At 41.9% G+C, this 144179-nt stretch overlaps 1 protein-coding gene across 1 annotated transcript; it reads right to left on the minus strand.

The window, feature by feature from the left end:
• Positions 1 to 1074: 1074 nt before the first annotated feature.
• Positions 1075 to 112754, minus strand: lmo7a (LIM domain 7a). Its single transcript, XM_042306929.1, has 28 exons — positions 112730 to 112754; positions 112534 to 112604; positions 76223 to 76339; positions 65116 to 65194; positions 63589 to 63844; positions 51972 to 52004; positions 48694 to 48808; positions 45743 to 45879; positions 44215 to 44381; positions 43559 to 44139; positions 39425 to 39733; positions 38819 to 38933; positions 31159 to 31320; positions 29567 to 29754; positions 29239 to 29302; positions 28757 to 28816; positions 25150 to 25175; positions 24420 to 24524; positions 15045 to 15137; positions 14549 to 14958; positions 11360 to 11416; positions 9452 to 9507; positions 7839 to 7997; positions 7368 to 7554; positions 6670 to 6954; positions 3045 to 3153; positions 2139 to 2241; positions 1075 to 1896 (listed from the first exon to the last, which is right to left on the minus strand). The coding sequence occupies exons 1-28, from the start codon at positions 112752 to 112754 to the stop codon at positions 1874 to 1876; spliced, it is 4092 nt and encodes a 1363-aa protein (XP_042162863.1). The 3' UTR covers positions 1075 to 1873.
• Positions 112755 to 144179: the final 31425 nt, after the last annotated feature.

Raw genomic sequence — 144179 nt, forward strand, 5'->3', positions numbered from 1 at the left:
AGAGTCTCCCACCTCAGCTGTAGATCTCTGCAGTTCATCCAGAGTGATCATGGGCCTCTTGGCTGCATCTCTGATCAGTCTTCTCCTTGTATGAGCTGAAAGTTTAGAGGGACGGCCAGGTCTTGGTAGATTTGCAGTGGTCTGATACTCCTTCCATTTCAATATTATCGCTTGCACAGTGCTCCTTGGGATGTTTAAAGCTTGGGAAATCTTTTTGTATCCAAATCCGGCTTTAAACTTCTTCACAACAGTATCTCGGACCTGCCTGGTGTGTTCCTTGTTCTTCATGATGCTATCTGCGCTTTTAACGGACCTCTGAGACTATCACAGTGCAGGTGCATTTATACGGAGACTTGATTACACACAGGTGGATTGTATTTATCATCATTAGTCATTTAGGTCAACATTGGATCATTCAGAGATCCTCACTGAACTTCTGGAGAGAGTTTGCTGCACTGAAAGTAAAGGGGCTGAATAATTTTGCACGCCCAATTTTTCAGTTTTTGATTTGTTAAAAAAGTTTGAAATATCCAATAAATGTCGTTCCACTTCATGATTGTGTCCCACTTGTTGTTGATTCTTCACAAAAAAATACAGTTTTATATCTTTATGTTTGAAGCCTGAAATGTGGCAAAAGGTCGCAAAGTTCAAGGGGGCCGAATACTTTCGCAAGGCACTGTATATACTAAGGTATTTGTTCTTCACTGGTTGTTGCCCTTTTCTTGTGGCAACAGGTCCTCTCAACCCTGCTCACCAACTCATTGATTGAGAGAGAACAGGGAAGACAGACAGATAGCGATTAGTGCTTTTTGAGGTCGGTTCAATTTGTACAAAATAATCACATTTTCAGGCTTGATCTGATTCATCACTACAGAAACTGAGAAGTGATCTCAGAAAAATCTACGAAATGGAATTCAATTCATTGAAATATCGGTCAATTAGTTGTTTAAAAACTTGAGATTTTTAACAATGAGATTTTGGATAATCACTCAGCACTAAGAGACAGCAAGTGACTGTCATAATGATTATGGTACAAAATACAGTTACCTTCTATTAAAAAAGACGAAGTCCGAGTCTGGATCACAATTTTTATTTACAAATGTTATTGAACAACATTTGCCTCAATCCCATATATTATATATTGTTTCTCTGGAAAAAATTATCTTAACATCTCAAATGTATAAGATTCATTCTATTAATGAGAAAGAACAACAACTCCCCAATAATTGCTCACTCTCTCTAACCAACCACGCCATTGTTTTAAATATCTTTTGAATCCATTTAATCTAAATAATCTTCCCACCATCACAAACAAAAAAGGCACAGATGAAAAGGAACCCCAAAGGAGAAGAAAACACAGGCTTCCCTCGGCCTAGCACGAAAACTCTTACGTTTCTGAAATATGAAGGAATCAGGATCAATAACCTTATGGACAACACCAACATCAATTTCCAGTATTGTTTCCAGCTATAGCGTTGCAAAATTCCCCAAACCCTCCATCTGGGATTTCTGAAAAACCTGGGAACTTTTAGAAAGTTTTCAGAATTTTCCAAACCTACTTCCAGGTAAAACTCAAACTTGCAGGTGCATGCACGTCCCTCAAAATGTGTACAAGCAATCGTTAATAATAATAATACTTTGAAATAAACATGTTCACTTTTTTTGTCAATCTCACCCTCTCATGGATACAGTAATAAGAAATAATAAGATAGTAGTTAATTGAAGAATAAGGGCTTTTTGCAGAATCATAATACACATTAATACATCTAAACTTGTCATCTAGCAAAGTGATACGGCTTGTTGTCGTGATTGCAGTGTTCATGGGTTGTTGTCAAGAATGGTCTCTTCCTGAATCTGCTGTAGTACAGCGATGTCACATTGAGGTTGGCTGTCCAGCTAGAGGGGAAAGATGATAGAGGTTATAACACTAAATCAAATGATAGTATTTGATAACACAAACACAGCATATCACTAAATGACAAGGCACAACTAAACATAATATAACTGACACAACAGAACACATAGTAACAGGAACCTTGTTACTATTGGTGATACTGGTCAAATGTGACTATGGAGTTTTATAATCTAGTTGCCGCACTTTTCAACTGGTACCCAGCTGAAGTCAAAGTCAAACTCACTTTTGAACCGCATGTAGCAGGAGTTACAGTAGAGCTGTCGGCTCCGTATTCTGACCTCAGCTCCGGCCTCCGATCCTCCCAGGTCGGACTTGCAGTCGATGCACTGGAAGGTAGGGAGAGAGGGAAATGGTCAATGAGGGCTAGGCCAGATCCCTCACTCTGAGATGGGGAGCTGAGAGGACAGTTGCCCTCTGGAGGAAAAGATGAGTTGCACAGACACAAAAAGAGGAGCCAATGGGAGAGCAGTAAGACATATACCCGCGGAGCCACAGCCAGATAGACAGAGCCAATGAGAAACACCTGACACTTGACTGACAGCCAGACCATTGAGATTAGTGAAACTGACAGTTCAAGCCTAAGCATACATGTAGGGACTTTTGGAAGCTTGTGATGTTAGAAGCCCCAGGATGAATTAATACAAATAAAGTGTGTTGGTGTTAGAAAATAGTAAGGTAAAGGATTGATTAGTGTGGTTTAGAACAAATGCAGTCAGATTTCATGACACATTCAGAAAACCATGAAAACAATGTGCCATTACTGTTTGCTATTTCTGTAGCAAGTTATATAGCTTAGGGAATTTGAAAGATAGTGTATTTTTCAAATAACTGAAAAGTTAGTGGAAACATTACTCCAGTCAATATCATTGGAAGTTACTATCCCTTTTTGGACTTCTGTTTCCCTGGTTTTGTATGTGCCGTTATACAGGATCAGCTCAGATTGTGACCCCTTCATGCTTTTTAGGTTAGTAAGACATTGATCAGGGTCATGGTATCCATATTAGGAAAGCCTCATTCTGTTGATTAGGTTAGTACTGAGATGACAAGATAGGTTTAGTCTCTGTAATGGATCAAGCACGACCTCAGTCTCCAGTTCAGGGAGGTCTGGTCTTGAACTTTGAACTCTCACCTTGAAACAGGTCAAATGATAACAGAGTCCCAGGGACTCGATGATCATGGCGGCTCCCTTGCCCAGGACCGTGTCACAGAACGTACAGACTTTCTTGCCACTCACTGACCTGAGATTACAGATCGCAGAACCGTGACTAGACTGGAGAACCCAGAACACACACACAGACTGGATAACCGAGATTACATTTACATTTTAGTCATTAAGCAGATGCTCTTATCTAGACCTTGCTCAAGGACACATACAGATTTTTCACATAGTCAGCTCAGGGATTTGAACCAGCGACCTTTCGGTTACTGGCCTAAACGCTAGGCTACCTGCAGCTCCAATACACATGCCCACCGACCAACCCACACACACATTCAGGAAGAGGAATTGGGTCAAATGTCATAATTATTTATATTTTTTATTTAAACTTTATTTAACCAGGTAGGCTAGTTGAGAAAAAGTTCTCATTTACAACTGCGACCTGGCCAAGATAAAGCAAAGCAGTGTGACAAAAACAACAACACAGAGTTTCATATAAAAAAACGAACAGTCAATAACACAATAGAAAAATCTATGTACAGTGTGGGCAAATGTAGAAGATTAGAGAGGTAAGGCAATAAATAGGCCATAGAGGGGAAATAATTATAAACTCAGCAAAAAAAGAAACATTCCTTTTTCAGGACTCTGTCATTCAAAGATAATTTGTAAAAATCCAAATAACTTCACAGATCTTAATTGTAAAGGGTTTAAACAGTGTTTCCCATGCTTGTTCAATGAACCAAAAACAATTAATGAACATGCACCTGTGGAACGGTCATTAAGACACTAACTGCTTACAGACGGTAGGCAATTAAGGTCACAGTTATGAAAACTTAGGACACTAGCCAAGACAAAACATTTTTTTGTAGACTTCCACAAGTCTAGTTCATCCTTGGGAGAAATCTCCAAACGCCTGACGGTAGGTACCACGTTCATCTGTCCAAACAATAGTACGCAAGTATAACACCATGGGACCATGCAGCCATCATACCACTCAGAAAGTAGACGCGTTCTGTCTTCTAGAGAGGAACGTACTTTGATGCAAAAGTGCAAATCAGGCCTCCCGGGTGGGAGACTCTGGGTTCGAGCCCAGGCTCTGTCACAGCCGGCCGCAAGCGGGAGGTCCATGGGGCGACGCACAATTGGCCTAGCGTCGTCCAGGTTAGGGAGGGTTCGGCAGGTAGGGATATCCTTGTCTCATCGCGCACTAGCGACTCCTGTGGTGGGCCGGGCGCATTGCACGCTGACCAGGTCGCTAGGTGCACGTTGTTTCCTCCGACACATTGGTGCGGTTGGCTTCCGGGTTGGATGCGCGCTGTGTTAAGAAGCAGTGTGGCTTGGTTGGGTTGTGTTTCGGAGGACGCATGACTTTCAACCTTCGTCTCTCCCGAGCCCGTACGGGAGTTGTAGCGATGAGACAAGATAGTAGCTACTAAAACCAATTGGATACCACGAAATTGGGGAGAAAAAATTGTAAAAATTCAAACAAAAAAAGTGCAAATCAATCCCAGAACGACTGCAAAGGACCTTGTGAAGATGCTGGAGGAAACGGGTAAAAAAGTATCTTTTTCCACAGTAAAACGAGTCCTATATCGACATAACCTGAAAGGCCGGAAGAAGCCACTGCTCCAAAACCGCCATAAAAAAGCCAGACTACTGTTTGCAACTGCACATGGGGACAAAGATCGTACTTTTTGGAGAAATGTCCTCTGGTCTGATGAAACAAAAATAGAACTGTTTGGTCATAATGACCATTATTATGTTCGGTGGAAAAAAGGGGGAGACTTGCAAGCCGAAGAACACCATCCCAACCGTGAAGCACGGGGTTGCCAGCATCATGTTGTGGGGGAGCTTTGCTGCAGGAGGGACTGGTGCACTTTACAAAATAGATGGCATCATAAGGTAGGAAAATTATGTGGATATATTGAAGCAACATCTCAAGACATCAGTCAGGAAGTTAAAGCTTGGTCACAAATGGGTCTTCCAAATGGACAATGACCCCAAGCATACTTCCAAAGTTGTGGCAAAATGGCTTAAGGACAACAAAGTCAAGGTATTGGAGTGGCCATCACAAAGCCCTGTCCTCCAAATTTGTGGGCAGAACTGAAAAAGTGTGTACGAGCAAGGAGGCATACAAACCTGACTCAGTTACACCAGCTCTGTCAGGAGGAATGGGCCAAAATTCACCCAACTTATTGTGGGAAGCTTGTGGAAGGCTACCCGAAACGTTTGACCCATGTTAAACAATTTAAAGGCAATGGTACCAAATACTAATTGAGTGTATGTAAACTTCTGATACAATCTGATATCAATAAATTCTCTCTACTATTATTCTGACATTTCACTTTCTTAAAATAAAGTGGTGATCCTAACTGACCTAAGACAGGGGATTTCTACTAGAATTGAATGTCAGGAATTGTCAAAAACTGAGTTTAAATATATTTGGCTAAGGTATTTGTAAACTTCTGAATTCAACTGTATATTTAATCAATATTAGGCTGTAACGTATATATTATATTTTTAATCAATATTAGGCTGTAATCAATAAGGCTGTAACGTAACAACATGTGGAAAAAGTCAAGGGGTCTGAATACTTTCCGAAGGCACTGTATAATATTATATTGGTCACAAAATGTTTGTTATTATAATTTTAATTGAAAAACTAAGTCTTGAATCAGGTGTACGTTTTGTGTATTAATTCATAAACCATGTTCCATGGAATCGGTACATCGAAAATCTCCAACTATTTTGTAACCTGTATGGCGCACTTGTCATTTTTTTTGTCCTTAAAATAAACTGGTATAACTTTTTATTTATTACAATTTTCTTTCACCAATTTTGGTCTTTAATGCAGGGCCGACAGACAAGTTCCTTACCTTCTCCCTCTTCCACTTGCCTCATCTCGTTTTGTTGTAATGCTGTAATCAGTTGGTTGTAATTTTGGATAGAGCAGACATTTGCATATATTTTTTCACAAAACTTTGTATAAAAATGTATTGTCGTGAGATAATTTCTTTTGGGATATGAATACAGAGTATGTCCAGTTCAGTCAGACCATTTTATTGGTAAACTACACGATAATGTAAAAGTTGTATTTTTTTGCGATCCAATATGTAATAATTTGGTTGTAATCAGGTTAGAAAAATTATTGAGCTCCTCTACGAGGCTGTGCAGGGATCCAAATTGCAGATTTAAAAGAAAACAGGAATCGTCAAGGTACAATGACACCTTTGTTTTTAAGCCCTGGATTTCTAAACCCTTGATATTACTGTTTGATCTGATGTTAACAGCTAACATTTTGATGGCCATAATAAATAGATATGCCAATAGCGGACAACCTTGTTTTACTCCTCTTGACAATTTAATACTTTCTGAGAAGTAGTCATTATTTACTATTTTACACCTGGAGTTACTTTCATAACTTTAAGCCATTGTATAAGAGATTCTCGAAAATTGGTGTTACCCGTTAACCCCAGATCTAGAATCAGACTTTTATTTCCAATATCTGACACTGTATCAGTGATTGAGAGCAAATCTACCTACTCAGTTATTTTGTTAAGCAGTATTCTGCCATGCGATTGGACATGGGATGTTTTACCTGCTGCGTTGCTGCGAGGATGGGCGTGACTCGATTTCGAGGCCAGAAGGAGGAGTGGGGGAGGGAGATGGCGATGGCGAGCATTGGGACCAGGAAGACGGGTTGCTCCCCCCGGCCCCTCTGAGGGAGCTCATGGAGAGGGAGGAGGGCAGGGTGGCTGAGCCAGGACGACCACCGACCCCGCTGCCGCTGTTGCCACCACCGCCACCACCGATGGACGAGGTTGACCATGATGAGCGCCAAGAAGAGCGGGGCGCAGTGTCCAGGTTGTCCAGAGACTCACCTCTGAAATGTTGAACACATTAGTGGATGTTAGTGGGTTAGCGTAAGCACCCAAAGATCGTGAATAGCATAGGCCAACATGTTTCTTACTTAGCCAACTATTTTGATATTGACTCCTCTGAAAACATAAAACAGACTGGCATCCAAGGCTCGAGCCCAAAACTTTATAAAGTAACTAAAAAAACTTTTACTCCATTTTTTTATTGTCGGTTATATAGAAGATGTTTCAGAGTCATGTGGCGCTATCCTAATACGGACAGCGTAACATAGGCCAGCGGAGCCCCAGCTAGAGTATACCTTCTGATGGGGCCAGGCAGGCTGGCTTAATTAACCCTATCTATCATTCAACACATACAGTGTACTGTACTGATCCACCACACCCACACCCCCAGGCCAGCGGAGCCACTGTCGAGCACCTGCTGATGAGGCTGGCAGTGGGGTCCTTGCTGGTGGTATTTCCCTGGCGGATCCAGCTGTTGTCTGTGGTCAGTTGGGTCTTCTTCTTCATCTCCTGCAGGATCTGCTGCCTCTCTAGCTCTGCCTGGGACTGGCTCTGCTGGCCATTCCGCCACGATGCCTCGTCCAGCCCACCGCTGCTAGTCACTGTGGACCAATGAGAGAGGAGAGGAGAGGGAGTCAGAGGAGAGGGAGAGGAGGGAAGGAGTCAGGAGATGAGAGCTTATGATTTATCCATCGATCAGGAATCAAACAATCAGGAAACAACAATACGACCAGTGATTCATGATCAAGACAGTTTGTAAAATCTGGAAGTGCATGCCAAACGCGATTGATCGGCTGAGCTGGGTTGCTTAATTGATTGGGTCCAACATTGATTAGACAGGAGTGGTCAGGAGCGGTCGAGGAACGGCAGAGTCTGTGAACCACACCTCTTTCTGGCTCTCTGTATCGCATGGCATTCAGGATGTTTCTCCTCTCCAACTCCAGCTCGGACGCGGCCTGGAGACTCCGGGCCTTTTTGTCTGCTTTACGTCTCAACTCCTCCTCCAGTAACTTCTGGGCCATGCCCCCCGAGCGGCCATACCAGCCTGGGCACAGTGTGTTCACACTCACTGACACAGTGGCACAGACACAAACCACTAGCTTGGCTAAAAGTGTCTGGGTACAGCCTCTACAGATACAGATGACACTCACTGACTTCTATTCATAGAGTCGCATCGTTGCCTTTGTGATGAACATTCTACACACTGCAGCCATATTGTAGGTTTGATGAAAACGCGCTTTTGTTAGAAAATACATTTTACCATGACAAATATGGTTCTTCATGTTCAGTGGGGTCTTTCTAACATATCATTAACATTACATCCAAAAAGTTGGATTTTGTAACTTAATACAATATTAAGCAGAGCTCTGTTGAAAGTGCAAAAAGTTGCAAAAAGCCAAATGAACACAAACTGAATACATTTAAAAGGCTTTGAAAATAAAAAGCTTGCAGTACGCTCAGTGGCGCAATCTTCGGTAAATAACAGGAATTTCGCATTAAGCGTACACATAACTACCTATGTTACCTCTATGGTTTTAAGTCCTTCCGGATTCGATAAGAAAGATGACTAGTTAAAAGGTGAGCCTGTCAGTTAGCCTTAATTCTTGCACAGCATCCAGCCTAGCTGACACAATCCTTTCCCCTCTGGCCTCCTTTAAATCACCCTAATTTTGGCCATCCTACAAGGGTAAAAATTCCAATAACTTTTGAATGGATTATGATAGAGACATGAGGTTTGGACCATTGGTTTTCTTAGAGGAGTATCTGCACAATTATATTATTTACCCATTGTTCAAAAGATCTGTTTTTGATTGGACAACATACATAATGGTGACCGACTGATGACTGATACCCAGTCATTCTGAATGGAGGCTAATGACTGTTTCATCTAAATTATACTATAGTGGCATGGAAATATGATATTGCTCAAGTAGGCAAAACATTAGTAGGGCACAACTTTATTTTCTAATTTACTTTAGAGAGATGGCAATGTTGCCATTTGCTAGCACAGTTTGTAAAATAAATAGCTAGCAATGCTAATGCTATCTAGCAAAATGCAGTGCTGTCCCCTCAATCTTAGCTAGCTAAAGTTATACGGCACCTAAAGTCAATCTGGTGATATAAAAAGAATGACAAGACGTTCCTACTAATTATTTTCCTCCTCGAAATGTCATTGTGTTTCCAAGCTTCTATAATGCACTTTAGATTAAATCTTCATCAGCACCCATTGAGAATGTTCAAGAGAACGAACGTTCAACACAATGAAAAAGTGCAACCCATGAATTGCCAAACGCACGCTAGTGCCACGGCATGCACACACACACACACACACACACACACGACACACACACGACACCAGCTTCCCTTGCTAATGTGAGCAGCTAAATAATGTGTGGTTCAACTTCCACCGAAGGTGATCCATGCCTCCTGTCAATAAGGATGAATGAATATTGATGAAGACATAAATAATAATAATAATTATAATTAATCCCCACTGACTTTTAGTCTCTGGTTTCTCCACGTCATCTAGCTCTGGAGTAGATTTGGATTTTGCCCTGCAAGACACAAAAAACACATAATTTGCAAATAATCAGTAATATTAATTATCTCTCAAATCAATGTACACTGGAAAACAGATTAATTTGTACAGATTAAATGGTACCCTATTCCCTACATACTGTAGGGCACTACATTTGACAGGGTTCATAAGAATCTGGTCAAAGGTAGTGCACTATGTAGGGGATAGGGTGCCATTTGGGATGCTTCCTTGGAGTGAAATACTGTTTACACGCTCAGGTGTGCTTGAACACAGGAAGGTAATAACATGTATTTTCAAATACGTACAGTCCAATATATTGTATCCGGATGGAGCAGCCTACTATGTACTTTTAGTGATCAAATCAGAAAATTAGATATACTGTGAGCTATGGCTATGGGGCACATTATGAAACATGGAATAAACTGGGAGATGTAGTGGCCTATATTGGGAATAGGGTGCCATTTAAGACACCATCCAGGTTAACACATGGGGACAAGGTTAAGTATTGACTCTTAGAATATACTGTATTAGTTATAGGCTGACCCATGCCTTGTACTTGCTAGTAAGGGAACGCTCAACATTTTCAGAATTGGGACCCGGAGAAAAATGTGGGAAGGCCATGTTTTTTCATTTTCAGTCAGTCAGAGGGTTTACTATTTCTTTTTTATTGTCCAGGGGAGGGTCAAGTAATTTGTAATCGATTACATTTCAATATTGGTCAATGTTGCCCTTCATCCCTGATTTTTTGCTGAACGCGCAATATCAGGTGCGCCTGTGGTCTCAATCAAATGATCCATAGCATACATGGGGCGGCAGGTAGCCTGGTGGTTAGAGCGTTGGGCCAGTAACTGAAAGGTTGCTAGATTGAATCCCTGAGCTGACAAAGTAAAAATATTTTCATTATGCCCCTGAACAAGGCAGCTAACCCACTGTTCCAGGCTGTCATTGTAAATAACAATTTGTTCTTAACTGACTTGTTAAATAAAGGTAAAAAAAATTGTAATACAGATATACTATAGGCTATAAGCCTGGACTATAAGAAATACATGCTTGAAAAGCACAGCACAAAGTTATATTTTTAAGAAAATGTACTTCCTTCCCGAGTTTTTGCACTGCTGGTGTAAATAAAATGAGGCTACATTGCATGCACACTGTAGTGGATCGGCTATCCCAAACATGAGCTCTGACTGGCCTGCTCTGGCTGATGTAAAACATTTTGTGCTGTGTAGCCTACAGTGGCACTTCAGGAGTAACAATCGATCGGAGATGGACAGCGCATGTGTGCTGAAAGTAGGCGAAACTCGAGAAGACCAAATTTAATTTAAACAATTTTCATTTTCATTTGACTAACAACAATAGGGCTTTGTGTTGGAGCCTATTTCTTTCTATTTAAGAAACAAGGAGGTAGGCCTACCTGTTAAACAAATGAAATGATAGGCTACTATACATGATTTGTCACCCAATTCCTTCTTGGTCGATTCATAACATCTCTGTGCATTACTAGTGGCAGGGTAGGCTAAATAAATACAACAGAATAGGCCTAATTAAAAGAATGGTGATAAAGGAACCAAAATATTCTGGGTAGAGCATTCCCAGAGCTCATGCTCGAGCGGCACCAGAGTGAATTTGGAGATTGAGAGTGGGTCTTTTTTTGGAGTGTTGACCCACTGCGCCAAATGAAGCACGTGCGACACCCAATCCACTCAGCTCACATGCTCTGGTGTTGCACAAAAAAATATTATGCTCGTCTATGCTCGTCTCCATGTAAAATGACGTAGAATTGCATGAAATGTGTTTATAAAAGGCTAGATCTGACTCACACACACTCAACGGATGTCTAGGCTGGACCTTGGCATACACACACTGACCTGTCTGCCATTGATATCTCAGGCTGGACCTTGGCATAGCCACAGGAGTCCCCCACCCTGCCATCCAGCAGAGAAAGGGTTACGGGGTTACAGCAGTAGCAGAGAGAATATAGATACGGGATAGGGGATACAGACAGAAACAGAGAGAGGGTTACGGGGTTACAGCAGTAGCAGAGAGAATATAGGTAGGGGATAGGGGATACAGACAGAAACAGAGAGAGGGTTACGGGGTTACAGCAGTAGCAGAGAGAGTATAGATACGGGATAGGGGATACAGACAGAAACAGAGAGAGGGTTACGGGGTTACAGCAGTAGCAGAGAGAATATAGATACGGGATAGGGGATACAGACAGAAACAGAGAGAGGGTTACGGGGTTACAGCAGTATCAGAGAGAATATAGATACGGGATAGGGGATACCGACAGGTCAACAGGCTAGAATAAAAAATATACACTATATATACAAAAGTATGTGGACACACACCCCTTCAAATTAGTAAATTCATCTATTTCAGCCACAACCGTTGCTGGCAGGTGTCTGAAATCGAGCACAAAGCCATACGATCTCCATCACCAAACATTGACAGTAGAATGGACTTACTGAAGAGCTCAGTGACTTTCAAAGTGGCACCATCATAGGACGCCACCTTTCCAACAAGTCAGTTCGTCAAATCTCTTCTGGTTAGAGCTGCCCGGGTCAACTGTAAGTGCTGTTATTGTTAAGTGGAAACGTCTAGGAGCAACAGAAATGGTTTGTCGAGATCGGTGTGGAAGAACTTGACTGGCAAGCACAGAGCCCTGACCTCAACCCCATCAAACACCTTTGGGATGAATTGGAATACGACTGCGAGCCAGGCCTAACCGCCCAACATAAGTGCCCATGGCTGAATGGAAGCAAGTCCAAGCAGAAATGTTCCAACGTCTAGTGGAAAGCCTTCCCAGAAGAGTGGAGGCTATTATAGCAGCAAAAGGGGGACCAACTCCATATTAATGCCCATGATTTGGAATGAGATGTTTGACGAGCAGGTGTCCACATACTTTTGGTCATGTAGTGTATAATAAATGTAAATAAAACCGTGGCTCTATAAGAAGGTAACTAGCATAAGGCAGAGGCACTAGATCCTCAAACATTTGAAACCATGATTTACACACAAAGAAGCCATTGAACAGAATTAGGTTAAAAAAAAATATATATATATATATATATATATATATATATTTTGCAGTTGCTATAGTATACATTATTGTTGATAGTTTTGCCTTCATTTTTCTTATTTTTCTCTTTTTATTTTATTTTCTAATCCTTACATTTAGTTTAAAACTGTACATGTAAGACGATGTAAATAGTATTTTGTTTCTTTTGATATTTTTTGGTATTTATTTATTAGTGTACTTGCTTCAGCCAGACCACTACTGTTATCTGGCATACTTCTCTTTATTAGTGTGCTTGCTGAAAGTATTTAACTCAGCTTAAACTCTAGATTTGCCAATTTATCATTTTTCCACTACCATAAAAATATATATACTGAACAAAAATAAAATGCAACATGTAAAGTGAACAAAAGATCCCAGAAATGTTCCATATGCACAGAAAACTGTTGTCTCTCTAATTTTGTGCACAAATTTGTTTACATTCCTGTTAATGAGCATTTCTCCTTTGTTAAATTAATCCATCCACCTGACAGGTGTGGCATATCGATAAGCTGATTAAATGGTCATGGTCATTACACAGGTGCACCTTGTGCTGGGGACAACACCACTCTAAAATGTGCAGTTTTGCTACACACCACAATGCCACAGATGTCTCACATATTGAGGGAGCATGCTCTTGGCATGCTGACCACACAAACTGTCAGAAACCATCTCAGGGAAACTCATATGGGTGTCTGTCGTCCTCAGGGTCTTGACCTGACTGCAGTTTGGCATTGTAACTGACTTCAGTGAGCAAATGCTCACCTTCGACGAAGGAGAAGTGTGTTCTTCACAGATGAATCTCAGTTTCAAACTGTACCAGGCAGATGGCAGACAGTGTGTATGGCGTCGTGTGGGTGAGCGGTCAATGTTGTTGTGAACAGTGCCCCATAGTGGTGGTGGGTTTATGGTATGGGCAAGCATAAGTTAAGGAAAACGAATACAATTGCATTTTACTAATGGCAATTTGAATGCACAGAGATACTGTGACAAGATCCTGAGGCCCATTGTCGTGCCATTCATCCGCCGCCATCACCTCATGTTTCAGCATGATAATGCACGGCCCAATGTTGATAAGATTGGTACTGAAAATTGGAAGCTGAAAATGGCCCAATTCTTCAATGGCCTGCATACTCAACAGACACTTACCCATTGAGCATGTTTGGATCGACGTGTACGACAGCGTGTTCCAGTTCCCACCAATATCCAGCAACTTCACACAGCCATTGAAGAGGACTGGGACAACATTATACCGGCCACAATCAACAGCCTGATTAACTCTATGCGAAGGAGCTGTGTCATGCTGCATGAGGCAAATGGTGGTCACACCAGATACTGACTGGTTTTCTGATCCACGCCCCTACCTTTTTTAAAGGTATCTGTGACCAACAGATACATATCTGTATTCCCAGTCATGTGAAATCCATTGATAAGGGACTAATGAAGTGATTTCAATTGACTGATTTTCTTATATGAACTGTAAGATCTTTGAAATTATTGTATGTTGCGTTTATATTTTTGTTCAGTGTGTATTTGGACTGCACGCAAATATTCTTCAAGATATTAACTGGGTGGGATGGGAAAGAGGAATTATGGAAAAGAAAAAAGATGATATTATGCAATTCTCTATCATTGTAAACATCTAAACAACATCTGGGTGAAAATAAAAAATAATTCCTGTTATGTATACAGAAGATCAAAATAAAAAAGCATTAAAATGGAAAGTGGACCATCATCTAAAAGTTGCTTTGTTCATCTACATAATCAATTTGAGATACTTTAGGATCATTTGGGCATGATGTACAATATAGGTACCATGACATGCATTGGATTTGTGCCATAAATGCTAAAACGTTAGCATGTGGAAACAGTGCCAGGGAAACTAAACCAAAGCATAGATTGCTGTGATACCTTGTCTATAGACTGCTTAAGGAAACCAATATGTCATATTGTAATTTGGGTGAAATTTCCCTTTGAAGAAAATATTATTATTATGAACCATTGCTGCTGTTCCTGCATTCTGGCATTCTCCATGTGTTGTTGATTTGCAGCCTCCTGGTACCTCCTCTCATCCTCCTCCCTCTCTTCCTCCTTCCTCCTTTGCCATCTCAGCTCCTCCTCTTTCCTCTGTCTCCTCTCCTCCTCCTTTTGCTCCTCCCTCTTCCTCTCCTCCTCCTTTTGCTCCTCCCTCTTCCTCTCATTCTGAAGACGCAGCAGATCTCGCTCCACCGTTCTCATCCTCTCCTCCTGCCATCGCTGCTCGTCCTCCATTCTCCTCTTCTCCTCCTCCTGTCTTCGCTGTGCCTCCTCCTCTTCCCTCCTCCTCCTCCTCTCTTCCTCCTGGTCCTCCCAGGGCAGGATGGGCTGGCGGAGAGGGCAGGGTAGGCTGAGACCCTTGCTGCTCGGCTCCTGAGGAATAGACAGTAAAGGGATGAAGCCAAAGCCAGAGTTTGTACCTCGGTTTACGACCAGAAAATTATGTTTTGGTTCCTCACTTCTTGGTGGTGTCTGCCCCCGTCAGTCACAGCATCCTGCTGGGCTCGACGCCACTCCTCCTCCAGTTTCTCCTGGTCACGACTGTATTTTTCCTGTTTACAAACACACACAAAGTTTCTCTGGAGCTTTGGTCACCCGCTCCCTATACTTACTGACAACAACGTTTAATCGCAATCAAACAACAGGTATGCCTGATCACAGACAGAGATGAGACAGCTTACAGGGAGGACGTCAGAGACCTGGCAGTGTGGTGCCAGGACAACAACCTCTCCCTCAACATCAGTAAGACCAAGGGGTTTATCGTAGACTACAGGAAGCAGGAAGAATAGAACAGGGTCGAGAGCTTCAAGTTCCTTGTTGTCCACATCAGTAAGGACTTAACATGGTCCACAAACACCAACACAGTTGTGAAAAGGACACAACAGCGCCTCTTCCCCGTCAGGAGGCTGAAAAGATTTGGCATGGGCCGCAGATTTTCAAAAAGTTATACAGCTGCACCATTGAGAGAATGGCTGAATCACCACTTGGTGTGGCAACTGCACCGCCCTCGACCGCAAAGTGCTACAGAGGGTGGTGCGGGCGAACCAGTACATCACTGTGGCCGAGCTCCCTGCCATCCAGGACCTTTATACCAGGTGGAAGGCTTGGAAAATTGCCAAAGAGTTCAGCCACCCAAGCCATAGACTGTTCTCTCTTCTACCGTCCGGCAAATGGTACCAGAGCATTGGTTCTCGGACAAACAGCCTCCGAGACAGCTTCTACACCCAAACCATAAGACTGCTAAATAATTCATCAAATGGTTATCCGGACTATCTGCATTGACCCTATCTTGCACGGACTCTATGCACACTCACAAGACTCTACCCACACACACACTACACTGACACTCTCACACAAACCCCAACACACGCACACACAGAGTGTACAAAACATTAGGAACACCTTCCTAATATTGAGTTGCACCCCATTTTACCCTCAGAATGGGGCATGGACTCTACAAGGTGTCGAAAGCATTCCACAGGGATGCTGGCCTATGTTGACTCTAATGATTCCCACAGTTGTGTCAAGTTGGCTGGATGTCCTTTGGGTGTTGGACCATTCTTGATACACACGGGAAACTGTTGAGGGTGAAAAACCCAGCAGCATTGCAGTTCTTGACACATTCAAACCGGTGTGCCTGCCACCTACAGTGGTTTTTCCTTTAAAAGTTTTGAGTTTATGCCGCGACCGTTTGTGGTAGATTGCATCGTTCTGTCATTGCACCACACTACCACAAGTGGGAGTTAGAACGCTGATCTATCGGTAGTCTAAACTGTAGCACAAATTGACTGTTTTTTCGTAAGGTGTTTTCAGCCCGAGAGTCTCTCTTCTCTGTCACTAGAGTCCTGCATCAGGCAAAAAAAATAATGCTGGCAGTGACCCTGGAGTCGAGAGAACCCGGGTAAATACAAATGGGGGAATTACACTTGACATATGGACTGATGATTTCGAAAAATAGACACGGTTGGCTTTTTGTTTCTCTTCCTCTAAAAACAGAAATAAATCATTTGAAATAACAAACTGGATTGATTTACCAGTGTGAAAGAGTGATAGCCCCTCTATATAAAGTGAGTTCATCTTTGCTGTTGTGAAGAAGTGTTTAATAAAGAAATGTTTTGACCAAGTTAATCTGCTCATGTGTGATCAATTATTTGTGACATTGTGGTTACAATGAATAATGTAAACAAAATAAATAAAATAAATCCTATTCATAATGAATAGGATTTATTTGTTTTTACTTACTATATTACGTATTGGATCACAAAAAATACAACTTTTATATTACCGTGTAGTTTAGCAGTCAAATGGACTGACGGAGATGTTAGTCTCCATACATATCCCGAAAGAAAGAAATCTCACTCCAATCATTTTTAATAGAAAGTTCGCAAAAATAGTTATGATCTTGCTACCTGTCTATTTGTGGAAAAATCACACTGAATAACTCTTTAGTCAAGTCAAAGTTGACCTATTTGCTTCTGTTTTTGTCTACACCTACTGATTCTGTGATCACCAAACATCATGCAACCGCAAAATGTTGGATAAAGCAATTTCCCAAATCCGGCAGTTTTTTAATTTTGCTATCGGAGTGACTAAATGTATTACAATTGAATTTGAATTAACTGAATGCTGAGTATGAAGAAGAAGAAGAGAGTGATTGAATTTAAAACAATAGTGTAAGAATTAATCTTCCTCTGTCTCGCGCACACAAGAACAAGGCAGAGGCCACAAACGTGGTGGGTTAGTCAGGTCATCGGTTCACCCTGATATCTCCATTCCTCTTCTGACACCAGAACTTGATGAACTGCTCACCAGGCACAGCAAGGGCAGTCTGGACCATTATGCTGTTCTGCTATTCCAAGCATGTGTAACCGAAGAGAGATACAACGAGTGGACACAGAATACCAACTGGGATGGATCCAGAGGCAAATGTGGCTTACCAGTGAATCAGCGAGTGTTCATCGTGAATACTGTCTCAGAAGTTTCTGTCCATGACTGATACAACCCGAAAAAGCATTAAAGACAGAGTTAATGAGTACTTGAGGTCACCGAGAAAGTCGTATGGCCTGCTCTCCCTTATGTAAGGAATTAGACACTTTACTATGTTTACTATGGAGGTTACAGTAAACATCTCATTGTCCTGTTGTTTTTGTCAGACTGCACAGTAGCCTAATAAAGATATGCATTTTAAAATAGTTATTTTATCGAATTCAATAATATATTTGTACCACTGTAAATGCTGTGTTTTTATTTTTAGAATATTCGGTTTACAGTAGCGATGGACGGTTGGAGACATTTCGAAAACGTTTTCAAACTCAACCTGTGAACTCTGCAAACAATGTGTCTGATAAAGCATATAACGTACAGTATTTGTTCATCAACATCTTTATGCTTTCGTTAATAAAAAAATTATAATAAAAATGCAGATGTTTATTTCAACTACATTTTAGTTGCTCCACGACCACGGGTTAAACCTTGTTGAGATTATCAATGTATTTGATGCATTGTTGTATCGTCAGTTTTTCAAGCCAAAACGTCTAGATGGCCTTCACCAGTTCATCTTTGCTTGTAGGCTTGGCAGATTTACGGAGGAATGTTTTCAGTTAAAGCCAAACAAGTTTGATCGGGTTTAAATCAGGAGACCTTCATGTAGAGATGAAAAAATATATTTGGCATTTGGCATTACACAGGCACCTGATGATAGTTTGAGAATTGCACTGTCCGTGACCATAATCCCCAAGTCTAACAGTATTTTACCAACAAGTTTAATTATTCAAGGTTCCTTTCTGTTCTCTGTGCTGAAGTTCTTTAAAGAATACAAAAGAAGCCATGCACCCTTGATGGGCTATCATCAGGACAATAGACTCTTACCGAGTCCACCAAATCCATTGTTTTCTAACCACATCTGGATGGATCCATAACGAATTACTATGGGAATAAATATCACTGAATGACAGAAATATTGGAATAAAGTAGGCTAATGAAGGCAACACATTGTTCCTTACTGGAACACCCAGATTCATCCAATTGTTATAATAGGATTTGAAGCAATATCCTACCCACCTGTGGTCGACTATTTCAGCACCGTTTCACGCTGCTCTGAGACAAGCATGGGGACTGGTCTTGATAAATCAATCAGATTTTTATTTTCACTGAATCTCCGTTTGGATATTGGTTAGCCTACAATTCGGGCGTGGAAATTATTATTTTGCTCTTCACTTGCAGTCACTTAGTAGCCTACTCACATTGTACAGCGACGTATTTCCTGGAATAGAAACACCATAATATTAATCAAATTAATTAAGATACATTTAGAAAAAATCTATCCCATATACTATGTTCTTACAAAAAATGTTTAAAATTCTCTAGTACAGCCAATATTAAAAACAGTCAAATGCTTTTCAAAGATGCTCTCTGGTGGTCAAACTAGCATTAACTAGCATTAAATGGCAACATTGGCTGACAATTAAATGACATGCCATAGAATTCTGCGGCAGCCCGCAAGCTGTGCTGCAGTACGACGCAACTTTTAAAGGAAGAATCACTGTACTACCATACCCCGTTCAAAGGCACTTAAATCTTTTGTCTTGCCCATTCACCATGTGAAAGGCACCCATACACAATCCATGTCTCAATTGTCTCAAGGATTAAAAATCCTTATTTAACCCCTCCTTCCATTCATCTACACTGATTAAAGTGGATTTAACCATTTACATAAATAAGGGATCATAGATTTCACCTGGATTCACCTAGTCAGTCTGTCATGGAAAAAGCAGGTGCTCCTAATGTTTTGTACACTCAGTGTATGTTGCAGCTACTCTGTTCTTTATCTTACTCTTAGCATGATCTATCCTTGCCTTATATGTACAATGCCTTCAGAAATTATTCATACCCCTTGAATTATTCCACGTTTCTGCAGCCTGAATTCAAAAATAATAATTAAATACCCATCTTCACACAATAAGCCATGACGAAAAACTGAACATGTTTTTAAGACATTTTGCAAGTTCATTGAAAATTAAATACATAAATAGATAATTTACATAAGTATTCACACCCGAGTCAATACTTTGTCGAATCTGCTTTGGCAGCGATTACAGTTGTGAAGTCTCTAAGCTCTTTCCCCACCTGGATTGTGCAACATTTGCCCATAATTATTTTCAAATTTCTTCAAGCTCTGTCAAATTGGTTGTGGATCATTGCTAGACAACCATTTTCAGGTCTTGCCATAGATTTTCAAGCCAATTTAAGTCAAAACTGTAACTCGGCCACTCAGGAACATTCACTGTCTTGGTAAGAAACTCCAGCCTAGTGTTTTAGGTTATTGTCCTGCTGAAAGGTGAATTAATCTTCCAGTATCTGGTGGAGAGCAGACTGAACCAGGTTTTCCTCTAGGATTTTGACTGTGCTTAGCTCCATTCAGTTTCTTTTAATCCTGAAAAACTCCCCAGTATTTAACGATTACAAGCATGCACATAACATGATGCCGCCACCACTATGGTTGAACATATGAAGAGTGCTACTCAGTAATGTGTTGTATTTGATTTGTCCCAAACATATCATCACTTTGTATTCAGGACAAAAAGTGAATTGCTTAGCCACATTTTTTTGCAGTATTACTTTAGTGCCTTGTTGCAAACAGGATGCATGTTTTGGAATATTTTTTATTCTGTACATGCGTCCTTCTTTTCACTATCAAATAGGTTAGTATTGTGGAGTAACTACAATGTTGTTGTTCCATCCTCAGTTTTGTCATATCACAGTGGTTTTAAAATAACCATTGGCCTCATGGTGAAATCCCTGAGTGATTTCCTTCCTCTCTGGCAACCGAGTTAGGAAGTATCTTTGTAGTGACTGGGTGTATTGATACACCATCCAAAGTGGAATTAATAACTTCACCATGCACAAAAGGATATTTAATGTATGCTTTCTTTCTTTACCCATCTACCAATAGGTGCCCTTCTTTGCGAGGCATTGGAAGACCTCCCTGGTCTTTGTGGTTCAATCTGTGTAAGAAATTCACTGCTCAACTGTATGTGTGACTTGTTAAGCACATTATTACTCCTGAACTTTAGGCTTGCCATAACAAAGGGGTTGAATACTTATTGACTGAAGACAATTTTTTTATTCAATTTGTAGAAATTTAAAAAAACATAATTCCACTTTGACATTATGCGGTATTGTGTGTAGGCCAGTGACCAAAAATCTAAATTTATTCAATTTTAAATTCAGGCTGTAACACAACAAATTATGGAAAAAGTCAAGGGGTGTGAATACTTTCTGAAAGTCCAAAAATCACATACCCTTGCACATTTATGTATTACTGGTACTCCCTGTATATAGCTTCATTCTTGTTTATGACATTTTTTTGTACTTTATTCCTCGTGTTTTCTTTCTAATTTTGAATTGTAAATCACTGGGAAAGGGCTTGTAAGTAAGCATTTCAAGTCTACAAGGGTTGGCATTGGCGCATGTGACAAATATCATTTGATTTGAGATATGGTCACGACTTCCACCGAAGGTGGCTCCTCTCCCTGTTCGGGCGGCGCTCGGCGGTCGTCGTCACCGATTCCTTTTACTTTTCTGTTGTTTTTTTCTTGATTGTTTTCACCCGTACCTTATTTGTTGTTAATTCGGGGCAATTTAAATTCTCCTTCACTGCAGCCGACGTGAGTAAAACATTTAAACGTGTTAACCCTCGCTAGGCTGCATGCCCAGACGGCATCCCCAGCCGCGTCCTCAGAGCATGCACCAGCTGGCTGGTGTGTTTACGGACATATTCAATCAATCCTTATCCCAGTCTGCTGTTCCCACATGCTTCAAGAGGGCCACCATCGTTCCTGTTCCCAAGAAAGCTAAGGTAACTGAGCTAAACGACTACCGCCCGTAGCGCTCACTTCCGTCATCATGAAGTGCTTTGAGAGACTAGTCAAGGACCATATCACCTCCACCCTACCTGACACCCTAGACCCACTCCAATTTGCTTACCGCCCAAATAGGTCCACAGACGATGCAATCTCAACCACACTGCACACTGCCCTAACCCATCTGGACAAGAGGAATACCTATGTGAGAATGCTGTTCATCGACTACAGCTCAGCAGTTAACACCATAGTACCCTCCAAACTTGTCATCAAGCTCGAGACCCTGGGTCTCGACCCCGCCCTGTGCAACTGGGCTTGTGGGCTTCAGGAAACAGTAGAGGGAGCACCCCCCTATCCACATCGATGGGACAGTAGTGGAGAGGGTAGTACGTTTTAAGTTCCTCGGCGTACACATCACAGACAAACTTAATTGGAACACCCACACAGCATTGTGAAGAAGGCGCTGCAGCGCCTCTTCAACCTCAGGAGGCTGAAGAAATTCAGCTTGTCACCAAAAATACTCAAACTTCTACAGATGCACAATCGAGAGCATCCTGTCGGGCTATATCACCGCCTGGTACGACAACTGCTTCGCCCACAACCGTAAGGCTCTCCAGAGGGTAGTGAGGTCTGCACAACGCATCACCGGGGGCAAACTACCTGCCCTCCAGGACACCTACACCACCCGATGTCACAGGAAGGCCATAAAGATCATCAAGGACAACAAACACCCGAGCCACTGCCTGTTCACCCCGCTATCATCCAGAAGGCGAGGTCAGTACAGGTGCATCAAAGCTGGGACCGAGAGACTGAAAAACAGCTTCTATCTTAAGGCCATCAGACTGTTAAACAGCCACCACTAACATTGAGTGGTTGCTGCCAACACACTGACTCAACTCCAGCCACTTTAATAATGGGAATTGATGGAAATTGATGTAAAATATATCACTAGCCACTTTAAACAATGCTACTTAATATAATGTTTACATACTCTACATTATCCATCTCATATGTATATGTATTATCCATCTCTACTGCATCTTTATGTATATGTATCACTAGCCACTTTAAACTATGCCACTTTGTTTACATACCATCTATCTGCATCTTGCCTATCTACTGCCTTCTGTACCATCATCACTCATTCATATCTTTATGTACATATTCTTTATCCCTTTACACTTGTGTGTATAAGGTAGTAGTTTTGGAATTGTTAGGTTAGATTACTCGTTGGTTATTACTGCATTGTCGGAACTAGAAGCACAAGCATTTCGCTACACTCGCATTAACATCTGCTAACCATGTGTATGTGACAAATAAATTTGATTTGATTTGACTTCCAGGGCCCGCCTGCTTTTGTGCGGGCTTAATCCTCTCTGTCAGTGGTAGATTTTCGTTTTGCTTATACGTATTTTTGCTGTTCGTTATTTGCCTGGTTTTGGGGGACTTAACTGTTTATTGGTCCTTGTGCCTGTATGTTGGCTAGACCCAGCTGAATAAATATGTCTACATTGGAAGCTTTGCTCTCTGCGTCTGACTCCACACCCACCACTCCTAGCTTTCGTGACAAACATATACTGAACATAAATATAAATGCAACAATTTCAAAGATTTTACTGCGTTACAGTTCGTTCATATAAGGAAATCTGTCAACTGAAATAAATTCCTTAGGCCCTAATCTATGGATTTCTCATGACTGGGCAGGGGGACAGCCACGGGTGGGCTGGGAGGGGCTAGGCCCACGCACTTCCAAGCCAGGCCCACCCACTGGGGAGCCAGACCAAGCCAATCAGAATGAGTTTCTCCCTACAAAAGGTTTTATTACAGACAGAAATACTACTCAGTTTCATTAGCTGTCTGGGTGGCTGATCACAGATGATCCCGCAGGTGAAAAAGCCGGATGTGGAGGTCCTGGGCTGGCATGGTTACACATGGTCTGCGGACCTACTGCCAAATTCTCTAAAACGATGTTGCAAACGGCATATGGTAGAGAAATTAACAAATTCTCTGGCAACAGCTCTGGTGGACATTCCTGCAGTCAGCATACCAATTGCACACTCCTTCAAAACTTGAGACATCTGTCGCATTGTGCTATGTGAGAAAACTGCACGTTTTACAGTGGCCTTTTATTGTCCACAGCACAAGGTACACCTGTGTAATGATGATGCTTTTTAATCCGCTTCTTGATATGACACACCTGTCAGGTGGATGGATTATCTTGGCAAAGGAAAAATGCTCACTAACAGGGGTGTTAACAAATTTGTGCACAAAATTTGAGAGAAATAAGGTTTTTGTGCTTTTAGAACATTTCTGGGATCTTCTATTTCAGCTCATGAAACATGGGACCAACACTTTACATGTTGTGTTTATATTTTTGTTCAGTATAATTTCACAGTAGGTAAAGTGCCTTCGCTCATACAACAACCGACATCCCTGAAATCCTGACAAGGAAGAAATTGCCATATTTTAGTCTACCAAAACCCAACAAAGGGCAATAGGAAGACAAGCTAGACGAATTACATAAGATCCAAGACTTACAGGAGTCTACCTAACTCCTGACCATGAAAACAGAAACAATCCCAGATGTTTCACCTCAAACCGCTCAGTTTGTTTTTACAAGCTCTATACTCCAGCTACGTCCCCCAAAGTAGGTGAACTTGGGTAGAAGCTTGGCAGAAAATCTATCCATCTCACGAAGAAATTAGGCTGTTTGACCTGTGGGGAATATAGAGTGGAGGAACAACGAGCCTTGGCCTTTAGTCTACAGCTGCTCTGCAGGGGTCAGGTTGGACACCTTTTGAAGCAAGGTCTATGTAATGTAAGGTGGAACCAAATGTTCTACTGTGGACACAGATGCACATGAGCCCACACACATGAGCCCACACACATGAGCCCACACACATGAGCCCACACACATGTGCATACATACACATCATAACAACCCCACCACCAACACCCACTACAGTGTTTCACCTGTAGAAGTCGCTCCTGCTCTTTCTGCCACTTCTCCTGCCTCCGGCGCTCCTCCTCCAGGTCCCAGGACCAGTGGTTAGAGGGAGCGATGGAGGGAACGGGCATCTGACGGAAGAGAGACATTGCCTTTATAGGTCAAACTTATCCTGCCATTACACTAATAACAACATTCTTTCCCCCTATCTGATGCTTGAATACAAGTAATTCAATCAACAAAAACTATTTGGGTTTCCCCAACCCTTATACATATTTTCATACATTTCACTTGTTTTTTATTTCATTGTTTCATCGTTTATGTATTAACGTGCTACCCATGTACAGTATTTCAGTTTCTATGACTAAGATGAGAAGTACAAACTTGTACTTGAACTGTTCCACAGTAGGTTATTCCTTCAGTGCGCCTTTTCAAAGTGAGCTGCAGACGATTCAGTCCACTCAAGTTATCATAATCATCATCCAGTTTCAAAGATTGTTCATTGTACAATACTCAACGACACAAAGGTTGGGGAATGCTCTGCCCTGTAGTCAAGGTAACTGGGTAATCAAGGAGTTTAAGGGAGCAACGGATCCTGCCCCTCGGGTGGTAGTTAAATAACCCATAACTATTCCACACAGTAAAGATGTCACTCACAAAGAAGCTGTCATGCTTGAGAACGCAGTTGAGAGCAAAAACCCCAACCACTGGTTTTTAGAAAACAACATTAATTTTTTTTTAAATAGTATTACTTACATCTGATATCGCAGAATCTGATCCTCCTTGAAAAAATAATAAACATAATCAAATAGCTCTAATGTTTACAGTTATATCTCAGAGTGGTATACATCATTCAGTATGCTGCACTGTTTTTAAATTCCAAAATACTACATCATTACCACGTTTGTCAAGACAACTGAAGAGTTTGCTAAAGCGGACACAGACTGGCACCTAGGATTTTAGTGTTTAAACTTTTTAAACTATTAAATGGTGTTTAAACTTGAACCAAACCCTCAGCTATAATTGGAGATGTTTTAAAATCAAGCCTGAAGCAAACAAATTGTGTTTTTTAAATTCACCTCCAGTGTTGCCAATAATGCCACAAGGAGAATATTATTTGACAGAATACCAGTCTTTGATATTCTGTCAAATAGTAGGTACCAACATACTGCATGGTAGGTACCAACATACTTTTGGTGTGGTACCAAAGCACATCACACTAACTAGATCAGTGTATTAACATCTTATGAAAATAAAATCATTTTTAAACAGATCACAACAAGCATGCACAAGATGCAAACAGGAATAGCACACAAAAATATAAATAAGTCACCAAAAATCATGTTGATATATTGATGCATGCAGAAGCATTGGCTATTAGTAAAAACACAAGAGCACCAGCATAGCACAGCACAGCATGCAAGGTTGAGTGGGAGGGGAGCCAATGTGTGACACCTGGACATCACACCAACATACTATACCACACACCTGACTACACATGGCACCTGAGTCAGACTTGTGATAGTATAACTTTTCAGGCTTAAGAGCCATAGATGCACGTACAGTGAGGTCTGAAATTATTGACATCCTCGCTAAAGGAGTAAATATGACTGTATCAAATAAATAGGCTAAATTGTATGCAAAAACAAAAAGGGGGAAATTACATTATTTGGTACTTTCAGTACCAGTTAAAGGTTTGGACACCTACTCATTCAAGGGGTTTTCTTTATTTTTTACTACTTTCTGCACTGTAGAATAATAGTGAAGTCATCAGAACTATGAAATTACTCACATGGAATCATGTAGTAACCAAAAGGTGTTAAACAAATCAAAATATATTTTAGGTGAGATTCTTGAAAGTAGCCACCCTTTGCCTTGATGACAGCTTTGCACACTCTTGGCATTCTCTCAACAAGCTTCATGAGGTAGTCACCTGGAATGCATTTCAATTAACAGGTGTGCCTTGTTAAAAGTTAAATAGTGGAATTTCTTTCCTTCTTAATGTGTTTGAGCCAATCAGTTGTGATGTGACAAGGTAGGGTTGGTATACAGAAAATAGCCCTATTTGGTAAAAGACCAAGTCCATATTAAGGCAAGAACAGCTCAAATAAGCAAAGAGAAACGACAGTCCATCATTATCTAAAGCCTGTTAAGCCTACCCCCTACTTTTTAGAACATTCTGTTAAAAATCGCGCAACATTTCAGCGTCCTGCTACTCATGCCAGGAATATAGTATATGCATATGATTAGTATGTGTGGATAGAAAACACTCTCACGCTTCTAAAACTGGTTAAATCACGTCTGTGACTATAACAGAGCGTGTGTCTCATCGAAAAGCGCAAGAAAAACGGATCACTGAAAACTGAAAAAAATATCAATGCGCCACTTGCATGTATTGTCTATGGGAGACCAAATTAAATGGGGCTTAGATTGCAAATCCAACAGCTTCCACAGGATGTCGCCAGTCTTGTCAATTGCCTGGACGTTGTTTCTTGGTCAAACGAAGAAGAGAGACCCCTTTCCATCCGGTCTCCGACAGGAAGTTTTGGAAGAGAGATTTCCGAACATGATTTGAAGACGTGGAGCTATTGAATACACATCGCCCCGTGATCAATTTGATAGATTATTATCGTTTACTAATACCTATCGTCGACTTTTTTTATTTAAAAAAATGACGTAGCGTTTTCAAACGGTGTTTTTTTATGGATCACACAGTTTTCATAGGTCGATATTTAGGGTATATATGGACCGATTTAATCGAAAAAAAGACCCAATAGTGATGTTTATGGGACATATAGGAGTGCCAACAAAGAAGCTCGTCAAAGGTAATGAATGTTTTATATTTTATTTCTGCTATTTGTGTAGCGCCGGCTACGCTAATTATTTTGTTTACGTCGCCTTCAGGTATTTCGGGGTGTTGCATGCTATCAGATAATAGCTTCTCATGCTTTCGCCGAAAAGCATTTAAAAAATCTGACTTGTTGGCTAGATTCACAACGAGTGTAGCTTTAATTCAGTACCCTGCATGTGTGTTTTAATGAACGTTTGAGATTTAACGAGTGCTATTAGCATTTGGCGTAGCGCATTTGCATTTCCAGATGGCTGGGTGGGACGCAGACGTCTCAGGGGACGCTAAGAGGTTTTAAGTCATGAAGGACACTAAATTTTGAAAATGTCAAGAACTTTGAAAGTAAAACCATCAAGCGCTATGATGAAACTGGCTCTCATGAGGACAGCCACAGGAAAGGAAGACCCAGAGTTACCTCTGCTGCAGAGGATAAGATAGAGTTACCAGCCTCAGAAATTGCAGCCCAAATAAATGCTTCACAGTGTTCAAGTAACAGACACATCTCAACATCAACTGTTCAGAGAAAACTGTGTGAATCAGGCCTTCATGGTTGAATTTCTGCAAAGAAATAACTATTAAAGGACACCAATAATAAGAAGAGACTTACTTGGGCCAAGAAAACAAGCAATGGACATTAGAAGGGTGGAAATTTGTCCTATGGTCTGATGAGTCCAAGATTTTTGGTTCCAACCGCTACGTCTTTGTGAGACGTAGTTCCCACCATAAAGCATGGAGAAGGAGGTGTGATGGTGCTTTGCTGGTGACACTGTCAGTTATTTATTTAGAATTAAAGGCACACTTAACCAGCATGGCTACCACAGCATTCTGCAACGATACGCCATCCCATCTGGTTTGCGCTTAGTGGGACTATCATTTGTTTTCAACAGGACAATGAGCCAACACTCCTCCAGGCTGTGTAAGGGCTATTTGACCAAGAAGGAGAGCAATTGAGTGCTGCATCAGATGACCTAACCTCAACAATCACACAACCATAACCCAATTGAGATGGTTTGGGATGAGTTGGACCGCAGAGTGAAGGAAAAGCAGCCAACAAGTGCTCAGCATATATGGGAACTCCTTAAAGACAGTTGGAAAAGCATTCCAGGTGAAGCTGGTTGAGAGAATGCCAAGAGTATGCAAAGCTGCCATCAATGCAAACATGCAGTCGGAAAAAGGGGGGGACGGAAAAAGGCATTGGCTTCAAAGACAACCTAAAAACAAACAACAAAAACAAAAAAAGCAGCGGGCCCAACACGGAGCCCTGAGGAACTGCTGAGTATTCAACTTTTTTCTCTCAACCTTCCTGTAATCATCTAAATTTAAAAAACAATTGATCATAATGATTAGGTTAAGTCATAGTTGAGCCAAAAACCTTTATACCAGGTAGGTCCATAGGAGAACCACTGGGAATAGAGAGAAAGAGATGGAAACCCAGAGCACCCAGCCTCCTGATAATAACACAGACTATTGATAATAACCCGTCACCAAAACCAGGGCAGTCAGGGCCTTTTTTACCTTGTTCAAAAAACTCCGACCTCCGTTTTAAGTTTTTCAAAGATATGGGTTCTACAGACTCTACGTGAGAGATGGAGAAATCAGAACAGGAACACAGAGTGTAAGGGAGGAGCTGGGAGAGAAACATTGAAGTAATAGCTTCTACAGTTTCATGGCATTGGTAACATCTATCAAAATCTACATCATCCCCCACTGAAAACATGACAATTTCATTAGGATTACATTGTCACACTCCAAATAAAAACAAATTTATATAAGCTCAGGCCAGCTCTTTCCAAAATGCTCACACAAACATATCCAACATTATAAGCAAACAGAACATCATAATATCATCAGTACATAATTGAGCAATGAGCATTTCACCATCATAAACACATACAGTCCCAAGGAGAGAATGTTGTCACTGCTTTCTCAAGCTTGTTGATGTTATTAAAGGCTAGTCATAAACACTCTGGTTAGTATCTCTGCTCTATGCTCTTTACCTTTGTTTTTCATGGTCACCGTCTTGTCACGGGAACCTCCATTCACTCCAATGGATGCCACATCCTGCAACAAGAGGAAGGAAAAGCTTGTTGAGAACTGTTTGGGGTTTAATCAATACATGTTATTAAGTGTGATCTTGCAACTAACAAAAATCAACAGTTTTTTGCAATTATGTCCTATATCAATGACCTTACCAACCGTTTCACAACATATTTGCAACTTTGTGATAATGCAATATCTTATCTGGGTATTTGTGAGTAAGATAAGAAAGCTAAGAAGAAACACTTGAACACTATCAACACCATGAGGTCTTCGTGTAAAACTCACAATGATTTGTTGGATGGCGATTTCCTTGGTGGTTTCTATGGATCCCTGAGATGTGAAAGCCAAGCTGGTGGTTGAGTTAACCGTGGCTGTGTTGGGGGAACCTATAAGTGTTGGATGATGATTCATACTGGTCAGATTGATGGTCTTATGGCTTTTGCACGGCAGGGAAGGTAGGTCTCTGTCCCAGTCTGAACATCGCAGACACATGACAATGGCAAAGAATCAAAGGGGGGGTGTGTTTGAGAGAGTGAAAGACAATATATGTGTGTAAGAGAGAGTATGTGTGTGTGCGTGAAAGCACAATATTAGGAAAGGTACTTTAAAAGTACTACTATACAACTATAGGACAAAGTACAGACGCTACAGCTTGGAAGGGAAAATAAGAATGTTTTGTTATTCACAAAAACAGCGGGAGGATTTAGAAACCACCTTCCCAACCCATGCACAATCTACAAACCCCTAGGATTTACCAACAGGCTTACACACTCTCCTGCAAAAGTGTCTATTATGCAACGTAATAGACTGATTAATGTTTCGGTGGTGTAATCGTGTTATAATAGCATGTGTAAGCCTGTTGGGGAAAACATACTCTAAATAGGGAAGACAGAAACAGACAGAGATAAACATTCAGAAACAAACACACACAAACAGACAGAGAAGGGAAGAAAGAAACAGAAGTACTGAAACACAGGCAGACGAAAAGTAAAACAGACAGACAGACAAAACTGAGCTCCCATATCACTAACTAAAAGGTTATCCTTAAGGACCTCAGCCACCCAAGCCACGGTCTGTTCACTCTGCTACCATCTAGCAGACAGAGACGGTACAGGTGCATCAGAGCCGGGACTGAGAAACAGCTTCTATCACCAGGCCATCAGACTGTTGAACAGCCATCACTAACGGCTACCTGCCCGGTACTCTGTCCTGCACCTTGAGACTAATGCCCCATGTATATACTGTAGAGACATTGAACACTGGTGACTTCATATACTGTTAATATACTGTTGTTTAATCACTGTGGATGTATATACTGTATTCTTGAGATAGCTCATTCTACTATACCTATTACTGGGCATACCCTTTTCTTTTCCAAATGATATACGGTCTATACAGACCACATATTTATATTCTGGACTCTGACACTGCTCACTCTAATATATCTACTTTGAATTGTTAATAGGACTCGATTTGACATTTCTTGATCAGATTTTTAGATTGTGTATTTGTATTGTATTTCCTAGACATTCTACTGTGCTATTGGAGCTAGTAACAAGCATTTTGCTGCACCTGCTATAACACCTACAAATCTGTGTACGCGATCAATAAACTTGATTTGATTTTATCCCAGAAGAGACTAGAAAACTATTAAAACAATGAAATTATAATTAAACTGCCAGGAAATAATTGAGCACAACAATTTACTGACCAATTCAATGTGGCACAATAGTTTACCAACACAACAAACAAAAACAACACTGACACTAAAAATACAAATTCTCGACGTGCCTCAAACCAACAACCACACTCACATTTGCACGCACGCACACACACGCCCGCACACTCTCTCTCTCTCTCTCCAGTCGTCTACTCACTGTTCCTGCCGTGGCGACGTATGTCCATGGTGAGGCTGCCCTGCTGCAGGGCCTGCTCTGTGCTGGTCTTCCACTCGCCGTAGCTCATCTCTGCCACCCTGTGCCCGCTCACCGCCAGCACCTCGTCTCCAACCTGCAGTTGGCACAGCTCCGCTGGGCTGCCTGGGGGGCACAGAGATGGGCAGAGAGGTCAGATAGACAGGGTTCTGATATAGCTAATGTAATGTGGAGGGCACAGGGGGTGGAGGACAGGTGTCAGAGTAGCAATGTAGAGTTCAAGATAAGGGTAAGATGTCACAATAGAAAGACATGCCCGAGAAAAGAATTTGCAGAAACTTGTTACTAAAGACGGAGTCATCTATGATTCTCCAAATAATATTTTGAGGCAGATGTTCTCTTTTCCGTCTCATCCTCTCCCCACTGAAGGAAGATTATGGTAAGGAATTCTTTCCAAATAATATAAAAAATGGAAAATTAACAAATGTACAGAAAGATCAGTGTGAAGGCCAAATTACACAAGAATAACTTTTTGAGGCAATTAAGGTTATTAAATCCTTTCACCAGGACTTGATGGCATACCGGGAGAGGTATATCAAGTATTTTTTGATATACTAAAAGCTCCATTGCTAGATTGTTTTAACTACTCCTATAGAACTGGTAGTCTGTCAGGTACTCAGCTGGAAGGTCTGATTTCTCTATTATTAAAACAAGACCCAGATGGTAAATATAAAGACCGGGTCTAATCTAAAAACCTGGAGGCCCCTTACACTTCAATGTTGTGATGCAAAAATACTAGCAAAATGCATAGCTCTCAGAATTAAAAAGGTTTTACCAGGTTGTGTTCATCCTGATCAGACAGGTTTTTTACATGGACGATACATTGGAAATAATATACGACAACTACTAGAAATAATAAAACATCATGAAACATATAAGAAGCCAGGAATGGTTTTTATAGCGGATTTTGAAAAGGCATTTGATAAAGTAAGACTGGATTTTATTTCTAAATGCCTGGATTTTTTCAATTTCGGTAATTCTCTTATAAAATGGGTAAAAATAATGTATAGCAACCCCAAGTGTAATATAGTAAATAATGGCTACTTCTTAGAGAGTTTTGAATTGTCAAGAGGAGTTAAACAAGGGTGTCCGCTGTCACCATGTCTATTCGTTATGGCCATCGAAATGCTAGCTACTAAAATCAGATAACAACATTAGAGGATTAGAAATCCAAGGCTTAAAAACAGTGTCCATGTATGCCGATGACTCAAGTTTTATATTAAGTCCGCAAGCTAGATCCCTGCAATGTCTCATTGAAGATCTAGATAACTTTTCTGTACTGTCTGGACTAAAACCTAATTATGATAAGTGTACAATATTACGTATTGGATCTTTAAAAAATACAACTTTTACATTTCTCTGCAGTTTACCTATAAAATGGGCTGATGGTGAAGTAGACATACTCAGTATTCATATCACAAAAGATTTAAATAAGCTCTGCACAATGAATTTCAATAAAAACACTTGTAAAAATAGACAAGATCCTGCAACCAAAGAGAGGTCTCATTATGGAAAAATTGCCCTGATTAACTACTTAGTCATATCTCAGTTTACTCACTTACTTATGGCGCTGCCTACTCCTGATTATTTGTTTTTCAAATGATTTGAGCAAAGAATATTTAACTTTATCTGGGACGCTAAACCAGACATAATAAAACGTGCCTATCTATATAATGAATATGATTTGGGTGGGTTGAGATTATTAAATATAAAAGCACTAAAGTTCTCTCTAAAAGCTTCACTCATTCAAAAGTTTTATTTGAACCCTAAATAGTTCTCAAGTCGATTAATCAGAAAAGCTCATCCATTGTTTAAAAATGGCCTTTTTGCCTTTGTGCAGATTGCCATGTCTCATTTTCAATTAACTGAAAATGATAATTTTTTCAAAGTATCTCTCTTTTTCAAACAAGCATTGCAGAGCTGGCTACAATTTCAATTTCACCCCCTGAAAAGATAGAACAAATATTACAACACATATTATGTCTGAACTCAAATGTGTTGGTTGATAAAACACCTGTATTTATGGGAAAGATGTTTTAAAGGGTATTTTGTTCTTAAATGATATTGTATATTGGAATGGTAGAGTTATGTCCTTCATGGAGTTATCAGAATTGTACTGAAAGGTCTGCGCAATCCAAGAGTACAACCAATTGATTACAGCATTACCCCAAAAATGGAGGAGGCAGGTGGCAGCGGGAGGAGGTAGGGAACTGGTCTGTCTGCCCAATATAAAGGATCAAAACTGGCAGAGGAATAAAAATAGCATAAATAGGAAAGTATACCAGTTTCATTTGAGGACCAGGATGTTGACAACTGTACCATACAGATTGCAAAATAGTTGGGAAGAGATTTTTGATGTACCGATTCCATGGTACAGGGTGTTTGAATTGATATATAAAACAACGCAATATTCAAGACTTAGTGCTTTTCAGCTAAAATGACTTTATAGAATTTTTGCCATCAACAAAATGTTGAATATTTGGGGCTTAAAATCATCGAAGCTCTGGAGATTTTGTTGTGAGGATACAGAATCAATAAACCATTTATTTTGGTATTGCCCTCAGGTAGCCTGTTTCTGGTCTCAGGTTCAGAAATGGCTGAAAATGCATAACATTGATCTAAAATTGACCCTAGAAATAGTACTGTGGATTCTATTCAATTAGATAGATTGAAATTGTTTCCTAAACATCACAGCATATTTGAAAGATATGTGTTGCGTAAAAACCCAAAGTGGGTGGCCAGCAGAGATAGGTGGGATGGGCTGAGGGAAGCTGAGGGTTGGTATGTGGAATTGGAGACAAGTGGGAGTGTTGATGTGTGGGAGATAGAATGATGGTCAAAGATAAAAGTAAAAAAATAAAGTCTAAATAAAACATAACATAAAAGTAAGTTTGAGTGACACTGAGGGGCAGTGTTTTTACAACTAATGCCAGTTTGCCTGAGGCTGATGCAGTGCACGTGTCTGTACACATGCATATACACACACTCTCATTCAAATAAACACATACAAGAACACACACATACATGTAATAGTGCCAGACATGCACACAAACATATACAGTTGGCATTACTGTTATGATTTTAGTTGTCCTTGATGTCCTTTGATTTAAATGTATTATTTAGTTTTATAATGTTTTTCCATGATGTTTTCTTCTGTCTTTTCCTTTTTTCTCTTTAGTTCATTCCCTTGGTTGTTGGTGTATTGGGAGGTTCTTGAGGGTGGGGAATGGAATTACCTGTATTTTAGATTTTTCTTATTGGGAGGGGGGAGACTGTGGGAGGGGTCTCGAATGTTTGAGGGACAGCTATTGGGGAACTGTGGGGGGATCTTGGAGGGTTCGGGTTCACATTTTTTGGCCTGGTGGTAGATTGGTCAACGTGCCCTTGAGCAGGGCATTGACCCTGGATGCTTCTGTGTGTAGCTCTGAATGGGAATCTGTTGGATGACTGGTATGATGTAGTTGTTGAGTGGCTTCACTGCAAGTATATTGTATGTTTAGAATATTCAATACATTAATTTACATTATTATTATTTTTATAAAAGACATGCCCGAGATAGGACAAGGCAGTGATTGCAATAAACCATCTCAATTATTTAAAGTGGCTTCTGCTTCTTGTCTCCTTCCCTCATCTGCACTGATGGGGTGGTATGACAACAGGTGACAGCTACTCCCATAGCAAATTAGGGCAAACCTAACCTACAGTATAAGCATGAATGCGAACATCACCGTTACCATAACTAGAAACAGCGATTCCACCATTTTGTGCACAGAGTGGCATCAGTACCTTTTTCAGTGGTGCAGCGATAGCCAAGTGATTCCTTAGTACATATATATATATATAGGCTAGAGAGAGGCAGGGCCAGCAGATCTGACCCAGATAGAGGCTGCCCTACATAAGGCCTGTCACATGCTCTGTTACTTGGTCCCATCGGGTCCTACTAGCTCACGAACTGAAGAACACCAGCAGTGCCTGACTGAAATACAGGGCTCATTGTAATGGCTGGAATAGAATCAAATCAATGGTATCAAATCTGTCATGTAGAATAGGATAAAACTGTCCATCCAGGATGGACATTTTAATTTGGCATCACCTTACATTAAAAGGATCACATGCACATACATTCTCACATCACACACATTTGAACTAGTCAGTCCATTATACTGCATAGACTAAAAACAGAGGACATTGATACATTCACTCACAACTGACCTCTGCCCCAACTGCACTGGATGTTATAAGTACATTTGGGGCGGCAGGGTAGCCTAGCGGTGAGAGTGTTGGGCTAGTAACCGAAAGGTTGCAAGATCGAATCCCCGAGCTGACAAGGTACAAATCTGTCATTCTGCCCCTGAACGAGGCAGTTAACCCACTGTTCCTAGGCTGTCATTGAAAGTAAGAATTTGTTCTTAACTGACTTGCCTAGTTAAATAAAGGTAAAATTAAAAAATAACTGTTGTCGTGTCACAACTGTTGAATGTCATGTTGTAAAATTACCCAAAATTTGAATAGTTACTTGCCTGATATTACTGTACATTCCTTTCGTTGTTGTAAGTGCCCTTTTTAATGTCATAGACTTCCTCCATTCCCACTCATGGAGATCCCCTGCCCCCTTACCTCTTCACTGTCTACTGTACTCATGTGAAAGTCTGTCTTTAAGTAAAGTAATATGTATTTCTAAAATATCTATTGTTTATGCAAATACAGTGGTTAACTGTTCTTTATTTCCTACCCTCAGAGGTATTGTATGGCACTGTTTTTGTCATCTTGTGAACTTGGTCAGCTGAATCTCTGAAAGCTTTCTGACATACAACAGTGCTAGCCAGTGTGTCTGATCTGAGAAGTCATTTTGGTGTGCTTGTTAATGAGTGTCATTTATCTGTCAAACAAGCAAACCTAATCCTTTAAGCTTTTTTAAACTTTGCTTGTTCTTTATATCTTTCTGTGTACGGTTTCCCTTTTATGGACCTATAACCTGTCTAATGTTACAATTGTAATAAAAAATGTATATGTTTGCTAAGGTGTTGTCTGGTCCATTGCATTGCTCAGAACTGTTGACCCAACTCAATAGGTGGTCTGTTATGAACCGGTGTCAAATCAAATCAAATCAAATTTTATTTGTCACATACACATGGTTAGCAGATGTTAATGCGAGTGTAGCGAAATGCTTGTGCTTCTAGTTCCGACAATGCAGTAATAACCAACAAGTAATCTAACTAACAATTCCAAAACTACTGTCTTATACACAGTGTAAGGGGATAAAGAATATGTACATAAGGATATATGAATGAGTGATGGTTCAGAGCAGCATAGGCAAGATACAGTAGCTGATATCGAGTACAGTATATACATATGAGATGAGTATGTAAACAAAGTGGCATAGTTAAAGTGGCTAGTGATACATGTATTACATAAGGATGCAGTCGATGATATAGAGTACAGTATATACGTATGCATATGAGATGAATAATGTAGGGTATGTAAACATTATATAAGGTAGCATTGTTTAAAGTGGCTAGTGATATATTTACATAATTTCCCATCAATTCCCATTATTAAAGTGGCTGGAGTTGAGTCAGTGTCAGTGTCAGTGTGTTGGCAGCAGCCACTCAATGTTAGTGGTGGCTGTTTAACAGTCTGATGGCCTTGAGATAGAAGCTGTTTTTCAGTCTCTCGGTCCCAGCTTTGATGCACCTGTACTGACCTCGCCTTCTGGATGATAGCGGGGTGAACAGGCAGTGGCTCGGGTGGTTGATGTCCTTGATGATCTTTATGGCCTTCCTGTAACATCGGGTGGTGTAGGTGTCCTGGAGGGCAGGTAGTTTGCCCCCGGTGATGCGTTGTGCAGACCTCACTACCCTCTGGAGAGCCTTACGGTTGAGGGCGGAGCAGTTGCCGTACCAGGCGGTGATGCAGCCCGCCAGGATGCTCTCGATTGTGCATCTGTAGAAGTTTGTGAGTGCTTTTGGTGACAAGCCGAATTTCTTCAGCCTCCTGAGGTTGAAGAGGCGCTGCTGCGCCTTCCTCACGATGCTGTCTGTGTGAGTGGACCAATTCAGTTTGTCTGTGATGTGTATGCCGAGGACCTTAAAACTTGCTACCCTCTCCACTACTGTTCCATCGATGTGGATAGGGGTGTTCCCTCTGCTGTTTCCTGAAGTCCACAATCATCTCCTTAGTTTTGTTGACGTTGAGTGTGAGGTTATTTTCCTGACACCACACTCCGAGGGCCCTCACCTCCTCCCTGTAGGCCGTCTCGTCATTGTTGGTAATCAAGCCTACCACTGTTGTGTCGTCCGCAAACTTGATGATTGAGTTGGAGGCGTGCGTGGCCACGCAGTCGTGGGTGAACAGGGAGTACAGGAGAGGGCTCAGAACGCACCCTTGTGGGGCCCCAGTGTTGAGGATCAGCGGGGAGGAGATGTTGTTGCCTACCCTCACCACCTGGGGGCGGCCCGTCAGGAAGTCCAGTACCCAGTTGCACAGGGCGGGGTCGAGACCCAGGGTCTCGAGCTTGATGACGAGCTTGGAGGGTACTATGGTGTTGAATGCCGAGCTGTAGTCGATGAACAGCATTCTCACAAGGTATTCCTCTTGTCCAGATGGGTTAGGGCAGTGTGCAGTGTGGTTGAGATTGCATCGTCTGTGGACCTATTTGGGCGGTAAGCAAATTGGAGTGGGTCTAGGGTGTCAGGTAGGGTGGAGGTGATATGGTCCTTGACTAGTCTCTCAAAGCACTTCATGATGACGGATGTGAGTGCTACGGGGCGTTAGTCGTTTAGCTCAGTTACCTTAGCTTTCTTGGGAACAGGAACAATGGTGGCACTCTTGAAGCATGTGGGAACAGCAGACTGGTATAGGGATTGATTGAATATGTCCGTAAACACACCGGCCAGCTGGTCTGCGCATGCTCTGAGGGAGCGGCTGGGGATGCCGTCTGGGCCTGCAGCCTTGCGAGGGTTAACACGTTTAAATGTCTTACTCACCTCGGCTGCAGTGAAGGAGAGACCGCATGTTTTCATTGCAGGCCGTGTCAGTGGCACTGTATTGTCCTCAAAGCGGGCAAAAAAGTTATTTAGTCTGCCTGGGAGCAAGACATCCTGGTCCGTGACTGGGCTGGATTTCTTCCTGTAGTCCGTGATTGACTGTAGACCCTGCCACATGCCTCTTGTGTCTGAGCCGTTGAATTGAGATTCTACTTTGTCTCTGTACTGACGCTTAGCTTGTTTAATAGCCTTGCGGAGGGAATAGCTGCACTGTTTGTTGTTTGCACCCGACTGCTGTTGGGCTTCTGGTTGAGACTGTCTTATGTTCTGTTTGAGGTGTTCCCCTCATTAAACAGTAACTGTCATAGTCTGGTCTGCCATTTTAGCTAACCCTAGTCAGCAGGTGTTACTACAACACACTAGTCATGTCCGCAAAACACTATAGTGAATTCTAAAGATACTTCAGTCATGTCTGCAAAAACACTACAGTATATAATGTGGAAGTTGTCACCGTGTGTGTGTGTGTGTGTGTGTGTGTGTGTGTGTGTGTGTGTGTGTGTGTGTGTGTGTGTGTGTGTGTGTGTGTGTGTGTGTGTGTGTGTGTGTGTGTGTGTTACCTGGTTGGATGGAGGTGACGTGTGCTCCAGTGGAGTCCCACTCAGTCTGGAAGCCAAAGTCTCGACTGCTGTTGGGCTTCTGGTTGAGACTGATCCGCATGTCAGCGTAGCTCTCCTACACAACACACAAACACACTCATTAAGAATGTATCTTATCTGCCTAATCAGGTTTTTTCCTAGTGGCGCGGCAATGGGCGCAGTCGGTGCGGATGAATTAGTTTGAACATTTAAGAGGCCCCCCATCCTCATGTTTAAAACATAAAACTTTAAGCCAATTTCCAGAAATTCTACACATTCCGCCATGTAGCTGAGAGAACATTTAGCAGTTTTAAATATAATTTCCTGCAAATCTATGCATTTTGCCATGGCTAATGCTGTGTTATTTTGCTCAAACTTAATTTAAAAAACAATACTGTTAAATTCATTGAATTTTTAATTCCCCTGACTGTTTAGCTTTATTTTGGTGTTCTCAAAGATTATATTATAAAAAAATATATAGGCCATCATATTTTTTCGAAATACGTTATATTTGGTTTAAGTTGTTTAAGTTTAGTTCAGTGTTGTTTTTTTTTGGGGGGCTTGACAGCAACCAAAATCTAAGCCTACCTTGTTTGTGTCCTTTGCAGGTACAGGACTGACCGGGGCTGAGGAGGCCACTTTCGGGGGCTGGAGTGCAGTGAAAGGACTCCTGGCCTGAGGAGGGACAGGAGATGGGGCCAGGGTAGGGACCAGTGTGGGGTTCACTCCCCTTACCCTCTCTCTCTTTTCTTCTTCCTCCTCCTCCTCTTCCTCTCCTCCACTGCTGTTGGCAGAGTTGGAGTGGGAACGTGCCTCGTCCTCGGAGGTCATGACCTGGCTATAGCGGCTGGGGGCCGACGACTTCTGGGTGACATCCAACTCGCCGTTCACACTTTTCTGAGGAGTCAATATTTATATGGTTAACAAGGAGCCTATATTTACAGATCCTTCAGACCTTTTACAGCCTTTAAAAAATATATTACATTGACATTTTGTGTCACTGGCCTACAATACCCCATAACGTCAAAGGGGAATTGTGTTTTTAGAATTTTTTACTAATTAATTCAAAATGAAAAGTTGAAATGTCTACAGTCAATAAGCATTCAATCCCTGTGTTATGGAAACCCTAAATACTGTAAGTTCAGGAATAAAACATTGTTTAAGAAGTCACATAAGTTGCATAGACTCAATCTGTGTGCAATAATAGTGTTTAAAATGGTTTTTGAATGTGTGTACCACACACATACAATTATCTGTAAGGTCTCTCAGTTGAGCAGTGAAATTATTAACATAGACTCAAGCACAAACACCAAGGTTTTCCAATGCCTCGCAAAGGAGGGCACAAATTGGTAAATGGGTCAAAAGAAAAAGCTGACAATGAATATCCCTTTGAGCACGGTGAAGTTACTAATTACACTTTGGATGGGGTATCAATATACCCAGTCACTACAAAGACACAGGCAGCCTTCCTAACTCAGTTGCCCGAGAGAAAGCAAACCACTCAATTATTTCACCATGAGGCCATTGGTGACTGACAGAGTTTAATGGCTGCGATAGGAGAAAACTGAGGATGGATCAACAACATTGTAGTTACTCCACAATACTAACTGAGGATGGATCAACAACATTGTAGTTACTCCACAATACTAACATAAATGACAGAGTGAGAAGAAGGAAGTCTGTACAGAATACAAATATTCCCAAACATGCATCCTGTTCGCAACAAGGCAGTAAAAAGTAAAACTGCATAAAATGTGTCCTGAATTCAAAGCGTTGAGCAAATCCAACATCACTCTTCATGTTTTCAAGCATGGTGGTGGCTGTATCATGCTATGGGTATGGTTGTCATAGGCAATGACTAGGGAGTTTTTTAGGTTAAAAAGGAATAGAGCACAGGTGGACTCCAATCAAGTTGTAGGAACACGTCAAGGATGATCAATGGAAACTGGATGCACCTGAGCTCAACTTCAAATCTCATATCAAAGGGTCTGAATACTTATGTAAATATGGTATTTCTGCACTGTTTCCCCAGTGTGACTAAGGAAATGGCCTCTAGAACAGCATTTGACAGGTAAATGCAACAACACATTATTAACAGTGTAATTATTACATTTCATATATGTTATCGCAAAAATAATGATTTGGTTGTGCTTATGAAGGTCTTAGGTAATATTAGAACACCATTATTTTTTAAATAACAATAGCATTTCCATTATTTTGTTACTATAGGCTATAATAAATAAAACACACAACAACAACAAAAAACAAGACTTCTAGTGTTTAATATATTGTATTCATAGACTGCCTTTGTTACAACTATGAAACAGAAAGCATACATATTGGAAAAATGGTGACAGCTTATTTTTATAACGACAAAATACAAAAAATACCTCAACCACCAAGACGCAAGACATGCTGTCAAATGCCGAAAACATCATTATAAGCGTCAAGTGTGCTTGATGGTGAAAATCAGCATAATACCATAATGGTATTATGAATATAAGTGTCGGTATGACAACAGTAAAATAAGTCAATTATTTATACATCGAATACCAGGGCGAATTTGTTGGTTTCCAGGCGTCGCGCTTTCGTTTCTTGTCATCAAAACGGAGGTAACACATGATCTTTCTGAACTGACATGGTTTCTCCAAAGAAATATATCCCATACATGTCTGACCAGAAGCTCTACATATCACATGCTCTTTCCACCGAATCCTCCATGGGCAATCTTCCATGGACATTGAAATGAACGCTTCCAGCTCATCAACAGATAGATCCCAGGCAGTGTCTCCTTGCTCTCCTTGCTCCCTTTGCGCCTCAGCCACAGTCCCTGATGTGCTGTCCATGACACAAACAAGGTAAGCTGGTGAGTGCGTCGCTGATGTTGTTTTTTACTTGAGACATAGGGAGCTCTCTCAGTGATGACATTTTGTCACCGGCTTTTTCTATCTAAAGGGTGCCGTTCCTTCCTCTCTCGATGTTTCATATGGCGGTGGCGCGGGAACCTGCTTAGTGCGCATTGTTCTATATTTTTGCGGTTTAGGCCCACAAGGTGTAGGCTCAGAAAAGCCCCCGAGGTGTAGGGTCAGAAAAGCCCCTGAGGTGTAGGCTCAGAAAAGCCCCCGAGGTGTAGGCTCAGAAAAGCCCCCGAGGTGTAGGCTCAGAAAAGCCCCTGAGGTGTAGGCTCAGAAAAAGAAGCCCCCGAGATGTGTCAGGCTTCAGAAAAGCCCCATTCGGATGTTGTAGGCTAACAGAAAAGCCCCTGAGGTGTAGGCTCAGAAAAAGAATAATCTTTGAGATGTTGATTCAGTTTCTTCCCCACCATCAGGGCATCATTTTCCATTCGGATGTTGTAGCAGCGCTAAACCATTCAAAAATGACATGCCCTTCTATAACTGGTTATAACTCTTCTATTGTATATTAAGATTCTAACGCATGCTCTCACTGTCTAACTCAAGGAAGGAGGCCACTGACTTAATAATCTGTTTTTCATGTGAGAAAAATTAGTTTAATGTGTTTTTTAACATTCCCATGCAGTCAAAATGCCTGCTTTAGCAGTGATTAATCAACTGGGCAAAATGCCTGCACCTTCCACTCAAAATGCCTGCTTTAGCAGTTGAGTGTTAAGGTTTTTTAGCATTCCCGAAGGAAAATGCCTGCTTTAGCAGTTGTAACGTTAATGGAAAACCATTCAAAAAATGACATGCCCTTCAGTTGTAACTGGTTATAACTCAAGTTGCCTGCTTTAGTGATATTAATGTGTTTTTATTCTAACAAAAATGCCTGCTTTAGCAGTGTGTTATAATGTGTTTTTTACATTCCCATGCAGTCAAAATGTGCAAGGAAGGAGTGTTAATGTGTTTTTAAACATTCCCGAGCTTAAATGCCTGCAGAATAAGTGTTAATTTTTTTTTACATTCCCGAGCAGTCAAAATGCCTGCTTTAGCAGTTGTAGTGTTAATGTGTTTTTTTAACATTCCCGAGCAGTCAAAATGCCTGCTTTAGCAGTTGTAGTGTTAATGTGTTTTTTAAAATTCTATCATTTGTTTACAAGCATGATAGCTGTACGTTTAGTTTGTGGTTGACACAGCTTGTTGGCTGTGTCAAATAACATGAATGCATCCGACTGGTATTTAAGACTTCACAACTGGTCAATTCCGCCCTCCCACATGGTTACAAATGCAGCATCAGAGTGGAAACTTGTGAGGTCCAACATAACAATCCGGTCACAAAAGACAATGCAAGGAACATTGTGAATGGCAGTTAATTTTAAAGTGTACCAAAACTGAACCGTGACCCCAAAACCGCAAAACGTACCGAACCGTGGGTTTGGTGAACTGTTACTCCCCTAAGGTACACAGATCAGGCTAGTTGGTGTAAGCAACTACTACATTGGAAATAGACCACAATGCAACAAACAACACAACTTTCTTACAGTCTTAGGTCATGTTCATTATGCACCAAATGGAGGAAAACAGTCAAAACAGGGAACGATTATCTGAACTCTAATAAGAAACTGACATTTTCATTTGTTTTACATTTGTTTTATGTTGCGTGTCCTAATGAACATGACCCAGTACACAGCCATTGAAGTATATCACCCAACTCCTCTAGTCTAGATGTCCTAAAAAGCTATTTCTGCAGAGAGCAGTCCTGATGTAACAAACAACTACACACACAGACAAAACTGGTGGTAATATTACAGTATACTACAGTACTCACAGTGTAGGCGCGTGGCAGCGATGCGACGCAGGTGGACTGGCTCCCGAAGGGCCGTGGCGTGATGACAGAGGTGAGGCGAGCACTATCCGATTTCATGTAGCTCCTGGGGAGAGAGGCAGAAACCCGAGACACACTGGGAGGCACAGGCTTCTGCTCCATTGCCACCGAGTTGTACAGTGGCTGTAGTTTGTACAGAGAACCACCACCAGTGGAAGTGGTCACTTCTTCAGCCACCTTGCCTGCCCACGGGCGCCTGGGCTCGGGTAGTTTTGGGAGGAAGCTGGGGGTGGTGGTGGTGCTGGAGGTCTCCTCCATCTTGGCTGCGCTGGTGTACCGCAAGGTCGGGCTTGGGGCTCTCTCCGAGGGGGTCGGGACTCTCTCCGAGGGGTCGGGGCTCTCTCCGAGGGGGTCGGGGCTCTCTCCGAGGGGGTCGGGGCTCTCTCCGAGGGGGTCGGGGCTCTCTCCGAGGGGGTCGGGCTCTCTCCGAGGGGGTCGGAACGTAGCGGTTGTAGTTGGAGGTACGACCGATGGTGGTAGTGTTGTTTGTGATGTCGCTACCTGAACCGCAGGGACGGTCACTACTATTTCTCATGTCACCCCTGGAGGGTGAGTAGGCCCTGTCGGTTGCTGTGGTGGGGGCGGGGTCCTCCTCTCTCAGGTGGGGCACGGAGGGGGTGTGGGACTGGGGCGCTCAACGGGGGTGTAGGGATAGTCGATGGTGTAGCTCCTGGGGGGGAGGGTACGGGTTTGGAGGACCGGAGCGGAGTCTTCAAACACGTCCTGGTCCAGGGCGGCGAGGGAGTTGAGACGACTGCCGATGGAGCTGTGGGAATGGAAGAGAGAGAGGGATGGAGGAAAAAGGGAGGACAGTGAAGGAGAGAGGGAAGAGAGGGAGGAAGGGAGAGAGAGAGGGGAAGGGGAGAGAGGGGAAAGGGATTACGAGGTATAATGCGTGAGAGAGAGAGAGAGAGAGAGAGAGAGAGAGAGAGAGAGAGAGAGAGAGAGAGGAAGCGAGGATGGGTAAAAAATGGGTGAAAGGTGGATGAAGGTTGAAAGGGACACAGGGCAAAATAAAACAAAGAGGGGGTAGAGGGGAGGCAGGATTAAAGCCACGATTATACTACACTTTCACACTTAGCAGAGAGACAATTATTGACTAACAGTCTCTCAGGGCAAAAGTCTCCACAAAAGTCTGTGTACAACACAAGACTTTGTATGGTCCTGTATCTGTGTCTGCATTTTCATCGACACATGTGCGTTGGTGCAATCAGTACATATACAGTAAGAGGACAGTTTTGAGTGAGAGTGAATACACACGTCTAAAAATACTGATGAGAATTCTGATGACAAAATACTTAAAACGTAGTAAAACATCTACAATCAATGAATTATGTTTCTAATTGTCTGTAAAAATGGAAGGACGTGTTCCTTGTAGGAGCATGGCTAGTCCAAATATCATTTGGTATCTGTGTGTTAAAAGTATAAAGAGAGCATAGTAACTATAAACAGGCAGGATTTGTCCTTGAAGGTGTCTACTCTAGCAGCATATTTTTCAGTCATTGTGAGGATTCCTTCTTACATTCAGTCAATCTGCACCTTGCCATTTGTAGTGTGTGCCCTTTCCTCAGTATAGTAAACCTAATATGTACTGTACTAGAGCAGGGTCAAATACATGTCAAATCCTTGAAAGTATTCAAGTTGTGCTTGATTTTGGCTTGGAGTTTGCCCTTGTACCAGGCAAACCAAAACTGCACCGTCAAGGACATATTTCATTAACACCTTGAGGATTGTGAACCAGTGACTTTTCGGTTGCTGGCCCAATGCTCTTAACCACTAGGCTATCTGCCACCTTTAATTACATAGGTTATTGTTAGATGATTACTAATCAACGTGGTAATTGGCATCACCTAGCCAGACAGTTTTGTCATATTAACAATGTAGTTTCCTGCAGCACATGGATTTAAAAGAAGGAACTGTTTCATGTCCAGACCTGTATGTATTCAACCTAGGTATCTACCTGTCCCCACTGTCATGTTCATAATGCACCAAATGGAAGAACAGGGAGGGATCAACTCAACACGTCCAGTAAGAAACCCTCATTTGTTTTCCATAGGTTTTTTACATTGAGTGCCCAAATGAACGTATTGACCCTCGTGTCTACCTGTCCTCAGGTGTCACTCTTACCTCCGGATGGACCTCAGGAAACCACCGCTCCCTCCTCCGCTGCTCTCTGTGGTCTGCTCAATCTGCTCCCTCTCCTCTTTCTTCTTCACAATATCAGAGTTGACGCTCTTGCGACGGTTCTTCCATTTGGTGAGGTCCTGTGGAGATTAAATGCATGCTAGAGACCAGCTTAGAAACATTCATCTTGGAAAAGCCCGTGTGACACAGTTAAATCCTCTAACGGATGGCCAGGAAGGCTAGTGTAAACGTGGTTAGCTGCAGATTATAGAGCGAGAGAAAGAGAAAGGACTAAATTCGGAGAAAGTGTCCTATTTGTGTGAGTTTAGCTCCTCCTGCCTCTGGTCCCCTGTGAATTGGGCCCGTGTGTGACCTAAATGCTGTGTTAAGACACCATGTTATCACGCCACTGATAGACATACACTACAGGTCAAAAGTTGTAGTAAACCTACTCATTCAAGGGTTTCTCTTTATTTTTTTAACTATTTTCTACATTGTAGAATAATAGTGAAGACATCAAAACTATGAAATAACACACATATGGAATCATGTAGTAACCAAAAAAGTGTTAAACAAATCCAAATATATTTATATTTCAGATTCTTCAAATAGCCACCCTTTGCCTTGACAACTTTGCACACTCTTGGCATTCTCTCAACCAGCTTCACCTGGAATGCTTTTCCAATAGTCTTGAAGGAGTTTCCACATATGCTGAGCACTTGTTGGCTGCTTTTCCTTCACCTCTAGTCTGACTCATCCTAAACCATCTCAATTGGGTTGAGGTTGGGGGATTGTGGAAGCCAGGTCATCTGATGAAGCACTCCATCACTCTCCTTCTTTGCAAAGTAGCTCTTACACAGCCTGGAGGTGTGTTGGATCATTGTCCTGTTGAAAAACAAATGATAGTCCCACTAAGCGAAAACCAGATGGGATGGCGTATCGCTGTAGAATGCTGTGGTAGCCATGATGGTTAAGTGTGGATTCTAAATAAATCACAGACAGTGTCACAAACAAAGCACCCCCCACACCATAAAACCTCCTCCTCCATGCTTTATGGTGGGAAATACATATGAAGAGATCATCCGTTAACCCACACCGTGTCTCACAAAGACACAGCGGTTGGAACCAAAAATCTCCAATTTGGACTCCATACCAAAGGACATTTTCCACTGGTCTAATGCTCGTGTTTCTTGACCCAAGCAAGTCTCTTCTTCTTATTGGTGTCCTTTAGTAGTGGTTTCTTTGCAGCAATTCGACCATGAAGGCCTGATTCAGAGTCTCCTCTGAACAGTTGATGTTGAGATGTGTCTGTTACTTGAACTGTGAAGCATTTATTTGGGCTGGTAACTCTAATAACCTCCGAAGAGGTAACTCTGGGTCTTCCTTTCCTCTGTCGATCCTCATGAGAGCCAGTTTCATCATAGCGCTTGATGGTTTTTGCGACTGCACTTGAAGAAACTTTGAAAGTTCTTGACATTTTCCGGATTGACTGACCTTCATGTCTTAACGTAATGATGGACTGTCGTTTCTCTTTGCTTATTTGAGCTGTTCTTGCCATAATATGGACTTGGTCTTTTACCAAATAGGGATATCTTCTGTATACCACTGCTACCTTGTCACATCACAACTGATTGGCTCAAATGCATTGAGAAAGGAAAGAAATTCCACAAATTTCCTTAAGAATGCACACCTGTTAATTGAAAGGCATTCCAGGTGACTACCTCATGAAGATGGTTGAGAGAATGCCAAGAGTGTGCAAAGGTGTCATCAAGGCAAATGGTGGCTATTTGAAGAATCTCAAATATAACATATAATTTAATACTTTTTTGGTTACTGCATGATTTCATATGTGGTATTTCATAGTTTTGAACTCTTCACATTTATTCTACAATGTAGAAAATAGTAAAAATAAAGACAAACCCATAAATGAGTAGGTGTAAGAATGATGCCTTGACCAATAACACACACTCATATACTGCATGTTGTAGGAGTTTGTGGAATAATTACATGAATTTAGTTAGACACTGTGGAACATTCTGGAATGACCTTGAAAGATTGGTAATCTTTCCCAGAATATTGTCTTGGTGTTATAAGCGTTTAGTTGCCACTGCAGGCCTGAGTGTATACTCAAATGAGGAAATATAGATCTAAAAGTAGGATGAGGTATTATGTGGTGATCCTTAATATACAATCTCAGCTGTGCCTCCTTCAATGAAGACATTTAACGAGGGCAGTGATGTTTAAACAATTGTTTGTCTTCTCCTGAGCTCTCTCTCGCTCTCTCCACCTTTACAAAACACATTCTCCTTTCACCACACTGGGCCAAAATAGCTGTTCTCTTCAGATTTCCGTTCTCCCCGTATCAAATACTTACTAGACTTATCTATCACATGTTGCTACTTGTTGACAGGTGGGATGGCTTTGACTTGTGTACTAATTTCAGACAAGGTCACAATAACCATAGCCTATATATTGACATGATTGAAGACACTACAATTGGTGATGATTAAACAGGCCTAGCTCATCAATTCGTTATGTCTTGATTATTATATTAGGGAGGGTTTAAGTCAAGTGTAACAGCAGTCTTTTGGGGTGAATGTGTGCGACCCCTGGTGGTGAGCGGACATGTGGGGCATACAGGGTTCATTTGGCTCCAAACCTAACCAAAGGGCTAACACAGGGAGGGACTAGCAGGGGTGTATCCATTAGTGTACACTGTCGAAAAACGCTTTGCAAGGGAAAACGTATTGCAACCAAAACGAGGGTTTCTATTGGACAAATAGAGGTAGGTCCCTCCCAGTTTCATCCTGTTTGGTTCCTAGTGAATACACCCCAGGATTTCCTAATCCAATAATAAACACACATTTTTATTTAGCATTACAAAACATTTTGTTACATTATGCCTACTGAACACAGCCCAGGTGTGTGGTGGTTGCAGGTATATATACACTCACATCCTGCCACTGGTCCTCGTTCTCCTTGACCTGCTCTCTGATCTTCTGTAGTTCCTCGTGGCATACCTGCTTCAGTGCTGCCTGGTCCACTGCAAGGTCTGTCATTGATTTGCTCCTACACACCGCCAGGGAAGAGGGTTTAAAGGTTTGGGTTCAGTGTCAACTCAGTTACAGGCATTGGACCACCAGCGAGGAGCATACACCTACTGTGCACAACACTGATGTTAGTCATAAAGTAGACTATAAATGTATGCATCAAATCCAGTCCAATCCCAGAATGCTGGGACACTTGCATTCCATCACACTAACATGAGCTATAGCGAAATAAGGTCATGACCTGATGCTCATCAATAATTGTTTATCTGCCTACGTAACAGACTACTGTGCAAATCAAGATGTCAATAGGACATACCAATCAGAAATGTGCTCAAAATGTGTAGCAAAAATGTTAAACTAAATATCAATTAAATTAACTGTGATTTTCAACTGCAACATACTTTTAAACAATGTTTTTTTTAAATTGTAAGTACACAGTAAACCAACACCATTTCAAGGTTCAACATTCATTAATAATAATGAAAGAAAAACATCTACTTAACACTATTAAGACTAAAAAGTATCACAAACAACACGTATGTTGTATTAGTATACGTAACAACATGTATTAGTAAGCAAACATATAAACAACAGTTGAGTCACAAAACACAAGCTAATGTGGTTTTAGGCTAATGGGTTAGAAAACACAAGCTAACGCGGTTTTAGGCTAATGGGTTAGAAAACACAAGCTAATGCAGTTTTAGGCTAATGGGTTAGAAAACACAAGCTAATGCTGTTTTAGGCTAATGGGTTAGAAAACACAAGCTAATGCTGTTTTAGGCTAATGGGTTAGAAAACACAAGCTAATGCGGTTTTAGGCTAAGGGGTTAGAAAACACAAGCTAATGCTGTTTTAGGCTAATGGGTTAGAAAACACAAGCTAATGCTGTTTTAGGCTAATGGGTTAGAAAACACAAGCTAATGCTGTTTTAGGCTAATGGGTTAGAAAACACAAGCTAATGCTGTTTTAGGCTAATGGGTTAGAAAACACAAGCTAATGCTGTTTTAGGCTAATGGGTTAGAAAACACAAGCTAATGCTGTTTTAGGCTAATGGGTTAGAAAACACAAGCTAATGCGGTTTTAGGCTAATGGGTTAGAAAACACAAGCTAATGCGGTTTTAGGCTAATGGGTTAGAAAACACAAGCTAATGCTGTTTTAGGCTAATGGGTTAGAAAACACAAGCTAATGCTGTTTTAGGCTAATGGGTTAGAAAACACAAGCTAATGCTGTTTTAGGCTAATGGGTTAGAAAACACAAGCTAATGCTGTTTTAGGCTAATGGGTTAGAAAACACAAGCTAATGCTGTTTTAGGCTAATGGGTTAGAAAACACAAGCTAATGCTGTTTTAGGCTAATGGGTTAGAAAACACAAGCTAATGCTGTTTTAGGCTAATGGGTTAGAAAACACAAGCTAATGCGGTATGAGGTTAGAAAACACAAGCTAATGCTGTTTTAGGCTAATGGGTTAGAAAACACAAGCTAATGCTGTTTTAGGCTAATGGGTTAGAAAACACAAGCTAATGCGGTATGAGGTTAGAAAACACAAGCTAATGCTGTTTTAGGCTAATGGGTTAGAAAACACAAGCTAATGCTGTTTTAGGCTAATGGGTTAGAAAACACAAGCTAATGCGGTATGAGGTTAGAAAACACAAGCTAATGCGGTTTTAGGCTAATGGGTTAGAAAACACAAGCTAATGCTGTTTTAGGCTAATGGGTTAGAAAACACAAGCTAATGCTGTTTTAGGCTAATGGGTTAGAAAACACAAGCTAATGCTGTTTTAGGCTAATGGGTTAGAAAACACAAGCTAATGCTGTTTTAGGCTAATGGGTTAGAAAACACAAGCTAATGCTGTTTTAGGCTAATGGGTTAGAAAACACAAGCTAATGCTGTTTTAGGCTAATGGGTTAGAAAACACAAGCTAATGCTGTTTTAGGCTAATGGGTTAGAAAACACAAGCTAATGTGGTTTTAGGCTAATGGGTTAGAAAACACAAGCTAATGCGGTTTTAGGCTAATGGGTTAGAAAACACAAGCTAATGCGGTTTTAGGCTAATGGGTTAGAAAACACAAGCTAATGCTGTTTTAGGCTAATGGGTTAGAAAACACAAGCTAATGCTGTTTTAGGCTAATGGGTTAGAAAACACAAGCTAATGCTGTTTTAGGCTAATGGGTTAGAAAACACAAGCTAATGCTGTTTTAGGCTAATGGGTTAGAAAACACAAGCTAATGCTGTTTTAGGCTAATGGGTTAGAAAACACAAGCTAATGCTGTTTTAGGCTAATGGGTTAGAAAACACAAGCTAATGCTGTTTTAGGCTAATGGGTTAGAAAACACAAGCTAATGCTGTTTTAGGCTAAGGGTTAGAAAACACAAGCTAATGCTGTTTTAGGCTAATGGGTTAGAAAACACAAGCTAATGCTGTTTTAGGCTAATGGGTTAGAAAACACAAGCTAATGCTGTTTTAGGCTAATGGGTTAGAAAACACAAGCTAATGCGGTTTTAGGCTAAGGGGTTAGAAAACACAAGCTAATGCTGTTTTAGGCTAATGGGTTAGAAAACACAAGCTAATGCTGTTTTAGGCTAATGGGTTAGAAAACACAAGCTAATGCTGTTTTAGGCTAATGGGTTAGAAAACACAAGCTAATGCTGTTTTAGGCTAATGGGTTAGAAAACACAAGCTAATGCTGTATGAGGTTAGAAAAAACAAGCTGTATATCTCAGCCATCCCTTTCATACAAAAAAAGCTTTCGAAGTTGACTTGGCCAAAAACATTCACTCTGTTTGACTTACCTGTAAACTTCTGAATCATAATGCTATAAATATATCTTTCTGTTACACAAAACCAACCTATTACGGCAGTCTACAACCTGTGCTTCAACAATTATAACTCTTAGCTGTACATAACACACAGTATGTTTGATTGGATGACAGCATATTGGTATTGTGTGTACAATCCTCTCACTCCACTTTGTTGCTTTGTCAATAGAGATTTGTGGAGCTTGCTGTGTCCCACCCCCCTTGGCTTGGCCCTACATCACTCAATCCCCAGCAATGTGTCAGTGTCAGCGTATAGCAGTCAGCCAGCGAGTGAGGGCGCTAGTAAACGAGAGCAGCAACACAAAGGCAAAAGCGGAGAGTAAGCGACCATGCCACATTCCTTGGAACAGACATAGTCAACTCACCCGTCATTAGCAACGGCACGCTTTTGGAGCAGTCTAGGAGAACCAGAGAAGAGAACCACACAGACAAAAATGTCACATTTGGGCCAGACTTCTTTTCCCTATTCTGGGAGTAAGTAGAGGTAAAGTGATTCCTAACCACTGTCTGGTGTTCTTCTCTCAATCTAATGGTTAATGTTAGGATTGGTGGTAAAGTAAGATGTGTTAAGGGATGGCTAGAGCCACTCTACTTTCTCCTGGGGTTTTGGTTTCCTTTTTGTTGAAGGTGGCTTTGTATCACAGCTAAAGTACCCCCTTCCTTTGACCTGCTAGGTAGGTGTGTGTGTGTGTGTGTGTGTGTGTGTGTGTGTGTGTGTGTGTGTGTGTGTGTGTGTGTGTGTGTGTGTGTGTGTGTGTGTGTGTGTGTGTGTGTGTGTGTGTGTGTGTGTGTGACTGGAAACTCTACAGGAGTTTAACATGAGGGAAATACATCCAGATGCCTCAGACACATTTTAAATCTCTCCTTGTCCCAGTCAGTAATCCCAACATGTTTCAAGCTGACCACCATTGTCCCTGTTCCCATGAACTCCAAGGAAACCTGCCTAAATGACTCCCGACCTGTAGCACTCACATCTGTAATTATGAAGTGTTTTGGAAGGCTGGTTATGACACACATCACCATCCCAGACACCCTGGACCCACTCCAATTCGCCCCAACAGATCCACAGATGATGCAATCTTAATTGCACTTCACACTGCCCTCTCCCACCTGAACAAGAGTGGAAATAACTACAGTTGAGCTCCAAAAGTAGACAAAAAGACCGTGAAAATGTTGTTGTTGTTTTGGCTCTGTACTCTAGCACTTTCAATTTGAAATGATGCAATGACTATGAGGTTAAAGTACAGACTGTCTAACTTCAATTTGACGCTATTGTCATCCATATCAGCTGAACTGTTTAGAAATAACATCACTTTTTGTACATAGTCCCCCTATTTTAGGGGACCAAAAGTATTCGGACAAATTCACTTGTATGCCTATTAAAGTAGTCAAAAATGTAGTGTTTGGAACCATATTCCTAGCACGCAATGAAAACATCAAGCTTGTGACTCTACAAACTTGTTGGATGCATTTGGTGTTTGTTTTGGTTGTGTTTCAGATGATTTTGTGCCCAATAGATATTAATGGTAAATAATATATTGTATCATTTGAGTAACTTTTATTGTAGATAAGAACAGAATATCTTTCTAAACACTTCTACATTAATGTGGATGCTACTGTTACTTTCCTCAGCTAGAAAAACAAAATGTCGCTCAAACAGAAGAGGGAACTAACGAAGAGTCACTAACCAAGATCAAAACATACTTTTGGCCTTGTAGTTAATGTGAGAAGGTTGTTCATAGACTACAGCTCAGTGTTCAGCACCATAGTCCCCTCCAAGTTCATTACCAAGCTAGGGACCCTGGGACTGAATACCTCTGCAACTGGATCCTGGACTTCCTGCAATGACCCTATTTTGCACTGACTATGACACTCTCACACAAAACCCACACACATTCACACACACACACACACACACACACACACACACACACACACACACACACACACACACACACACACACACACACACACACACATCATATGCTGCTGCTACTCTGTTTTTTATTCTTATACTTTTATATATACTTTTTTCTTTACATAGTTGAATGTGCTGACAACAAAATCACACAATGATCAATGGAAATCAAATTTATCAACCCATGGATTTGGAGTCACACTCAAAATTCAAGTGGAAAACCACTCTACAGGTTGATCCAACTTTGATGTAATGTCCTTGAAACAAGTCAAAATGAGGCTCAGTAGTGTGTGGCCTCCACGTGCCTGTATGACCTCCCTAAAATGCCTGGGCATGTTCCTGATGAGGTGGCGGATGGTCTCCTGAGGGATCTCCTCCCAGATCTGGACTAAAGCATCCGCCAACTCCTGGACAGTCTGTGGTGCAACGTGGCGTTGGTGGATGGAGCGAGACATGATGTCCCAGGTGTGCTCAATTGGATTCAGGTCTGGGGTCCAGTCCATAGCATCAATGCCTTCCTCTTGCAGGAACTGCTGATACACTCCAGCCACATGAGGTCTAGCATTGTCTTGCATTAGGAGGAACCCAGGGCCAACCGCACCAGCATATGGTCTCACAAGGGGTCTGAGGATCTCATCTCGGTACCTAATGGCAGTCAGGCTACCTCTGGCGAGCACATGGAGGGCTGTGCGGCCCCCCAAAGAAATGCCACCCCACACCATGACTGACCCACCGCCAAATTGGTCATGCTGGAGGATGTTGCAGGCAGCAGAACGTTCTCCACGGCGTCTCCAGACTGTCACGTCTGTCACATGTGCTCAGTGTGAACCTGCTTTCATCTGTGAAGAGCACAGGGTGCCAGTGGCGAATTTGCCATTCTTGGTGTTCTCTGGCAAATGAAAAACGTCCTGCACGGTGTTGGGCTGTAAAGCACAACCCCACCTGTGGACATCGGGCCCTCATACCACCCTCATGGAGTCTGTTTCTGACCGTTTGAGCAGACACATGCACATTTGTGGCCTGCTGGAGGTCATTTTGCAGGGCTCTGGCAGTGCTCCTCTTGCTCCTCCTTGCACAAAGGCAGAGGTAGCGGTCCTGCTGCTGGGTTGTTGCCCTCCTACGGCCTCCTCCACATCTCCTGATGTACTGGCCTGTCTCCTGGTAGCGCCTCCATGCTCTGGACACTACGTTGACAGACACAGCAAACCTTCTTGCCACAGCTCGCATTGATGTGCCATCCTGGATGAGCTGCACTACCTGAGCCACTTGTGTGGGTTGTAGACTCCGTCTCATGCTACCACTAGAGTGAAAGCACCGCAAGCATTCAAAAGCGACCAAAACATCAGCCAGGAAGCATAGGAACTGAGAAGTGGTCTGTGGTCACCACCTGCAGAACCACTCCTTTATTGGGGGTGTCTTGCTAATTGCCTATAATTTCCACCTGTTGTCTATTCCATTTGCACAGCAGCATGTGAAATGTATTGTCAATCAGTGATGCTTCCTAAGTGGACAGTTTGATTTCACAGAAGTGTGATTGACTTGTAGTTACATTGTGTTGTTTCAGTGTTCCCTTTATTTTTTTGAGCAGTGTATATTCTGAAGCCTAGTCCCCTTACCCTACCTTTATGTACATATTTACCTGAAATACCTCATAGTCTGGCACATTGATATGGTACTGGTAGTCACTGTATATAGCTTCATTCTTATGTACAGGATTACTATTATAAAATGTGTTACTCTACATCGTTGGGAAGGGCTCGTAAGCAAGCATTGCAAAGTAAAGTCTATACCCGTTGTATTTGGCGCATGTGACAAATAAAATTGGATTTGATTTTAAATGGATAGTTTTTTGTGAGTGTGTGTCAGACATAAATGCTGTGTGTGTGTTAGTGATAAGGAACGTGTATGTGTGTTTGTGAGTGTGTGTGCACGGAATGTGTTTTCACGTGGCCATGGACTCAAGATAGCAACAACTTTCATCCCGTCACACAGCATTGGGGAATTTCATGTTTTCATGTCTTCCTTAGTAACAAACCTGCACTCTATTATCATCTACCACTACTGTGCAGACCTGGGTTCAAATACTACAAAAATACTTTGAGAGTTGATTTAAAATAGTATTTGAACCCAGGTCTGTTTTGGTGTAGTGTCTTGGTGACAGTGTGGGGTTTATCTCGGAAATCCTTTTTGAATCAGATTTTCAATTACGTTCTGGGGGGGAGATTATACAGTGCATTCGGAAAGTATTCAGACCCCTCGACTTTTTCCACGTTTTGTTACATTCCAGCCTTATTCTAAAATTAAATCCAAAAGAGAAATCCCTCAATCTGCTCACAATACCCTATTATTGACAAAGCAAAAAAACAGTGTGTGAAAAATCACATTTACATAAGTATTCAGACCCTTTGCACAATACTTTTTTGAAGAACCTTTGGTAGCAATTACAGCCTTGAGTCTTCTTGGATATGACGCTACAAGCTTGGCACGCCTGTATTTTGGAAGATTCGTCCATTCATCTGCAGATCCTCTCAAGCTCTGTCAGGTTGGATGGGAAGGTTTGCTGTCCAGGCTCTGGCTGGGCCACTCTAGGACATTCAGAGACTTATCCCATAGCCACTCCTGTGCTGTCTTGGCTGTGTGCTTATGGTCATTGTCCTGTTGGAAGGTGAACCTTCGCCCCAGTCTGAGGTCCTGAGCACTCTGGAGCAGGTTTACATCAAGGATCTCTCTGTGCTTTGCTCCGTTAATCTTTCCCTCTCCCAGATCCTGCCAATGAAAAACATCCCCAAAGCATGATGCTGCCACCATCATGCTTCACCATAGGGATGGTGCCAGGTTTCCTCCAGACGTGACGCTTGGCATTCAGGCAAAAGAGTTCAATCTTGGTTTCATCAGACCAGAGAATCTTGTGTCTCACGGTCTGAGAGTCCTTAGGTGCCTTTTGGCAAACTCCAAGCGGGCAGTCATTTGCCTTTTACTGAGGAGTGGCTTCCATCTGGCCAGTCCACCATAATGGCCTGATTGATGGAGTGCTGCAGAGATGGTTGTCCTTCTGGAAGGTTCTCCCATCTCCAAAGAGGAACTCTGGAGATCTGTCAAAGTGACCATTGGGTTCTTGGTCACCTCCCTGACCAAGGCCCTTCTCCCCCAATTGCTCAGTTTGGCCAGGCAGCGAGCTCTAGGAAGAGTATCGGTGGTGGCAAACATCTTCCGTTTAAAAATGATGGAGGCCACTGTGTTCTTGGGGACCTTCAATGCTGCAGAAATGTTTTGGTACCCTTCCCCAGATCTGTGCCTCAACACAATCAGGTCTCGGAGCTTTACGGACAATTCCTTCGACATGGCTTGGTTTTTGCTCTGACATGCACTGTTAACTGTGGGACCTTATATAGACAGGTGTGTGCCTTTCCAAATCATGTCCAATTCATTGAATTTACCACAGGTGGACTCCAATCAAGTTGTAGAAACATGTCACGGATGATCAATGGAAACAGGATGCACCTGAGCTCAATTTCGAGTGTCTGAATACTTATGTAAATAGGGTATTTCGGGATTTTATTTTTAATACATCTGCAAAGAAATTGCTTTGTCATTATGGTGTATTGTGTGTAGATTGATGAGAAAAAAATATTTAATACGTTTTAGAATAATGCTGTAATGTAACAAAATGTGGAAAAAGTCAAGGGTCCTGAATACTTTCCAAATGCACTGCATAATTATGGGTAAAGATACTAACAAGACCAAGACCTCCCTAAATGGAAACTCTCAGCCAAAGCTTGGGTCAAATGTCCCCTCCCCTTCCGAAATTCAAAAGATGCCACACCTGCGAAATCATGTCCAAAGGATCAGTGATGAAAAAATCTGCGCGGAAACAAAATTCCTTGTTAGTTGTCCCACAGTCTGTTGACAGCCGCCATGATGCCATCCTATGTTACGCGCGTCTGGGAGATTAGCTTGAGTCAATAGCTTGAGTTATAAACTCAGCAAAAAAAAAAAAGAAATGTCCTCTCACTGTCAACTGCGTTTATTTTCAGCAAACTTAACATGTGTAAATATTTGTATGAACATAACAAGAGTCAACACCTGAGACATACACTTAACATGTTCCACAGACATGACTAACAGGAATGGAATAATGCGTCACTGAACAACAGATGGGTCAAAATCAAAAGTAACAGTCAGTATCTGGTGTGGCCACCAGCTGCAGTGCATCTCCTCCTCATGGACTGCACCAGATTTGCCAGTTCTTGCTGTGAGATGTTACCCCACTCTTCCACCAAGGCACCTGCAAGTCCCCGGACATTTTTGGGGGGAATGGCCCAAGCCCTCACCCTCCGATCCAACAGGTCCCAGGCGTGCTCAATGGGATTGAGATCCGGGCTCTTCGCTGCCATGGCAGAACACTGACATTCCTGTATTGCAGGAAATCACGCACAGAACGAGCAGTATGGCTGGTGGCATTGTCATGCTGGAGGGTCATGTCAGGATGAGTCTGCAGGAAGGGTACCACATGAGGGAGGAGGATGTCTTCCCTGTAACGCACAGCGTTGAGATTGCCTGCAATGACAAATCGATCCCGCTCCAGAGTACAGGCCTCGGTGTAACGGTCATTCCCTCGACGATAAACGCAAATTCGACCATCACCCCTGGTGAGACAAAACCGCGACTTGTCAGTGAAGTGCACTTTTTGCCAGTCCTGTCTGGTCCAGCGACGGTGGGTTTGTGCCCATAGGCAACATTGTTGCCAGTGATATCTGGTGAGGACCTGCCTTACAACAGGCCTACAAGCCCTCAGTCCAGCCTCTCTCAGCCTATTGCGGACAGTCTGAGCACTGATGGGGAGGGATTGTGCATTCCTGGTGTAACTCTGGCAGTTGTTGTTGCCATCTTGTACCTGTCCCGCATGTGTGATGTTCAGATGTACCGATCCTGTGCAGGTGTTGTTACACGTGGTCTGCCACTGCGAGGACGATCAGCTGTCTGTCCTGTCTCCCTGTAGCGCTGTCTTAGGCGTTGCAATTTATTGCTCTGGCCACATCTGCAGTCCTCATGCCTCCTTGCAGCATGCCTAAGGCACGTTCACGCAGATGAGCAGGGTCCCTGGGCATCTTTCTTTTGATGTTTTTCAGAGTCAGTAGAAAGGCCTCTTTATTGTTTTAAGTTTTCATAACTGTGACCTTAATTGCCTACCGTCTGTAAGCTGTTAGTGTCTTAACGACCGTTCCACAGGTGCATGTTCATTAATTGTTTATGGTTCATTGAACAAGTATGAGAAACAGTGTTTAAACCCTTTACAATGAAGATCTGTGAAGTTATTTGTATTTTTACGAATTATCTTTGAAAGAAAGGGTCCTGAAAAAGGGACGTTTCTTTTTTTGCTGAGTTAATATATTGTAGAGCTTACCCATGTTCAAACCCCTTTTCACCCCACTGTGCTAATACTGCTCCTTGCTGCCCAAGTCAATGTGACGTTGAGAGGAGACACTGGGTGTTTCTCAATATGCTTACTCCCGTGCTCCACTCTCTCATGCTCTGAGTGTATTCTCAAAGGACGTTCTCTTGAGTATGTTCTAGTGAGGATGAGAGTGTGGAGAATGCATAAAATATTACATTTGAGAAGCACTCGTACTCCCCCTACTGTATTATTTTGGCGGCAGGTAGCCAAGTGGTTAGAGCATTGGACCAATAACTGAAAGGTTGCAAGATCAAATCCCTGAGCTGACAAGGTAAAACAAAATCTGTTGTTCTGCCCCTGAACAAGGCAGTTAACCCACTGTTCCTAGGCAGTCCCTGTAAATAAGAATGTGTTCTTAACTGACTTGCCAAGTTAAATAAAGGTACACATTTTTTTTTAATCCTCACGCTCCACCTCCCTATTCACTGAACCTTGTTCCAGCCAGGACAATGGCAAAAGAGAATAAACAAGATGCACACAAAGCAAACTTTTACTAATTATCAGCTAACTAAAAGTGAAACGTAATAATCTAGATAGCTAGCTAGTTTACGAGGCAAAACTCACACAGCCAATTCTTCATGGTTAGCTAACTAGCCAGACAGTTAGCCCTATTGACTTACTATGGGCTATTGATCTATGCACACTACAGTGGGTATCGTAGGCAGGTAAACGTGCCAAAATTAACACAGTGTGTGTTTATTAAGGTATCAAAATAAAATAATGTAGTCAGGCAATATGAGATGTGAATTGGCAATATTTCATTCCGAAGTCAGAGATGATTTTCTCTCGCTTCAATAGCCGCCATTCATTTCAATACCTTTTGCTTCCTTTTTTATACATGGTACATCATATTTCTGTGCATACTTTTCATTGAGGCTTGCGTCGATCTATGCATGTTTCAAAACATGTACACACGGAGTACACACCCAAAAAGTGCCCACCGGGCTCTGTTTTGCATACTTTGATTTTGACTCATGCGCCAACTCTCCCGTGCGCCAATTTGCATGCTCTGAGCACGGTAGGCTGCATATTGAGAAACACCCACTGTGTTATTCAAATAGCGGTGACAACATCTTTTTAAATTCACCGTCAAAGTCAATTCACGAGCAGAAAAACAACGAATGTGAGTAGGGTCTTGTGTCAGTTAAATCCGATGGACTTTGACAACAGTATTCATGTGGTGGTGTCTTTAGCAATAGCACTTCAAAAAGGTTAGCAGCAGTTTTACAGGTTGTACAGAAAGGTCATTCACTTAGGGTGTTGCATTTTAGAGCTTCAGAATCGTATAGCATGTATGGTTTCAGAAAATACCACAACCTGGGTTTAAAAAAGGCAATTTGTTTATCCTAATCCAATCCACTTTCTCAAAAGCTGAAGATAAACATTTAAAACAACCAAGGTCTTTTTAAGCAGTGGGTTATGTTGCTACATTTCCACCCCTGGTGGAATGTTTATGTGTTCAAAATACAGTTACAGTCAAATAGTATTTATAAACATGTTCCAGTAAGTATGTAAGGTTTGGTTCTTGGGATAGAATTAACCCTTCTATGAGGCAAGCACCACTCGGTAACAAGACATATCCACATGCTTAATTAAGTTACCTGACTAACCCTTCTATGAGGCAAGCACCACTAAACAAGACATATCCACATGCTTAATTAAGTTACCTGACTAACCCTTCTATGAGGAAAGCACCACTCGGTAACAAGGCATATCCACATGCTTAATTAAGTTACCTGACTAACCCTTCTATGAGGAAAGCACCACTCGGTAACAAGGCATATCCACATGCTTAATTAAGTTACCTGACTAACCCTTCTATGAGGCAAGCACCACTCGGTAACAAGGCATATCCACATGCTTAATTAAGTTACCTGACTAACCCTTCTATGAGGAAAGCACCACTCGGTAACAAGGCATATCCACATGCTTAATTAAGTTACCTGACTAACCCTTCTATGAGGCAAGCACCACTCGGTAACAAGACATATCCACATGCTTAATTAAGTTACCTGACTAACCCTTCTATGAGGCAAGCACCACTCGGTAACAAGGCATATCCACATGCCATTTAGGGCATGTCAACAACAGACAGAAAAGTGTTCTTAGAACTAAACAGCTCACACACACACACACACACACACACACAAGGATCAAACGGGGGGTGGGTAAGACGAAAACAACTATACACAATCCAGAGATTCCAGGCTCAATCTCAAATGGCACCCTATTCCCTTTATAGTGCACTACTTTTCACTAGAGCCTGAAACGGCAGCCCTATGTGGCTCTGGACAAAAGTAATGCCCTATATAGGGTTTGGAGTGCCACATGAGATTTTCCCTGAGAGCAACAGGCACTGAAGCGCTATTGTTGTTTCGACTGCCATTCTAGTTCCTAAGTGTTCAGAAAGGCTAACTTCTCAATCATCATCATACTCTTCTTGCATCTCAGCCGGCTCGCCTCCGTAATCGCCAATATCTTCTGCAGGTTGACCTCGCTACTGGTAGTGGGCACAGACCGACCATCGGATTGGCTGATGTACCTAGATATGACCTCTGACCTTGGATACCCACTGCCCTCACCTCCACCCAGAGCACCACCCCAAACTTCTTCAGCAGCATGTAGTCCGTTTTGGGGTGCCCATCCCCTCTTTGCTCCCGGTTCTCCCCACCCTCAGCCTCTTGGGTCAAGCGGGCATGGCCCATGGCTCAGGTTGGACATTGGGTGGTAGCGGTCAGCGGCACCCAACAGTGGTCTCCACCGCCGACCATCTTGGGGCGGATTTACCTTCTGAGAGATGACGTCATCCCGCTCGATGTCGGGGATGATGGTCTTGATGGTGGTTTTCATGCCTCAGGAGGGCACGCTTCTTTCATTTGACCAGCCGGGGCACCAAGGTGCGGTCGATCCTGGGGAGTACCACCGGGGAGCGCTCAACGTACGGGATGTTGGTGGGTTTCAGTTTGGGGGGCTGGTAGGGGGCAGTGTGTGGTGGCTGAGTGTTGTAAGTACTGGAGGGAGGTGGGGGGGGGGGCAGTAGCAGAGGGAAGATAGATCGAAAGAAAAAAAGGAAGGTTATGTTGGATTTAAAACAGGGCTCCATCAAACAGGGGACCTTTTAATAGTAACCAGAAGCAGCTTATTCATATAGTAAGTTTGGCAAACACTGTACTATGGTTGTGTCCGAACACCAATACTTCCCAGGTAGCTTGTTTGGTTCATTGGAAGTTGTATGAACAACCATTGGTTCTGCGACCATTGGTTCCTGACCATTAAAACCATTAAAAGTTCATTAAACGTTCTGAGAACGGAAGTGTACATTTCACCTGTTTTGGGAACTTTACTTTTTAGGTTGCAGTGAGGTTATGATGAACATTTTACTATGGTTCCCTGAAAGTTTTCCTGGAAGGACATTATAGGTTATTTTAAAGTAACTAAATAACCTTCTGGGAACCTGTTTCAATAAGATTTTTAGTTACACGGCTAGCTAGTTTGGATTAACTGAACACCAAGCACAGATAGGACACATGGAAATTAGGCATTAATCATGGAAACACATTTATGTTTTATTGTGGCACGGCGTCAGTGAGATTTAAACCTATGATCTACTCTTCTCTATCCATGGAATCCGTCCACTTTGCCACCAGTATGGAGCTACAGTAGCATGCTATGTTTTTTTACTCATGTAAACCTGTTCATTTATGTCTGTTCAAACCAACCCCATTTCAAAGAAAACAAGAACTCATAAATATCAGGTGTGGCCAATTAGTGGGTGCGGCCAACACACCTGAACACAGTTCACGAGAAAGAGGTTAGAGAGAGTTTTGGTGATGCTGAGAATGGAATGTGTATGTTTTTAAATAACGTTCTTAGAGCGTTCTCTGAACGTTACTAAAGCTTTCATATGGTTTCTATGGACAGTTTTCGTTCTCGGAACAATGAGAACATGACTTTAAATAGAACCATGAGGAAACCTGTAGGAAATGTTATGCTGAAGTTATGAAATTCCCACAGAAAAACTTTGTTTATTAACATATTCTGAACTATTTGTGAACATTCCCAATGTTCCTAGAACCTTACCAAAATGTAAAATAATTGTAACCATGTTTGAACTTTTAGGAATCATTCTGTTAAAGTAACGAAATACCAAGACAATTGTTTTTTTTTGTCAAGTTCCTTAAATGTGCTGACAATGTTCCAAAGCCAAGCAACGATCCTACACCATTCTGAGAAAGTTGTGGGATGGTTTTATGCATAATAACCATAGGACAACCACACTCTCACAAAGCTCAAAGAAACATATGGTTTTCAGAACATTATGTGCAAACTGGGTTACGTCCTCAGATGAGTAGTATGTTGATATTGATATTGACAAAAAAAGGCTAACGTCAATCACTGGAAACGGTTGTGATAGAGTGATAAAGTAATGTAAGCATGTTCCATTAAAAATAGTGGAGGGAAGAAAGAGTAAGGAAATGAGCCCCATCCCTCTCGATAACTTAACCATTGAGAGATCTGAAAGGATTTGCTAGAGCAGCACCTGCGGTCAAAGATTAGAGGCAGCTGATTTCTGGTGTATAGGCTACAGATGTGTGTATGACTCTGCTACCTGGTGAAGGTGCCATCTTCCTCCGTGTACATGGGGCTGGCCCAGCTCCGGCGGCTGTCCTCGTGGCGCTCGGCCCGCTTCTTGCGGAGCGGCGCTGGCACATAGGCCGCTGGCTTGTCCTTGGTGGGCAGGAACTGGTTGAACTGCGTGGTCGTTTTAGGCTCGATGACCAGCGAGCGGCGGTAGTGCAGTGAATCCTTGTTACTGTCTGCCGCCATCCTGAAGACTGAGTCCGTCTCCGCGTCACTCTCACAACCTGGGGGAGGAGAGGTGGAAAAGGGGTCAAATTGAGGTGCGAGGTGAAGGAAAGTGGGAGGGGAAGGACAGTGGAGATTAGAGGTGCAGGAAAGAGTAAGAGGGAGGGCTCTGAGAGAGGGGAGAGAAGAGGTGAAAGACAGAATGGACAAGTGGAGACCAGAAAGGGAGGTGAGGGGAATGGAAGGTGGGAGGAGGGAGGAAAAGGCAGTGGAGAGCCGAGAATGGAAGGGGGAAGAGTTCAGAGGTCGGTCCAGGAGGAGAGACAAGGAAAAGGTTGGAATAGTAGAAGTCTACTTAGTGTTGTTTGCGATATAATTGTCTGGCAGATAAAATAGGGAATCTGGTCAGCTCTATACTTAAAGGGATACTTTGGGATTTTGGGAATGAGGCCCTTTATCTATGTCCTTAAAGTCAAATGAACTCATGCTAACATTGGCTCACAAAACTTCCAATAACTTCCTTCATACTGGACACAGAGACATAAAAACAGTCCATCTGACTCTGAACCTTTCACCTCACTGAACACCTCACTAAAATTCTGAACCATTCACCTCACTGAACACACCCCAGTACAAGGGTAGAGGGGGTGGTGCGCATTGCTTTGGGAACAGAGGCCTATTATCCCCTCCTTGCTTAATTTACAGGCTGGTGTAGAAGCATCTGGAATGTATCTCTGGTCTGTCTCTCACAGTGGGAGCCAAGTCTCTCTCTAATTACTGACTGAAACGCTAAACTAGTCCACCCACTGTCAAATGCCAACAAAGACCTGGTATCAGTAAAATCAACATGCTCAGTGTGAACTTCACAGATTACCTCAGATAGTCCAAAATAAACAAATAGATACCCACCCTTGAAATAGCATCACGTTAACACTACCACTCAACATTTCAGACTAAGATATAGAGGCTAAAGGTATACTGCTAAGAGCCTAAAACACAGCATAAAAAGTCAAACCTAAACACACTCAAGTCCTGTCCGACTGGGGTGCGTGATAATTGAGATTGATGTGTGTGCATGCGTACGCGCGTGTGTGTAGAAGCATAACAAAGTAGAACCAAACACACACACAACTCAAGTCCTGTCCGATTGAGATTGACATGTGTGTGTCAGTCTGTCTGTGAGTGAGTGAGTGAGTGAGTGAGTGAGTGAGAGTGTTGGTCCATACCCTCACTGCTGCTTTGAGCGTGTTGTCAGGGATCTGCTGTGTGGTCTAGAACCCCGTGTCCTCCTCCTCTCAGTATAGGTAATATATCCTCTCTCCCACTATACCAGCTGTCTCTGAAACCACTGTCTCTTCTCTAAATCTTCTGCTGCTGCTGGCTCTCTGGCCGGATGATTCCTCAAGTGCCTGCAATATACACACACACGAACAAACACAATCGTGAGCTCACACCCTGAAAGAAAGAGCGATGTGTCTTTCAGTCATGTACTTGGGTTATCCTCCCCAGGTACATGATAACACACACAGACAAATAATTGATTCCCATTCAAAATCCTATTTTCCCAAACCCTAAAACTATCCCTAACCATAACTCTAACCTTTACACCAAATCCCTAACTGTAATTCTGACCGTAATTCTAACCCTAACCCCTAAACCTAAAATATCCTTTTTCCTTGTGGGATCCCGCGAAATGTCCCTGTTCTACTATCCTTGTGAGGACCTCTGGTCTCAACAAGGATAGTAACCCCCCCCCCCAAAAAAAACACATGTACACCCATGACACAAACAAACATGACACAAACACTTGTAGAGTTCAAGTTTCTTAACCCCTTCTCCAGAACAGTGAACATTGTGATGTCAATCATCTCAAGTCACAAGATTTCCCTAAATTACTAAAGACACCCAGCCATCTCACCCAACACACACTTCTGATGACTGGAACTCTGACCCCTAACTGTTTTCCAGTCAGTCATGCAGGCACAGCCAATAAGCCATGCTCTGTGTGATGATGACGACACTGATAACTGTTTACAGTCTAAAGGGCTTAGCGTAAGAACACAAACAAGGCCTGCCCAGCTAACATAAAACGTTCCCACAACCAGAGAACCTTAAGAGTCTCATTAGGTCATTAACTAATGATTTCATAGGAATGTTCCCGTGATGTACACGGAATGTTTCCAAGAGACCATTCCCTTAATTGTCAAGTAGAACTTACCCAGAACATGGTTACCATGTATTCAGAACATAATACATTCATGTTCTGGACACTTTTCATGGGAACGTTACAAAAACATTCATATGTCCAGTTTTCTGTGGTTTAGGAAAATATTTCTTACATACACCAAACATACACAGAATATGGTTGCCATGTTCTCAGAACATAAGATATGAATGTTCTAGACACGTTTCATGGGAATAACATTTCTGTGTCTCAGTTGTCAGGACGTCGCGTGATGATCCCAAAGAACCACCGTATTGCGTCAGATAACAACATTGACGAATACGCTGATTCGGTGTGCGAGTTCATTAGAACGTGCGTTGAAGATGTTGTTCCCATAGCAACGATTAAAACATTCCCTAACCAGAAACCGTGGATTGATGGCAGCATTCGCGTGAAACTGAAAGCGCGAACCACTGCTTTTAATCAGGGCAAGGTGACTGGTAACATGACCGAATACAAACAGTGCAGCTATTCCCTCCGCAAGGCTATCAAACAAGCTAAGCGCCAGTACAGAGACAAAGTAGAATCTCAATTCAACGGCTCAGACACAAGAGGTATGTGGCAGGGTCTACAGTCAATCACGGACTGCAAGAAGGAAACCAGCCCAGTCACGGACCAGGATGTCTTGCTCCCAGGCAGACTAAATAACTTTTTTGCCCGCTTTGAGGACAATACAGTGCCACTGACACGGCCTGCAACGAAATCATGCGGACTCTCCTTCACTGCAGCCGAGGTGAGTAAGACATTTAAACGTGTTAACCCTCGCAAGGCTGCAGGCCCAGACGGCATCCCCAGCCGCGCCCTTAGAGCATGCGCAGACCAGCTGGCCGGTGTGTTTACGGACATATTCAATCTATCCCTATACCAGTCTGCTGTTCCCACATGCTTCAAGAGGGCCACCATTGTTCCTGTTCCCAAGAAAGCTAAGGTAACTGAGCTAAATGTCTACCGCCCGTAGCACTCACTTCCGTCATCATGAAGTGCTTTGAGAGACTAGTCAAGGACCATATCACCTCCACCCTACCTGACACCCTAGACCCACTCCAATTTGCTTACCGCCCAAATAGGTCCACAGACGATGCAATCTCAACCACACTGCACACTGCCCTAACCCATCTGGACAAGAGGAATACCTATGTGAGAATGCTGTTCATCGACTACAGCTCGGCATTTAACACCATAGTACCCTCCAAGCTCGTCATCAAGCTCGAGACCCTGGGTCTCGACCCCGCCCCTGTGCAACTGGGTACTGGACTTCCTGACGGGCCGCCCCCAGGTGGTGAGGGTAGGCAACAACATCTCCACCCCGCTGATCCTCAACACTGGGGCCCCACAAGGGTGCGTTCTGAGCCCTCTCCTGTACTCCCTGTTCACCCACGACTGCGTGGCCACGCACGCCTCCAACTCAATCATCAAGTTTGCGGACGACACAACAGTGGTAGGCTTGATTACCAACAACGACGAGACAGCCTACAGGGAGGAGGTGAGGGCCCTCGGAGTGTGGTGTCAGGAAAATAACCTCACACTCAACGTCAACAAAACTAAGGAGATGATTGTGGACTTCAGGAAACAGCAGAGGGAACACCCCCCTATCCACATCGATGGAACAGTAGTGGAGAGGGTAGCAAGTTTTAAGTTCCTCGGCATACACATCACAGACAAACTGAATTGGTCCACTCACACAGACAGCATCGTGAAGAAGGCGCAGCAGCGCCTCTTCAACCTCAGGAGGCTGAAGAAATTCGGCTTGTCACCAAAAGCACTCACAAACTTCTACAGATGCACAATCGAGAGCATCCTGGCGGGCTGCATCACCGCCTGGTATGGCAACTGCTCCGCCCACAACCGTAAGGCTCTCCAGAGGGTAGTGAGGTCTGCACAACGCATCACCGGGGGCAAACTACCTGCCCTCCAGGACACCTACACCACCCGATGTTACAGGAAGGCCATAAAGATCATCAAGGACAACAACCACCCGAGCCACTGCCTGTTCACCCCGCTATCATCCAGAAGGCGAGGTCAGTACAGGTGCATCAAATCTGGGACCGAGAGACTGAAAAGCAGCTTCTATCTCAAGGCCATCAGACTGTTAAACAGCCACCACTAACATTGAGTGGCTGCTGCCAACACACTGACACTGACACTGACTCAACTCCAGCCACTTTAATAATGGGAATTGATGGGAAATGATGTAAAATATATCACTAGCCACTTTAAACAATGCTACCTAATATAATGTTACATACCCTACATTATTCATCTCATATGCATACGTATATACTGTACTCTATATCATCTACTGCATCCTTATGTAATACATGTATCACTAGCCACTTTAACTATGCCACTTTGTTTACATACTCATCTCATATGTATATACTGTACTCGATACCATCTACTGTATCTTGCCTCTGTACCATCACTCATTCATATATCTTTATGTATGCTGCTCTGTACCATCACTCATTCATATATCTTTATGTACATATTCTTTATCCCCTTACACTGTGTATAAGACAGTAGTTTTGGAATTGTTAGCTAGATTACTTGTTGGTTATTACTGCATTGTCGGAACTAGAAGCACAAGCATTTCGCTACACTTGCACTAACATCTGCTAACCATGTGTATGTGACAAATAACATTTGATTTGATTTGATTTGAAATGTTCTCCAAAACAAGTAGTTTAATTACACATCACGCCTTGTTACTTTTGCCAAGCCCATCAAGGCCCTAATCAGTGAACCACTGATCCAATCACAGCTCTTTTTGTCTGTTGGCAAGGTTAGGAATACTCACACACACACACTGCTTTTAAAATGGTGTTTTCAACTTACATATTTGACACACTTTGACATGCAGTGCAATCAGAAAGTATTCACACACCTTTCCACAGAGGGGTCATATTATTGTGTAGCCCAAACTGTTCGGAGGCTACAGACAGAAGTCGGCAGACCGGCTGTACCGACTTCAGATGAGTCCCAAGATGCTTGTGGTGCAGAAGTGCGACATCGGCTGATGGATTGAGACGCATCCGATACAACTAAACAGACATCTCTAGATTAGAACAGACATTTAGAATTTGTATTATGCTAATTTGATTTTTGCGGGGGAGCAGACATCGACTCCACAGCTACCCGGACTATCTGCATTGACCCATTTTTCCAAAAGTTTACTAAGGGATGGTAACAGGCTGATTGGTCAGCTATTTGAACCAGTAAAGGAGGCTTTACTATTCTTAGGTAACTTTTGCTTCCCTCACACACATTCTAGTAGGCTTAAATTGAAAATATGGCAGATAGGAGTGGCAATATCACCCACTATTATCCTCAGTAATATTCCATCCAAGTTGTCAGACCCCAGGGGTTGGTCATTGTTGAAAAAAATATTGCTGTTTATCACCTCTTCCACACTCACTTTAAATAATTAAAAATTACATTACAATTCTTGTCTTTCATAATTTATCAGTTATACTTGGATACGTAGGCTTTGTGGTGAATGAGCCATCTGATTCAATGAATGATGGGTGTTAGCACTTGGTGGTCTATAGCAGCTTCCCACAAGAATAGGCTTTAGGTGAGGCAGATGAACCTGTAGCCACTCCGACAATTAATCCACACATAAAACGATCAGCCAAATAATTTCTAGTCATCTCTCCTCCTTCCAGGCTTTTTCTTCTTTGGACTTTATATGGCGATTGGCAACTAACTTTCATAATAAGGTGCATTACCACAACCGACATGTTCATCTATCAATCACCCACGTGGGTATAAGCAATGAGGAGATGGGTCGTGGGTATATGCTTCTAAAAGCCAATGAGGAGATGGGAGAGGCAGGACTTGCATCGTGTCCTGCATCACAAATAGAAGAAACTTCTATTTTCACGCTTGGCAATGCAGACGCTCGTCGGCACGCAAGCAGTGTGGGTGCAATGATTGAATAACATGTATGTGTACATTTATTTTGCAGCGCACGTGATGCGAGCGGTGTGGTCAGCAAGTTAGGCAAAACAAAAAACTCCTCAGTCCTTGCCGATGACAAGCATACCCATAACATAATGCAGCCACCATGCTTGAAAATATGAAGAGTGGTACAAAGTGATGTGTGTTGGTTTGCCCCAAACATAACGCTTTGTTTTAAGGACATAAAGTTAATTTCTTTGCTATTTTTGTTGCCATTTTACTAGTGCCTTATTGCAAACTGCATGCATGTTTTGGAATGTTTTATTCTGCACAGGCTTCCCTTTCACTATGTAATTTTGGTTAGTATGGTGGAGTAATTACAATGTTATTGTTCCATCCTCAGTTTTCTCCTATCAAAGCCATTAAACTCTGTTTTAAAATCACCATTGGCCTCATGGTGAAATCCCTGAGTGGTTAACTTCCTCTCCGGCTACTGAGTTAGAAGGATGCCTATATCTTTTTCGTGACTAGGTGTATTGATACACCATCCAAAGTGCAATTAATAACTTCACCATGTTCAAACGGTTATTCAAAGTCAGCTTTGTTTTGTACCCATCTACCAATTTGTGCCCTTCTTTGCGAGGCATTGGCAAACCTCCCTGGTCTTTGTGGTTGAATCTGTGTTTGAAATGCACTGCTTCTTGTATGTGTGGGGTACAGAGCTGAGGTAGTCATTCAAAAATCATATTAAACACTATTATTGCATACAAATAGAGTCCATGCATTAACTTATTTAGGCTTGCCATAACAAAGGGGTTGAATACTTCTTGACTGAAGACATTTCAGCTTTTAATTTTTTATTAATTTCAAAACATTAAAAAAAAAACATAATTCCACTTTGACAATATAGCCAGTGACTCAAAATCTAAATGTAATACATTTTAAATTCAGGCTGTGACAAAACAACATGTGGTCAAAAGGTTTGAAAACTTTTTGAAGGCACTGAATATATATTTTTAAAGCCTTGTCTCATGCTAATGTAATTCATGCTGTAGGCTAACCCGTTTCCAATAGGCTATCGTAAAGCAGAAAATCAAAAAAAAAATATGGCAGCTGTGTTGCCCCTTAATATTGAGTTAATCGAGGAAAAATTTAATTTTAGACAAATAAAAACTCTGCAAAGGCAGCATTGATCTCTTTGCCCAGGAAAGAAGTGACTCTGGGATGCTGGCCTTCTAGGCAGAGTTGCAAAGAAAAAGCCATATCTCAGACTGGCCAATAAAAATAAAATATCAAGATGGGCAAAAGAACACAGACACTGGACAGAGGAACTCTGCCTAAAAGGCCAACATCCCGGAGTCGCCTCTTCACTGTTGACATCGAGACTGGTTTTTGCGGGTACTATTTAATGAAGGTGCCAGTTGAGGACTTGTGAGGCTGTTTCTCAAACTAGACACTCTAATGTACTTGTCCTCTTGCTCAGTTGTGCACCGAGGCCTCCCACTCTTCTTTCTATTCTGGTTAGAGACAGTTTGTGCTGTTCTGTGAAGGGAGTAGTACACATCGTTGTATGAGATCTTCAGTTTCTTGGCAATTTCTCACATGGAATAGCCTTCATTTCCCAGAACAAGAATAGACTAACGAGTTTCAGAAGGTCTTTGTTTCTGGCCATTTTGAGCCTGTTATCAAACCCACAAATGCTGATGCTCCAGATACTCAACTAGTCTAAGGCCAGTTTTATTGCTACTTTAATCAGGACAGCAGTTTTCAGCTGTGTTAACATAATTGCAAAAGGATTTTCTAAATGTTCAATTAGTCTTTTAAAATAATAAACTTGGGTTAGCTAACAACGTGCCATTGGAATACAGGAGTGATCGTTGCTGATAATGGGCCTCTGTATACCTATGTAGATATTCAATTAAAAATCTGCCGTTTCTAGCTACAATAGTCATTTACAACATTAACAATGTCTACACTGAATTTCTGATCAATTTTATGTTATTTTAATAGACAAAAAAGGGGGTTTTCATTCAAAAACAAGGACATTTCTAAGTGACCCCAACCTTTTGAAAGGTGTATATTGCTAAGAATTTGAGAGTAGGGTGACTCGCTTAGCGGGCCACCACCACCAATGACGAACACCCTAACCACTGTCCCACTGTCCCAATAAGGGATATCTCAAGGACATGTGCTTATTGGGTCAGTATAGTTAGGCCTTGCCCAGAAAAAACCCTAACCCCTCCTCCCTAGGCACTTGTGTAGACCGGAAACAACTTGATAGGTGTAAGCAATAATGTGAATGCACTTTGAATATTTTCAGGTCTCTCTAGATATGTTCGATCAGGTTCAAGTCTGGGCTCTGGCTGAGCCACTCAAAGACATTCAGAGACTTGTCCCAAGGCCACTCCTGCGTTGCATTGGCTGTGTGCTTAGGGTCGTTTTCCGGTTGGAAGGTGAACCTTTGCTCCAGTTTGAAGTCCTGAGCACTCTGGAGTAGGTTCTCTCTGTACTTTGCTCCGTTCATCTTTTCCTCAATCCTGTCTCCCATTACCTGCCACTGAAAAACATCTCCACACTATGATGCTGCCACCACCATTCTTCACCGTAGGGATGGTGCCAGGTTTCCTCCAGATGTGACTCTTGGCATTCAGCCCAAAGAGTTCGGTGTTGGTTTCATCAGACCATAGAATCTTGTTTCTCACGGTCTGAGAGTCCTTTAGGTGCGTTTTGACAAACTCCAAGCGGGCTATCATGTGCCTTTTACTGAGGAGTGGCTTCCATCTGGCCATTGTACCATAAAGGCCTGATTGGTGGAGTGCTGCAGAGATGGTTGTCTTTCTGGAAGGTTATCCCATCACCACAGAGGAACTCTGGAGCTCTGTCAGAGTGTCCATCAGGACCATCGGCCTTTCTCCCGCTTGCTCAGTTTACCCATGTGGCCAGCTTTAGGAAGAGTCTTAGTGGTTCCAAACCGCTTCCATTTAAGAATGATGGAGGCCACTGTGGTCTTGGGGATCTTCAGTGCTCCAGAAATGTTTTGGTACAATTTCCCAGATCTGTGCCTTGACACAATCCAGTCTCGGAGCTCTACGGACATTTCCTTCGACCACATGGCTTGGTTTTTGCTCTGACATGCCCTACCAAACATGGGCCCTTATATAGGCAGGTGTGTGCCTTTCCAAATCATGTCCAATCAATTGAATTTACCATAGGTGGACTTCAAATCAAGTTGTAGAAACATTTCAAGGATGATCAATGGAAACAGGATGCAGCTGACCTCAATTTTGAGTCTCATAGCAAAGGGTACTTATGTATATAAGGTTTTTCAGTTATTATTCATTTGCAAAAATGTCTAAACTGGTTTTCTCTTCATCATATAAAAAATATATATATTTTAGAATAAGGCTGCAACATAACAAAATGTGGAAAAAGTCAAGGGGTCTGAATACTTTCCAAATGCCCCATCAACATTAGACAACTATACAGAACGCCCATAAATTGTTGAAGTAAGTAAATGAAACCAATGATGAGAGACTAGTTAAATTAACTGACAACTGACACAGACATCTGAATGCCGGGACCTAAGGACGTGTTGAAAAATATTTACTGTATAAATGAGCATGCACAATGTAGTCATGTAGGTCAAAGTGACAGATGTGTAAGTTCAAAACACTTTTTGGGGGGGACACAAGTCCATGAATGTGCGCACACAGAGACCAACACACTTCCATACATGTACCAAGTGACCTATGGACTCCTGAAGTAAAGAAGATTAAAATAGCTGAGTCAGGAGAATAGATATATATTGGTTTTAGTGCCGATTGTCAAGTATTTTGAGACCCCTAAACCAATGGGCAGACTTCCATAACACATACAGTTTGGCAAAAAAGTATTTAGTCAGCCACCAATTGTGCAAGTTCTCCCACTTAAAAAGATGAGAGAGGCCTGTAATTTTCATCATAGGTACACTTCAACTATGACAGACAAAATGAGAAGAAAAAAAACCAGAAAATCACATTGTAGGATTTTTATGAATTTATTTGCAAATTATGGTGGAAAATAAGTATTTGGTCACCTACAAACAAGCAAGATTTCTGGCTCTCACAGACCTGTAACTTATTCTTTAAGAGGCTCCTCAGTCCTCCACCCGTTACCTGTATTAATGGCACGTGTTTGAACTTGTTATCAGTATAAAAGACACCTGTCCACAACCTCAAACAGTTAGACTCCAAACTCCACTATGGCCAAGACCAAAGAGCTGTCAAAGGACACCAGAAACAAAATTGTAGACCTGCACCAGGCTGGGAAGACTGAATCTGCAATAGGTAAGCAGCTTGGTTTGAAGAAATCAACTGTGGGAGCAATTATTAGGAAATGGAAGACAATACCACTGATAATCTCCCTCGATCTGGAGCTCCACGCAAGATCTCACCCCGTGGGGTCAAAATGATCACAAGAATGGTGAGCAAAAATCCCAGAACCACACGGGGGGACCTAGTGAATGACCTGCAGAGAGCTGGGACCAAAGTAACAAAGCCTACCATCAGCAAGGCCATTGAAGATGAAACGTGGCTGGGTCTTTCAGCATGACAATGATCCCAAACACACCGCCCGGGCAACGAAGGAGTGGCTTTGTAAGAAGCATTTCAAGGTCCTGGAGTGGCCTAGCCAGTCTCCAGATCTCAACCCCATAGAAAATCTTTTGAGGGAGCTGAAAGTCCGTGTTGCCCAGCAACAGCCCCAAAACATCACTGCTCTAGAGGGGATCTGCATGGAGGAATGGGCCAAAATACCAGCAACAGTGTGTGAAAACCTTGTGAAGACTTACAGAAAACGTTTGACCTCTGTCATTGCCAACAAAGGGTATATAACAAAGTATTGAGATAAACTTTTGTTATTGACCAAATACTTATTTTCCACCATAATTTGCAAACAAATTCATTTAAAAAATCCGTCATAGTTTAAGTGTACCTATGATGAAAATTACAGGCCTCTCACATCTTTTTAAGTGGGAGAACTTGTACAATTGGTGGCTGACTAAATACTTTTTTGCCCCACTGTAGCTAATATACCAGGAAGGATGTAGATATGGTTTTAGTGCCGACTGTCAAGTATTCTGAGACCCCTAAACCAATGGGCTGACTTCCTTAACACACAGCTAATATACCAGGAAGGATGTAGAGATGGTTTTAGTGCCGACTGTCAAGTATTCTGAGACCCCTAAACCAATGGGCTGACTTCCTTAACACACAGCTAATATACCAAGAATATACCAAGAAGGATGTAGAGATGGTTTTAGTGCCGACTGTCAAGTATTCTGAGACCCCTAAACCAATGGGCTGACTTCCTTAACACACAGCTAATATACCAGGAAGGATGTAGAGATGGTTTTAGTGCCGACTGTTAAGTATTCTGAGACCCCTAAACCAATGGACTGACTTCCTTAACACACAGCTAATACACCAGGAAGGATGTAGAGATGGTTTTAGTGCCGACTGTCAAGTATTCTGAGACCCCTAAACCAATGGACTGACTTCCTTAACACACAGCTAATATACCAGGAAGGATGTAGAGATGGTTTTAGTGCCGACTGTCAAGTATTCTGAGACCCCTAAACCAATGGACTGACTTCCTTAACACACAGCTAATATACCAGGAAGGATGTAGAGATGGTTTTAGTGCCGACTGTTAAGTATTCTGAGACCCCTAAACCAATGGACTGACTTCCTTAACACACAGCTAATATACCAGGAAGGATGTAGAGATGGTTTTAGTGCCGACTGTCAAGTATTCTGAGACCCCTAAACCAATGGGCTGACTTTCTTAACACACAGCTAATATACCAGGAAGGATATAGAGATGTGTTGGCCAGTGGATGTAAAAGAGGATTTCATTCATACGATTCCTAGCTAGGCTGATTACTCAAACCATTACATGGTAGCACACATAACATAAAAACTGTAGGCACCTTTCCATTTTTAATGTTAATTCTCTTCCTGAATTGACCAAATTGAAATGGATGGACCCCAAACTTGTCTAGACCACTGTAGTAGAGTGAGGCAGATTTACATTTAATAGTGCTAATACTGTACTTGGTCCTGGTCTTGCAAACTCCTATGGTTAAACACGTTAGCAAGACAGTACAAACAGATCTGTGACCAAGGCTATAAATACTGTACCCATATAAACATAATTACTAGAAGGGACAAACAGAAATGGAATGGGTTATATAGAGTATAATAGAGTGGATGATTATAGAGTAATAGAACATTAACCTAGGCTAGCACAGCGTACAGTAAGGTTATTTATTTACCTTGGATAGCGCTGCTATGTCCAGTAGTCCTTCGAAGGCCTTGAGTCTTAAGTTAGGTCCATTATAGAAGGGCTCGCATTGTGCCTTCCTACCTAGCCAGTATATGGTGATCAGCACCTGGGAGAAAGAGGACATGGGTTAATACAAACATCATAATTATAATGTACGCATATTTTCTTTAAAGGAGCAATGCCAATTCCCTAATATTTTTCTACAACAGAATAAAGAGCATATTACTAGGATAGTATTTGCTTCTTTTCCAATATGTTGAGTATTTGATTGAGCCTGCCTGGAGTGCCAATTGGGTGGGGTTTGAACTTGTGTGGCTAAAGTATTTGAAAGAAAACATACTGTTTGAACTCAGGTAAACTGTTGAAAACAGTATGACGTTCAGTTCTATATTGATGAGAACACACTTATAGTACATTCTAGCAGCACACTAAATAGCCTGTATATAGTCTGGACTGTTAGAATGGATCATAAGATTTCTGTATAGTAATGACCCAGCAGAGTTGTCCTAAGGTCATACTGTGAACACTAGTGTCCAGCTCTTTGTTTTCCTGCCTCATCCAGAACCCTCCGATACACCACTGTTTGTTTGTGTGCACTGACCTGACCTAAACCCCTTGTAACATGTAGGGCTTTCAACTAATACAGTTGTATTAGTTGTATTGTACAGACGTGACGCTTGGCATTCAGGCCAAAGAGTTCAATCTTGGTTTCATCAGACCAGAGAATCTTGTTTCTCATGGTTTGAGAGTATTTAGGTGCCTTTTGGCAAACTCCAAGCAGGCTGTTGTGTGCCTTTCACTGAGGAGTGGCTTCCACCTGGCCACTACAATAAAGGCCTGATTGGTGGAGTGGTTGTTCTTCTGGAAGGTCCATCGGGTGCTTGGTCACCTCCCTGACCAAGGCCTTTCTCTCCTGATTACTCAGTTTGGTCAAGCGGCCAGCTCTAGGAAGAGTCTTGGTGGTTCCAAACTTCTTTCATTTAAGAATGATGGACGCCACTGTGTTCTTGGGGATCCTCAATGCTGCAGTAATTGTTTGGTACCCTTCCCCAGATCTGTTCCTCGACACAATCCTGTCTCAGAGCTCTACAGACAATTCCTTCGACTTCATGTCTTGGTTTTTGCTCTGACGTGCACTGTCAACTGTGGGACTTTATATAGACAGGTGTGCCTTTCCAAGTCATGTCCAATCAATTGAATTTACCACACATGGACTCCAATCAAGTTGTTGAAACATCAAGGATGATCAATGGAAACAGGATGCACCTGAGCTCAATTTCGAGTCTCATAGAAAAGGGTCTGAATACTTATGTACATAAGGTTTTTCAGTTTTTATTAATTATTCATTAGAAAAAATGTCAAACTGGTTTTGCTTTGTCATTATGGGGTATTGTGTATAGGTTGATGTATAGGTCATTTTTTAAAATCCATTTTAGAATAAGGCTGTAACTTAACAAATATTTAGAGAAAGTGAAGGAGTCTGAATACTTTCTGAATGCACTGTATGTATGACTACTAGGGTCAGGCAATGCAGTTATATCTCCCGCAACCCTTTACAGAAATAGAACGCAGCTATTGCCAATAGCGACCATTGATAACTTTTCAGACAATTAAATCATTTTTATGCAGTTTTTATGGTATGGTAGATAGAAGTGTTTTATTTCTACTAAATGTCAGGGTATTTAATAATTTTAAAGTACTCTGTTAGGAGAGAGTGGACTGCGCGCAGGCAGCAGGCAAGCAGAAAGCTCGCAGCAGATCAAGATTATTTGATTGACTGTTCTGATTGCCTAGCGATGGACTTTAGGCCTGCTTCAGAAGTAAAATGTCAGTTCGAATCACCAGAAGTTTTGTGTCGGCATTTAAACAAATAAACATAGTTTAGCCTACCCTACCAGACAAACAACATTCCTTAGCCGAGGCGCTTTCAAGGGGCCACATTCCATTATGTCTGAAAAGCTTAATCAATACAGGCTACCAGTAGCCCACTGTAGGACTTCAGTTCAAATCAAATCAAATCAAATCAAATTTTATTTGTCACATACACACGGTTAGCAGATGTTAATGCGAGTGTAGCGAAATGCTTGTGCTTCTAGTTCCGACAATGCAGTAATAACGAGCAAGTAATCTAACTAACAATTCCAAAAAAACTACTGTCTTATACACAGTGTAAGGGGAATTCCATGAATAGGATAGGATATTCTACACTCAAGAGACCTAAAACTGAACACACATCACCAGCGAAGAGACAAAGCAGGCAGAGCAGGCCAACGCCAGAGAGAAGAAGGCAGATATGTTTTGCTCATATGTTTTGGTAATCTGTATCTCACAATGCCTTGCAAATTCACCCAAGTAGCATAAAGTTTGCCTCTTCCTCTCTGGTTGTATTTGAATTACACAACTCCCCAAGCCTTTATAGCCTTCCGGCTGTAATACAGAAAATAATGTTTCGCGATAAACTTGGATTTGAATTAAGTGGGGGATGAAAAAAAATATGTTTTTCAGTTAAAAACTAGGGGGTACTATTTTCATTTTTGGAAAAATAACGTTCCCAAAGTAAACGGGCTATTTCTCAGGACCAGATGCTAGAATATGCATATAATTGACAGCTTAGGATAGAAAACACTCTACAGTTTCCAAAACTGTAAAAATATTGTCTGTGAGTATAACAGAACTGATATTGCAGGCGAAAGCCTGAGAAAAATCCAATCAGGAAGTGACTCTTATTTTGAAACCCCTGTCTTTCTATGCATCCCTATTGCCCATTGAAAGGGATATCAACCAGATTCCTTTTTCTATGGCTTCCCTAATGTGTCTACAGCCACTAGACATAGTTTCAGGCTTTTATTTTGAAAAATGAGCATGAACGACAACATTGCATCAGTGGTCAGGTGGTGGCTCTCAGAGTGATTTGTGCGTAATAGACAAAGGCGGCCATTGTTCCTCTTGCTCCTACTGAAAAGAAAATTGTCCCAGATTGATTATAAAAAACGTTTGCCATGTTTCTGTCGATATTATGGAATTAATTTGGAGTTTTTTTCACCGTTGTCGTGACCGCAATTTTCGGTGGATTTCTGAACAAAACGTGGACAAGAAACGGAGGTATTTCGGCTATAAAAATAATCTTTATGGAACAAAAGGAACATTTGCTGTCTAACTGGGAGTCTCGTGAGTGAAAACATCCGAAGCTCATCAAAGGTAAACGATTTAATTTGATTGCTTTTCTGATTTTCGTGACCAAGCTTCCTGCTGCTAGCTGGACATAATGCTATGCTAGGCTATCGATAAACTTACACAAACGCTTGTCTTGCTTAAGGCATAATTTCAAAATCTGAGATGACAGGCTGATTAACAAAAGGCTAAGCTGTGTTTCACTATATTTCACTTGTGATTTCATGAATATGAATATTTTCTAGTAATATTTTTTGACGGTTGCGCTATGCTAATTAGTGTAGTTGATGACAATTCTCCCGGATCCGGGATGGGTAGTTCTAAGAGGTTGTTTAAGGATTTTTCTTAACGTTAAGGATTCCAACTTCGTTTTAACGTTCACACCCTTACTTACAACCTTGCTGAACTGGATAGGATTCATTTTGGTGGTGTTGACAAATCGGGGACAATTCTTTGACAATAACTTATCAACATGGACATAGCCCCCTCCTGTGAGTCAAATGCCTCTTCTTAGCTATACAACTTTTCAAACCTCCACACTCCGGGATAGATGAAGAGGTCTTCAACCAAACCAAATCAACCACGAGGTCTTCATCCAAACCAAATCAACCATAAGCCTGTTACATCCTTCCTAGTTCGACCGCCAATGGGAATGGAAGAGGAAGTCTGACAATAATTTCTTGTGTGGTTACGTCCGAGACACAACTGCAGCCCTCTGACAGAGGCCCTACCTGCACCAGTATATACCATACAGATTTACATTGGCTGTAAATCTGCTAGGCTGATGGCTATAGGAGTTACAAGTAACAGAGCTGATCTTTCAGAAACATTGTGTACATGAATGTATGTGACTGTTTTGAATGCAACTGGGGCTCATTCAGTGGATGACTACCGCGCCGCGTTCTTAACTCTTCACAGTCTCCTTTTGGCAAGATCATTTATTGTGACTTAATTCCATTTGATTTCTAAAGACGTAGATACTCACACAGGCTAAGCACACACACATTTTGAATAGATGTAAAACAAATTATGGCAAAAAAACAACAAAAGGATCTTGCAACAAATGGCCAACTCCTGCCATTGCTCCGTGCTTAACTACCTGTATACAATGGCCTTCTGTGTATGTCCATCAGCAACACTGTACCAGAGATGGAACTACAATCAGAACATGGATGGAACTAACACCCACCCAGGAGGAGCACCACCATCATGGCCACACCCATACGATACCAATGACCCATTTGTCCACTCACCCATGACAAGCCCTGCAGTGCGTCATTGCCATCACGCACTGACAATGGATGGGTAGGTCTGCCATTCCATTCCTGATGAGTGATGCCTCAACACTGAACACACTGACCCCACCTACCTAAACACCACGTTGTACTGAAAGTACACCATCCCAAAATAAAAATACCAAAGCCTTAAATGAATGGGTGTGCACCGCAGTGCAGTCAGCACAACTGCATAAATAAAGATCACCCGTCTTTCTGCATGATTGATTGATTCAGCCAGGGCATGGAATGTTTTCTCTCTGCATTCTTTATCAATGAATAACCCACATTTATACGTACACATAACAACTTGTCACCCAGTATCAATCAAACGTTGTGAAAAATTAGAAGGAAATGTCAGATCAGTCTGACATCAGCTTTTGGAGGTGACACACACACACACATACATACATATATACATACATACATACATACATATATATATATATATATAGATATATATATGAGAAAGGGATTGTGTTGGTGAGTGAGAGGAGTAGTGGGGCGGGCAAACAGGGTGAGGCTGGCATTTCTCTCTCCAGCCAAGGAGCACAAATATAGCCCTTGTGTTGTGTTGCCCCGTTGCCGTTTACAGCCAGGACCGTAACCATGGAGAAGAGAGAGGACTTTATTGGCTGTTCACCATCACTCCTCGTTCCGTTTCACAATTTCTTCACAGTTCACACATGGCTGCATAGAGGACAGACAGTTTGAGCGGTCCTGTGATGAAACCAAACCAATACAGTGCGAGTTTGTCACACAGACACATCATAAATGCAAACAGAGCTTTTTTTGTAATTTCTTTTTGCTTAATGAGGAAAAGTGACAGGCCCAGACTTGTCATTGTGGAGGTAAAACCAACAAACAAACGCAGTTTCTTTCCGCCTACCAGGGAAATGCTGAAATGTCACTTATTCAGGACCTCCTCGAATATGAGATGGTGTATCTCAATGGGTTAATACTGTCATGAAAATGTAAAATAAATTCATGTTAATGGCATATTTGTGCAACATTCCTTTTCCGCTTGATTTTGTTTAGTTAAAGTAACCTTTAATATCCAGCCGTCAATCATTTGTGAGGATTGTGGTCTGACAAAAAGGCACTCCACCCTCTAAATCAGACAGTTTGCTTGATCAACTGTGGCAGAGAATATTGCATAATCATATGCTATCGTGCCACAGTGCCACTCCTCTAGCTAACTGTCTGTTGACGGTCATTTAAATTCCTCAGGGGCCGAAGACTGTTGTACTCTACCTCCCTCAGAATCCTCTGTGTAGTTCTGTTTTTGGGGCTGTGAAGTAAACTCCACATGTCAATAATTTGCTAAACCAAAAGGCCAACAGCAGAGGGACTTTGGACCAGAAATGTAGTCTGTCTCTCAGACACAGAAAGGAAGCAGACAGTTAAACATAAGCAGGGCTAAATACGCCATATTTAAGCTGCAGGTAATATTTGGGGAATTTGTATTAAGTTCACTCCTCAGGAGCACCAGTGTGTCCTTGACACTGAATCCATCATTAATGTTACTGATTGCTTAGAATGTGCACAGACCGGGGTAGTTTACACTAAGGCGAAACCATTTTCTACCTTAACTCCAACAAATGAACATTTTCAGTTAGAAAAAGGATCAGAAAACCAGTCAGTATCTGGTATGACCACCATCTGCCTCTTGCAGCGCGACATCACCTTCGCATAGAGTTGATCAGGCTGTTGATTGTGGCCTGTGGAATTTTGTCCCACTCCTCTCCAATGGCAAGTTGCTGGATATTGGCAGGAACTGGAACACGCTGTCGTACACGTCGATCCAGAGCAGCCCAAACATGCTCAATGGGTGACATGTCTGGTCAGTATGCAGGTGTCACGTTCTGACCTTTATTTCCTTTGTTTTGTCTTTATTTAGTATGGTCAGGGCGTGAGTTGGGGTGGGCAGTATATGTTTGTTTTTCTATGTTGGTTTTTGTGTTCAGCCTAGTATGGTTCTCAATCAGAGGCAGGTGTCGTTAGTTGTCTCTGATTGAGAATCATACTTAGGTAGCCTGGGTTTCACTGTTGGTTTGTGGGTGTTTGTTTCCGTGTGAGTGTTTCTCGCCACATGATACTGTTTCGGTTTTCGTTTTCATCACATCGTTTTTGTTTTGTATTTCAGTGTTCAGTTTATTTTTAATAAATCGTCATGAACACTTACCACGCTGCATCTTGGTCCGATCCTTACTCCTCTTCAGGCGAAGAGGAAATCTGCCGTTACAGCAGGCCATGGAAGAACTGGGACATTTTTAGCTTCCAGGAATTGTGCACAGATCCTTGCGACATTGGACTGTGCGTCATCATGCTGAAACATGACGTGATGGCGGCGGACGAATGACACGGTAATGGGCCTCAGAATCTTGTCACCGTATCTCTGTGTATTCAAATTGCCAAATCGATAAAATGCAATTGTGTCCGTTGTCTGCCTGCCCATACTATAACACCAGCGTCACCATGGGGCATCAGCAAACCGCTCTCCCACATGACGCCATACACACTGTCAGGTCAAGATCCTGGTGAGGACAACGAGCACGCAGATTTGACGGTTTGTGCAGAAATTCTTCAGTTGTGCAAACCCACAGTTTCATCAGACGTCTGAGTGGCTGGTCTCAGATGAACCTGCAGGTGAAGAGGCTGGCGTGGTTACATGTGGTCTGTGGTTGTGAGCCAGCTGGCCAAATTCTCTAAAACAACATTGATGCGGCTTATGGTAGTGAAATGAACATTTGATTCTGAATTTATATTTTTGTTTACTACAGAATATTTTCTACATGTCACATGCAACCTCATGTTTTCATAAGGAATGTCTTATCAGTCCGTATCCTCAACCCAACAGCTTTTTCATGACATATGGCAATGTTCATCCAAGGTATGTGCACTTTTGACAGACTTATCAGACTTATCAGTGGTTAGGTCACGTAAGGCTGGGTAATAGAGACGTATACACCAGCCAGCGGTAGTGCTGAGAGATGTGCTTTTTGAGGTTGGTTCAATAAAAAAATCATCATGGATGAAAAGTATTTGAATAAACATGAAAAGGTGACTAAAGAATTGCTCATACATGTCCTATTAAACAGCATATAAACACTGTAAATAGGTCAGGAGCCAGACAGGGAGCCTAAGGAGGAACATAATGTATTACTTAGGGTACATTATTAGCCTATTATTTGAATTATTACAAGGCTATAGCCTACAAAGAAATACAATGTGAAGGCTATATAGCCTACAGAGAAATACTGTATACTGTGAAGGCTATATAGCCTACAAAGAAATACACTGTGAAGTCTATATAGCCTACAGAGAAATATACTGTGAAGGCTATATAGCCTACAAAGAAATATACTGTGAAGGCTATATAGCCGACAAATAATATACTGTGAAGGCTATATAGCCTACAAAGAAATATATTGTGAAGGCTATATTCTACAAAGAAATATACTGTGAAGGCTATATAGCCTACAAAGAAATACACTGTGAAGGCTATATAGCCTACAAAGAAATATACTGTGAAGGCTATATAGCCTACAAAGAAATATATTGTGAAGGCTATAGCCTACAAAGAAATATACTGTGAAGGCAATATAGCCTACAAAGAAATACACTGTGAAGGCTATATAGCCGACAAAGAAATATACTGTGAAGGCTATATAGCCTACAAAGAAATACACTGTGAAGGCTATATAGCCTACAAAGAAATACAAAAGGCTATATAGCCTACAAAGAAATATACTGTGAAGGCAATATAGCCTACAAAGAAATACACTGTGAAGGCTATATAGCCGACAAAGAAATATACTGTGAAGGCTATATAGCCGACAAAGAAATATACTGTGAAGGCCATATAGCCAACAAAGACATATACTGTGAAGGCTATATAGCCTACAAAGAAATATACTGTGAAGGCTATATATAGCCGACAAAGAAATACATTGTGAAGCATTTGCGAGTGCAACACACTAGGCAGGCAGGGACATTAAGGCTCAGCATTTCAACATTTTGTTTAATTAAATCGTTATAGTCTATAAATTGTGCATATAGGCTGTTACTTACTTAGAATTAAATACAAATTAAACGAAAATGACTTATTAGGCTCAGTGTAGTGCCTTTGAATTCATTTTTAGAAACACGAGTTTGGCCATAGTCTGGCTTCAGGCTTATGTGATGGTGCCTGGAGAGCAGGCCAGCAGCTGTGAATACCCTCTTCACACTTGCAGAGCCACTGGGGATGCTGAACAACCTTCAGGACACTCTTGCCAGGCTGGGCAGTGATGCAGTTTTTCATTTTTTTTTTTTAATGTATAGGTAGGCCTAAATGTTTTTAGGCAAAATAGCCTATCAAAACATAAAGTAATTTGAAAGAGTTAATATGTCAGGCCTATTGGATCAAAATTAATTATAGCCTACTGTATAGATATAACTTAAGAGATCAGAATTTTTGTTTATAAAATACTTTGCTACATACAATACTTTGCTACCCACTTCCTTCCTTTCTGTTAGCATGTGCACGTAGTAAGTACACCATCATGCTTTTGGGATACGTGTCTTTTCAGATTCCACAATGATTCTTTAGTTGTGGACACTACATCAACGCACACCCTCTTGGTCCTCTTCATCTCTGTAAGTCAACTTGATTTTGCACCTGTGTGTTTTATCAGTTTCTTTATGAAAATATTCAGCGAACGCCATGACAGTAGATAAAGCAAGATATAGATATAGCAGCACACAAGTAGACTACAGATGCATGCTGGGCCGGGCATGCCCTAAACTTGTTAAGTGAGTAGTACTGGAACAGGTGAGAAGGCCAACGCTCCAGCCTTTGGGAAACTTGTTAAGTGAGCGGTACTGGAGCAGGTGAGAAGGCCAACGCTCCAGCCTTTGGGAAACTTGCTCCTCGCTGTGCTCCAACTCTGCTCACATAATCTGGTTCCACTACATGCTAGCAGAGTGGAACTGACCTTCCACGGAGTTGCATTATTTTCCAGAGAACGCATAGAGCCCTGAGTTGATTATCCCTTTCATACCATGCCTATAATTTAACACATTTCCTGCTAAAAATGTGTTCATTTGAAGGTAAAAATGTGTTCAACATCCACTGAAGTAGCTAGAAAGTTTAATAGATAGTTACAGTAGTTGCCTTGGTAACAGAACAAAGTAATCAAACCTTCAGAATTCAACAATGGCAATAATGTTTTCAATTATACTTTTGCTGTCAAAAGCATCTCAAACATAGAACATGTAAGAATGACGTATAGCCATTGAATTCTGCAATGCTGATAATGAAGTACAGCCATTGAATTCCACCGTGCTGATATACCATACTCAAAGACTCAATCATGGACACTCTTACTGACAGTTGTGGCTGCTTCGTGTGATGTATTCTTGCCCTTTGTTTTGTTGTCTGTGCCCAATAGTGTTTGTACCATGTTTTGTGCTGTTTCCATGTTGTGTTGCTACCATGTTGTTGTCGTGTGTTGCTACCAAGCTGTGTTTTCATGTGTTGCTGCCTGCTATGTTGTTGTCTTAGGTCTCTCTTTATGTAGTGTTATGGTGTCTCTTAAAGTGATGTGTGTTTTGTCCTATATTTTATTTTGTATTTTTAATCCCATCCCCTGTCCCTGCAGGAAGCCTTTTGCCTTTTGTGTAGGCCGTCAGTGTAAATAAGAATTTGTTCTTACCTGACTTGCCTAGTTAAATAAAGGTGAAATGAATAAAAAAAGTGGGTTAGAGGGAAATAATGCACACTCTAGAATACCCTTCAAGCCAATCAAAAACGAGTATTCAACAATGACATGGTATACATTTTTTGTAATGTCAGTTGCATTGACTCAATAAATCACAGCACAGATTGAAGGGTACACTTCCTGCTTATACTTCCTGGCATGGGTACACTTAAAATGGCTGCCAATCCACCCATTATGCTATCATTGACTTAAATGGAGACGCCCTTTCTATTCATTCTTCTTTCTATGGGTTTTGCATAGGCGCGTGAATACTACACTGTAACGTTAGGATGGCCGGTTGGTTTGAGATTCCTGTTTAACAAGTTGTTGGACTGGTTCAAACCAGTAATGAGGATGTGGCTATGGAGAGAAGGTCGGAGAAGCAATAGATGGACGCAATCATGGTGGAAGTAGAAATGCTGGTTGATTCTGGTGGAGAGTTGAGCAAGCTCGGCAAGAGAGTGGAAGACTGTCAACGAAAAATAGAGCAAAAATTGCAGTAAATTATAAAAATTGGTTTATTGTTGGAGTGCGATTCATTAACAATGATTTACTGTATACTTGGTGAGATCTATGAGGTCACAATGATGTTAAAGGATGCATTAGGAAAGGTAGAATCAGAGTTTGCTCACCTGAATGTAACAAAAGTCAAACTTTGGAGGGGGGAGGGGGGACTCTAAATAATGCTAATTTAACCACTCTCCAATTTGTTTTAAATGCAGTGGTAAATATGTTTTCCAGTGGTAAATGTGAAACACCCCCACCTCTGTCATAGTTTAAACCATTTATATCTATGTGGCGCCACAGTCCACATTGAAGGAAATGGCCTCAGCTTAGCTCCTTTACGTATAGATTTTCCTTTGTACTTGCTCATTGTTGCCATTTGTTTGCATATGGTCACTGGTCGACAATATCACTAGACAACTAGCCTACAGCTAGACACCAATGTGCATCCAATCCATCCAACAAGTAGCCTATAAGTTAATGACAGTAGGCTTATAGTTTGCTCTTTCGGTCAGAAGTGTTTGATTTTACAATGGCATAGGCCTACATTGTTGGATTTGTGTGCCCATGAGAACTGAAGACGCCAAGCAAAAACTTGTGAATTATGGACAACTCATGAACTAGGGTGTAACTCATGTATTACACTGAATGTAGGATATCGGTTGTGCATGTGTTCATGTGTGTAAAATGCTGTTTTCCCACCTTTTTTTACCACTACATCACTGGCTACTGGTAGGCCTATGTGAAGTTGATGGTAAAACACATTGTAGCCTAGTTTAGTAAGTTGACCATGTATGTTAGGGGGACCATCATGTTTTTCCTGGGACAGTTTCAGTCCCATTTCAGGTGTCACAACTTTTTAGGCTACAAAAAAAGGTACATTTGTCAGCAAGACGCATCAATTAATGTAGGCATAATCAATGGCAAATTGCTGAATGTCATTAGGTACATATTTTGGTGTTTTTTTTAACAGACGTCTATTTCCATTCATTAAATGGTGCGAGTTCGGATTCTGGAATTATTTTGGAGTGGACGAACATGCACAGGTAGCCTACTTTTTTAAATAATTTGTTTGACAATCAGATGAAAATATCATGACTGGTTGTGTTCATGCCACATTAAACGGCAATTCATTTTCACTGTTTAAATGACGTTTTCATTATTAGACCCCATTAAAAAAAAGGATGCACCCAAATGTCCTGGTGTAATTCGCACTCTGAGTATGGCTGGACGTTGAGGCATCATGTCATAAGAACAAGATTCTTGGAGGGGTGGGAGCAAGTTACATGCACAGTGTAGTGGATGGAAAGAAGGAAGAAAGACAGTCCGTTCTAATGACGTTTGATGAAGAGTATCAGCCTACACATGTAAAGATAGACTATGAGATATGACATGTCTCAAGTGTGTGTCAATGGAATCAACATGTAGTTGAAGAATGATGATGATGTACGGTGTAGCAATTGTGGTGGAAATCATGTAGCCAAATTCCTGGAGTGCCCTGCAAGTCTGAAGTTGCAAGGAACCCGAGATGTACAACAGGTCTCCTACAGAGAGGTGTGGGAATTAGTTGAAGGAGCAAATGGAGCTGTGGAAGCTATGGCAGTGGACGAACCGCAACCGGATGTCACATAGACCTGACAGATGTAGTGAAATGTGTTGTTTTAACCAGTTATGCATTAGGGGGCGCTATTTTAATTTATGGATAAAAAAACGTTCCCGTTTTAAACATTTTGTCTCGAAAAGATGCTCGACTATGCATATAATTGACAGCTTTGGAAAGAAAACACTCTGACGTTTCCAAAACTGCAAAGATATTGTCTGTGAGTGCCACAGAACTAATGCTACAGGCGAAACCAAGATGAAATTTCATACAGGAAGTACCCCAGATTTTGAATGCGCTGTGTTCCAATGTCTCCTTATATGGCTGTGAATGCGCCAGGAATGAGCCTACACTTTCTGTCATTTCCCCAAGGTGTCTGCAGCATTGTGACGTATTTTGTAGGCATATCATTGGAAGATTGACCATAAGAGACTACATTTACCATGTGCCCGCATGGTGTCCTCCGTCAAAATTATTGCGCAATCTCCAGCTGCGTGCATTTTTCCATTTGGTTCAGAGGAGAAACCAAACTGCCAGGAATGATTTATCATCAAATAGATATGTGAAAAACACCTTGAGGATTGATTCTAAACAACGTTTGCCATGTTTCTGTCGATATTATGGAGTTAATTTGGAAAAAAGTTTGGCGTTGTAATGACTGAATTTTCGGGGGGTTTTCTTAGCCAAATGTGATGAACAAAACGGAGCGATTTCTCCTACACAAATAATCTTTTTGGAAAAACTGAACATTTGCTATCTAACTGAGAGTCTCCTCATTGAAAACATCCAAAGTTCTTCAAAGATAAATGATTTTATTTGAATGCTTTTCTTGTTTTTGTGAAAATGTTGCCTGCTGAATGCTAGGCTTGATGCTATGCTAGCTATCAATACTCTTACACAAATGCTTGTTTAGCTATGGTTGAAAAGCATATTTTGAAAATCTGAGATGACAGTGTTGTTAACAAAAGGCTAAGCTTGTGAGCCAATATATTTATTTCATTTAATTTGCGATTTTCATGTATAGTTAACGTTGCGTTATGGTAATGAGCTTGAGGCTATGATTACGCTCCCGGATACGGGATTGCTCGAAGCTAGAGGTTAACAGCTGAAGCAGGGAAAACTGAACACGAGAAGGGTTTTGATTTGGATTGGACTGTGACTGAAGGAGCCTGTTGATGTAAAAAAAAAAAAATGAAAATAAAATAAGCAATGGCCATTTATTTTTTCTACAGTTTGCTACAGTAGGTGGTAGAATGGACATAGAATGTGTGTGAACCGCATTTTACCAGAGAAGGAAGGTTCATGCCGGGTGTGGTAGACGCACGTTGTTTAGGCCAAATGACTGACAATGTCACGTTCTGACCTTAGTTCCTTAGTACCACGCTGCATATTGGTCCGATCCTTCATACTCCTCGTCAGAGGAAGACGAATATCGTTACAGACGAAAAGAAGTAGGAAAGCCCTTCAGTTTTGCTGTTGTTGTTTTTCTACCGACTCATGTAAAATTGTGGAAGGAGCAAAGTGGAGATAAGATGAGAGTAATGCCCCACAGCCTGCAGAATCAGAGGGATACTGAGATACTAACAGCGAAGGTTGTTCATCAGAGGGATACTGAGATACTAACAGCGAAGGTTGTTCATCAGAGGGATACTGAGGTACTAACAGCAAAGGTTGTTAATCAGAGAGATACTGAGATACTAACAGCAAAGGTTGTTCATCAGAGAGATACTGAGATACTAACAGCAAAGGTTGTTCATCAGAGGGATACTGAGATACTAACAGCGGAGGTTGTTCATCAGAGGGATACTGAGATACTAACAGCGAAGGTTGTTCATCAGAGGCATACTGAGATACTAACAGCGGAGGTTGTTCATCAGAGGCATACTGAGATACTAACAGCGAAGGTTGTTCATCAGAGGGATACTGAGATACTAACAACGAAGGTTGTTCATCAGAGGGATACTGAAATACTAACAGCGGAGGTTGTTCATCAGAGGCATACTGAGATACTAACAGCGGAGGTTGTTCATCAGAGGGATACTGAGATACTAACAGCGGAGGTTGTTCATCAGAGGGATACTGAGATACTAACAGCGAAGGTTGTTCATCAGAGGGATACTGAGATACTAACAGCGAAGGTTGTTCATCAGAGGGATACTGAAATACTAACAGCGGAGGTAGACTTTGTTATGTTTCATGCTATACACAATACCAATAATGACAAAGCAAAAAATATGTTTTGGGGAAATGTTAGCAAGTATATATAAAAGCAACTGAAATATAACATTTACATAAGTATTCAGACCCTTTACTCAGTACATTGTGGAAGCACCTTTGGCAACGATTACAGCCTCGAGTCTTCCTGGGTATGCCGCTACAAGCTTGGCACAACTGTATTTGGATAGTTTCTCCCATTTTACACTGCAGATCCTCTCAAGCTCTGTCAGGTTGGATTGGAAGCGTCGCTACACAGCTATTTTCTGGGCTCTGGCTGGGCCACTCAATGACATTGCGACTTGTCCAAAAGCCACTCCTGCATTGTCTTGGCTGTGTGCTTGGGGTTGTTGTCCTGTTAGAAGGTGAACCTTCACCCCAGTCTGAGCACTCTGGAGCAGGTTTTCATCAAGGATCTCTCTGTACTTTTCTCCGTTCATCTTTCCCTCGATCCTGACTAGTCTCCCAGTCCCTGCTGCTGAAAAATATCCCCAAAGCATGATGCTGCCAACACCATGCATCACCGTAGGGATGGTGCCAGGTTTCCTCTAGACGTGACGCTTGGCATTCAGGTCAAAGAGTCAATCTTGGTTTCATCAGACCAGAGAAACTTGTTTCTTTAGCTGCCTTTTGGCAAACTCCAAGTGGGCTATCATGTGCCTTTTACTGAGGAGTGGCTTCCATCTGGCACCTACCATAAAGGCCTGATTGGTAGAGTGCTGAGGAGATGATTGTCATTCTGGAAGGTTCTCCCATCTCTACTGAGGAGCTCTGAAGCTCTGTCAGAGTGACCATCGGGTGATTGGTCACCTCCCTGACCAAGGCCCTTCTCCCCCGACTGCTCAGTTTGGCCGGGCAGCCAGCTCTAGGAAGAGTCTTGGTCGTTCCAAACTTTAACTCTTCTAAACTCTTGGTCGTTCCAAACTTTCCATTTAAGAATGATGGAGGCCACTGTGATATTGGGGACCTTCCATGCTGCAGACAGTTTTTGGTACCCTTCCACAGATCTGTGCCGAGACACAATCAGGTCTTGGAGCTCTACGGACAATTCCTTCGACCTCATGGCTTGGTTTTTGCTCAGACATGCACTGTCAACTGTGGGACCTTATATAGGCAGGTGTGTGCCTTTCCAAATCAAATCAAATTTATTTGTCACATTCACATGGTTAGCAGATGTTAATGCGAGTGCAGTGAAATGCTTGTTTTTCTAGTTCCGACCATGCAGTAATATCTAACAAGCAATATAACATAACAATTTCACAACAACTACCTTCTACACACAAGTGTAAAGGAATGAATACGAATATGTACATAAAAATATATGAATGAGTGATGCCCGAACGGCAGGGTAGCCTAGTGGTTAGAGAGTAACCGGAAGGTTGGACTAGTAACCGGAAGGTTTCAAGTTCAAACCCCCGAGCTGACAAGGTACAAATCTGTCGTTCTGCCCCTGAACAGGCAGTTAACCCACTGTTCCTAGGCTGTCATTGAAAATAAGAATTTGTTCTTAACTGACTTGAAAAAAAGGTAAAATAAATAGGCAAGATGCAGCACATGGTATAGAAATCATGCCCAATCAACTGAATTTCCCACAGGTGGACTCCAAGTTGTTAAAACATCTCAAGGATGATCAATGGAAACAGGATGCACCTGAGCTCAATTTAGAGTCTCATAGCAAAGGGTTTGAATACTTCTGTAAATAAGTTTTTTTAGTTGTTTTTTTACATTTGCTAAAAAAATAATTTTTTGTTTTGTCATTATGGGGGTATTGCGTGTAGATTGATGAGGAAAAATATAATTACACATGCCGCAATGATTTTCCATCGAACAGATTAATATACAAAAGCAAAAAAATTACGCAAAAAACTCATTGCGTCCTGCCTTTAGACTACAACTGCAAAGCTGCCCATTTCTTTGCACGGATATAAAGACGCTTGATAGGAAAACAGAGATGACTGTATTTAAATATAAATACAGTATAGGTTACATAAGCATATATATTTGAAGGATATTTGTATGCTACGGTGTGTAATTTTTGCACTCAGTGACCAGTTTATTAGGTACACCACCCCGTTCACGAAATGGTTCGCTCCTGCACACAGTGAGTCACATGGCCGTGGCCTATATAAATCAGGCAGACCGGCATCGAGGCATTCAGTGACTATTCGATTGAATGTAAGAATGGGCAAAACTAGAGATCTAGGAGAATGAGTGTGGTATGATTGTCTGGAACCAAGCATGCTAGTTCCAATATCTCAGAAACAGTTGGCCTGCTGAGCTTTTCACTCACGACAGTGTCTCGGATTTACCGAGAATGGTGCGGAAAACAAAAATATCCAGTCAGCGGCAGTCCTCTGAGTGAAAACAGCTAGTTGATGAGAGGTCAAAGGAGAATGGCAAGAATCGCGCAAGCTAAGAGGTGTCCCACAAACTGGCAAATAACGGGGCAGTACAACAGTGGTGTGTAGAACAACATCTCGGAATGCACAACTCTTATGCTGCTATTGCAGCAGAAGACCTGGTTCAACTCCAATCAGCTAAAAACAAGAAGAAGAGGCATCAGTGAGCACGTGATCACCAACACTCGACAATTGAGGAGTGAAAAAAACATTGCTTGATTCGACGAATCCCGGTTCCTGTTGCGTCCCGCTGATGGTAAAGTCAGAACACCATGAGTCAATGGCCCCATCCTGCCTGGTGTCAACAGTACAGGCACATTAGGTCCCTTGATACCAATTAAGCAATGTTTGAATGCCGCACCTTGTAGAATCCATGCCCCAAAGAATTCAAGCTATATAATGGCGCTGGAGGAGATGGAGACCGTTTAACGGTCTCCTAACCAATTGTACTATTGTGTGTATTTTTTCGAGTTATTTGTTACTTATTTTGTAGATAATGTTTCTGCCACCGTCTCTTATGACCAAAAAGAGCTCCTAGATATCAGGGCAGCGATTACTCACCTCGTAATGGAAGAAGATTTTTTCTTTAACGAGTCAGACTCAAAGGATTTACTTCAAACACCCGACAAGGCCCAAATCCCCATGATTCACATGAGAAAGACACAGAGATATAGGGGACGTAGGTCGGGGTGCCTTGTAAAGATCCTACGACGAGTGGGTAATCTGCCTCAACCATCAGTACTATTAGCTAACGTACAATCATTGGATAACAAAATAGACAAACTACGATCACAAATATCCTACCAACGGTACGCCTGAGGTAGAGTATCTCATGGTAAGCTGTATACCACATTATTTATTAAAAGAGTTTTCATCTATATTCTTCTTAGCTATCTATTTACCACCACAAAACGATGTTGGCACTAGGACCACACTTAATGAGCTGCATACGGCCATAAACAAACAGGAAAACGCTCATCCAGAGGTGGCGCTCCTAGTGGCCGGGGACTTTAATGCAGGGAAACTTAAATCCATTTTGCCTAATTTCTACCAGCATGTTAAATGTGCAACCAGGGGGGAAAAAAACCTCTAGACCACTTTTACTCCAGACGCATACCAAGATCTCCCTCGTCCTCTATTTGGCAAATCTGACCATAACTCTATCATTCTGATTCCTGCTTACAAGCAAAAACTAAAGCCGGAAGCACCAGTGACTCAGTCAATAAAAAAGTGATCAGATGAAGCAGGTGCTAAGCTACAGGACTGTTTTGCTAGCACAGACTGGAATATGCAACAGGATTCTTCTGATGGCATTGAGGAGTACACCATATCAGTCACTGGCTTCATCAATAAGTGCATTGATGACGTTGTCCCCACAGTGACTGTACGTACATACCCTGACCAGAAGCCATGTATTACAAGCAACATCTGCACTGAGCTAAAGGGAAGCTAACCCGGAAGCTTATAAGAAATCCGGCTCTGCCCTCCGACGAACCATCAAACAGGCAAAGCATCAATACAGGACTAAGATTTAATCGTACAACACCGGCTCCGACGCTCTTCAGATGTGGCAGGGCTTGCAAACTATTTCAGACTACAAAGGAAAGCACAGCCATGAGCTCCCAGTGCCACGAGCCTGCTAAATTACTTTTATGCTCGCCTCGAGGCAAGCAACAGTGAAGCATGCATGCATGAGAGCATCAGCTACCAGACGACTGTGATCACGCTCTCCATAGCTGATGTGAGCAAGACCTTTAAACAGGTCAACATTCACGTGTACTCTGAGCATGCCCTGACCAACGGGCAAGTGTCTTCACTGACGTTTTCGACCTGTCCCTGACCGAGTCTGTAACACCAACATGTTGTTTCAAGCAGACCACCATAGTCCCTGTGCCCAAGAACACTAAGGAAACCTGCCTAAATGACTACCAACCTGTAGCATTCACGTCTGTAGCCATGAATTGCTTTGAAAGGCTGGTCAACACTCCAATTTGCATACCGCTACAACAGATGATGCAATCTATATTGCACACCACACTGCCCTTTCCCACCTGGACAAAAGGAACACCAATGTGAGGATGCTATTCATTGACTACAGCTTAGTGTTCAACACCATAGTGCCCTCAAAGCTCATCACTAAGCTAAGGACTCTGGGACGAAACACCTCCCTCTGCAACTGGATCCTGGACTTCCTGACGGGCCGCTCCCAGGTGGTAAGGGTACGTAACAACACATCCACCATGCTGATCCTCAACACAGGGGGCCCTCAGGGGTGCGTTCTCAGTCCCCTCCTGTACTCCCTGTTCACTCATGACTGCATGGCCAGGCACGACTCTAATACCATCATTAAGTTTGCCGGACGACAACCGTGATAGGCCTGATCCACGACAAGGACGAGACAGCCTATAGGGATGAGGCCAGAGACCTGGCTGTGTGATGCCAGAACAACAATCTTTCCCTCAAAGTGATCAAGACTAAGGAGATGATTGTGGACTACAGGAAAAGGAGGACCGAACACAACATTCTCATCGATGGGGCTGTAGTGGAGCAGGTTGAGAGCTTCAAGTTCCTTGGTGTCAATGTCACCAACAAACTATCCTGGTCCAAACATACCAAGACAGTCATGAAGAGGCAACGCCTATTCCCCCTCAGGAGAATGAAAAGATTTGGCATGGGTCCTCAGATCCTCAAAAAGTTCTACAGCTGCACCTGACTGGTTGCATCACTGCCTGGTATGGCAACTGCTCAGCATCTGACCGCAAGGCGCTACAGAGGGTAGTGCTTAAGGTCCCAATGCAGAGTGCCAATGCATCACACCTAAAAGTGAGAAAATAACTACTGTTCAGCTGAAAAACTAATGAAAATAAAGTTGTGTGTGTCATAAGGGGTAATCTTATAAGCAATCGTAAGTGCATTATAAATGGTTTATAACTGGAGGTAAATATTGTCTCATTATTTGGTTAACACTTGACCAGTTATTGCACTATTATGACCAATGCAATAACAGTATATTAATGGATTTACAAATTATTAAATAATCATTAATATCATTATAACCCCTTTACAAATGCAGCCTTATTGTAAATTGTTACCCATATGGTAAACAATCCCTTGAAAATGGCATGTAGTTGTCAATGATTTTAGCAGAGCTGAGGTTCTCTTTGCCCCCCAGCAGCCAAATCGAACATATTGTGGCGTTTTATTGAAAACAATATATTCCGACTGTGGCTGCGGTTGTGTGAAATATGTTAGAAGAGTATACTTCCTGTAGAATCTGTCCATTCATTACCCTCTCCTGCCTTATCTGTAGCTCATATTCTGTCTGTGCCGACCGCGTTGCTAGGGTCCGGAGGGTGTGGTGTGGTTAGTTACCAACAGACAGAGTTGGCTTTGTTTGGTGTGTGTGTGTTACTGCGCGCGTGCACACCTTTGACAGCGCCCTCAGAAGGACGGTTGACAGTCATTGTGACTCCTGGGAGAAATTAACCTGCTGCTTGCGCGACCTTATCTAAGGAGTGGCTAATTTAAAGCTGCATCATTAGACAATGCTGAATGACGCACTAAAGCACACAGAGAGAGGGAGAGAGAGAGAGAGAGAGAGAGAGAGAGAGAGAGATTCACTGGCATGTCAGGTCAGGTTCACTTCACAGTGGTTTCGTGTTTTAAGACATTACTGGAACACACCTTTGTCTAATGAATCACTTCGTAAAAAGGGTACACTGTATAATACACTTCACCCATGAGAGTCAATAGAATACATCAGTAGTGTGGCACACCTCCTACACAGTGTATTTATCATGAAAATCCCATTCGTCACAGAAACACGACATGACCAAAACTCTGCTCTGCTCGAACATCGCCTTCCAAAATCATGGGCATTAATATGGAGTTGGTCCCCCCTATAACAGCCTCCACTTTTCTGGGAAGGCTTTCCACTAGATGTTGGAACATTGCTGCAGGGACTTGCTTCCATTCAGCCACAAGAGCATTAGTGAGGTCAGGCACTGATGTTGGGCGACTAGGCCTGGCTCACAGTCGGCGTTCCAATTCATCCCAAAAGGTGTTTGATGGGGTTGAGGTCAGGGCTCTGTGCAGGCCAGTCAAATTCTTCCACACCGATCTCGACAAACCATTTCTGTATGGACTTCGCTTTGTGAACAGGGGCAGTTCCATGCTGAAACCTGGAAAGGGCCTTCCAAGCTGTTGCCACAAAGTTGGAAGCACAGAATAATCTAGAATGTCATTGCATGCTTTAAAGTTAAGTTTTCCCTTTCACTGGAACTAAGGGGCCTTGCCCGAACCATGAAAAACAGCCCCAGACCAGTCGGACTGCCAGATGGTGAAGCGTGAATTTTTACTCCAGAAAAAGCGTTTCCAATGCTACAGAGTCCAATGGTCGGCACGCTTTACACCACTCCAGCCGATGCTTGGCATTGCGCACGGTGATCTTAGGTTTGTGTGCTGCACGGGCTTGAAAACCCATTTCATGAAGCTCCCGGCGAACAGTTGTGCTGACGTTGCTTCCAGAGGCAGTTTGGAAACCAGAAGATTTCGTTGTTGTTCCTACACGCTCCTAGCAACGTTGTTGCTCCTACACGTTTCCACTTCACAATAACATTACTTACAGTTGACCGGGGCAGCTCTCAGAAATTTGATGAACTGACTTGTTGGAAAGGTTGCATCTTATAAATCAAATCAAAACAAATTTTTATTTGTCACATACACATGGTTAGCAGATGTTAATGCGAGTGTAGCGAAATGCTTGTGCTTCTAGTTCCGACAATGCAGTAATAACCAACAAGTAATCTAACTAACAATTCCAAAACTACTGTCTTATACACAGTGTAAGGGGATAAAGAATATGTACATAAGGATATATGAATGAGTGATGGTACAGAGCAGCATAGGCAAGATACAGTAGATGGTATCGAGTACAGTATATACGTATGCATATGAGATGAATAATGTAGGGTAAGTAACATTATATAAGGTAGCATTGTTTAAAGTGGCTAGTGATATATTTACATCATTTCCCATCAATTCCCATTATTAAAGTGGCTGGAGTTGAGTCAGTGTCAGTGTCAGTGTGTTGGCAGCAGCCACTCAATGTTAGTGGTGGCTGTTTAACAGTCTGATGGCCTTGAGATAGAAGCTGTTTTTCAGTCTCTCGGTCCCAGCTTTGATGCACCTGTACTGACCTCGCCTTCTGGATGATAGTGGGGTGAACAGGCAGTGGCTCGGTGGTTGATGTCCTTGATGATCTTTATGGCCTTCCTGTAACATCGGGTGGTGTAGGTGTCCTGGAGGGCAGGTAGTTTGCCCCCGGTGATGCGTTGTGCAGACCTCACTACCCTCTGGAGAGCCTTACGGTTGTGGGCGGAGCAGTTGCCGTACCAGGCGGTGATACAGCCCGCCAGGATGCTCTCGATTGTGCATCTGTAGAAGTTTGTGAGTGCTTTTGGTGACAAGCCGAATTTCTTCAGCCCCCTGAGGTTGATGAGGCGCTGGTGCGCCTTCTTCACGATGCTGTCTGTGTGAGTGGACCAATTCAGTTTGTCTGTGATGTGTATGCCGAGGAACTTAAAACTTGCTACCCTCTCCACTACTGTTCCATCGATGTGGATAGGGGGGTGTTCCCTCTGCTGTTTCCTGAAGTCCACAATCATCTCCTTAGTTTTGTTGACATTGAGTGTGAGGTTATTTTCCTGACACCACACTCCGAGGGCCCTCACCTCCTCCCTGTAGGCCGTCTCGTCGTTGTTGGTAATCAAGCCTACCACTGTTGTGTCGTCCGCAAACTTGACGATTGAGTTGGAGGCGTGCGTGGCCACGCAAACGTGGGTGAACAGGGAGTACAGGAGAGGGCTCATAAGGGTTCATTAAGGTCATTCTACTGCCAATGTGTGGCTATGGAGATTGCATGGCTGTGTGCTCAATTTTATACACCTGTCAACTACGGGTGTGCCTGAAATAGCAGAATCTACTCATTTGAAGGGGTGCCCACATACTTTTGTATATATAGTGTATGTGTTGGTGTTTCTCCATGCTACGTCAATGTGTTTAAGCAGACGGTCTCTACCTCCCGCCACCTCCCTGAGACACACCTGTGTGAAAACTGAACAGGTTGTTCGACATACCGCATGCACCTCTGCCCAGTGAAAAGATGAGGAGGAGAACAACACAGAAACTGTAAACAAACACACCTTTTTTTTTTCTATTACCTATTTAATTATTAACACTGCATTGTTAGGAGAGCTCTTAATAAATGATTTCACTGTATTGTTTTACACAAATGTTTTGCATGTCAGCAATCAAGATTTCAAAATATATAACTTTCAAAATACATAAACTTCATACGATGGAAAATGCATCATCCCGGCTGTATTTTGAAAGTTATATATTTTGAAAACTTAATTGCTGACATGCAAAACATTTTGGAACTTTATCAAATGGACTAATATGTCAACAATGGACTAATGACACAAATACCAAAAGATAGTTTTGGGGTGGAATTTCCCTTTAAGGCAGTGCAAGGCAGAACTGAGTCAGACTTGTCACATAATCTCTCTCTTTACAGAGACATATCTCATTCACTGTCAGCGCTGAGATAGATAGATCGATCGATCGATAGATAGATGATAGAAAGAGTTGAAGTGGGAAGTTTGGCTTTTAATCAATGACACCTTTGTTTTATGTGCAATTATGCAGAATGAAAAAGTTAAAGATGCTATACCTTTGTGTATGTATGTATAGTTGAAGTCAGAAGTTTACATACACTTAGCTTGGAGTCATTAAAACACGTTTTTCAACCATTCCACAAGTGTATTGTTAACAAACTAGTTTTGGAAAGTTGGTTAGGACATCTACTTTGTGCATGACACAAGTCATTTTTCCAACAATTGTTTACAGACAGACTATTTCACTTATAATTCACAGTATCACAATTCCAGTGGGTCAGAAGTTTACATACACTAAGATGACTGTGCCTTTAAACAGCTTGGAAAATTCCAGAAAATGATGTCATGGCTTTAGAAGCTTCTGATAGGCAATTGTCGTCATTTGAGCCAATTGGAGGTGTACCTGTGGATGTATTTCTAGGCCTACTGTCAAACTCAGTGCCTCGTTGCTTGACATCATGGGAAAATCAAAAGAAATCAGCCAAGACCTCAGAAAAAAAATTGTAGACCCCCACAAGTCTGGTTCATCCTTGGGAGCAATTTCCAAACACCTGAATGTACCACGTTCATCTGTACAAGCAATAGTACGCAAGTATAAACACCATGGGACCACGTAGCCATCATACCGCTCAGGAAGCAGTGTCTCCTAGAGATGAACCTAATTTGCTGCGAAAAGTGCAAATCAATCTCAGGACTTGTGAAGATGCTCGAGGAAACAGGTACAACAGTGTCTATATCCTCAGTAAAATGAGTCCTATATCGACATAACCTGAAAGGCCGCTTAGCAAGGAAGAAGCCACTGCTCCAAAACCACCATAAAAAAGACAGACTACAGTTTGCAACTGCACGTGGGGACAAAGATCGTACTTTTTGGAGAAATGTCCACTGGTCTCATGAAGCAAAAATAGAACTGTTTGGCCAGAAGGACCATTATTATTTTTGGAGGAAAAAGGGGCATGCTTGCATGCCGAAGAACATCATCCCAACCTTGAAGCACGGGGGTGGCAGCATCATGTTGTGGGGGTACTATGCTGCAGGAGGGACTGGTGCACTTCACAAAATAGATGGCATCATGAGGTAGGAAAATCATGTGGATATATTGAAGCAACATCTCAAGACATCAATTAAAGCTTGGTCGCAAATGGGTCTTCCAAATGGACAATGACCCCAAGCATACTTCCAAAGTTGTGGCAAAATGGCTTAAGGACAACAAAGTCAAGGAGTGGCTATTGGAGTGGCCATCACAAAGCCCTGACCTCAATCCTATAGAAAATGTGTGGACAGAGCTGAAAAGCGTGTGCGAGCAAGGAGGCCTACAAACCTGACTCAGTTACACCAGCTCTGTCAGGAGTAATGGGACAAAATTCACCCAACTTATTGTGGGAATGTTGTGGAAGGCTACCTGAAACGTTTGACTCAAGTTAAACAATTTAAAGGCAATGCTACCAAATACTAATTGAGTGTATGTAAACTTCTGACCCACTGGGAATGTGATGAAAGAAATCAAATCTGAAATAAATCATTCTCTCTACTATTATTCTGACATTTCACATTCTTAAAATAAAGTGGTGATGCTAACTGACCTAAGACAGGGAATTTTTACTAGGATTAAATGTCAGGAATTGTGAAAAACTGAGTTTAAATGTATTTGGCTAAGGTGTATGTAAACTTCCAACTTCAACTGTAGATACATACACGTTCACCCCAGTCACGCACGCACACACACATACACTTGCCCAAGGAAGTATCTATCTAAAGTCTGTTAGGAGAAAGGCAAATCTCTGTTCAAAGTTAGTCTCATAACGATCCAGTCACAGATCAGTCATAGACAGCAAAAAAATATTTTCAATAGTCAATAGACAAAAAATGTATTATTATATTGTCATCGGTATGTAAATATGTGTAATCTGTGTATCATATGTAGCAGCACTTACTTGACATTGACTTTAGTGGATGTGTCTTGGAGGTCTCCTGAGCGAAAGAGCTGTGCCTCTTTTAGTCTGAGGAAGACTATAACATTGTCCTGTAGAGAGACAGACAGTCAGGACTGAGAGACTAATAGGTAGAGAGGTGTGTCCACCTTCAGTCACCGTCAATAATCACTCAGGAATTCTCTGGCAGATGTGACACGCAACAGTTGGACACTTCACTGCTGCATCCAAAGTTCATACCACCGGGAAGAACTGAGAAATGGGCAGGTAGGAGCGTGTGTGGTAGCAAATAGAGTGTGACAATGCAGAACACACAAACACAGGTCGGCAGGGGCTAGGCAGCAGCGAATTAACAGCTCCAAAACTACCTGTGGGAGTGTGTGGGCCGGTCAAAGGGGCAGGCCTTTTGGAACTAAGAAGAATGACATCAGAGCTACATACTAGTCCCACCCCCCACCAGCCCCAGTCATGCAAAGCAGAGCTGCCACCTAGTGAGTGTAGTCTACAACCTGTAACACACTTTCTCTCACACGTCTCTCCCTCTCCTCACATGCTGTAGAATACCTGTGGAATCTCAGGGGTGGATGATTCTTTTGAAAACATGCGGTTGCCATGTAACAAGAGGTCAGGTGACTGAAACTAACAGCCAAATATTCCCTGAGACTGACTATTAGGGAGTGGAGAAAATTTTATATTACTGGATTCAAATAAAAAGAGACTCTTCGATTTGGAATTAACAACAATACAGCTCTGCGTAGATTCAGATAACCCTAACCCCTAACCCTAACCCTAACCTCCCCTAACCCGAACCCCCACTAAGCCTAACCCTAACCCCTAACCATAACCCCTAACCCTAACCCCCCTAACCCTAACCCCCACTAACCCTAACCCCTAACCATAACCCCTAACCATAACCCTTAACCATAACCCTAACCCCTAACCCTAACCCAACCCCCACTAAGCCTAACCCTAACCCCTAACCCTAACTCCCTAACCCCCACTAACCCTAACCCTAACCCCTAACCATAACCCCCATAACCATAACCCTTAACCATAACCCTAACCCCTAACCCTAACCCCCCTATCCCTAACCATAACCCCTAACCATAACCCTAACCCCTAACCCCCCCTAACCCTAACCCCCCTACTAGCCCCTAACCCCCACTAACCCTATCTGCTAACCCTCCCTATCCCTAACCCCCACTACCCCTAAACCCTAACCCCATTCCCTAACCCTCCCTATCCCTAACCCCCCCTAAACCCCTAACCCTAAACCTAACCCTCCCTAACCCTAACCCCCACTAACCCTAACCCCCCCACTAACCCCTAAACCTAACCCCCACTAACCCTAACCCCTACCCCCACTAACCCCCACCCTAACCCCTAACCATAACCCCTAACCCTCCTAACCCTAACTCCCACTAACCCTAGCATCTGAGTTCTGTATTGCAGTACTATTTGGTTTTGAACATAGTCATACGATACCTGATATAGAAAAGTACAATCTTAAGTGAGTACATGGGGAGCTCTCTCTTCGCAGGTGATCTGGTCAAAACCACTGATACAGGTCAGGTCACTCTGTGGTGCTGTGGATAACATGTCATTATGTCTCCAGACAAACCTAAAAGATCCTAAAGGTCCTATTTATAGAATTACTACAGCTCAAAATCACCCCAAAGGACATTATGTTTTTTTGAAGTCCATATTGATACAGACACACTTAACATTGATTTAGATGTATTAAACCCATACGGAAGCCTAATATATTCACATATTTAAAATACAAATGTAATAGAGTGCATTCAGAAAGTATTCAGACACCTTGACTTTCTCTACATTTTGTTACCTTACAGCCTTATTCAAAAATGTATTAAATTATTTATTTTTATATTACAAATAAACAATACCTTATTTATATAAGTATTCAGACCCTTTGCTATGATACTCGAAATTGAGCTCAGGTGCATCCTGTTTCCATTGAGAATCATTGGAGATGTTTCTACAACTTGGAGTCCACCTGTGATAAATTCAATTAATTGGACATTATTTGGAAAAGTACACACCAGTCTATATAAGGTCCCACAGTTGACAGTGCATGTCAGAGCAAAAACCAAGCCATGGGGTCAAAGGAATTGTCTGTAGAGCTCCGAGACAGGATTGTGTTGAGGCATAGAAGGATACCAAAACATTTCTGCAGCATTGAAGGTCCCCAAGAACACAGTGGCCTCCATCATTCTTAAATGGAAGAAGTTTGGAACAACCAAGACCCTTGGCCAGGGAGGTGACCAAGAACCCGACAGTCACTCTGACAGAGCTCCCGAGCTCCTCTGTGGAGATGGAAGAACCTTCCAGAAAGACAACCGTCTTTGCAGCACTCCACCAATCAGGCCTTTATGGTAGAGTTTCCAGACGGAAGCCACTCCTCAGTAAAAGGCAGATGAAAGCCCACTTTTAGTTTGTCAAAAGGCACCTAAAGGACTCTCAGACCATGATAAACACGATTCTCTGGTCTGATGAAACCAAGATTGAACTCTTTGGCCTGAATGCCAAGAGTCACGTCTGGAGGAAACCTGGCAACATCCCTTCGGTGAAGCATGGTGGTGGCAGCATCATGCTGTGGGAATGTTTTTCTGCAGCATGGACTGGGAGACTAGTCAGGGTCGAGGGAAAGATGAACGGAGCAAAGTACAAAGATATCCTTGATGAAACCCTGCTCCAGAGCGCTGAGCTGAGAGCGCTCCGGACCTGGGGGCGAATGTTCAGCTTCCAACAGGACAACGACCCCTAAGCACACAGCCAAGAGAACGCAGGAGTATCTTCGGGACAAGTCTCTGAATGTCCTTGAGTGGCCCAGCCAGAGCCTGGACTTAAACCGATCGAACATCTCTGGAGAGACCTGAAAATAGCTGTGCTCCAAAGCTCCTGGCCAACCTGACAGAGCTTGAGAGGATTTGCAGAGAAGAATGGGAGAACCTCCCCAAATACAGGCTGCAGCGTAACAAAATGTGAAAAGAGTCAAGGGGTCTGAATACTTTCCATAGGCACTGCATGTAAATTCAACGTACCAGAACACTCCAAGTATTTTCCCACTCACTTGCTCTTCAAGTACCTTTGGTAGTTCATTACAGTATACCTCTCAAGATAAAACTCAATCATATTAACTCTTGCTCTTCAAGAACCTTTGGTAGTTCATTATAGTATACCTCTCAAGATAAAACTCAATCATATTAACTCTGGAGAAGAGACAAGAACCTTTGGTAGTTCATTACAGTATACCTCTCAAGATAAAACTCAATCACTCTTGAGAAGAGACATCCAATACTCTTAGCAATTTGTCGAGTGGAGATGGTTATTTGGAGAAAACGGGAGTATACCAACTATCGTCCAATCTCTATACTCTTTTTTAGAGAAAACATTTTATTAATGACTTGTAGAGAGCATATACTTAAGCCTAACTATTTCTGGAGAACAGACATACATTTCATTATTTGTAAAAAAATATTTTAAAAAAGGAGCAATAGTGCTCTTTAACTATTTGAAGAAAACAGAGGCTCCCCAGCAAGGTTAAAGGTTATTATAGTTGTGTTTTATATTCGTTTTAATTTATTTTAGTTTAAATTATTTTTTTTTCAGTTTAGTTTTCAGATCCACTTTACTCGTTATTTAGTTTAAGTTTTGTAAAACATTTTCTATTTCGTTTTTTTACATTATTTTGTTTAAGTTTCAGTGTTCAGGATAGAAAGTAGCATGGAAAGCTAGGAGCCATTTACTTGTAGCGTTTTTGTGCCACTGTGGGGCAGTAATACATAAGTGAAGTCATAGGCTAATTTAGGGTTAAAGGTATACTCTGCGAGATGACGTAGATGCACAAAGTAAACAGTAGAAATGGGTCAATTTTCGCAATAACCAGGAGCGTTGAAGCGCGAGGCTAAACTTAGCTGTTTTGGACCTGTACCTACCACGTTGTAGCAGCTTGAAGCACACCGGTGCACATGTGCAGAAACTCTGTGTGACCGTGTGAGAGCAAAGTCTTGCATCTTGCTCATATTAATAGTCGCTTTCAAATTGATCACTTTTGTCAAGTTGGTGACCTAATGTGTTGCATTCTGGGGATAATTGTCAGACTTGCACGAACTTCACAAAATTCATGTGATCAAAGGTCATGAAGTTGACTGCAAGTATCTGCAGTTGCTCTTCACCAACTTCATCCTGCAGCCATCCCCTGCATTGTAGAAGGCACTATTGTAGGGTGTTTTTGTTTGGCCCATGCAAACGTGACCAAAGACACGGCTGAAACAGGAACCAATTTGTACAGTGGCTATTTACAAGTAAAAGTGCCGCGGGTAGCCTAGTGTTTAGAGCGTTGGGCTTGTAACCAATAGGTTGTAAGATCGAATCCCCAAGCTGACAAGTTAAAAATCTGTCATTCTGCCCCTGAACAAGGCAGTTAACTCACTGTTCCTAGGCCGTCATTGAAAATGAATTTGTTCTTAACTTAACCTTCAATAAAACGTTTTAAAAAATGATAAAAAAATATTTGAAGCTCTATCACTAATTGGTTGTACAATGTACACATTATGATTCCATTTTGTAAGTGTGTGACACATGTTTATTTCGACATAGTGTCCGACTTTCGCCTGTCGCTGATGCACCTTCCGACTTCACTCCACAACTTTTGTCTACAGTCGGTTGCATTAGCCTTACCACTCAAACACACCCAATATCTGCGGTGCTGCTCCTGGCAATATCATCTTGCTGAGTCTACGTCAATGTGACCTGCCAGATTCAGAAGCTTGACAACACCATTAGAAAAAAAACTTGAACCCCATTTGATCCCCCCCAACTAAAAACTAAACATAATTCATGATAGTTTCCGTTTTATTGTTGTTTGTTTTGGAGTCAGAGTTAGATTCAGTATACTTTCGTTTTCAAACAGATTTGTTAATTATTCATCTGAGAGACCAGGATGTAATCAATTGCAGGTAGTGGATAACCGATTTCGATTTGAACAGCAGCATGTCCCGGATTGACAGAGTTGACAACACTTGATGTAGAAATGGTCACTCCGGTTATGTGAACAGGTCACGCCACGGAACTGGCCAGGACGTCCAATCTCCTTATGTATTCAAATAGTTTTTAGAAGTTAGAAGAGTCGGGAGAAGGGAATGTAGAGAGGGGAACAAAGAAGAAGGGCACAGACAGCCGGCAGAGCAGAAGCTGTAACCCTCATCGCCATGGGGGGGCATGTGTGGCCCTGAATCGAGAGCGTTAGCACTCAACCAGACTCTGGCGGGACTGACTGTTTCTAAATCAAGTGTCAACTCCCTCCCTTTGATTTTGCAGAGAGCCACTTCAATTTACAGGAATACTCATAATAAACAATGCTAAAAGATACAAGTGTTATGCATGGCATTTTAGATCCACTTCTCCTTAATGCAACCGCTGTGTCAGATTTCCAAAAAACTTTACGGAAAAAGGGCACCATGCAATAATCTGAGTACAGCACTCAGACAACAAAACAAGCCATACAGATATCAGCCATGTTGTGGAGTCAACAAAGTCAGAAATAGCATTATAAATATTCACTTACCTTTGATGATCTTCATCAGAATGCACTCCCAGCAATCCCAGTTCCACAATAAATGTTTGTTTTGTTTGATAAAGTCCATCATTTATGTCCAAATAGCTCCTTTTTGTTTGCGCGTTTAGCCCAGTAATCCACATTCATGACGCGCGATCCCTAGGACCAGACGAAAAGTCAAAAAGTTCCATTACAGTCGGTAGAAACATGTCATACGATGTATAAAATCAATCTTTAGGATATTTTTAACATAAATCTTCAATAATGTTCCAACCGGAGAATTCCTTTGTCTTCAGAATTGCAATGGAACGCAAGCTAACTCTCACGTAAACGAGCATGGCCAGCTCGTGCCTCTCTGGCAGACCGCTGACTCATTCCCCTCTCATTCGCCCCCACTTCACAGGAGAAGCATCAAACAAGGTTCTAAAGACTGTTGACATCTATTGGAAGCCTTAGGAAGTACAGTATGACCCCATAGACACTGTGTATTCGATAGGCCAAGATTTGAAAAACTAAAAACCTCAGATTTCCCACTTCCTGCCATATGAGTTCTGTTATACTCACAGACATCATTCAAACCGTTTTAGAAACTTCAGAGTGTTTCTATCAAAATCCACAAATGTTATGCATATTCTAGCTTTTAAGGCTGAGTAGCAGGCAGTTTAATTTGGGCACGCTTTTCATCCAAAATTCCCAATGCTGCCCCCTACCCTAGAGATGTTAAAGTTTAACTAAGTCATTGGCCCACCCCTGTGAGCACAGACATGATCTGGCGTCATGGAACAGCCCTTTTCTACTGTTACGAATAAAAACCCCTCCTGAGGAAATCCTCTTCAGACCACAAAAACCTCAGTTTGTGCTAAGGTTTCAATGGTTGTTGAATACCTAACCATACCACGTGGAGCAATGGCTACAAGAGTGGAAATGGTTCAACTCTGAGACTATGATCCCGATACAAGAGAAAATCTTAGATACCAATTACTAGTCTGCATCTAGAAATTCCGTCAACCTGGGATGCGAAGACCGACAACTGCCAAAACTTCTATTCTATGAGAGCATTTTTGAATGGTACTCTGAAGTATCCATTCTAACCACGAAAGACTTTGATCTTCAGGGAGGCAGAGAGAGAGAAGATGAACTGACTCTCCAACAGAAGGACTGATGATTCCAACAGAGATCATGACAACACACTGGGTGTAAATATATATTGATTGCAATAATTCCCAAATGAGTGAGCGTTCATGTGCAAAGGATTAGCATTAAAATTAATATAATTATCAACTGTGTAGTGACTCCTTTAGTCTTTCCCGCCCTTTTCAGTCCACACCCACTTCCCTTTGTCCACCAAGCCATCATATTGGCTTAGCCCACTAGGGAACCTCCCCTATCATTTCCTTGTAACCATATCTACTGTGTGTTTATGCATTTCTGTGGTTATTTAGTTAGTTGGTAAATAAATTATTAAGATAATTGGTGTATAGATTCATAGTAAAGGCTGGGTTCATGCAGATAACCAACAATTTACGACATTTGGAATGTGACTAACGTGAGGTACAGAATAATTCATTAATTAGAAGACTAATTGATCATATATTAAAATATCTGTAGAGTTCTATTCGGAAAATCATATCTTTGTAATCTGAAGATTTTCCTTGGTGCCCTGACTTCCTAGTTAATTACGTTTACACAACGTTATCACGTAATGATAATTACAGAGAATTGATTTGATAAAATAACAGTCTTCACTTGAATGATGCGAAAGACACGACATTAGATAGATGCAAAAATTTCAGCCTGTGGTGCCTGGCCTTAAAAAGCATTATCTAGGAATTTCAACAAGTCCAGGCGACCACAGGGTTACACTGATAACTCTTTGGTATAGTGTCGCCATAATATTTGAATTGAGGAAGTGTGATCATATCATTAGAATATTTTAAACAGTGCACCTTCACTTTAAATGCATTTTAAGCATATGGATGAGAAAGTGAACTTTACCATTTCCAAACATTTAGGTCAGTTTTATGCTGCTTTGAAAGGGGTTGATTTAGGGTTGCATTAAATAGGCACAATATGTTTTACTCATGCATTTGGCAATATTCAATTCATACACAAAAACAAGAGCATTCACTGTGAAAGTTGATACATGTAGGCCATTCATACACATATCATCTTATGCGCAGCACTTCGTTCAATTTATCGAATCAGTTGTTTTCTTGCTCAAACCGCGAACAACACCAGTCAAACTCAGACATTTTTCTGAAAACACAGGGATGCCGATTCACACGGGACTAGTATTATCAGAGGACCTTGGAGTTCACCAAACAGTAGGTTACTCTGGCTGGAATTGTTACTCTCCTGCCATGTAAAAATTACTGCCATGGCAGATTTGGACAGGACAAAAATGACAGATGTGGTGTTGTGCCCGTTCACACAATTACATTACCAGACCTCCCCAGTAAAACGTATCCCGTCCGAATAGGGTTTAAGAGTCAGAGACATTGATCTGTTGATGGTAAATGTTGACTAACACCTCCACTGGTATTTATCCCCCTATTACCTCAGCAGGTGTCTGTTTTAATGGGTAATGGGCACCAAACAACCTGGCTCTGGTGGAGTGAGGTAGGTTGCATGTTACGGCATAGTTCTGGGGGAGTACACTGGTTGGTAAGTACCGTGTAGTTACTGTTGACTATTTACACCCATAGAGCTCTAGTATGGGTGCCAGACTGGATGCCGGTCTGTTTCTGCTTCAGCCGACGTGCATGTTCGTTCTAATGCCAAACTATTTGTTTGGAGTATTTCCCGGTAGTTCCCAGGTACCCACCGGCGTAGTGTTCATTAGGGCACTATGGTTTTAAAAAGCTTGCTACAGAAAATGTATGTTTATTATTGACGAGTCCAGGTAGTCTGTCCCCGTTTCAATACATTTTTATCCCCTTGTTTAGAGCTTAATGAACATGACCCAGGCTAAAAATCAGCCTCTCCTCAAGTCCTCCTCAGAGCAGATGGACACAATTAGACCCACAACGAACCCCCTTGGCTGCTGTTTGGATGATGAACATGAGTATAAAAAGCAGTGTTTGGTAATCTTTTAAAACGTTTGTATCCCAGTAGAGGTGTGACTGTTTAAACAACATTGGGATTGTTAACGTTTAGAAAAAAATCCTTAACCTAAACCCCCCACACAAAAAATATCTAAAAATCACACTGCAGTTATTACAAAGTTACCACTAACAGGAACCCGATCATCATCATAAAGGGACAACATAAATAAACAATTACCTAACGCAACAATGCTGGAATGTTTTTAGGAGGAGATGTGAATCTGTCAAATTATTTGGCATGGATATAAAGCGCTCATCGTCATTAACAGTTGGAAAAATGTCAGTGTGAGACAGCAGTGAAGTCCTGTATGGCAATACTTTGAGAAGTTAAATGAGAAGGTGGTGAAATGCAAAGTTTGAGGTGGAATTGAGCTACAGTGGCAGAACAGGTGCTTAACCATCTGAAAGGGAGGCACCGTGAGACCCAACCCGTTACTGGCAGCAGTATGATAATGGACGTAGTGACAAAAGCACTGTGCTGATTACAGAAACGATTGCAATTGATATGCAGACATTGTCACTGGTAGAGGATGTCAGCGTCACTGCCCTGATGGCATATCTAGAACCAGACTACTAGATAACATGTCGAAAACCGTGATGGCCCGGAGATGGCCTGGAGAAATTGTACAATGATTGTCCTGCATGTACAAAGCGCAAGCTCTCAAACACCATACGTAGCATAAACAACAGATTGTTGGATGTCGATGAACACACTTGTATATCACTGCAATGAGCCATCACATTGATAAGAACAGGGACATGAAGTCCCATGTACTGATAACCGAGAACATGGAGTAGAGGCACACACCAGAGAACCTAAGACAACATTAACTACCATGGTTGTCGAGTGGGTGGGGGTCAGCAGTAAGTGCCGTCTGGTAGCCAGGACTGTGGCAGATTGAACTGCATTGCCCCCTAGCCGTCATAAGCAGGACCATTATCTGAATTGTGAATTATTTGTAAACAGATTTTTTTTATTTTTACAATTGTCACATCCCTAGTTCCCAGACTTTTAAAAACATTTCCTGTGAGCCAAGAAGTAAACATAAAATAAAATGTTTATTGGTTGCGTACACAATTTTGCAGATGTTATCGCAGGTGGAGTGAAATGCTTATGTTTATAGCTCCAACAATGCAGCAATATCTAGCAATACAAAAACAACACACTTTATCCAAAAGTTTTTAAAAAATAACAAGAAATGAAAGACAAATGTATCAGAATGAGCAATGTCAGAGTCCAGAATATAAATAACTATATTTATGTGAATGGTGTGTATAGACAGAATGGACAGTATATGAATAAAAAAGTGGTGTAGCTACATATGATGAGCCATGACTATAATAAAGTATATACATACAGTACCAGTTAAACGTTTGGACTACTCATTCCAGGTTTTTTTTGTTATTTTTACTATTTTCTACATTACAGAATAATACTGTCTGTCATCTACCCGGTACAGTTGAAACTGGGATTCATCCGTGAAAGAGCACACTTCTCCAGCGTGCCAGTGGCCATCAAAGGTGAGCATTTGCCCACTGAAGTCAGTTATGACACCAAACTGTAGTCAGGTTAAGACCCTGGTGAGGACGACAAGCACGCAGATGAGCTTCCCTTTAAATTCTCTGGCAACAACTCTGGTGGACATTCCTGCAGTCAGCAGGCCAACTGCACACTCCCTCAACTTGAGACATCTGTGGCATTCTGTTGTGTGACAAAACTGCACATTTGAATGGCTTTTTATTGTTCCCAGGACAAGGTGCACCTGTGTAATGATCATGCTGTTTAATGATAAGACACACCTGTCAGGTGGATGGATTATCTTGGCAAAGGAGAAATGCTCACTAACACGGATGTAAACAAATGTGTGCCAACATTTCTGGAGAAATAAGATTTTTGTGAGTATGGAACATTTCTGGGATCTTAAATTTCAGCTCATGAAACATGAAACACTTAACATGTTGAATTTATATTTTTGTTCAGTGTAGTTGATTACCTACTAAGTTCAATACATTTTTGAATATTGTTGAATTCCGTTTTAATGTCTGGATTCCGTGATTTCTGCAGATTTTATAGGACCCTACACTCCGCCAGGGCTCTCACCTCCTCCCGGTAGGCTGTCTTGTCGCTGTTGTTAATCAGGCTCACCACTGTTGTGTCGTTAGCAAACTTGGCTGAGTTCGAGACGTGTATGGCCACACAGTCATGAGTTTACACCGAGTACATGAGGGAGGTGAGCACGCACACCTGTGGGGCCCCCCGTGTTGAACATCAGTCTGGAGGAGGTGTTGTTGCCTACCTTCACCACCCGTGGTCGGGCTCATCAGGAAGTCCAGGACCCAGTTGCACAGAGAGGGGTTCAGATCCAGAAATGCTAGAATGAAGAAAAAAAAACATCCATGCTGAAAATGAACATGTTTGACAATGTTAGTTAAGTTTAATCTCCACTCATTGATGAAAAAAAATCCCCGTACTCTCACACTGCACGTACAACAATCACCCTTTCCAGGTTGCGGGTTTGATTGAACAATGTCTTTAGCACAGCTGGCATCCCACAATTTAAGGAGTGCTCCAATGTGTCCACTGGTCTTTCAGGCTGCTCCCATTTCACTACACTTATTAGTGTGGATGAATATGTAGGGAGACAGTTTAGTGGAGCAGACAGGTAGTTCTTCCCAGCACCGACAGTATACCTCCGAGCATGTCAGCTGTCAACACGACTCCAATACTTCTTAACTCCTCAGATCTTACCAAAGCGTTCTCCACAGACATACTGTAGCCCCAATGCATTGGGAGAGAGATTGCAGTTGAACTAGAATGAACTGTCAAATGCTGATATTTGATGTGACAGAATGTTTTTGAATGTAAAGTACAGTAACCTAGGGATGGGCATTCTAAATTATTTCACTATTTGAATAATGTAGATAGTCAAAAAAAAAAATTTTTTTTTATGTCTCTACTCTTCACCAATCAGAATGATGCAAAATGCCACAACAGCAGACAATGAGCAGTTTCAGGGGGCTATTCCGGTAGCTGTTGGCTAACATCAGCCTAGGTTAACAGCAACATTGAAAGAATAATGTTCAGCATTATAGAATTGATTGTTCCCCAAAAAGTTATTTTTTTAATGTTATGCATTGATCTGTGTCAGGTCCTGTGAATCTTCCGTTGATGCTCACTTGTAGGCTAATCACTAGTGGGGTAAATAGCATACCATTGTCAAGTTTTAATGTCATATGCACAAGTATAGTGAAATGCCTCTTGCAAGCTCTAACCCCAACAAAGCAGTAATTAATAACAATAAAATGAAAGAAAACAACAAGGAAGAACAAAAACACACAAGATATTCTTATAACTAACTAACTTATAAATAAATTAAGCATACTATACAAACAGTCCGGGCTGACCGAAGGGCTAAATGCGCTATGATAATAAAATGCCATTTTGATGAGAAACGCAACTCAAAATCCATAGCCCATGAGAGAGAAAATGAGCTTCATAAGAAAACAACCACTTTGTGTGTCCTCGGAACTGTAGGCTACATTAACAGTGAGCAACTGTAAACAATATCAAAGACACTTGACATCTTTAGCAGCAGTAGCTCAATGCGCCATATGCTACATAAAGACTACATTCTAAAATGTGTTGTGTTATTCAAATAAGCATTTCAAATGTCACGGTATTCGGAACCCTTGACTCTTTCCACATTGTTACGTTACAGCCTTAATCTAAAATGGATTAAATAGTTGTTTTTTCCTCATCAATCTACACACAATACCCATAATGACAAAGCGAAAACAGAAATAACTTATTTACATAAGTATTCAGACCCTTTGCTATGAGATTTGAAATAGCAAAATTGTTTTCATTGATCATCATTGAGATGTTTCTTCAACTTGATTAGAGTCCACCTGTGGTAAATTACATTGATTGGACATGATTTGGAAAGGCACACACCTGTCTATATAAAGTCCCACAGTTGACAGTGAATGTCAGAGCAAAAAAACAAACCATGAGGTCGCAGGAATTGTCCGTAGGGCTCCGAGACAGGATTATGCCGAGGCACAGATCTGTGGAAGAAATTTGGAACCAACAAGACTCTTCCCAGAGCTGGCCACCCGGCCAGAACATTCGGGGGAGAAGGGCCTTGGTCAGGGAGGTTGTCACTCATAGAGCTCCAGAGTTCATCTGTGGAGATGAGAGAACCTTCCAGAAGGACAACCATCTCTGCAGCACTCGATAAGCCTATATGGCCAGATGGAAGCTCCTCCTAAAAGGCACATGAGAGCCCGCTTGAAGTTTGCCAAAAGGCACCTAAACGACTCTCAGACCATGAGAAACAAGATTCTCTGGTCTGATGAAACCAGGATTGAACTCTTTGGCCTGAATGCCAAGCGTCACGTCTGCAGGAAACATGGCACCATCCCTACGATGAATCAGGGTGATGGCAGCATCATGCTGTGGGGATGTTTTTCAGCGGCAGGGACTGGGAGACTAGTCAGGATCGAGGGAAAGATAAACGGAGCAAAGTACAGAGATGAAAACCTGCTCCAGAGTGCTCAAGACCTCAAACTGGGGCAAAGGTTCACCTTCAAACAGGAGAACGACCATAAGAACACAGCAAAGACAACACAGGAGTGGCTTCGGGACAAGTCTCAAGGGACAAGCCTTGAGTGGCCCAGCCACAGCCCGGATTTGAACCGGATTGAACATCTCTTGAGGGCCCTGAAAATAGCTCCCCATGCAAATTGACAGAGCTTGAGAGGATCTGCAGAGAAGAATGGGAGAAACTATTCATATACAGTTGTGCCAAGCTTGTAGCGTCATACCCAAGAAGACTCAAGGCTGTAATCGCTGCCAAAGGTGCTTCGACAAAGTACTGATTAAAGGGTCGGAATACTTATGTAAATGGTATATTTCAGTTTTTTTATATACATTTGCAAACATTTCTAAAAAACATTTTTTTGCTTTATCATTATGGGGTATTGTGTGTAGATGATAAAATATATATATATATATATATATATATATATATATATATATATATATATATAAATATATATATATATATATAAATATATATATAAATATATATATAAATATATATATATATATATATATATATATATATATATATATATATATATATATATATATATAATATATATATATATATACACACACACAGTTGAGGTCGGAAATTTACAAACACTTATTTTGGAGTCATTAAAACTTGTTTTTCAACCAATCCACACATTTCTTGTTAACAAACTATAGTTTTGGCAAATCGGCTAGGACATCTACTTTGTGTATGACACAAGTCCTTTTTCCAACAATTCTTTACAGACAGATTATTTCACTTATAATTCACTGTATCACAATTCCAGTGGGTCAGACGTTTACATACACTAAATTGACTGGGCCTTTAAACACCTTGGAAAATCCCAGAAAATAATGTCATGGCTTTAGAAGCTTCTGATAGGCCAAATGACATCATTTGAGTCAATTGGAGGTGTACCTGTGGATGTATTTCAAGGCCTACCTTCAAACTCAGTGCCTCTTTGCTTGATATCATGGGAAAATCAAAAGAAATCAGACCTCAAAAGAATATTGTAGACTTCCACAAGTCTGGTTCATCCTTGTGAGCAATTTCCAAATGCCTGAAGGTACCACGTTCATCTGTACAAACAATAGTACGCAAGTATAAACACAATGGGACCACGCAGCCGTCATACCGCTCAGGAAGGAGACGCGTTCTGTCTCCCAGAGATGATCAGTCAGGAAGTTAAAGCTTGATCGCAAATGGGTCTTCCAAATGGACAATGACCCCAAGAATACTTCCAACATTGTGGCAAAATGGCTTAAGGACAACAAAGTCAAGGTATTGGAGTGGCCATCACAAAGCCCTGACCTCAATCGTATAGAACAATTGTGGGCAGAACTGAAAAAGTGTGTGCGAGCAAGTTCAACAAACCTGACTCAGTTACAACAGCTCTGTCAGACAAAATTCACATAACTTATTGTAGGAAGCTTGTGAAAGGCTACCTGAAACGTTTGACCCAAGTTAAACAATTTAATGGCAATGCTTCCAAATACTAATTGAGTGTATGTAAACGTCTGACCCACTGGGAATATGGCGAAATAAATAAAAGCTTTAATAAATCATTCTCTCTACTATTATTCTGACATTTCACATTCTTAAAATAAAGTGGTGAGCCTAACTGACCTAAAACAGGGAATATTTACTAGGATTAAATGTCAGGAATTGTGAAAAACTGAGTTTAAATATATTTGCCTAAGGTGTATGTAAACTCCCGACTTCAACTCTATATCTACTCAATTAATATTAGTGTAAGGCTGTAACGTAACAGAATGTGGAAAAACTCAAGGGGTCTGAATACTTTCCGAAGGCACTGTATATGACAAATATTTGAAGTATATTTTTAAAGCTGTCAGTATTTTATGTATTTGAAAGTATTTGAGCTGAACTTGATTTAGCTTGGCATTTCGTCTTCTGGGACTATTCCATTGGCTTCAAACTAAATTAAGTGCTTGAAAGTATTTTACATAGGTCTTTGACCCAGCTCTGCTTTGAATATGAAGGATGTGAATGGCACTTACCAGTCCAGCAATTGGTGTGGAGAGTCTGTTCACCCTCTTGATGATGCCTGGTTTGATCCTGTTGATCAGACTGGATGGAGAGAACGAGAGAGAGAAAGAAATAGTAAGAGAGTAGTCATTGGTTGCTTGCTTGGTTCTGATTACCGGGGTTGAGGAACACAAACAGTTACAATTGTCTGTGTGTGCTGCATGCGTTTACGATTTCCTTTACAATTGTGGCCACCTGGCTCCATTTTACATAATGGCCACGGCGCTACAAGGGAAACAGGCTGAGTTTGCATCCCAAATGCCACCCTATTCCCTATATATTGGCCTATAGGGCTCTGGTCAAACTAAGTGCCCTATGTAGGAAATGGGATGCCATTTGAGAAACAGGCCAAGTCTCTAATGCAGAAAACCTGCAAACATGCCCTGCTCTCTTGAAACAACCCATTTCACTACAACACCCACCTCTCATTTAGACTGGTCCCAGATCTGTTTGTCCAGTAGCTAACTTCTATGGTCATTGCCATGGCAATACAGCATCTGGGACCAGGCTACCTTTCACTCTCGCTCTCCCTCTCTTCTAGAAAACAGTGTAAACCCCTATGGTATTACAGTGTAATCAGAGGCTTAACTTTTGGTAACTAAAGCCTGTTCACCCTTATATAATAAGCAGGTGTGGCCAGAGAGCAACGCTCCTACAGTAGCAATAGGTTAGGACCACACCGAATGTGCTATGGCAGTTTCTTTTAACTCCTACTGAATAATTTGGGTATCAAGAGCTGCCTTAATTCAAATGGAATAATATAGTTGAACAGAAGACAAAACATGAACAGCAACTGTGCAGACAATGGTGGGAAGGAAGTGATTCCATCCCTTCCTGCAGATTGCCGCCATGTATCCAGCTCCTTGGGTTGGAAATGAGGGGAGAAGAGGAGAGGGAGAACAGAAGAGGGGGGGCTGAGAGGTAAGGTGGGGAGGGTAGAGAGGGAGGAGAGAAGAAAGGAGAGGAAATGCCGTGTTCAGAGTCAGAGTCATTTAACTTCCAGTCAATTCAGGAAGTACACTGAAATTACAATTATAATTCTCTTCAATGCTTTTCAATGAAGAACATTAGGAATATGGATTTTATTTACTTTCTAAATTGAAATGGAATTGACCCCGAACCTGATTCGTTTTTTTATTTTATCTTTCTCACTTTATAATTTTCTGGGAAGGACTTTTTTTGTATGAAATGTGTGACTTGATTTTATTTAAGAACAGAGGAGAGGAGCCGAGAGAAGAGAAAAGCTGGCAGACACGGAGGTTCCAACTTTAATGTCAGGTTTTGCTCTTACTAATGATCTAGGAGAGTGTGAAACACTCACCTTTGTGATCAGGTCATTGTAATGAGAAATTGAAACACGAAGAAACTATCCATCTAGGAAAATGGATGTTAAACATAGAAGTGTGATGGTGTAATGAGTTTGATAAGATTTATATGATCAAGTATCACCATATTTGATGCCTTGTTGTGCCATTGCTGATTAGGTTAAGCCAACAATGGTTAGATAGTTCATCCGTCCGTAAACATAACTACTACACAATGCAGTTCTCACATAATACATGGGTTATTTTGGTTTGGAGTATGACAACTTGCAGTGGAATATTTAACGCTGGAGCCTGGTCCCTGATGCGTTTGTGCTGTCTTGCCAACGCCTGAGGTTATTGTAATGAAAAACATGACAACTACCATAGGAGTTGACTATAAAGCACAAACAGATCTGGGACCAGGCTAATAGTACTGAAGACTACTTCCATAGAAATTGAGAAAACATTGAGAAGTGCCTGACTGACTACGTGTCTGCCATTCTCCTGAGGGTGGTAAAAAGTAGAGTCAGGTTGAGATCAGCAGAATGAGGGTCTGTCTGTCTGTGCTTTAGAGTGAACCGCCCAAGCGGTCAGGGAGATTTAGCAACGGCCTGTGGTAATTACAGCCCTCATCTGAGTCACTGAAACAACACCATGGTGTAAGGGCACAGCAATAAAGCACACACACACACACACACACACACACACACACACACACACACACACACACACACACACAAAAGATGCACGCATGCACACAACCTTTTCATAACATCTCCTTCCACATGAGTTAAGTGTTCTGAAATTCATCAAGGTTAATCCAGCACTGCTTTGCTTTCCACTGTGGTTTCAACTACAGCAATCCCAATTACTCCACAGCCTATCACCCCACCCCTTTCATTAAAGAAGTCAAGATGGCACCCAGCCCTCTCCATCCCAATCACATTTGTCTCACAGGCAAAACCATCCACCTTTAAAATATAGTACAAGACATCATAGCAAAACAAGACGGGACAGGAAACTGAATTATCTTTGTGGGGTTCTACTAGTAACATTCTGCTCTGGGAAATCTAAGTAACAAGACATCATAGCAAAAACAAGATGGGAGAAAGCAGAATATGACATTGAAACACTAACAATAGAAACTTTGGTTTGGTATCTTACATGTAAATCAAAACGTGGTTTAACACATTCTATAGTTAATTTGGCACTGGGAAATCTCAGTAACACTACTTCACATGGAAGTAGTAGCGGTCTGGGGGAGGGGCATAGAGGGAGGAGAGACCTATTTCACATGGAAGTAGTAGATGTCTGGGGGAGGGGCAGAGAGGGAGGAGAGTCCTAGGAAGTAGTAGCGGTCTGGGGGAGGGGCAGAGAGGGAGTCCTACTTCACATGGAAGTAGTAGCGGTCTGGGGGAGGGGCAGAGAGGGGAGGAGACCTACTTCACATGGAAGTAGTAGAGGTCTGGGGGAGGGGCAGAGAGGGAGGAGAGACCTACTTCACATGGAAGTAGTAGAGGTCTGGGGGAGGGGCAGAGAGGGAGGAGAGACCTACTTCACATGGAAGTAGTAGAGGTCTGGGGGAGGGGCAGAGAGGGAGGAGAGACCTATTTCACATGGAAGTAGTAGAGGTCTGGGGGAGGGGCAGAGAGAGGAGAGACCTATTTCACATGGAAGTAGTAGATGTCTGGGGGAGGGGCAGAGAGGGAGGAGAGACCTACTTCACATGGAAGTAGTAGATGTCTGGGGGAGGGGCAGAGGGGAGGAGAGACAGGAAGTAGTAGAGGTCTGGGGGAGGGGCAGAGGGAGGAGAGACCTACTTCACATGGAAGTAGTAGAGGTCTGGGGGAGGGGCAGAGAGGGAGGAGAGACCTACTTCACATGGAAGTAGTAGAGGTCTGGGGAGGGGCAGAGAGGGAGGAGAGACCTACTTCACATGGAAGTAGTAGAGGTCTGGGGGAGGGGCAGAGAGGGAGGAGAGACCTACTTCACATGGAAGTAGTAGAGGTCTGGGGGAGGGGCAGAGAGGGGGGAGAGACCTGGGATAAGCAGGAGTACTTACTCACACAACAAAACTCAGTACTCCAGTGCAGATCGGAAGTTGTCGCTCCAAAAAAAATGATTGGTTACTCCCTGTAAATGGGATGAAAAGACGGAGAGAGAGACTTAGTTAACCCAGAGAAGAAAGTTAGGATGTAGACAACAGTAGGAAGCTCTGCGTTGCTCTTTCCTTCTCAGTCTCCTCCACTAAATTCCTGCAGAGTGAAAGTTCAGTTCAGGTGTCAGAGTCTGAGTCAGTGAGTAACTTAGTGTGTTTTCTCCTGTAAAAAAGGTCCCCAGTCAACAGAAAAGGGGAGTGCTATAAACTGTTCTGGAGCCAGCCCGGCAGACCACAGGGGCTATAAGCTAGCATCTAGAGTAAAGAGGAACACACACACACAATGTCACATCCTCATGCCTTTCCCATGATCTCAAACCACTGCTGCAGGAACACAGAGCAAGAGAAACAAGCCATTGTTGTGGTCAAAACACACAGACTGGAACACACATAGGGTTGCACATTTTGGGGAATATTCAGAGGTGGAAACTTTCAGTGGGAATTAATGGAATATATGGCAATTAACAGAAATATATGTAAATCAATATTAATACCATTTAAATGTAGATGTTTTTTGCATTGGATATATTTACCATATCATATGGAGACAGAAACAGAAACATTTTACCTTATCAGAAGTAGACATAATTGCAAACCAATAGAAAAAGAAAAAAAACTATTTAATTACGAATTGAACTTTAATTAAATTAGTTGATATGGGATGATTTCACTGAACATCAAAAGGGAATATTGAATGATCCATCGTATCTCCCAAAAACATTTTCGATATACATCTGTAAAAAGCTTTGGTTGTCTTCCTCTCAGGCTTCCATGTCTTCTCCCTGGACCTCTTCCATGTCCACCTCTTGAACATCAGATTCTGAGGCCTCATCTTCACTGTCACAGGATGGCTTCTTTGTCAGGCTCAAAAAAACTCAAATTTGCCCGGATGGACACCACTTTCTCAACCCTTGTATTGGTCAGCCTGTTGCATGACAAGGATCAGTTGCGCTCTGAGGCAGCTGATGATGGAGACAACGGGAAAGAGCCTCAGATCCACAAAGTCCCTTCCGCCAGGTGGCTGATGAGATATGTTGGCACGACTGCCATATAATGCATTTCCATCCCAAAGCCCTTGCTTGGAAGTGGACTTCGCCAGACCGCCCAGACTGATCCTCTTGATGGGGCTGTCCATATCGGCAGACTGTGATATGGCCATTTCTTGGAGAGACTCCTTCCCCTCCAGGAGACTGTCAAACATGATGACAACACCACCCCAACGGGTGTTGCTGGGAAGCTTCAATGTGGTGCTCTTATTCTTCTCACTTTGCTTGATGATGTAGATTGTTGCTATATCACACTTCATATACCTAACCATTTTCTTGGCTCTCTTGTAGGGTGTATACATTGTTTTCAGTTCCATGATCTCCTTGAGGAACAGATTCAATGCATGAGCAGCACAGCCAATGGGTGTGACATGAGGGTAGGACTCCTTTAGACCAAGCAGCCTTCAAGTTTGCAGCATTGTCTGTCACCAGTGCAAATACCTTCTGTGGTCCAAGGTCATGGATGACTGCCTTCAGCTCATCTGCAATGTAAAGACCGGTGTCTCTGTTGTCTCTGGGGTCTGTGCTCTTGTAGAATACTGGTTGAGGGGTGGAGATGTAGTTAATTATTCCTTGCCCACGAACATTCGACCACCCATCAGAGATGATTGCTATACAGCTTTCTCTATGATTTGCTTGACCTTCACTTGAACTCTCTTGAACTCTGCATCCAGCAAATGAGTAGATAAAGCATGTCTGGTTGGAAGGGTGTATGCTGGGTGAAGAACATTCAGAAATCTCTTCCAATACACATTGCCTGCGAACATCAGAGGTGAACCAGTTGCATACACAGCTCGAGCAAGACATTCATCAGCATTTCTCTGACTACGTTCCTCCATTGAGTCAAAAGAACTTCTGATTCCAGGAGGACCATGAGCTGTTGCTGTCGATAAGGTGTCTGAGTCATCATTTTTACCTCGAATAGATGTAGAGGGACTTTTGTTAGAGGTTGCTTGTTGTGAGCGCTGAGGGAACTTTATGCACTTGGCCAGATGATTCTGCATCTTTGTTGCATTCTTCACATATGATTTGGCACAGTATTTGCGAATGTACACAGCTTTTCCTCCTACATTAGCTGCAGTGAAATGTCTCCACACATCAGATAATGACCGTGGTATTTTCCTGTAAAGATTAGAAAACAATTAGTAAAAAAATAAAATACAATTCCATGTACATATACATAGCTAAGCAGTTAGATTAAACAACTCCTTTGGAAGATAAATGTTTTAAAATGAAACATATATGGAAACAGGTGAATTAACACTACTCAGATAGCAGACTCAATATATAAACTATATTCACCACACCCAGTATTGTAATCAAAACTTAACAGAAAGCATGTAGTTCTTGGCTCAGACAGTGTAGTAGTGTGGGCTCAATAGCATCTCATTAGTGTGCAAGATCTTGAGATTCAGCTGTACATGTGATGGAAGAGTGCACTACACATGTGATGGCACTGTGCATGCAGAGGGTAGCAATTCCATTAAATTGGGGATAGTTTAAACAAAATATGCCAAAAGACCTAGAATTGCCTTTTGCACATACGTGCAGAAGCCCGGACAGACACACAGGCACATGCACACAGACACACGCAAAAAGGAAGAACAGGACCTACCCACCCAGACCTGCCAGTGAGGTCTCAGGAATCAGCCCCAACCCATTGTTCCCTTCCCCTTTAAAGTGTACCTTCAAAAAGGACACTCACTGAAAGAATAGTACAATTGACAGAGGGGCCAAATATAAGGGCCACACACGCTGTTATTTTCAGATTGTGTCCAGTTACGCACCCAAATCACCTCCCTGGAAAACCGAGTTCTAGTCCTGGGACTAAACACCTCCCTCTGCAACTGGATCCTGGACTTCCTGACAGGCTGCCCCAGGTGGTGAGGGTAGGTAGCAACACATCTGCCACGCTGATCCTCAACACTGGAGCTCCCCAGGGGTGCGTGCTTAGTCCCCTCCTGTACTCCCTGTTCACCCACGACTGCATGGCCAGGCACAACACCAACACCATCATTAAGTTTGCTGACGACACAACAGTGATAGGCCTGATCACCGACAACGACGTGACAGCCTATAGGGAGGAGGTCAGAGACCTGGCCGGGTTGTTCCAGAATAACAACCTGTCCCTCAACGTAACCAAGACTAAGGAGATGATTGTGGACTACAGGAAAAGGAGCACCGAGCACGTCCCCATTCTCATCGACGGGGCTGTAGTGGAGCAGGTTGAGAGCTTCAAATTCCTTGGTGTCCACATCAACAACAAACTAGATTGGTCCAAACACACCAAGACAGTCGTGAAGAGGGCACGACAAAGCCTATTCCCCCTCAGGAAACGAAAAAGATTTTTGGCATGGGTCCTGGGATCCTCAAAAGGTTCTACAGCTGCAACATCGAGAGCATCCTGACTGGTTGCATCACTGCCTGGAACGGCAATTGCTCGGCCTCCGACCGCAAGGCACTTCAGTGGGTAATGCGTACGGCCCAGTACATCACTGGGGCAAAGCTGCCTGCCATCCAGGACCTCTACACCAGGTGGTGTCAGAGGAAGGCCCTAAAATTTTACAAAGACCCCATCCACCCCAGTCATAGACTGTTCCCCCTACTACCGCATGGCAAACAGTACCGGAGTGCCAAGTCTAGGACAAAAAGGGTTTTCAAAAGTTTCTACCCCCAAGCCATAAGACTCCTGAACAAGTAATCAAACCGATACCCAGACTGTTTGCATTGTGTGCTCCCCCCAACCCCTCTTTTACACTGCTGCTACTCTCTGTTTATCTTATATGCATAGTCACTTTAACTATACATTCATGTACATACTACCTAAATGGCCGACCAACCAGTGCTCCCGCACATTGGCTAACCGGGCTATCTGCATTGTGTCCCACCACCCGCCAACGCCTCTTTTTACGCTTCTGCTACTCTCTGTTCATCATATATGCATAGTCACTTTAACGATACCTACATGTACATACTACCTCAATAAGCCTGACTAACAGGTGTCTGTATATAGCCTTGCTACTCTTTTTTCAAATGTCTTTTTACTGTTGTTTTATTTCTTTACTTACATACACTTTTTTTCCCGAAACCATTGGTTATAGCCTGTAAGTAAGCATTTCACTGTAAGGTCTACACCTGTTGTATTCGGCGCACGTGACAAATAAACTTTGATTTGATTTAAACTTTGATTTGAAATCCGGAAACTATCATTTCGAAAACAAAATGTTTATTCTTTCAGTGAAATACGGAACCGTTACGTATTGTATCGAACAGGTGGCATCCCTAAGTCTAAATATTGCTGTTACAATCTTCAATGTTATGTCATAATTATGTAAAATTCTGGATAATTAATTACAGTCTTCACATAGTTCGCAACAAGCCAGGTGGCCGATACTGCTGCATATACCCCGACTCTGCTTGCACTGAACGAAAGAGAAGTGATACAATTTCCCTTGTTAATATTGCCTGCTAACATGAATTTCTTTTAACTAAATATGCAGGTTTAAAACAATATACTTTCATGTATTGATTTTAAGAAAGGCATTGAGGTTAGGTACATTTGTGAAATGATTGTGCTTTTGTTAAATAAAATCACCCGTTTGGCGAAGTTAAAGTAGGCTGTGATTCGATGATAAATTAACAGGCACCGCATTGATTATATGCAACGCAGGACAAGCTAGTTAACCTAGTAATATCATCAACCATGTGTAGTTAACTAGAGATTATGTGAAGATTGATTGTTTTTTATAAGATAAGTTTAATGCTAGCTAGCAACTTACATTGGCTCCTTTCAGCCACACGGTCCTTTTGACACTGCACTCGCGTAACAGGTGGTCAGTCTAACTCGCATTCTCCTCGTGGATTGCAATGTAATCGGCCAGAATCGGCATCCAAAAAGGCTGATTACCGATTGTTATGAAAACTTGAAATCGTCCCTAACGTATTACCGCCACACCCGTGGTCACAAGTCATGACCGCAGTCAAATTCCATGTGACCATTTAGTCACGGTAACTAGGCTTCTCCAACACTGCACTCTGATGCTGCTGATGGTCATTAGTAGCCTATCAAACTTGCTAACTGCCAGTCGCTAATGGCCTGGTACTAAGCAATCTATTGTCTCTCTAATCACTCTGACAGCAATTCAAATGCAATCGAAAATCAAATCAAACACTTCATGAGAGCCCATGAACTCATATTGAACAACATTTCTATAAGCTATGCAATTCTGTGAGAAAATAAAGTTGAGATGGCCTCTAAAAATAGTTTAAATAAAGGTTCAATAAAAATGTTCAAATAGAAGGATCCCATCAGCTTTCTATAGGCTAGGCCTACTATATTTATTTCATAACTTATTTTCATGCTAGCCTACCTGGCTGGCATTAAAATGAACCACTGGAAAAGCATCCTTCATTCGCTATTTAAGTGCATAGATGACATGTATTTTCTCCACTGTTCTGACAGCTGCATGATAATGGTCTATTCTAAATAAAAACTAATTTCACATATAGTATTTAGTATATGTAAAGACAAGATTAAATCAAGAATAGTCTGATGGGTGACAATATTATCACTAGTGAATGATGCCCACATGTGCAGTAAGGCAAGAAACAGCACCTTTTTTGTCTGATGGGTGACCATATTATCATTAGTGAATGATGCCTTATTGCACATGCTGGGCAAGAAACAGCACCTTTTTTTGTCTGATGGGTGACCATATTATCACTAGTGAATGATGCCCACATGTGCAGTAAGGCAAGAAACAGCACCTTTTTTGTCTGATGGGTGACCATATTATCATTAGTGAATGATGCCTTACTGCACATGCTGGGCAAGAAACAGCACCTTTTTTTGTCTGATGGGTGACAATATTATCACTAGTGAATGATGCCCACATGTGCAGTAAGGCAAGAAACAGCACCTTTTTTTGTCTGATGGGTGACCATATTATCACTAGTGAATGATGCCCACATGTGCAGTAAGGCAAGAAACAGCACCTTTTTTTGTCTGATGGGTGACCATATTATCACTAGTGAATGATGCCCACATGTGCAGTAAGGCAAGAAACAGCACCTTTTTTTGTCTGATGGGTGACCATATTATCACCAGTGAATGATGCCCACATGTGCAGTAAGGCAAGAAACAGCACCTTTTTCACAGTCACATACATGTAGCCTTACCCATAGGCCTATGTGTTATAAGGTTTGCGTCAAAAATAAAGTAGCCAAATAACTCCAAACATAGCCTATAGGCTTAGGACCTATAGGAACACGGTTAGAGAGCACATAGCCTACAGAGCCTAGTGTAACGTGTTCTTATAAGCCCAGTCATGTGGCAAGCGCATGTGAAAACAGAGTTTTGACTGGCCACTACTTAAAAGAGGATCCCTGCTTTTTCGTGCTGTTATGTTGATTGCTCAATTCTTAAAATTAAGGCACATTAAACTGCTGTACAACCTGGCATGCAAAAGTGGCCCGTGAGTTTCAAGTTTGGGGAAGCAAATTTTCACCACACAAATGCACCCTTTGTAATAAAGTATTCCATGCATCCTTGCATTTGCAGACTTGTGTAAGATAGCCTACTATTCGTAATGTGATGAGTAGATTGGATAGTCATAATTTAGGATAATAATATACAGTGGGGCAAAAAAGTATTTAGTCAGCCACCAATTGTGCAAGTTCTCCCACTTAAAAAGATGAGAGAGGCCTGTAATTTTCATCATAGGTACACTTCAACTATGACAGACAAAATGAGAAGAAAAATCCAGAAAATCACATTGTAGGATTTTTTATGAATTTATTTGCAAATTATGGTGGAAAATAAGTATTTGGTCACCTACAAACAAGCAAGATTTCTGGCTCTCACAGACCTTTAACTTGTTCTTTAAGAGGCTCCTCTGTCCTCCTGTCCTCATTACCTGTATTAATTGCACCTGTTTGAACTTGTTATCAGTATAAAAGACACCTGTCCACAACCTCAAACAATCACACTCCAAACTCCACTATGGCCAAGACCAAAGACCTGTCAAAGGACACCAGAAACAAAATGGTTGACCTGCACCAGGCTGGGAAGACTGAATCTGCAATAGGTAAGCAGCTTGGTTTGAAGAAATCAACTGTGGGAACAATTATTAGGAAATGGAAGACATACAATACCACTGATAATCTCCCTCGATCTGGGGCTCCACGCAAGATCTCACACCGTGGGGTCAAAATGATCACAAGAACGGTGAACAAAAATCCCAGAACCACATGGGGGGACCTAGTGAATGACCTGCAGAGAGTTAGGACCAAAGTAACAAAGCCTACCATCAGCAAGGGCATTGAAGATGAAACATGGCTGGGTCTTTCAGCATGACAATGATCCCAAACACCCTGCCCGGGCAACGAAGGAGTGGCTTCGTAAGAAGCATTTCAAGGTCCTGGAGTAGCCTAGCCAGTCTCCAGATCTCAACCCCATAGAAAATCTTTTGAGGGAGTTGAAAGTCCGTGTTGCCCAGCAACAGCCCCAAAACATCACTGCTCTAGAGGAGATCTGCATGGAGGAATGGGCCAAAATACCAGCAACAGTGTGTGAAAACCTTGTGAAGACTTACAGAAAACATTTGACCTCTATCATTGCCAACAAAGGGTATATAACAAAGTATTGAGTTAAACTTTTGTTATTGACCAAATACGTATTTTCCACCATAATTTGCAAATAAATTCATTAAAAATCATACAATGTGATTTTCTGGATTTTTTTTCTCATTTTGTCTGTCATAGTTGAAGTGTACCTATGATGAAAATTACAGGCCTCTCTCCTCTTTTTAAGTGGGAGAACTTGCACAATTGGTGGCTGACTAAATACTTTTTTGCCCCACTGTAACTCAATCACTGCTCTCAAAAAAAAGACAGTAGGTCTAGACTATATCAGATAATAATGTTTCTTCTTTCTTTGCATGGGAAAAATGCAGCCTTTTATAAACACATTTCATGCAATTCTACTACACTTTAAATGACTGGTGACATAATCAGAATATTTTTTTAATAGGACAAATTACAGGGTCTTACTCTGCAGACAATGACAAACAGACCAATGAAAACAACCTTGTCCATATAATAGGCCTACGAGAAGGGAAGATACAGAAAATGACATTCATCTAAACAGGAGGAAACTGTCAAAAAACAGACTTTTATGTAGCACTGACCCAACAACGATAGTGAAAAAAACAACCGCATGTAAGCTCCATTCACTATTCGAGTGCAGGCTATGGATTACTTTTTTGTGTGTGCCATTCTAAATAGAAAATAATTCCACCCATAGGCTATATGTAAAGACCAGATTAAATTAAGAATAGTCTGATGGGGGAAAATATTATCAAGTGCTTGTCCAATTGTGAATAAGAGACTGATGAAGTTTTATTTTTTTAAATTTTACCTTTATTTAACTAGGCAAGTCAGTTAAGAACAAATTCTTATTTTCAATGACGGCCTAGGAACAGTGGGTTAACTGCCTGTTCAGGGGCAGAACGACAGATATGTCGCAGAATACAAGATCACAGCGCAGAATACATCATATAAATACATCATCTTGCAAAATGTCTTGATAAACTTGGGAATTCATTTTTCCGTCGATGATAGCAAGCTGTCCAGGCCCTGAGGCAGCAAAGCAGCCCCAAACCATGATGCTCCCTCCACCGTACTTTACAGCTGGGATGAGGTTGATGTTGGTGTGCTGTGCCTTTTTTTCCTCTACACATAGTGTTGTGTGTTCCTTCCAAACAACTCAACTTTATTTTCATCTGTCCACAGAATATTTTGCCAGTAACGCTGTGGAACATCCAGGTGCACATATGCAAACTTCAGATGTGCATATGTTTTTTTTTGACAGCCGTGGCTTCTTCCGTGGTGTCCTCCCATGAACACCATTATTGTTTAGTGTTTTAAGTATTGTAGACTCGTCAACAGGGATGTTAGCATGTTCCAGAGATTTCACTCTAGGATTCTTCTTAACCTCATTGAGCATTCTGAGCTGTGATCTTGCAGTCATCTTTGCAGGACAGCCAATCATAGGGAGAGTAGCAACAGTGCTGAACTTTCTCCATTTATAGACAATTTGTCTTACCATGGACTGCTGAACATCAAGGCTTTTAGAGATACATGAAGCTGGAAAGGGTTACAAAGTAAGTCAACAATTCTTAATCTTAGGTCTTCTGAGATCTCTTTTGTCCGAGGCATGGTTCACATCAGGCAATGCTTCTTGTGAATAGCAAACTCAAATTTTGTATGTGTTTTTTTATAGGGCAAGGCAGCTCTAACCAACATCTCCAATCTGATCTCATTGATTGGACTCCAGGTTAGCTGACTCCTGACTCCAATCAGCTTTGAGAAGTCATTAACCCTAGGGGTTCACATAGTTTTGCACCTTGCACTGTGAATGTTTACACGGTATGTTCAATAAAGACATGAAAACGTTTAATTGTTTGTGTGTTATTAGTTTAAGCAGACTGTGTTTTGTCTATTTTTGTGACCTAGATCAAGAGCAGATCAAATTGTATGACCAATTTATGCAGAAATCCAACTATTTCACATACTTTTTATTGTCACTGTAGTTAAACCCACAGCTATATGGCATAGCCAGACAACTCAGAATATGCTATTCTGTTCATCTTGAAATAAGCTACATTTTCTTCATATCATGTTTCTTTAGACTGGTCTAAAATGAATAATGGATTTAATGTGATGGTGGAGACTATATTAAATAGATTTATTACTTTTTAAAATGTAGATTTTCCAAAGTTCCACATCAGTAGTTTGTAGGTTATGCCCGGAGATGCTAAAAGGTGTTTATGTTAATTAACGGTCAATTACCCTAAGACCGGAGGTGATTTGCATGACAATCTCCGGCTGACAAAATGTCATGACCACCACAGCCCAACACACACACACAGACACATTTACGTATCAACAGTGCCCACTGCATATTGAAAGGTAAATGGGCTAACAAGTGTGTGTGTGTGTTTGTGTAATCTCTCACAGTCCCAGACCAAGCTCTTATGTAAGGTGTAACAACCCCCCCAGCCTCTAATATAGTACTTTTCCTCCACCCAAATGAACGCCCAGCCTGCCCTGCCCTGCCCTCCTCCTCCGTTGAACCTGCCGTGTCGGATTAGCTGTAATCCCAAACATACCGCTGCTCTCACCAAACTGGGCTGGGGGAAAAATTAACTATGACTGGAGTAAAGAGTTATAGAAGAAAATGCTTCCTCAGTCTCGGATATGGGTCCCTTCTTTCAAAGGGTTGATGTTATTTGGGCTGTTTCTGGAAATGGCCGGTGGTGGTCAAGAGAGACGTTTTGATTTGAAGTGCTTTCAAAACGTTCTTGAAACCTCTGCGCTCAGAACTGGTCTGTTGACACTTGCCTAACAGATGAAACATTTGCCTTTTGCTTGTTGCCTCAAATAAAAAAAGCATTAAAAAAAACATTTTTTTGAGGGCCAACCTAATACTTCAAAATGTTATTTGAAGTGCTGCCACTTCCACATCAGAGAAGTATGTGACTGAATGCCTAAAATGGCAGTATTACCAGTGTCTTATAAAAATACAAGGAGAAACCTGGCTTGCTCACACTGCAGTCCTCGAGCCTGTTCCTATAAACTTCTACATCACAAGAGCAGTACGTGAACTTCAAATGACTTTGGTCTGTGGCTCTCCATGTCATCGGTGAGTCAGAAGTACAAATTGAAAAAATATGTTTACATACACTTAGGTTGGAGTCATTAAACTCATTGTTCAACCACTCCACACATTTCTTGTTCACAAACTATAGTTTTGGCAAGTTGGTTAGGACATCTACTTTGTGCATGACACAAGTCATTTTCCCAACAATTGTTTAGAGAAAGATTATTTCACTGTATCACAATTCCAGTGGGTCAGAAATGTACATACACTAAGTTGATTGTGCCTTTAAACACCTTGGAAAATTCAAGAAAATGTCATGGCTTTAGAAGCTTCTGATGGGCTAATTGACATAATTTGAGTCAATTCGAGGTGTACCTGTGGATGTATTTCAAGGCCTACCTTCAAACTCAGTGCCTCTTTGCTTGACATCATGGAGAAATCAAAAGAAATCATCCAAGACCTCAGAAAAAAATGTAGACTTCCACAAGTCTGGTTCATCCTTGGTATCTGTACAAACAATAGTATTGTCATGACGGCCTGGGGGATAGGTTTATGACAGTCATAAATACCTCTTCCCCTCTTTTTCCTCTCTCTACCCTACTGAGGTTACATTTGCAACACCCTTGGTTAACATAGAGATTCTGGGAACATCAGTAGGTGGGGGGGGGATTAACTATATTCTGGTAATCCGAGCAATTGAACATATGCGGTGGTACTTAATGAATATGATGTCAGTTTGGTTGTCATCTGAGACATTCTCAATGATAAGATGACAAACTCTACAGTGGAAAGTCTACACCTCAGAGTTATCGGATTCACATGGAATTCTTGTTCAATTTAAATGTTTGAATATGAAATTATTTGTGATGGGATGAAATGTGATTTTAGCTTCTAAAATGTGAGATGTGGGTTTTCATAAGATAGGGCTGCTCACTCAGTGGCCAGCCCATGTGAAGAGACAGAGGTTGTAAACTATGAAACACACCCCTTTTCTCCCTTCTTATATAAAGCCTTGACGACAATAGAACTTCCTGTTCCGATGATGTGAGGACAACGGTCCTATGTCAGAATGGTTCAGATAATAACTACAGAACGAAGCCAACATCAGTGTGAGCTTTGGTTGCGAATGGTATGAACTTTGAACTCTTATTCACAACAGAAGTGATACCTCCTAGCCATTGAGTTAGCAACACCTGCTGCAAACGAGGGTTAGGAAGGAACAGGCAAGAGTATCCCGTCTATCACACAATGACGTTACTACAACTTATCCAATTGACCATCAGAGACATTCTTCAAAGGACAGAGGACTCGGTTTGGCAACACGGTCTTCCATCTACCACCAACCTACTGAAGCGCTGCTCAGAGTAAATATTTATTGCATTTTCCTTTTCCAAATGGGCAGTAATTTAGAATGCATAAGATACAGAGCAGTCTTCCCACTCTTTCACACAAACCCAGTCCTTTTCCTTTGTGTAACAAGCTGTCCTAACTGTTCCGCCCGCTAGGGACATTTTCCTTTATGACGCAATTTGTAATCAAGTTATGATTAATTGTGTGTATGTGTAATTCTGTGTGATTAGTTAGGTATTTAGTAAATAAATAATTAAATCCAATTTTGTATTGCTGATTCAAATTGTTATCCAGAGTTTGTGCAGATAAAATAATTTCAGATGAGACTGAATTAAGAGGACAATTGATATTGACTGCTATTGATGTAAAATATTACTAGGTCTTTAAGAGTTTATTCGGAAGATAACAGCTCTACAGCCCGACTCTCTAGTTAATTACATTTACATGATTAGCTCAATCAGGTGATATTAATTACGGAGAAATTATTTTATAGAATAGCATGTCATATCACTTAATCCGGCATAGCCAAAGACACGACAGTATGCAAGTAGAAACACCATGGGACCACGCAACCGTCATACCGCTCATGAAGAAGACGCGTTCTGTTCTGTCTCCTAGAGATGAACGTACTTTGGTGCAAAAAGTGCAAATCAATCCCAGAATAACAGCAAAGGACCTTGTGAAGATGCTGGAGGAAACAGGTACAAAATTATCTATATCCACAGTAGAGTCCTATATCGACATAACCCAAAAGGCCGCTCAGCAAGGAAGAAGCCACTGCTCCAAAACCACCATAAAAAAGCCAGACTATGGTTTGCAACTGCACATGGGGACAAAGATCATACTTTTGGAGAAATGTCCTCTGGTTTGATGAAATAAAAATATAACTATTTGGCCATAATGACCATTGTTATGTTTGGAGGAAAAAGGGGGAGGCTTGCAAGCCTAAGAACACCATCCAACCGTGAACCACGGGGGTGGTAGCATCATGTTGTGGGGGTGCTTTGCTGCGGGAGGGACTGGTGCACTTCATAAAAATAGATGGCATCATGAGGGGGGGGGAAATTATGTGGATATATTGAAGCAACATCCCAAGATATCAGTCAGGAAGTTAAAGCTTGGTCGCAAATGTGTCTTCGAAATGGACAATGACCCCAAGCATACTTACAAAGTTGTGGCAAAATGGCTTAAGGTCAACAAAGTCAAGGTATTGGACTGGCCATCACAAAGCCCTGATGTCAATCACATAGAAAATATGTGGGTAGATCTGAAAAAGCATGTGCGAGCAAGGAGGCCTACAAACCTGACTTGGTTACAACAGCTCTGTCGGGAGGAATTGGCCAAAATTCACCCAACTTATTGTGGGAAGCTTGTGGAAGGCTACCCGAAGCGTTTGACCCAAGTTAAACAATTTAAATGCAATGCTACTGTCATGTCTTTGGCAGCATTAAACTGAAGATTAAACTTTATCAACAATTCTCAGTAATTATTATTACGTGATTAAACTGATTAATCATGTAACTGTAATTAACTAGGAAGTTGGGGCACCAAGGAAAATATTTTGATTACAAAGTTAGAACTTTCCTAATATAACTTTCAGATATTTTAGTATCTGATCACTTAGTCTTCTGATTAATTAATTACTATTACCTCACTTTAGTCTCATTCCAAACGTTGTAAATTGTTGGTTATCTGCAAGAACCCAGTCTTCACTATGAGTCATCCATACATCAATTGTCTTAACATTTACTTACTAACTAAGTAATTCACAGAAATGCATCACACAAACAAACAAATTAGATATGTTTACAAAGAAATGGTAGGGGGATGTGCCCTAGTGGGCTAAACCGGCATCGCAACTTGTTAGACAGAGTGATAATTATAACAATTGGTAATCCTTTGCACATGAACGCTCACTCATTTGGGAATAATTGCAATCAATATATATATTTACGCTCATTGTTTCGTCGGGATCTCTGTTGAGAAGTTGGTTTCTGTTGGCAAGTCTGTTCTCTCTCTCTCTCCTCTCCGTGGTTAGAATGGATAGTTTAGAGTGACATTCATTCATGTCGTTATAGAATCGATGTTTCGGCGGTTGTCAGTCATCGCATTCAATGATACCAAATTCCTAGCTGCAGCACTTGTTCTTATTCTGTCGATATCGATAGTCTAAGAGTTTAACCACGTGGTATGGTTAAAAGATTCAGCCATCTACTCAAACCTTAGCTTATACTCAGGTTTATGGCCTCTACTCAAACCTTGGCCCTCTCGTGGTAAGCTGGTCTGTAACCTTTAGCCATCTCGTAATTGAGGTAAGCTCGGTCTCTTCTCCAACTTTGGCCCTCTTGTTATCGAGGTAAGCTGGTCTGGTGATAGACTTTATTCGGAAGAGCAGAAAAGGGCCTGACCCAGGACGCAAGACCATAACTGTGCTCATGGGCGGTCCTCTGATTTAGTTAAACTCAAAAGGGAATTGGAGTTTCCTTCATTAAACAGTCCAAAATCAAATTACAGAATTTCACAAACAGTATCATACTCACTCATTCATCTCATACAACAATTAGATGTAAGCCTCATATCTGAGGCTATTGTATAAACAGCGTTATGGTAATGTGGCCGTATTGTCTCCCATGAGTTTCACAAAATTGTACCAAAAGGACCAGTTCGTAGCTGGATTCTTCACCGATCTTTTATACCTTCTCCAGAACATAAATGTTGTTCGGAACTCAAGTTCTGTGAGGTGGAAGAAATTCCTTTGTTCTCTCTATGAAAACTCACTCTCTCTCTATACTGTGGCCATGAGGAGATAATATTCTCCAGGAATTTACGACCTCTCTGACCACAGCAGCCTGGTTGTAGGAGACAGAGAGAGGGGAATGGTGCTCGCTGTACCCAAAGAGGGCAATGTCATGACATACCCCCCTGGTGGTTTGGATCTTGTTTGTCCTGCAAGTTACAAATCAACATAAAATCATGACCACGTGATGTCCTGTTTCTAGATCATCGTTGCAGTCCCCTCTGGTGGTTGAACTTGGTAGGCTTCTATGAAAGCGGAGCAGTCCACCACAAGGATGGGCAGTTGATGTCCGGTTGGTGATCGCCGATGCGATCTAGTGGTTTACCTTGGTAGGTTCCCTAGAAGCGGCAAAGTACCCAAGGAAGGGCCAGGGGATTTCCTGGTTGGGGATCGCATTTGGCATGCCGCCACATGAATGGGCCGTGGGTGTCCGGATTTGGGATCACCGTTCCGGACCCGTCGTCTGGTCGTCATCCAGACTGGAAGATCTGGGCAGTAACTTAGGCAGATGTTAACAACGCACACACACACATGAAATATATATAATTACATTAATTTCCCAATGAGCGGCGTTGTGGCACTAGGTGATGATGTATGGGGACTTTGTTTATGGCTCTATCACTTCCTAAGTGTCAAAGGAACTGATCCGAAAAGGAATGAAAGCATAAACAAAAGATATACATATATAGTTCTCACACAAAAATTATCTAATTGGACTGTATTCTATATATGTCCAATGTTCTGGCAAAATGACTATCATGGCATTGTCTCTAATGCCATATCTAGGGTTTTCCTACTTGGTGTGTTGCTTAGGCACTATCCTAAGTTGATAACTATATGATAAGTCTACAGCTGTAAGGCACTCATTTTGGGTAGTCTACAGGGATGACCTATGGACTTCTGAGAAGAAAACTGGTGACTGCTGTAGAGGCCTAGAAGTAAATGTTCAACTTTACTAAGGCTGGTATTTTGCAAGGACCCTTAAGTGATCCTAGCATAAATCCTAATTGGATGTTCCGTTGTGCATGTGCGTTTATACTTACACAAGCGCACATGTCAAGGGAAGAAAACCAAGTATCCTGGCAGATTACAACTTGTTCAGAATGAGTCTGACGTAGTCAGGTAATTTTCCGGTCAATGCCTGGAGGTCAGTCAGAATTGGTGTCGAGGGAGTCTGTAGTAGTTTTTACTACAAGTCACTGTGTCTTCCACTATTGTAGTGGCGATTGGTATGAAGTCTATTTCATAGCTATGTTATCCACGGAGGAGCTAACCTCACGACGGAAGTACTCTTTAAGTATTGGACCAGTCGTACGTGGTGTGATCATTGTTAATTACCTCTTATAATTTTCCTCCTGAATGGAGGATTCTATTTATTAGCGGCATGTGTGTTAACCATTGGAAGAGTGCACTGGATATTCCCTTCCATGTGTTGCACTCTGAGTGACTCCTATGTTGTTGTTGTCAAGGGTAATTTGATTGGTTAGGTCTCTAACCTTCTTACTAATTGTAGCTGGACTGACTGTTGCTGGTATTGGTACTCAAGGGGACCAGTTATCCTACCAATTTATTCTGAAATAGTATACCACCGTGGTTGGAGCATTTTTCTAGTTGTACTGTAGTTGAACCTACACATGGCAAGGAATGCTTATTGTTGCCATTTGTTTTGGAGGTGGACAAGTCCACTGGACTTCCTTTACGACCAGTGTGGTACACCTCAGTACTATCTTAGATGTGTTCTAAGATAATCCCCGTTTAGGGGCCTGTCTGCTCCTCACTGTTCTCATAGGGGAGTTTACAACTAGATTTGATTTATGCTCTGGCGGCCTCGTACGATGTTGTCCATTGTCTCGACCCCACCCCACCGGCCTCGATGAGGCTCATCATGGGTCTGGGCTACTATTCCCCCCCTTTGTGTCTCGGGACCCCCCACCAGCGGGTGGTGTTGGTATCTGAGGCGCAAACGAAAAGGTCGGACCCTATGTACGAGTTGTCGGCGACCGCGTTGTTATGAGAATGGCTGTAACCTTTCAACCAAATCTCCTGGTGTTTGTGCTTCAAAACAGTCAGTGGCGGTCGAGGCATGTCAGTCACCACCGCGTCCGTGTGTGGCAACCTCTTCAGTACCTGCGAACTGAGACGAGGATATCGGTCTGTGATATCGCAAAGTGTTTCACCAGTGGGAGTCATTGGGTCAGTTGCTGGACTGACGCCATTAGTGTCATTGTAAGGGGTGGCAGTCCCCAACAAAGCGGAAGGTGTATCATCGGAAGCAGAGTATACTCTGCGCATCAATGGGTGCAGGAACGTAGCGAACAGGTCGATGGTAGCGGTAGTCAAGTTGATGGCGACGTACTTTACAGTTATTTAGACCGCAGAGGTTATTGGAATCATGGTTTCGTGGTAGAAACTGTTGTTGCGCATCATCTCTCAACGCTCCAATACCTGATAATGCACCCTCTAACTGGAGTGAGTGCTCCTGGTCAAACTTCAAAACCAAGTGGTCAGGGTGTCACGTGGTCAGGGTGTCAGATCCTGTTTATGTCTCTATTTTGGTTTGGTCAGGGTGTGAGTTGGGGTGGGTATTCTATATTCTATTATTTTTATTTCTATATTTTGGCGGGGTAGGGTTCTCAATCAGGGACAGCTGTCTACTGTTGTCTCTGATTGAGAACCATACTTAGGTAGCCCTTTTTTCCACCTGTCTTTGTGGGAAGTTGACTTTGTTTAGGCCACATTGCCTTTAGCTTCACGGTTTGTTTTGTAGTGTTTATTGTTTTTGTCGGCTTCATATAAATAAAGAATATGTACGCTCACAACGCTGCACCTTGGTCCTCCTCCTTCAACAGCCGTGACACAGGGCTCTTAGCGTTGTGAACTTTGATGCCTCAAAAGCTGTGCTTGCAAGCTCTCTGAGTTGTAAAATAGGCAAGCCAACGTGGGCGGCAGGGCCCAAGTAGGTAATGAAGGTGGGATACATGTTCGACAAAACATTTGTTTAAATGGTAACAGGTCTTCCATTCCTGTTTCAGTGAGTAGGCCAAAGTAAGCTGAACGAAGCCTCGTTCCAAGCTTGTTTGACGGTGTTAGCCAGTGAGCTATCGTGTTTGCGAGTCGCAGAACCACTGAATTCTGATTTCAAAGCTGTGGCAAGTTTAGCGTAGTCATTTAGCACGTGTTGTTGTTGTAGACGAATTAACCTTGTCACGTGTCTATTCGACGTTCGCTTCAACAGGTAAACCCTGTCAGAACCCGTAGCATTCGGGTAGCCATCCAACGCGTCCTCTATGTCAGCTAGGAACGTCTCAGTATCGTTTGGCTGACCTGGAAAGGTGTCAAAGGTGGGGAAATTCTTGACGAGTTTGTCAAGGTATTCCGCGCCAAGCAGGCGGAGAGGGTTGGCTTCATCCTGTGTAGAGATTGGGGCCGAAAGGCCAAGAGGAGAAGCCAAGTCTTGTTGTTGTTGGCCAAGAGGTGGCATATTACTCAGTGCCGAATGGCCAAGAGGAGAAGACTGAGGGACACATGAGGGAGGCAAGGTCTGAAACCTATCATCTTTACTCCTGTGAGTACAGGGGTCCGGTTGCTTGGATGGGTAGTATTCTGGATTTACTCCAGATGGTACATAAGGGTAGTATTCTGCTGCATTGCAGTGTCCACTTGAGCGCTTAGAGTACTGATATTGGACACATGAGTGTGACACTTGCTCCTTTCGGTCTCAAACGTATCTGTCATGGTTTGCAGACAGAGGTTTTGAGTACGGAGCGAGAGATTCAGTGATGAGATTTCCTCCGCTTGCTTAGAAATCAATATTTCCATCTTCATCACCTGAGTTCTCATCATTCATTTGGTCAGCGACTTCAGTGAGTTCTGCTGATTTGTCATCCAACTTTGTCATTGTGTTCATTAACTGATCGTCTTTGGTCTGCAGCGTTTCGAGTAGAACTGTGTTACTTTGAGTAACGTTCAACAAAACAGCATGCATGTTATCAAGTTGAGTGCTCCTGTTGATAGATAAGTGTTCAGATTTATCTAGTTTGGCGTGGACATCATCGTATTTAGTTTTGGCTAAATCGAGTTGTTCCTGTAGCATATTATTTTGTTCCTGTAGAAGAGGATTTTGTTGAAGAGCTTGTGCTTGTTCAGACGTCCCTTGTCCTCGTCGTGTCCCATGACACTCATAGGACTTCATTTTACACAATACATGTATGTTTTGTTCAATGAAGTTCATATTTATATCCAAAAATCTCATTTTACATTGGCGCTTTTACGTTCAGTAGTTCCAAAACATCCAATGATTTTTTGCAGAGAGCCATGTCAATTTACAGAAATACTCATAATAAACATTGCTAAAAGATACAAGTGTTATGCCTGGAATTTTAGATCCACTTCTCCTTAATGCAACCGCTGTGTCAGATTTCAAAAAGCTTTACGGAAAAAGCACACCATGCAATAATCTGAGTACAGCGCTCAGACAACAAAACAAGCCATACAGATATTCCGCCATGTTGTGGAGTCAACAAAGTCAGAAATAGCATTATAAATAGTCACTTACCTTTGATGATCTTTATCAGAATGCACTCCCAGGAATCCCAGTTCCACAATAAATGTTTGATTTGTTCGATAAAGTCCATCATTTATGTCCAAATACCTCCTTTTTGTTTGTGCATTTAGCCCAGTAATCCAAATTTTCGGCACGAGCAGACGAAAAGTCCAAAAGTTCCGTTACAGTCTGTAGAAACATGTCAAACAATGTATAGAATCAATCTTTAGGATGTTTTTATCATAAATCTTAAATCCGGAGAATTCTTTTGTCTAGAGAAATGCATTGGAACGCAAGCTAACTCTCACGTGAACGCGCGTGGTCAGCTCATGGCACTCTGGCAGACCTCTGACTCATTCAGCTCCCATTCCCCCCTACTTCACAGTAGAAGCATCAAACAAGGTTCTAAATACTGTTGACATCTAGTGGAAGCCTTAGGAAGTGCAATATGACCCCATAGACACTGTATTTTTGATAGGCAAAGAGTTGAAAAACTACGAACCTCAGGATTTCCCACTTCCTGGTTGGATTTTTCTCAGGTTTTTGCCTGCCATATGAGTTCTGTTATACTCACAGACATAATTCAAACAGTTTTAGAAACGTCAGAGTGTTTTCTATCCAAATCTACTAATAATATGCATATATTAGCAACTGGGCCTGAGTAGCACCTTATTGGGCACCTTATTCATCCAAGCTACTCAATACTGCCCCCAGTCCCAAAGAAGTTTGTGGAGTGGTTGAAATTTGTGGAGTGGTTGAAAAACATGTTTTAATGACTCCAACCTAAGTGTATGTAAACTTCCGACTTCAACTTTAGGAGGGCCAAGCAGAGGAAGCAGCTCTTTCAGTAGTTTAGTTGGAATGGGGTCCAGTATGCAGCTTGAAAGTTAATATGCCATGACTATTTTCATCAATGTGTCAAGTGATATAGTTTAAAAGAAAACTTGAGTGTCTCCCTTGATCCTAGGTCCTGGCAGTGTTGTGCAGACTCAGGACAACTGAGCTTAGGAGAAATACTGAGATTTAAAGACGAGTCCGTCATTTGCTTTCTAGTGATTCTTATATTTTTGTCAAAGAAGTTCATGAATTTATCCCTGCTGAAGTGAAAGCCATCCTCTTTTGGGGAATGCTTTTTAGGTGGCTTTGCGAAAGTATCAAAAATAAAATTGGGATTGTTCTTACTCTCCTCAATTAAGTTTGGAAAATAGGATGATCGAGCAGCAGTGAGGTCTCTTTGATATTGTACGATACTGTCTTTCCAAGCTAGTCGGAAGACTTCCAGTTTGGTGGAGCGTCATTTCCATTCCAATTTTCTGGAAGCTTGCTTCGTGGCTCGGGTATTTTCTGTATACCAGGAAGATAGTTTGTTAAGACAAATGTTTTTGTTTTTTAGGGGTGCGACTGCATCCAGGGTATTACGCAAGGTTACATTTAGTTCCTCAGTTTGGTGGTTAACCGATTTCTGTACTCAGACATCCATGGGTAGGTGGAGGGAGTCTGGAAGGGCATCTAGGAATCTTTGAGTTGTCCGGGAATTTATAGCACGGCTTTTTAGGATCCTTGGTTGGGGACAAAACCCACTGAGTCGATGATGGCTTCGAAAGCCTTTTGGAATGGGTCTGTGGACTTTTCCATGTGAATATTAAAGTCACCAAAAATTTGAAGAATATTATCTGCCATGACTAAAGTCCGATAGGAATTCAGGGAACTCAGTGAGGAACGCTGTATATGGCCCAAGAGGCCTATGAACAGTAGCTATAAAAAGTGATTGAAATGTATTGTGTAGTGGAGCTGCATAAGTGTGGCTCTCCTCTTTAGCTATCATACTCTAATTCCACTGATTTCAAAACTTTATCCTTCAGAAAGTGATGGAGGAAACCCCTGTCTCCGGATTACATCTTCAAACTAAGGGCAACCGTGGCATGGCATTCCTGACAGGCAGATGTGTCCATGCACGATGATGTATACAGGTAAGATAGCTAGCGACATTCAAATATTGCACCTTTTCAAGCTAAAGTGTACTGTTATCTAGCTAGCTCCCTAGCTGATATTATTCAGTTCCCAGTGCCATTTGCTCTTCTAGTTAGAGCCTAATGTTAGCTAGCTAACATTGAACATGGTTGGTTAGCACTGTGGCATTGGTGGCACTGTTCATGGTTGTTTAACTAGCTAACAGCTGCTGGCTGGCTCATTAGCTAACATTATGTGACGTGTGTGAACTTAATCAATGTACCTAGCTAGCAAGTTATATGTCTTAAGCTAAAGTTTACTGTTAGCTAGCTAGCATTAGCTGGCTGTCTCCCTAGCTGACTTTATTATTCGTTTCCCAGAGCCGTGTGGCGTTCTAGTTAGAGCCTAATGTTAGCTAGCTAACATTAAACCTGGTTGGTTAGCTCCCAGCACTGTGCCATTGTTGGCACTGTTTGTTGTTTCACTAGCTAATGGTACGTGACATGCGTACAACACCCGTTGAATAAGGCTGGTGTCTGTAAACGTCTGAAAAAAAGCGTAATGAAATTGTTGCCAGCAGTGCTGGTTAGGCTGTTTTCATGTAAACCCGATGTAAACCCGATGTAAACAAATCAAATCGGCCAGAGCGTCAAGTGTGCGCTTCGAGAGCGAAACGAGATGGTGTGGCTAAAGCTTAAGGTGAGGGTGTGAAAGATGCTGAATGGGTGTCGACAATGAAGAGCTCTTCAATAGATAGCAAAACATTCAAAAGTGATCAACTTTCAAAGCAGAAATACTTTCCCATTGTTCCTCAAATATAGTGTATGATAAACCATTTTGTTGCTCTGAGTCTCTACTTTATATAATGTAAAACACACTATTTCAAATTTTGCTACATAAGACTGAATCCAGGTGTTCATTAACATTATTGGACTGGTGTGTGTTACTGTTCATTAACATTATTGGACTGGTGTGTGTTACTGTTGATTAACATTATTGGACTGGTGGGTGTTACTGTTCATTATAACGTTATAGGACTGGTGTGTGTTACTGTTCATTAACATTATTGGACTGGTGTGTGTTACTGTTGATTAACATTATTGGACTGGTGTGTGTTACTGTTGATTAACATTATTGGACTGGTGTGTGTTACTGTTGATTAACATTATTGGACTGGTGGGTGTTACTGTTCATTATAACGTTATAGGACTGGTGTGTGTTACTGTTCATTAACATTATTGGACTGGTGGGTGTTCCTGTTCATTAACATTATAGGACTGGTGTGTGTTACTGTTCATTAACATTATAGGACTGGTGTGTGTTACTGTTCATTAACATTATTGGACTGGTGTGTGTTACTGTTCATTCTAACATTATTGGACTGGTGTGTGTTACTGTTCATTATAACATTATAGGACTGGTGTGTGTTACTGTTCATTAACATTATAGGACTGGTGTGTGTTACTGTTCATTAACATTATTGGACTGGTGTGTGTTACTGTTCATTAACATTATTGGACTGGTGGGTGTTACTGTTCATTAACATTATTGGACTGGTGGGTGTTACTGTTCATTAACATTATTGGACTGGTGGGTGTTACTGTTCATTAACATTATTGGACTGGTGTGTGTTACTGTTCATTCTAACATTATTGGACTGGTGTGTGTTCCTGTTCATTATAACATTATAGGACTGGTGTGTGTTACTGTTCATTAACATTATTGGACTGGTGTGTGTTCCTGTTCATTATAACATTATAGGACTGGTGTGTGTTCCTGTTCATTAACATTATTGGACTGGTGGGTGTTACTGTTCATTAACATTATTGGACTGGTGGGTGTTACTGTTGATTAACATTATTGGACTGGTGTGTGTTACTGTTGATTAACATTATTGGACTGGTGTGTGTTCCTGTTGATTAACATTATTGGACTGGTGTGTGTTACTGTTCATTAACATTATTGGACTGGTGTGTGTTACTGTTCATTAACATTATAGGACTGGTGTGTGTTACTGTTCATTAACATTATAGGACTGGTGTGTGTTACTGTTCATTAACATTATAGGACTGGTGTGTGTTACTGTTCATTAACATTATAGGACTGGTGTGTGTTCCTGTTGATTAACATTATTGGACTGGTGTGTGTTCCTGTTCATTAACATTATAGGACTGGTGTGTGTTACTGTTCATAAACATTATTGGACTGGTGGGTGTTACTGTTCATTAACATTATTGGACTGGTGTGTGTTACTGTTCATTAACATTATTGGACTGGTGTGTGTTACTGTT

Source organism: Oncorhynchus tshawytscha, linkage group LG26 (genome assembly GCF_018296145.1).
Source record: "Oncorhynchus tshawytscha isolate Ot180627B linkage group LG26, Otsh_v2.0, whole genome shotgun sequence".
NCBI classification, from domain to species: domain Eukaryota; kingdom Metazoa; phylum Chordata; class Actinopteri; order Salmoniformes; family Salmonidae; genus Oncorhynchus; species Oncorhynchus tshawytscha.

Excerpts from the sequence above, each read along its gene's own strand:
- lmo7a (XM_042306929.1), bottom strand. The coding sequence starts at position 112,754 with ATGAGCCCGACCACGGGTGGTGAAG. Across the intron at positions 25,176-28,756 it reads GTCGGAGTTTTTTGAACAAG|GAGGATCAGATTCTGCGATA; the intron begins GTAAAAAAGGCC and ends TATTTTTTCAAG. Across the intron at positions 3,154-6,669 it reads TCCTCGCAGCAACGCAGCAG|GTCAGTGAGTGGCAAGAAAG; the intron begins GTAAAACATCCC and ends CTGTAATCTCAG.